Here is a 121,871-nt window from a genome sequence, read left to right as displayed (position 1 = left end):
CAGTTTTAAAATATAAAAAAGATACCAGAGCAAGTTACAGCGCCGAAGCCTTCAATTGTAGAGATATGGCGAGGTAACGACCGGTCCAGTGTTATTTGTAATTTACTTTTGAAGCTGTTAGGGCTTTGCTGTTGAGCTCTTCACTTCAACTTCCGATCCTGATTCTTCCGCATAGTTGGATGCGGTTCGAGGCTCTGTTGGGCTGAGTTTGATTGTAGAATAAAGGCGCCCAATAGATCTTTTCAAATTTTATGGGCCTAACCAACCCAATTATATTTTTTTGAAAAAAAAAGTTAAAATTTTAGTATGACGAGCCATTATCTAATAAGAAATTTTTTACTTTATTAAAGTACGAGATAAATAAAAAAAATTAAAAAATATACACTTTAATATAGTGTATTTTATCTTATAATAAATTATACATGTTTTTCTTATCTTTTAATTATATTTCCTATTCTAATAAAACAGTAATATTTTGTTGGAACATTATTCTTAGCATGATTTTCATATATTTTATAAATGCAACAAACAAGAGCTGCATAGTCATAACTCAATTATTAATTATTGTCATGTAATCTCATGCTCTTCAAGGACTTCACTTTGCTTATGATCACCTCCATGATTGAAGTTTACAAGTAATTTTGTTCCATCCGTCTAAGAGTACTCATGAACTCTCATCCCTTGGAACTTCCTTTATTTGTTCAAAATCATTTTTGATTGAAATTATTTAATCATAATGTAATCATACAAAGTAAAGAGATGGCTTGAGTTGTTGTATTGTTTATTTTACTGAAATTATAATTAAGTATGTTTCACCTTTAAAAAAAAGGAAAAAAAAGAAAGAAAGAAATTATGAATCGGTTTCTAGAACTTATTACATAATCAATCAAGATATATGATTGACAAAATTAAAATGACAGTATGTGATCGATCAATCTCTCAAGAGATTGATATGAAGAACCACCTGGCTTTAGACAAAGATGCGCTTTCTCCTTCGAATACAGAATCCTCTCCCTCATTTCCTGGCCCTCAGTTTCGATCATTACTCTTCTGACTGCTATTTCAATCTCCCTTCTTTCCACCTTCCCGTCTAAGTGCAAACCAAGTCTCCAAACATGGCTAATATATCTTGCATTAACCATTTGGTCACCGAAATAAGGCTGGCAAATCATAGGAACTCCTTCACATATGCTTTCCAATGTTGAGTTCCAACCACCGTGTGTCAAAAACCCTCCAACTGCAGGATGAGCTAACACTTCTTGTTGAGGAGCCCATTTCACTATGTGCCCCCTTCCATCTAACATTTCCACAAACCCTTTTGGTAACAGTTCAAGCCATTCTGCTTCACGGACTAATCCTGGCCGGACCACCCAAAGAAAGGGCACCCTACTATTGGCTAGTCCCCAAGCTATCTCCAAAAATTCGGTCTCGTCAATATTAACAACACTACCAAAGCTTACATAAATTACTGATTTAGGTGCGTGTTTGTCCAACCAGGAAATGCAACTTTCATCCTGTGATAGCAAGCTACTTGAAGAAGCTGGAAAGTACTTGTGAAATGGACCTATTGGGAACACTTTGAAAAGTACTGGTGGTGTATTGTGGTCAGCTCAACTTGTTCAAGTTCTCGATAGGAGTTCCATATTATTCCCGAAGAGGCCTTTATCAGACTAACCATGGCTGATATCACTTTATCAACATTTTTAGGATCTCCTGTTTCAAAAATTGGAATGTCTTTGACTCTCAGTGGTGGACACTCTATTACTGGTGCTTCTAACTGGGAATCTAAGAGAAACACAAATTAAACTTAAATGAGTGCTTACGAATCAAAAGAATATTAATTCATTGATGCATATAGCAGCTTTATCGTGGTAGATGGACTAGAAACTAAATTCAAATGCCAAAATTTTTATTTCATATCCGAAATCATAAACTAAGCTAATTGGCAAAAACAAACAAACAAACAAACGAATTATATCTCACCTTGTATAGGAAGGTAACATTTTTCCCGTAGAATTGGATAGGCAGCAAAAGCAAGATAGGCAGACACGCTATTAGTCTGTAAGCTTGAAGTCATTAGCAACAGCATGTACGAAGTACCATAGAGGATCTGTGATTATGCAGGCAAAAGAATCCTCTTGAACGTTTGAGATTGATGTCAACTTAACCAAGCAGTCCCAGAATGGCACGACGCATTTCGCATTAAGGGCTATAAGAATAGCTACGATATCCTCAGTGGAGGCTTCAGTTTCTGACAAGCTAGCAGAGATGGAATGGAATTCAAAATGAGGGTAGTTACATGCGTTTAGAGGGTTGAGGTTGGTGTGAATTATGGTGATTGAAAATCCTTTGCTATACAGAACACTTGCGATCTGAAGCATTGGATTTATGTGGCCTTGGTATGGCAGAGGGAAAAGTATAACTCGCTTTCCATTTCTTGGTAGTCTACAGGATTCTTGCTTGGTCTCCATATAGTCGGTCTCCTGGTGCTTGCCTTCTCAATTCTTACTCTAAATATGCCTGCATCATGTAGAAAATCAATTTAGTGCACAAATATTTAAGAAGAGAGTGATGCTCAATCAAATTCTGTGCACATATAAAACAATTAAGCCAACTGGCCATATTTTGTTTGTTTGTTTGCTTGCATAATTGCATGCATCATGTAGAAATTGATTTTATGGCACAAGTATTTAAGAAGATTCCAGTAATCGATAATCAAATCCCGTGCACATGTAACACTATAAAGCTGGCGGACGGAGCAAAGCAATTCCGCTTGTCGACTTCCTATCCTGTCTCTACACAGTACACTGATGGGGCGGCGTGGGAATTATATTAATGTTTTTTTCTGCATGATACTGAAGTTGATTGTAGGTCCAAAATGATCGATGCATGAAAATATGTAAGCTGGGTCAAGTGGGATAGAACTCTACACCGTGGGTGGAACCTGGAAATTTTGGCTGCAGGGGTCGTGGTTCAAAGGATGAAAAATATGTTAATTTGTTCATCTTTCAATAAGCTTACTCGTATTACACGAATGTATTTAATCATATAATATTTAAATATATATTGAAAGGAGCAAACGAGCAAGAAAAAAAAAATTCTTAAACTTCAGTTCAATATCCTTTCAAGAAATAAAAATTACACCTTATTGACTTTGGAAATGATAAAATAAAATATTAGTTGCAAGTGTAACTTAGCCGGTCATAAAAGCACACTTTTCACACTATCACTTGAGTTTAAGTTCATCTGATGAGATTTCTCATTCCTACTCAAATAAAAAATTTGGGACTCAAATTTTTTGAACATGCCTCTTTCCTGGATCCACACTACTTCCTTCCACTGTTAAGCCTCTGCAGGTGGTAATTAATGCTTCCCTAAGGCTTTCTCTTTTTGTTGGTCTGCAACAAACTAAGGTTGTAAAACAACCTTTAGTTCTTTATCCAATAGATAGCAAGAGAACTAAATTCTTTAAATAGATGAGTTAAATCACCAGTCCATCCATGCAGGCGCTCAAAAGATCCTTTTGCCTAACACAATTCTCACTATTCATCTGGTTAAGGGACAAGCAGTTGAGAAATGTTATCATCTCCTCCATGCAAGGTTTAGCAATATTGCCAAATTTCTTGGGGTTTATGTACAGAGTAACAGCTTTCCGACCCATGATTTTATACCTGAGACTGCACAAGTGAAGGCCAAGTACCGTCATCCCAAAATGCTCTTTGGTTAAGAAAATATAAAGATAAGGTGACAGCATCACAGGCAGTGGGAAAATTTAAGGAGCATTCTTAAATTTTCCCACATTCAACATTATAAACATATTCCTGTTTAAAGAACATAAGAGGATGCTGAATTTTGTTGATCGTTTCTGTATTTATAACTACTTTCACCAAATGTCAAGAACTACTATTTACGATCTAAAGCTCAGACGAAGTTGATGCCCAATAATTCCTCATATAAGGAAACCTGAAAGACACGGATAAGTTCATTGAGACCGAATTCAATCACTCCAGCAAATACGCGTCACCTCTATGACATACACATCATATAGCCAATGAACAAAATTCAGCAATTAATGTCTAGGAACTGCTTTGAAAGTTGTAAATATGCTTGTATGAATCCCACAGCCACAGAGACACAACTTCAAATGATTTTCTCTTTTAACTTCCCAAAAATTATTTCTGTCAGTGGTTTTCTTCATTTCTTCTTTAGGTTTCACCTTGCACATTTCAAAGCTATTTATTTTTCATTATGATTTTTCTAGTTTCATGGGCCTAGTTGGCCCAATTAGACTACCCTTGCATGGTAGGCATGCAAAATATAAAAATAACTGCGTTATGGTTGTCGTGCATTCATCATAGCCAATACTCATTAGTCATTAAGTACTTCGCCTTATTTGAAAACTAAGAAATAGAACTGCGCTTCGCGCGGCTTTAAAAATATCAAATTAAAAATTAAAAATTTGATGAAATTCAAATTTCTTAAGAAATCATTCTGATCTCTTCTCAAAAGGAAGATTAAACAAATTAATTTTGTATGTTTATTGCAATAATAATAACGATCGCACATAATAATAATAATAATAATAATAATTGGCACCTGACGACACTGAGGCTCATGAGCATTCCACAAAATATAAGTTTCAATTGCATCGAGCCCTCCATCCTTTGCCTTCTGTATAAGATTTGGCCACATCTGCACAAATATAACGCATATAGAAATAAATCATATCAAATTTTACATATTTTAAGAATAACAATGCTGTTGGATCCAAAAATATTGCCCATAATTTTTCCTAAACATGACAGCGCACCGTTTTGAATGTGGGATCATGTTTGGCTTGTTAGGAAAAAAAATTAAGATAATATTTTCGCAGCAAAGTAGCTTTTTTTTTGGGTTAAAAGAAGAAGAAAATGTGAAAGTGCAAGTGATTTGAGAAATTGTAAATTAATTATTTGCATACAGTACTTGTGGACTGCCACGAAAATATAATGAATTGCACCAGAGAAGATAACTCGTCGTTCTCCATTAATTATAATGGTAGTTGCATCATAATCGACTTGTGTGTTGCTGATGATGACAAGCAAATGAAACTTAAATTTAGAATAAGAAGAATTAGGCCATAGTGACATTGTTGAGGGAAGATGAAAGAACCTCTCTTCCTATGTTAATTAATTAATGTATTTTAATCCACTAAAGTTTAATTGCTAGCATAATAAAATTTGAAGAAGCCAAAAGACACTAAATAAAAGATTGCATAATTAAATATGAGATTATGACATTAAAATTAGACCCTTATGGCATTGTTGAAGGAAGATGAAAGAGCCTCTCTTCCTATGTTAATTAATTGATGTATTTTAAGCTACTAAAGTTTAATTGCTAGCATAATAAAATAAATGAATGTTTCAAAAGATTTATAATTAATTATTATTCATGGTTACATATTGTTGGATTTCAATAGAAAGAGGAAGAGACATTAAAATTATTAAAATTAAACTTAGGCACTAGTGGCATTATTGAGGGAAGATGAAAGAACCCCTCTTCCTATGTCAATTAATTGATGTATTTTAAGCAACTAAAGTTTAATTGCTAGCATAATAAAATAAATGAATGTTTCAAAAGACTTATAATTAATTGTTATTAATGGTTATATATTGTTGGATTTAAATAGAAAGAGGAAGAAATAATGATGCCACAAATCTTAAATATTTAATGTTTATAGAGTTTAAAGAAGCCAAAAGGCACTAAACAAAAGATTGAATAATTAAATATGGGATTATGACATTAAAATTGGGCTCTAATGGCATTGTTGAGGGAAGATGAAGGAACCTTCATTCCTATATTAATTAATGGATGTATTTTAAGCCACTAAAATTTAATTGTTGTCATAATAAAACAAATAAATGTTTCAAGACTTATAATTAATTATTATTAATGGTTACATATTGTTGAATTTAAATAGAAAGAGGAAAACACATGTAATCATTTATAATCTAATAATTATTTTCTATTTTTAATATTTTGTAATGTAATTATTTTTTAATTTCAACCAATTTATTAGATAATAGAGAATATGGGAATATTAGAAATGGTGGTGCCACATCAACTTTTGTAGTCCCAACTTTTTATATATATATATATAGATAGATTAGTTTATGTATTTTAAGGCACTAAAGTTTAATTGCTAGCATAATAAAATTTGAAAAGGCACTCAACAATAAGTTGCATAATTAAATATGAGATTATGGTATTAAAATTAGGCCCTAGCGGCATTATTGAGGGAAGATGAAAGAACCTCTCTTCCTATGTTAATTAATTCATGTATTTTAAGCCACTAAAGTTTAATTGCTAGCATAATAAAATAAATGAATGTTTCAAAAGACTTATAATTAATTATTATTAATGGTTACATATTGTTGGATTTAAATAGAAAGAGGAAGAAATATGTACAAAGAATATCCAACAATATTTTAGATATTTTAGATAATAGAGAATATAAAAAGATGAGGTTGAGGGAAGGTGAAATAACCTCTCTTCCTATGTTAATTAGGTGATGTATTTTAAGGCACTAAAGTTTAATTGATAGCATAATAAATTTTGAAGAAGGCAAAAGACACTCAACAAAAGGTTGCATAATTAAATGTGGGATTATGTCATTAAAATTAGGCTTTAGTGGCATTGTTGAGGGAAAATGAAAGAACCTATCTTCCTATGTTAATTAATTCATGTATTTTAAGCCACTAAAGTTTAATTGCTAGCATAATAAAATAAATGAATGTTTCAAAAGACTTATAATTAATTATTATTAATGATTATATATTGTTGAATTTAAATAGAAAGAGAAAAAAAGGATGAAGAATATTCACCAATATTTTAGATATTTTAGATAATAGAAAATATAAAAAGATGAGGAATGATATATATTAATAAAGTTACTATTTATTAAATGAGTTAAATACAATCAAATTAATTATGAAAAGATGAAAAGCCAAATCTAAAAAAAAATTCTCTATTTATTAAATAATAAAGAATATACAAAGAAGCAAAATGGTGATACCACATCACCTCCTCAAGTCATAGCTTTATATATATATAGATATATTACACATGTTTCTTTTTTCCGTCAATTTTATACCGAGAGAGTATGTTTGGGATTGTTTTAGAAGGTTAAATAATCACTTATTTGATCATGTAATATTTAAAAAGTATTTGGTAAATAATTTTAAAATAAATTATTTGAAAATCTTATTATCAGATAATCTTTTTTTTTATACTAACTTCTAAAAGCCTATGAAAGTAGCTTCTAAAAATTTAATTTTTTAAGAATCCAATTTTATGATGCTTCATACCTAAATATCCTTACTTTAATTATGTATTTTCAAAATTATTCTAAAACTCAAAATAATATAACTAATTATTATTTTTATTACTAATAATTTTCAAATTTAATAGAACAAAATTAAAAAAAAAAAAGAACTGCCAGTGACGTTTCCGGCGCCGTCGCGGCGTTTGCAAACAAACTTCTTAGGCAACATCGCTAATACTATTAGATTGAAAATCGTTTGAACCATGCACATTGGCATCTTCGTTGGAGAAGGAAATATTATGGCAGTGCATGTGCTAAACAAATTGTGTTGAGTCATCAGATTTAACTATTTAATTGCCTTAAATAAATCCTATTTATTAGGAAAGTAACTGTTAGCTTAAATATTTCTTCTCCATGATTCACGATCTGTTAGAGTGGAAAATGGGTAGTTTGTTTTTCAGTTTTCTTCCCCTGCTTTTGTACGACTATAAGTCAATTATTTTGCATTTGAATCAAATAAGAATTATTCTGCAATTCTACAGAGTTGTGTGCAAAGCCTCTTATACCCAACAAAACTGGTATCAGAGCCTAAGGAACTGCAGTTTTCTTAGAGAGATTGATATTGCAGAAGAGTAAAACACGAGTTTGAGTGTCAAGAAGATATTCTGAAAGAAGTTCTTTTGCTATGGCAACAGAGAATAGCTTTGTTCAACCTTCCATACCTCGGTTTGATGGTTTTTATGACCATTAGTCAATGTTGATGGAGAATTTTCTGAGATCGAAGGAATACTGGAGCTTGATAGAAACTGGGATTCCCACAGTTGCAGATGGAGCTCAACCTACAGCAGCAGAACGCAAAGCCATTGATGAGGCAAAACTCAAGGATCTGAAAGTGAAGAATTACCTGTTTCAAGCCATTGACAGAACCATCATTGAAACCATCCTCAATAAGGAGACATCCAAGAGCATTTGGGAGTCAATGAAGCAGAAATATCAAGGAACTACACGGGTGAAACGAGCGCAGTTACAAGCACTTCGCAGAGAATTTGAGATACTGCAGATGAAGGGAGGAGAAACTGTAGATCAATACTTTGGTCAGACATTAACCATTGTTAATAAAATGAACGCTCAGGGTGAAGATATGAAGCCCATTGTTATTATCGAGAAGATTTTGAGATCAATGACTTCAAAATTCAACTATGTAGTCTGCTCTATTGAAGAATCTCACGATCTCACCACAATGAGCATTGATGAGCTTCAGAGTAGTTTACTTGTTCATGAGCAAAGGATGCAAACTCCTTCAGTAGAAGAGCAGGCTCTTAAGGTGACACATGAAGACATAAGTGGAGCAAGGGGCAGGGGAAGAGGAGGCTTTCGAGGAAGAGGAAGAGGTAGACAGCCATTCAACAAAGCTTTGGTGGAATGCTACAATTGTCACAAATTAGGACATTTTCAACATGAGTGTCCACAATGGGAAGGAGGTGCCAATTATGCAGAATTAGATGAAAGTGAAGAAATGCTTTTGATGGCATATGCTGACTTCAATGATGACAAGAATAAAGAGGCTTGGTTTCTTGACTCGGGATGCAGTAATCACATGAGCGGAAGCAAGGAATGGTTCACTGATATTGATGAACAATTTCGTCAATCAGTGAAGCTGGGCAATGACACAAAGATGGCAGTAAAAGGAAGAGATAATGTCAAATTTCAAGTCAATGGAATTACGCAAGTCATCACAAATGTGTATTATATGCCAGAATTAAAAAATAACCTCCTAAGCATCGGACAACTACAAGAAAAAGGGGTTACAATATTAATTAAAGATGGGGTGTGTGGAGTTTATCATCCAAGGAAAGGGTTGATCATGCAAACTACAATGTCCACCAACAGAATGTTTGTCATCCTAGTGACAAAGTTGCCTACAAACTCAACCTGCTTTCAAGCTATTTCTGAGGATAACACACATTTGTGGCATTGTCGTTATGGGCATCTCAGTTTCAAAGGATTGAAAACTTTGCAGCATAAAGAGATGGTGAAGGGGTTACCTGTAATGAAGATGCCGAGTAAGCTATGCACAGATTGCATGATAGGGAAGCAACATAGGAAATCAATACCAAAGAAAAGCTTGTGGCGAGCTACACACAAGTTACAATTGGTGCATTCTGACCTCTGTGGACCTATCACACCTGCTTCAAGTAGTGGAAAAAGGTATCTAATCACTTTCATTGATGATTATAGTCGAAAGGTGTGGGTTTCTTTTCTGTCTGAGAAATCTCACGCACTTGAAGCTTTTAAAATCTTTAAAAGTTCTGTTGAAAAAGAAACAGGTTGCTCCATTAAAGGGCTTCGAACAGATAGGGGAGGAGAATTCACCTCGCATGAGTTTACTGCATTTTGTAGTGAACATGGCATAAACAGACAATTAACAGCAGCCTATACCCCTCAACAAAATGGAGTGGCGGAGAGGAAAAATCGAACCATTATGAATATGGTTCGAAGCATGCTATCCGGGAAGAAAGTTCCAAAATGTTTTTGGCCTGAAGCAGTTAATTGGATTGTTCATGTTCTTAATCGAAGTCCAACATTAGTAGTCAAAGACAAGACGCCGGAAGAAGCATGGAGCAATCACAAACCAACAGTTCACTATTTCAGAGTATTCGGCTGTGTTGCTCATGTCTTAGTACCTGAAGCAAAGAGAAAGAAACTTGATGATAAAAGCATCAAATGTGTCATGCTAGGAATGAGTGCAGAATCCAAAGCATATCGTCTCTATGATCCTTCAACAAACCGAGTTGTGATTAGTAGAGATGTTGAATTTGAAGAAGACAAATGCTGGGATTGGGGAAGAAGTACTGAAGCAGCAAAGCTGGATGTGTTAGATTGGGGAGAAAGTGAAGAAGAAAGCAATGATGATACCTTTGAAAGTGAAGAAGAAGAAGGTGATGAAGCTGCCTCAAATGATTCATCAAGTTCAAGCCAATCTTTGGGGGAAGATCAGGAAGTAGGGAGGACACGGAGCCAACCCACTTGGATGGAAGATTTTGTAAGTGGAGAAGGTTTGTCTGAAGAGGAAGAACTAACCAATTTTGTGTTTTTTACATCTGTAGCCGATCCAACCACATTTGAAGAAGCAAACAAAAGTGCTCGATGGAGAAAAGCAATGGATCAAGAAATGGCAGCAATTGAGAAAAATAACACTTGGGAATTGACCACCTTACCTGTTGGGGCAAAAACTATTGGAGTCAAATGGATTTTCAAGACAAAGTTGAATGAAAATGGAGATGTTGAGAAGTACAAAGCCAGACTTGTGGCTAAAGGCTATGCTCAACAATATGGGATTGATTACAAGGAAGTTTTTGCTCCAGTGGCTCGTTGGGACACCATTCGAATGGTGATTGCTCTTGCTGCTCAAAAAGGCTGGAATGTGTATCAATTAGATGTGAAGAGTGCATTTCTGCACGGGGATCTCAATGAGGTAGTCTATGTTGATCAACCACAAGGGTATGTGAAAAAAGGAGATGAACTGAAGGTTTATAAGTTGAAGAAAGCACTGTACGGGCTCAAACAAGCTCCCCGAGCATGGTATAGTCGAATTGAATCTTATTTCTTCAAACAAGGCTTTGAAAGGTGTCCACATGAGCATACTTTGTTTGTGAAACAAAGTGAAGGAGGTAATATTCTCATTATTAGTTTATATGTTGATGACCTCATATTTACTGGTAATAATGAGAATATGTTTGAAGAATTTAAAAAATCTATGGAAAAGGAGTTTGATATGTCTGACTTGGGCAAGATGCGTTATTTTCTTGGAGTTGAGGTAGTTCAAAATGAAAATGGGATTTATCTTAGTCAGAAAAAATATGCAAAGGAGGTATTGGACAGGTTTGGAATGAGAGAGAGCAATCCTTCTAAAAATCCTATTGTTCCTGGATGCAAGTTGACTAAGGATGAGAATGGAGTGAAAGTTGATGAAACTGAGTATAAACAGGTAGTTGGGTGCTTGATGTATTTGGCAGCTACACGACCTAATCTTATGTATGTTATAGGTTTAGTGAGCCGCTACATGGGGTGCCCGACAGAGTTACATATGCAAGTAGTAAAAAGGGTGCTCAGATATCTCAGGGGAACAGTGGATTTGGGACTGCAATACAAGAGGAATGGAACAAACAAGTTGGAAGCATTCACTGACAGTGATTATGCAGGGGACTTAGATGATCGAAGGAGTACATCAGGGTATGTTTTTATGCTCAGTTCCTGTGCAGTTTCATGGTCCTCTAAAAAGCAACCAGTGGTCACATTGTCTACAACTGAAGCTGAGTTTATAGATGCTGCCTCTTGTGCTTGTCAAGGAGTTTGGATGAGAAGAGTTCTTGAAAAACTTGGTCATACTCAAAATGAAAGCACTGTTATTCACTGTGATAACAATTCAACCATTAAGCTATCCAAAAATCCAGTACTTCATGGCCGAAGCAAGCATATAGATATCCGTTTTCATTTTCTCCGTGACCTGACCAAAGACGGAACAGTGGAGCTTGTGTATTGCAGCACTCAAAACCAGATAGCAGACATCATGACAAAACCGTTAAAGCTTGAAGTATTTGAAGCACTTCGTGAAGGACTTGGGATGTGTAGTGTACGAGAATAAACTAATTGCAATTGTGCAGTCAGTTTAAGGGAGGATATGTTGAGTCATCAGATTTAGCTATTTAATTGCCTTAAATAAATCCTATTTATTAGGAAAGTAACTGTTAGCTTAAATATTTCTTCTCCATGATTCACGATCTGTTAGAGTGGAAAATGGGTAGTTTGTTTTTCAGTTTTCTTCCCCTGCTTTTGTACGACTATAAGTCAATTATTTTGCATTTGAATCAAATAAGAATTATTCTGCAATTCTACAGAGTTGTGTGCAGAGCCTCTTATACCCAACAAATTGTTCCAACCACCACTCAGCGTCCAACAAACGACGACGAATTGATGTGCACCACCATGAATATTAAACAGATCGGCAACATCTGACCATGAATATGGCGGTCTTGAAACCAAAAGCAGCGGCTAACGGTGGCCATGAACTTAGAGTGGCGTGTTCTCCTCCATCACCCCTCTGATGCAGGAGAAATTTCCACCGTTGAGTTGAGTAGAGTATGAAATTTGTGATCGATGGTGCCTACTTAATCAATTTGTAGTATATATTTTGAAAGTCGGCGACGGCACTGACGCCGGCAACAGAACCTCTAACATTTTTTGATATTTTATATAAATATTTATTGGTAGAATTATTTTATTTTATAGAAAGACAAGTTTATATATATTTTAAATAAGCAATTGATAAATACATTTAAAATTTTAATTAAAACTAAAGATTCTATATCCTGTTACAATATAACAAAATTTGTACATTTTGGTAATTGTACATAAACACTCTAATTTTAATATTTTGATTTACCAAATACATTTAACAAGTCATTTTAAAAGTAATTGTACATTTGTATTATAATCTAAATTTATCAAACACGTTTAAAATTATTTACAAACCTGATTATTTAAAAATCTAATGTAAAAGTGATTGCTTGAGAATCTAAAGCAATCTCAAAACTACCCCAAGTACTCATGAACTCTCATTGATTTAATTTTTTTTTTATTTGTTCAATTATTTTTTATTTAAATTATTCAATCATAGATATCTAAAAAGGGGTCTAATTATGTTAGAACCGCTCAAAGGTAGAACACATTTTCATAACCACACGATCAAAGTTATAATAAGTATTTGCGTGTGTGACTGAGATTCGTACTCCACCATAGATTAAATTCAACATAGTCATAACCTATCTAAAATAATAAGTTTGCTTGGTACGGTGCCTCGTACTCTCCATTAAAATTCTCTAGTTTATGTTACACCCAAAATTTTCGTTACTAACACATTATTGTTATTATTTTTTATAACTTCAGTTTTTCAATCAATCACATAATATATTATAGGTTAGAAGACAAAACACACACTCGATGAAGTTAACAATAAAAAAACTTCAAAAATTTGAAATCTTTTACCGATGAATGTGGGTGAGGTGTTGTATTTTAGTCACTCTTCCCATCCACAAATTTGCATACGCCAACTAGTGATTTTATCTCATACGAACCATACACGGATTAGAAACTCATGGCAACTTTATCCCAAAATATACCTCATGAAGTGGGTAGTTTAGAAATATGGAACACACCACATCAAGAAGCAATCATGCGTATACCCAATGATATGATCCAAATAGATTTCTTGTACTCTTCAAATTAAGGCTTTAACTTTTCCGTTGTGTCGATGGCAATCATGTTACCAAGTGTTTTCAAATTTCCATGACATTCTCAAACAAATTTGTCAACATCTCCTCCAACACTATGTTGCGTTAACCAGAAGGCTACCACTTTTATTTACCTAATTCCAGCTGGCTGACTAAACGGCGCCGTATTAGAATATCAACCGATCCCACCCACTTAAAAGAGTTTGTGTATGAGATTATCCCAAGTCCAAGAGATGTTGGAAAGACATCTGAGCATCATATATATCATATCCAAAATTGCAATTCGCAAGCTGACAAACTGTTTACGAAGCATCAAAGGAAAATAACAAAACCCATTAAATTTTATTTTGAAAAAAAAAATTGCAGTTATCATTTTTTATTTTTAATTTAATGGGACCAACAAATTGGCTTGCATAGTGGACCCCTGCTTCTGTCTGGGTTTGGTGATTTGGTCTCACATGGGGCCTCGTTTGTCTCAGACTCAAAACAAATTACAAATGTTTGATCTCAAATTCTATCCGTTAGAAAAGCACCGTGCATCTATCTATCATTCAAAGCGCTGCGTTTTAAGTCTATCTAAGAGGTTCAAATTTGAAAAGAGTTATGTTGGGCGTAAAAGGGAATTGATAGGTTGATGCAGGAAGAAAGCGGGGCAAAAACTTTTTGGGGAAATCGCGTGATAACAATGACATTTCTTGTTTTTTTCAGGTAAGAGTTCGTAGCCTCTTCCCATCTCCCACTCATCTTATCTGTGTCAGCTTTGTTGATCATGACTTTCGTGTAAGCAAATATTTAATGCCTCCTTTCTTTACAAGTTTTTTTTAAATTTTTTTTAAGGTATGCTCTCTCTCTCTCTCTTTTTCCTAGATAATTTACAAATTACTGTGTAGAGCTCCTACTGTTCAATAAAAATTATAGTTTTTGTACCCTCAAATTTTTTGACTGAACATCTGCAAATCAAATATCCGTGTAAATAATTATTTAGTTTAAGAAATCTTTTTTAATGCGGGCATCTTTATTTTTTTTATGAATATATTTTTAAATCGTGAGTTTTAATAGAATTAATTAAACTACATAATTTTATAATTATTAAAAAATAATTTTCTTAAATCATACGATTTAAGAACGTATACGTATTAAAATAAATTGTATACGTTCGCATCTGAAAATAAGCAACTAAATCTTTAAGACGTATAGTTAACTTTTATCCACCAGCTTAAGTTTTTGGATAATTTAATTTCCTTAACATACTAAGTATCAGTTTCAGTTCTCCACGCGTAAATTTTATTTCAATTGCAACTTTTTGATTCATTTATCATAAGTTGAAAAGCAAAAACAAAAACCAAGTTCGAGTCCTTTTGTTTCCTTCTTTTTTCTTTTTCTTTTTTTGGCTTTCACATGGCTTTTATGACTTTTTTACTTCAAAAAGATTATTTCACTTGAAACAATTGGTTTGTTATTGGTTTAAGAGCCAATTTTTTTTTTCTGACTGGCATTGAGGGGGCACTTTCAAATCACGCGTTTGGACGAAAGAAAGTTATGTGAAGAGCATCAAATTTTCTATCAAATCGAATCAGCCAAATGAAAAATAGGAAAAGGTTTTCAAAGGTTGCTGCTTAAGGTTTCGACTTTCAAGTTGAACCGCATAAGCTTCCAGCCCAAATTTGCCCACATTAAGCTTTAACAACCGGATTCCATCCATCATTAGCTGTAAACCAATTTGATCAAATCCAGCGCGTAAGGTCACACTCACACATTCACACTTCTATGATTGGTTTAAGATTTTAATAATAAGCTCTAGCATTATCTTCGTCAATGGCCCGTGTTCTACGGTAATTACAAAAGTCTGAACATACAATCAGAGAACTAATAATAATTAAAACTCCCCTTTGGAATGGAAGTTAATGGCAGCAGAAAGTATGATGAATAATTATTAGTTAAGCAAGCTAAGGAGACAAGTAGAATGGACCATTAAACCAAAAAAATGCCCCCACAAACTCCCCCACTTGTAACTAATAAGGCATTAAACATCAATATTTGCAGAATTTTAACAATGTTGTAGATTAGTCACAGCTATGTTAATCAAATACTTGAAAAGAAACATAAAAATTGCCTCAGAAATTAGAAAGCACTTTTAGATAGATACACAAGTAAAGTAACCATCTTGATAATTAATTGGCAAAAATAGAAAGAATAAACAAAAAAAAAAATCAACCTAATGTACTGTGGGCTTCGGGTCTATTACTGGTCTGAAAGCTGAATGTTGTAGGTGAGGAAGCCAGCGGCAGCACCTGAGAAGTGCTGGAAGGATATTGCTGTAGATGGTGACCAACAATGAATTTAAGAAAAGAACCTTCTAGCACTTCAGTGGCCAGATTTGATGATGTGTTAAGAGTTTTAACACCTGAATCTAGAGCGGAACCCTCTGTTTTAGTTACCCTTTGCTCAGCTTCTTCAATCAATAATCTCTTAAACAACTTCTCCTCAGCATCTCTCAAGAACTTGAGCTTTGGAGGAGGTGAAGATCTCAACCAATTCAAGTCAGCGTCTGACGATGATTCGAAGAGAGGATTGAATCCGAGGTGGTGATATGAATCCAAAGCATTCAAAGTCGTTGACTTTACTCTTGGAGAAGCCAAAGGGGTTAAAAAAGGCGAGTCGATAGCTACCATAAGGTCGCTTAAACTTCTGGTTCTTGACCTTCTTCCACTTCTATCACCTCCTCTAGATTTGCCATCATCAGACTCCAAATCTTCCTTTGTTTCCTCTTTGATTGTGAAGAGGAATCTTGGTGGGCCCGCTAGATTGTGCAGTCTCATGAGCTCTGACACCTCGCTTTCATCTCCAAAAGCTTTAAGCAGCAAATCTTTGCTTGTGCCCAACTCTGGGTCTGCTAGTTCGTGGCCGCCATTGGCATTAATTTGGCCTCTCTCACGATCTTGAGTGTGGTCGCTATGCAAAGATGAGGGCTTTTTCCAACAGAAGAGTTGAATGAAGTACTCCTTTGCATAGTTGCCGTACTCATCTTCAATTTCTTGTCTGTGATTGATTCTCTTTTTCCACCATAACACATAGTACAATTCTGCAACAAGAGCTAAGAACAGGCAACCAAATACTAGACTCAGACCAATACCCAATCCACTGAATGACGCCATCTTTTGTCTTAAAAATTCACATCAAAACAACACATACTAACTCTTGGGTTAAAACCTTCAATATATGAAATCCAAGTACCGAATTCAAAAAATTACCAAACTTCTCTCTCTATAAGGGAAAACGATAGAACACAAAAAACAAGATCAAATGAACTTTGCTGCTTTTTTTTTTTTTGGGGAGCAAATTCACATTCTAAGATTCCTCAAGTTAAAGGAAAAGCACCATAAATATAAATATTGCCTAAAACACACGCTCAAAGGGAATCCGACCGCTCGTGGAAACTTCGATACAATATAACAACTTACCTTACAAGTACAAAAAAGAAAAAAATAACAGCAACCCAGAACCACATATTGTACAGCTCATTAAAAGATAAAGCCTTTGATAGAAAAAAGATTTTGAAAAAAGGCAGAAATAAATTTTCAAATTTGGGCATAAAAAGTAAAAACCAAAGAGAGCTGAAAGAGAGACGCTTATATGATTGGGGATATGGGCAAAATATTGGAGTGGTGTGTGTGTGTGTGTTATGGTTGGAAGCAGAGCAAGCTCACATGGGCTTTGTTTGTTAGGGCGTGTGTGTCATTTAATCATAAGATATATTCATAACTTAATTTGCCACAAATTAAAAAACAAAAAAAGAAAAATTAAAGACTGGCATGATAAAATTAAAATAGTGGCAGGTCATTGCATCATCCAAGCGGTGCTGCCACGTCATCTGATTGGGTTAGAGTACCCTGCCAAAAAATACACCCGTCGCCCATAAAGATCTAGCTGGGGGTATTTTTTTTTTTTCATTTGCTCGGTGGAATGCGACGACTACCTGGAGTGGCGAAGCTTTTGTAAAGCTTGCAAGTGCTTTTAATGTTGATGCTCAGCCAAACAAGCTACAAAAACAAATGCTTGCGAATGAGAATGTATGTTGAGAACTTGAGATTTAAAGTATTTTTCAATTAAAGTACCCAAACGTATATCAAATGACTATATTAATATAAATAAATTTATTAAAAAGTGCCACTCAATTAGAAGGGTTGTATTTTTTTAAAAAAAAAATTAAATTGACATAATTTCTTTTAAAGTTTAAATGGATTTGAATATAAATATCTTAACAGCATACTTATTTTTCTTTTTCTTTTTTAATATCATAATATAAGTGACATATTATTTCTTTGTTATAATAACAAATAAATAAATTTCTTTAAAAAAGTCTAAAATTAATAGTATTTCACACTTAAACATTTAATAAACAACTTTTAATCTTACTTACGTACATTTTTGAGTTATACTCAATTTATTCTAAACTATGCTTTTAATTTTATAGATTGTTTTTAATATCCTTAAATTATGTTATAATTGTATAGATTTAGATATTTCAAATTTGAGTAGACTGTTATTTTTAATATAATATAGTTTAAAATTATATTTGGAAGGAAAAAAAAATTATCGTAAGTCACTTGCTCTCATTACTAAAAAGACTGCCAAGTACCAAACAAGTCTCGTGATAAATATAAATATGAGGTATTAGATATTGTGAAAATCGCCAAGCACATGTGTGTTTGCTAGGGTCCAAGGTTGACGGTGCACTTAGCATTTGCAGAGGTGTTTAGATGCTTTTACTCATATTCGTTCTTCTTTTATTAAGTCAGTGCTTGTACTTTTCTTACAAGAATAAAGTTCTACTTGTAAGATGCATTGTTCTTTGTTTCTTGAAAGGATCATGATGCATATGGGATCTCTACTTTCCATAAACATAAAAACGAATAACCTTTTATATTTATTATATTTATATTAATTATAATTAATGTAAAAGCTCAACCTAATATACAAGATTTAAGAAAGTCATTCTTTATTAATGGAGTTAAGCCTTAACTTCTGCATTAATAATAATATTAAAGAAAAAATAGGATTATAAAAAGACTAATTACTAATATGATTATGAAAAATTATATACATCTCACTAATCAATCTCATTAGAACAATTTTTTTTTAATAACTTTATCGTTAATTTAAAATTTTAAAGGTGTTTACCAAAATATTTTAACATTTCTTGACGCTGATGTGAAACTGGAAACTCAGAATTGGCTCTCAATAGTTACTTTTTTACAAAACTAACTTTCATTTTCTAATAAGAAAATACAAATATATTTTCATTAATCGGGCTTAGAGAGCCATATTTCTTCTTAAGTAAAATAATAAATATGAATCTTATGGCTCATACGTAACATCTAGTGGGCCCATAAAAGTGATGAATCAACGATTACTGAAATATTTAATCATGACTCTTCATGACTCAGAACTGATCATTGGCTGGCGTTAGATTGGATTTGGAACGCCAGTCCAACCCATTAATCTAATTTTTCAAAAGATCCATCCCGCGTCAAGTCTTTGTACAAGCTTTCGTTCCATTAAAATAAAAAAGAAGGTAATTTTGAATGGTCATAATTCATAATTTCATATCATAACTTTTTTCAATGATTCTGACTCTCTCTCTTTCTCATTCTTTTTAATATTGCATTAAATTTACTTATAGTTGGAACATACATTTATCGGAACTTACCTTAATCTATAGAGTTAAAATTCAAAGCCAAGCACATGATATGACGAGTAAGTATCTATCATTGGGCTAATTAGTGGTTGGCTTGAATGATGTTCTCTACCATTTGAGAAAGACAATCTAATTTATTGAAAGTAATTTGAATAAGCTTGTTATTCATAATTGTTGCACAAATTTTATATTTTGCATATTTGCTCCCAACGTCTCTTAAAATTACTAGCAACGGGCGCTGGATTTTCCTGATAGCAGTAACAACTAACAAAGATATCAAAGGGTACACTTGTAAACTTACATTCTGGAGGCTTAATGCTCGGATAATTATCGATTGGAAGTGCCTTCGAATTGCACATTCTTGGGAGTTGTGAGAAAATATATTTCTGGGTTTCCAATAGCCAAACCGACCTTAGCTCAGTTGGCAGAGCGGAGGACTGTAGTGGGTGATCCTGATGGCTATCCTTAGGTCGCTGGTTCGAATCCGGCAGGTCGGAGGTTCTATTTTTTATCCATACTTCTGCAGAAAGTTAGAAACAATCAGAAGCAGCATGCGAAGAGCTAAAAATGTCTTTTTCCTCAAAGCATAAAAGACAAAATGCAAAGCCATACTCCTACCTTTGTCTATTTACTTTTTGCAACAAAATATAACTCAATTTGTTCAGGTGCTTCCCGTACCATGTCTCCATAATTCTAGAGGCTACACGCACATTCTTGACATAAACAATGGCATATGAAGCTAACATGAGAAATTCAAAAGGAAATTTCACGCCAATTGGTTTCAATATTATTTTATTATATTATTTTGGTAATTACCTTCCTTGACCGGTAACAAGCAAGAAGCTTCAGATACCCACCAATATAATAGTATGCATAAAAACTCCTTTAAAATTGCCCGAATTTCATATCTTAATGTTGGTCCAAAATTTCCCAAACGGAAGCGGCCAAATGCATTAGGTTAGAGGCATTGTCGTATTGCGACTAAAAAGATAAGATGATAGAAAAAAGAGAAGCCTACGAGCTATAGAGGGAGAGAGCGAGATACACCAGCTAGCTAGCAATCTCTATCGAATTTGATGCCAAGTGAAAGCAGAGAATAGGCCGGGGGTGGTGGCGGTGGTGGTGTTGTGCTTCACGAGGCGTCGCTTTAAGGTGGCGGCAGTACTTCCCTCATAATTAATATAGTTCCTCAAATAATAACCTATAATTAATGGAAAGCATAACATATGCACAAGAGTCAGCATTTAAGTTGCATGCACAATGATCTCATCGGCTAACCTGCTCCCTATTTGATTAACCGTGTGACTGCGGCCTTTAATAGCTCGTTGACATATACCTTCATATATTTTAAAAAGGGAATAATTAAGGGTTTTAATTAATTAATTAATTAATTAAGCTTGATTACACAGTAACCTAAGTTACAATGGACTGTAAACGATTCAACTTCAACGTACACATACACATCCATTTTTCTTCTGCAACAATCTGAAATCACTTCAATTCCCAAAGCCTAGCTCTTACCTACACCTTACAAACCCAACCGGCTGTCTTTTTCCCTAAGCAAATGACATTTATACCCTTCTTTCCTTCTATGGCGTATCCTACGTATTTTGCCAGTCAGTTTCTGTCATTCCCGAGACATACGAAAAACAAAATTAAAGCCAAAAATGAGAAAAGAAACACGCGGACGCGGGCACTTTGGTCTTTGCATGGTCTCTTCGTTTTTGAACCAAAAGGCCTCTCACTCTTTCTCTCCCTTAGCCGCTACCCTCCGTGTTTTCAGAGATGCTCAGCACCAAAAACAATACGCATGTCAATACACACAAACACACACACTTTCACTCTCTTTCTTCCTTTTGTTTGACTCTTAATCCTTTTGCCTATAAAAAAAAAAGAAAAAGTACAAAGCCAAAGCCCATGCAAAATGAAAACAAAACTCACAAGCTAACATTTTTAAAAATCAGTCTCGTTTTTAATTTCTCTCTGAAGTCCCTATTTCAGTAACCCTAATATATATGGAGGGTGATGGTGATAATAATAATAACATGGACATGGTTAGTGGTGGTGGTGGTGGTGGTGGAACGACTCTGTCGAGTAGTTCACGATGGAACCCGACAAAAGAGCAAATAAACATGCTGGAATCCTTGTATGCGCAAGGCATTAGGACACCAAGCGCTGAACAGATACAGCAAATAACAACTAGGCTTAGGGCTTATGGTCACATTGAAGGAAAGAATGTGTTCTACTGGTTTCAAAATCACAAGGCTAGGCAAAGACAGAAGCAGAAGCAAGAGAGAACCGCTTTTATCAATCGTTACCTTCACAAGTCCGCTCATCAGCCTGCTCCTCTGTTTCCTCCTTCCACAAACGGTTAGTTATATATACATATACAAACACACACACACACATTGAATTTGGGTCACGGAATTTATGAATATGCTTTTATTTTTTTAAGTTTTTTGTTTCTCAATTCCTCCTGGGTTTCGTAGTTCGTATCTTTCTTTTAATTAATAATTATTTTAGTCAGGTTATAATTTTTGTTCCAAGCTGTCTTCTTTACATGCAAATGGGCTCGATTCTTGCGTTGAAGACTGAACGTAAAGTGGCTCTTATCTAGTGGTCGTTTTCTAGTAACGTGTTTAAGATATTGTTTTAGCCGTTTGATTGCGTGAAGCATTTTGTTTTTGCTTTTCTCACTGCCAGGCCTCGTCTCCATCCAACTGATTTGCTTCCTAATTCTTTCAATCTCCTTCTCTTTGCCCTTCAACATTTTATTTGAACACTTCGAGAAATTAAAGAGTCTAACGTGGGATTTTTCCTTTTTCATGTTCAGTAGTTTGTGGGCCATATTACTTACCAAGGAATGATTTAGGGTTCTATCCACAATGCACCAAGGTGTTAATCCCTGGTGGGTCAAAGATGAGAGCAAAAACTGATCAGGAAATGGACAAGACAACCAGTTATGTGGGTGCAGGCTATGATCCTGAGCAACCGGAGTGCAATGTTATGATGCACACCAGTAACATCAACAACTCTGACATCAGTAATCAAGAAACTTTGCCTCTCTTTCCTCTGCACCCAACTGGAATTTTACAAGCAAAAACTAATGCAATGCTGCCTTCAAATTCTCTTGAGAATTCAATAACTCCTTGCATTGAAAAAGATCCTGCTGATCAACCCTTCTTTGATTTTTTCTCTGGCCAAGGATGTGAGAGAACTGACTGAAATCAAAATCATAAGTGATATTAAAACTGTACTAACATGGATCTTCGAATGCTCTTAATGGTGGTTTCATTTTTCTTTTCTTTTTTACCCTTTTTTCTTTTAATTAAGCAATTGCAATGTAGAGATATGGATGGCTCTGGAATTAAGACGAATCTGTTTGTTTCTACTTTCTCTATTTGGATTTAGCAATAAATAAATTATATCAATTTTAGAAAAAGCACAACTCAAGGAGCTCAATGTATACATATTTTAGTGTTTTTTTATATTTTAATTTTATTAATCAAAGGTCCTATGTATAATTAGTAACCTTCATGTCGTTATTTATGCACCAATAACTTTGTTGAAATGAGTTTTTAACTGCCCCACCGAGTAATTGCATGGGGAATGTATACGTTGAATCTGGAAAGTAAAAGAGAATTCGCATCCTTTGCAAGGGCGCCACCTATCTAATTTTGATGGGAGACCAAATCTCATTGTTAATTTATTGGAGAATTCTATAATGCCGTAATAAAGATTACGACATTAATATCATAATAATATAAATATTATAAATTATATATAAAATTAATAAATATAAAATAAAATCAGTAAATTAATATAAAATTATTAATTATTTAAAAAATTAACATTTTTTCTACATAATTTTAGTGAAAAATATTTTATTTATTTACAAATTTTTTTAATTAAACAAAAAAATTACTCATTAATTAAATAAAAAATTATACTGAAAAAAGTAGAATAAGTGTTATTTAATTGGTTTAACCATAAATTCTAAATTTATTCTAGGACATTTTTATATCTTTTATTTTTTATAATAATATTTATTTATTACACAAGTTAATTAAGCACAATTATTTATCTTGATATGGATCAAGCAAAAAAATAATAATAAAAAAATCTTATATTACTAGACACATATGATATATCAATAAAATTATATCTAATTTTGAGTCTTATGTATACTTCATGTAGTTTCAAACTTTTTACTTATACTTAGAGACCATTTACAGTTGTTATTGAGAAAATGCAGAAAGATGCAAAATAATCTCATCTTACAACAATCATGAAAGACATTAAAATAATATTTTTTTAAAAATATGATTATGGGAATAAATTTCATTCTTAACAAAACATCACACTTATTACATAAATACAAAACTAGCATTCTTCAATTTAAATAAAAAAATATAAGGTAATAAACATTAGAATGAGTTTTTGTTTTACAATTATGAACTTTATTTTATTTTTGGTAGTAACTCTTATATTAATTTACTTATTTTACCTTTTATTCATAAGTTTTAGGCATAATCTACAAAATTTATGTTTTATCTTGTATTTAATGTTGATTTACTTATTTTATGTTATATTTGTAAGTTTTCATTTTAGTTACTAGTAATACATCAATTTACCAGTTTTATAGTAATTTACTTGTTTTATCTTCCTTTTACAAGTCTTATGTTCTATTTCTGAAATTTATGTTTTATTTTACAGTTGGTGTTGATTTCTAGTTTTATATTATATTTACAAATTTTTGTTTTGTTTACTATAAAAATATTAATTTACTTATTTTACTTTCCATTTACAAGTCTTATGTTCCATTCCCAAAATTTATGTTTATTTTACACTTAATGTTGATTTGCTAGTTTTATATTATATTTGTAAATTTTTGTTTTATTTATCAATAATACATCAATTTATCAATTTTAAAGTGATTTACTTGTTTTACCTTTTCTTTATAGTCTTTTGTTTCATTTTCAAAATTTATGTTTTATTTTACAGTTAATGTTCATTTATTAGTTTTAAGTTATATTTGTAATTTTTTGTTTCGTTCACTAATAGGACATCAATTTACTAGTTTTCTATTAATTTATTTGTTTCATCTTCAATTTACGAATCTTATATTTAATTTTTAAATTCATATTTTATTTTGCACTTAATGTTAATTTACGAGTTTTATGTTATATTTGTAAGTTTTTATTTTATTTACTAATAATACATCAATTTACCAGTTTTATATTAATTCACTCGTTTTACTTTCCACTTACAAGTCTTATGTTTAATTTATAAAATTTATGTTTTATTTTGTAATTGATGTTGATTTACAAGTTTTATTTTTTATTTATACAATTTATGTTTAATTACGGTATTGATGCTGTAATTGCAATCATGGCATCATAGAATGACCCTTATTTATTGATCTGAAAAGAAAATCAATAACAAACTAAACACGCTTTATATTTATTTATGGGTTTCCTCTCATTATAGATCGAACTTACACTAAGCTACTATTATCAACTTCAAAATATTTGTAGTCTCTCAAAGTTTGGCAGCGTGTTTTTTTTTTTTAAGTAGTTTCATTTAATGAATTTATACTTTACTAATTTTTTAGAAAAAATAAATAAAATAAAAAACTTTAAATATATATCTGAAATAAAATTTTAATTGTTTTCTAATACAACACGAGACTTGAATCTCTATTCATGTAAACAATAATTTATTAGTTCGCTATTAAATGATTTTAAACCGTCTAAAATTTTAAGATATATAATATAAAGTCTATACCTTTATAATTCATGTTTCAGTAGTAAAATGTTGTTAAACTCGCATAAAAACAAAACTAGTTCAAAAACCAGAATAGAACAAGAGTCGAGCTAAATATAAGATCACCTTTTCTGTTAATTCTACTAAATACATTTATTTACTGAACTGTGACTTCATGGAATGGTAGACAAAAAAGAACAATGAAAATCTCGTTAATATATTAATTCATGCGTGCTACTAATTGGGTGACAAATTCGGATGAACATTAAAGCAGCTTCGATTGATGAACAAAATAAGTTAAATAACTTTTGTTTGGTGTGTGAAGATACGACCGGCCAATCTCGTAAATTGTCATCTTCCCATTGAATGTTTGCCAATCTTCCCCCAAAATTTAAAGTCATGTTTAAAGTTCGAAATTCATTAAATAATCAATCTAATTAGATTTTAAAACCCTTTTGTTCATGCATGATATCATGGCATAGAATAAATATAAACATTTCCTCTTCTCGCCAGGCCATTGTTTATTCTATTATCGGTTTTCAGCAGTGTCAGTTTCCATTTTATTTATCTTGGGTGCCCAGTTTATATAGGGCGTCTTAAGATTACCTATTTTGATGCTATGATTCAAAAGGTTAGAGATATGGGATTTTGGATTAGACTAATCGGTTGCTTTCTTTCAGTGAGAAGTTGGTGCTTCTTCAGCATGAGTTGTCCTATATTCCTTACACTTATTTCATGTTCTTTGGCCACCTGTAACTGTTATTCAGCATCTAGAGAGGCTTTTCACTCATTTCATATGGGTTGATACTGATATTAGGAGGAGGATTCATTGGTGTAGATGGCCTTTGGTTCGTTTTCCAGTTGAGGAGGGTGGTTTAGGTGTTTGGTCATTTACTGATTTGGCTGAGGATCTTGAGTTAGCTAAAGCTTTGGTGTCATTTTCGGGATCAACGTTCTTTGTGGGCTTCATTTATGAATGTTAAATATTATAGAGCAGAGCATCATTCATGGTTCAATTTTGACTCTTCTTCTCCTTTTCTGAGACGCCTTTTTTTTATTAGTTATGCAATTGAGCCCTATAAACGTTGGATGATTAATTGTGTGGCTTGTACTTTTGTATGATTGCTAGTTGGATTCTTGCCCCTTATTCTTGTATAATTTTGGTGCAGCATCACCGGTGTCGGTTTCCTTTTATTGGAGGGTACTGTCTAGGATAAGGAAAAGCTTTACGATATTTTACCCTCCTCAGTTGTTGACCAGATATGTTGTTTCCTATCTTTAGAGTGGGTCCGGACCTAATTTGGTGGGATTTGGCTCGTGATGGCAATTTTCAATTGCAAAGTACATGGGAGCCTGGGGACGTAGTTTTCCTGCTTATCTTGTAGCGACGTACTCCTTTTTGGGTTTCCTTTTTCTTTTAGCAGCTGTCACGTTATTTTTTGGCAACTGATGATGCTTTATGCTTAAGGGATTTTTACATAATTTCTCAATATTTTTGTGCTTAGGCCACTAAAACTTCTAGGGATCAGTTTCTCAATTGTCCATAGGTTAGATTCATTTGGCTTCATTTTCATTATATATGGTTCGAGGTTAGTTTCTTTTCTACCTTATGCCTTACTTGTTCATTGGCGACGATGTGCCCTTACTCAAAGATATATTTGGGTTCTTCTTCCATACTTCATTTTGTGGCATGATTGATCATTTTGTGGCATGATTGAACGGGTTGTAATTCTTTCAGTTTTGATTCGATGCCATTTTTTGTAGATATTAGTAGTCTCAGGTTGGTTTCTGACTTTACGCTTGCTAGTTCTACCTCTGATTTTAAACATTTCTGGTTGCGAGGGGTATTGGGCTCTCAATTTGCGGAGGGATTGAGAGTTAATGGCATCGATTCAGAGGCCTTTTAGGTTGGTCTCCTGGTTGCGATCACCATCTGGGTAGTGGATGGATGCACTCGAGGCAATCTTGGGCTGTCTACAGTTGGTGCTGTTTTGTGTGATTATCGAGGTGTCATTTTAGCAGCTTCAGACTATTTTCTTGGGTAGCAACCGATCCTTTATATTGAGTTGATGGCTGTTTACGATGGTTTGGGACTTGCTACTTAGCTTACTAATATGTTATTGAGGAGCCTAATTCGGCAACTATGGTTTCTTGTATTACTTCTCATGGATGTGTGTAGTGGGACTATGTTTATCTTCTTGGTCGAGTCTGACCTATGTCTACTTCTCCCTCTATAGCAGGCACGTTTTTGGCGAGGCTACTTAATTTTGCTGCTAATTTCATGGCTAATTGGGCTCGCACTCATTGGGTGGGTCGGCATTTCATGGATACTCAGGGTTTGCCGATTGGTTTGTCTGGCATCATTCATCTAGATGCGCAGAATGTCCTTCATGTTATGAGATAGTTTTTCTTTTCTTTTATTTTTTTCTAGTGTGATGTTGATTCTTGTTCTTTGGTGTATTGTTATGTCTTTGTTATTTCTCTTAGACTTAGATGTTTTGGTTTATGTCTCTTCCTATATTTCTTTGCTATCTGATCATCTATATTATAGTTAGACATCTTGCCTAAACCCCCACCATCATGGTTGTTTTTACTGGGGGAAGAAAAATTAATATAACCATGTGAATCAATCAAATTGGTAATCTCCAACTTCTCCTGGAGCCATTGGTTACAGATCATACAGTTATACTTATATTAATATCACTTTGATCATTTATTGTATGCATTTAAGTAATTTAACTTATTAATTATTGTAGCAATCGGTTTTAAAGGTCTCATTAACCATTATTTGTTATGATCATTTACGAATGTTTTCATTTTCAAAGTTAATTTCCAGCTAATTTCTAAAAGGTATAATTTGGGATGCATGAAAATAACATTGTTTAATAATTGACAAAACGACGTTAAAGAATGTTTGGGTGTTTTCACGTGAAGTGTTTTATTTATTTAATATACTTCTATTGTACATCTAATAGTGCTTTACGTAGATCAAGTCCCAAATTTTGAAATGTAAATTGATGTTGCGTGAAATTAGTGAATATATAAAACAAAAAATGAATTTAATTTAATTTTTCTTTTATTGAGTGGTACAATGATGACTCGTCAATAACCTTAAAAATCACTTAATTTTTTGCTTTATTTTAAATAGTTTCATATATTTTAGCTCTCAGTGTTACAAAATAAACTTTAGAAAGCATCTTCAAGAAGGCTGAAATTTGGACCTTAATAAAGCAAATTTCATTATGAATCTTCAATAACAATAGAAAACTAAAAAAAAAATTATTATTAAGATATGCTTTTTTCTCTTAATATTACAATATAAATGTACTAATAGTTATGATAGAAATCAAATTCTCTATAAACAATATTTTGGTCTATGATGCCTCCTTACCTCATCATCGATTTGATCAAGGGGTTCAAGACTTCAAGTCTCTCCTTGTGGTTGTGGCCATGTGACTACATGAGCAAATTTCTCTTAATTTAGCATTTAGGAATAGATGTCTTCATTTTTTCTCTTAGTATGAATTAAGATTTAATATTATATAAGTTATGTTTAACTTTTCATAATCCTATATCATTTGTGTATTTATAGTAATTTTAATTAATATTTAATTGACTTTCTATTCTTATTCAATAATTACTTATCGTATCTTTTTAAAAGATCAGCACAAAGTTCATTTGAGCACTGAATTCAGATCCAAATAACATACCTTGGAAATAAAGAAAGTAATAACACACCTAGAGGTAACATATTGAAATTTTTTTGGAACAAGACGATATAGGAAGCATGAAAATGCCATCGACTTTCCCACTTTCTTTTGGGGAAAATCTTCATTTCCCAAATCCAAACAAACAGGTTGGGCCCAAAACCATTCAGCCTTTCTTGATATCTGGGTGGTAAGGCTCACCACATTGAAACAAAATCTGGCTATACCCAAAAATTGTTACCGTCACCAAACGTCTGGTTCCGCCGTCCAAGTTAGACCATCTCTTTAACAGAAACCGTTACCTTCCCTTTCATCGTCAATCAAATCTCTCTCTAGCTCTGCGTATTGGAGGGATGAGGATTTGCCAAGAGAAAAAAAATAGAAATCTCAGTTTTTGTGGATTCTAAGCCAAATCCATAAAAAGGTAATCTCTCAGATCCTTCTTGTTTTTGTCAAACTCTAATTTGTAATTAGACTTTTTTTCTTTCCTTCCTTTTTCTATGGTGTAGGGTAACGTTTTTTATTATTTATATCACTATTAGACATAGGAAAAAGAAAGAAAGATTTATATTTTATCACTGTATTAATCAATAGAGTGCATGATTTATCAATTGTGAAGTTAAAGATTTAAACTTGTGTTGTTTGAGGAATTTGGTCTTTGGTGATTGTAGCAAGGTTGAGTTATCCGAGTGTTTTGGTTGACTTTGGAGGGATTGGATATTTGATTTTTACACCCAAATACAAATACCCAATTTGTGTATAAGGTTTAAATGGGTGAAGATTTGCTTACAAGTTTGTCTATGGAGAATCACCACCCATCTACGCTTTTATCCATGGATTCAAGCGGGGTATCAAATGAGGAACTAGACCGGGAGATGAATCGATCGATGATTCTCTCTAGACCGCCTGATATTAACCTTCCTTTATCTGCGGAGCGTAGTCCTCCACCACCATCATGGAGTACAGACCCGTTTGATATTCTAGATGTTAGCCTTGGACCCCAAGTTAATGAGTCCGATAATTTGCTCAATGCATCTAAATCCGGACGAAAATGCGCAAAGAGATTAGATAGTGTATGGGGTGCTTGGTTTTTCTTTACTTATTATTTTAAGCCTGTGTTGAACGAGAAATCCAAGTGCAAGGTGATTAGGGACAGTAATGGGTTTTTAGAGTTTGATAAGACAGATCTTGAGCTTGAGGTGTTCTTGGTTCAGCATGATATGGAGAATATGTACATGTGGGTCTTTAAGGAAAGGCCTGAGAATGCTCTAGGTAAGATGCAGCTCAGGAGCTACATGAATGGGCACTCACGCCAGGGAGAGCGTCCATTTCCATTTAGTGTTGAGAAGGGATTTGTTCGGTCTCACAGAATGCAGCGGAAACATTATAGAGGTCTTTCAAATCCACAGTGTGTGCATGGGATTGAGGTTGTTTCATCTCCAAATCTCAAGGGTATTGATGAGGAAGAGCAAAAAAGGTGGATGGAACTCACAGGTAGGGATCTAAATTTCTCAGTCCCACCTGAGGCAAGTGAATTTTCTTCATGGAGAAACCTCCCCAACACTGAGTTCGAGCTTGATAGACCTCTTCCTCCACTAAAGACTCACTCAAATTCTCATCCAAAAAAATTGCTTAATGGGTCTGCTTTGAATTTGTCAACACGTCCTGTGAGCCATTCAAATGGTGATGGATTAGATCTTTCACATGTTTGCAACAAGAGAAAGAAGGATTTGTTTCTACATGGGAATGATGAAGAGTGTTGTTTACTCAACAATCAGCATAATGATAGAATTCAGGATACAGAAATGCACCCCATAGAACCTCCCTGGCTGCACGAGTTTACTGGGGTAATGAGGAATGTTTACGGGCCGGTTACAGCTGCAAAAACCATCTATGAGGATGAACAAGGATACCTAATAATTATCAGTTTGCCTTTTGCTGATCTTAAAAGGGTGAAAGTTACTTGGTGGAATAATCTCACCCATGGTGTTGTAAAGATATCATCTGTGAGCACAGCATGTATGCCGTATATCCAGAGAAATGATAGAACATTCAAGCTGACAGATCCATCTCCAGAGCACTGTCCTCCTGGAGAGTTCATAAGAGAAATCCCACTACCAACTCGGATTCCAGATGATGCCAAGCTAGAAGCATATGGCGATGAAACAGGAACTGGTCTAGAAATCATGGTACCTAAGCATCGTGTGGGTCCAGAAGAGCACGAGGTACGTGTTTGCCTTCGCCCGCACCTCAGTGCAAATGAGCTGCTCTTATCTTGACACGGTATTGAGAAATGTAAGAGCAGATGTTGCCATCAACTTGCCATTATTCTGTATCAAAGGAAGGAAAATTTTAAGATTATGCTATGAAAGTTGCTTCTTTTTTCCCCTACAATTTTGTTTTCTATTTCAAGTTCCAACTTTTGATTTTAATCGGTAATTTGATGCCCCGATGTCATGCATTTGAAAAGTTTTTGGTTTGCTTCTAAGCTTTCTTGGTGTAAAGTTCATGGCTAAGTAGCGTTCAGGACAATGGCCACCTCATTACTGATATAGTCAATTTATTATAGAACTTAGAATTAATTTGGTAAAGAATATATGTTTTCTTGTTCTTTCAGGTTTTCAAGTTTCTGACTTCGGAGACATAGTTTATTGCAGTCTTCGCAGATCCTATGAGGAGAGACATGAGCTGCATTGATGCAATTTTTTATGAAGCGGTACCATGCAATTACATTGAATATTTCTTGAATCTATATCACTGTATCGTACGACCTTCAGACCCACCTCAAACTTGGATCCAAAAAATCAGTGATCGAAACGTCACTTCCCCGACCATGTGCGTTCCTCAAAATAATATCAACAGATTAAACACAACTTGTTATTATGAACAGCTAGCTGTATGGTTTTTGCATTCTCTTTTTTAAGCTCATCGCATTTTCTAGCAATGCAGAAGCAGAAGTATCACAAAATCGATAGAACTGATGGAAGGAAAAATAAGACATTGCTTAAAAACATAATATCTTTATGCATACACCAGGAAACAGTATTTACATGTAACAGAAGCAGGAAAAGGAAGAAAAGATCACACTCCCAACTCAACCCCTAATCATTAAACAACATTAAGCATAAATCCTCAAATTTAATCCACCTCCTCAATCTTGGGGCCAGCACCGCTACCAGCACCAGCAGAAGGACCATCCTCATCCATACTTGCACCAGCATCAGCTCCACCTCCTTGGTACATCTTGGCAATAATTGGGTTGCAGATGCCCTCCAGCTCTTTCATCTTATCTTCAAACTCATCTGCCTCTGCGAGCTGGTTCCCGTCAAGCCATTGGATGGCCTCCTCAATGGCATCTTCAATTTTCTTCTTGTCAGCAGTGGGAAGCTTTGCGCTGATCTTTTCATCCTTGATTGTGTTTCTCATGTTGTAAGCATAATTCTCAAGAGCATTCTTGGCCTCCACCTTTTTCTTGTGCTCGTCATCCTCGGCCTTGTATTTTTCTGCCTCTTGTACCATCTTCTCTATCTCCTCCTTAGAGAGTCTGCCCTTGTCATTTGTGATGGTAATCTTATTCTTCTGTCCGGTGGTTTTGTCCTCAGCAGAAACGTTCAAGATACCATTAGCATCAATGTCAAAGCACACATTGATTTGTGGAACCCCTCTTGGAGCAGGAGGAATGCCAGAGAGCTCAAACTTTCCAAGCAAGTTGTTGTCACGGGTTCTTGTGCGCTCACCCTCGTAGACCTGGATCAACACCCCGGGCTGGTTGTCAGAGTATGTGGAGAACACCTGCTCCTTCTTGGTTGGAATAGTGGTGTTCCTTGGAATCAACACAGTCATGACTCCACCAGCAGTCTCCAAACCCAGCGATAGAGGGGTGACGTCAAGCAATAAGAGGTCCTGAACCTTCTCATTACCCTCACCACTCAAGATTGCAGCCTGCACAGCAGCACCGTAGGCAACCGCTTCATCAGGGTTGATGCTCTTGCATAGCTCTTTTCCATTGAAGAAGTCCTGCAACAGTTGCTGGACTTTTGGGATCCTAGTAGACCCACCAACAAGAACCACATCATGGACACTGCTCTTGTCCATCTTAGCATCTCTCAGGCATTTCTCCACTGGCTCCATACACTTCCTGAACAAATCCATGTTCAACTCTTCGAATCTAGCCCTTGTAATGGTTGTGTAGAAATCAATACCCTCATATAAAGAATCAATCTCAATTGTAGTCTGTGCAGTTGATGACAGGGTCCTCTTAGCCCTTTCACAGGCAGTTCTCAACCTCCTCAACGCTCTGGGGTTTCCACTAATATCCTTCTTGTTTTTCCTCTTGAACTCTTGAACAAAGTGGTTCACCATTCTGTTGTCAAAATCTTCACCTCCCAAGTGGGTATCACCAGCAGTAGCCTTCACTTCGAAAATACCCTCCTCAATGGTCAAAAGCGAGACATCAAAAGTACCACCACCAAGATCAAAAATGAGCACATTCTTTTCACCAGTACTACCTGCCTTCTTATCCAGCCCATAAGCAATAGCAGCAGCTGTCGGCTCGTTAATAATACGCATCACATTAAGGCCAGAAATAACACCAGCATCCTTCGTGGCCTGACGCTGTGAGTCATTAAAGTAAGCAGGTACTGTGACAACAGCATTCTTAATAGTAGTGCCCAGATAAGCCTCAGCAATCTCCTTCATCTTATTTAGAACCATTGAGGAGATTTCTTCTGCAGAAAATTGCTTCTCTTCGCCTTTGTAATTGACAACGATCATAGGCTTGTCACCTGCTCCAGCAATGACCTTGAACGGCCATAGTTTCATGTCACTCTGTACTGAAGGATCACTGAATCGCCTCCCAATCAAACGCTTAGCATCTGCATATCACCATACAAACAAAACACGAGTCAGCATACAATTCTAAAACCACTAACTTTCTTTCAGCGTCACAAACTAAGAATGCTCTGCTATGTTCATCACATGTCGTAAACAGAATCAATTAAGAACCATTAAATCAAGTAAATTATGCATATTTGAAAACCAAAAATAAATAAATAAATAAAATCGGGATGCAATTCAGAGTTCACAGATTTTTTCCCCCCAAAATTCTCCTTTTAGTAGAACAGAGTATAACTCCTAGAACCTCACATTATTTTCTCGCCGGCTAAAGAAAGCAGTTTCAACAAGAACGGTTAAAGAACTAAAACAGAAACAATGATACCTTAAGTGCATGGATATAAAATACACATAAAATTGAATACAAACTCAATAGACTGCGGAGTAACTTTCTTTTTATTTTCTCCTATTTTATCTACATTATTCTTTTCTCATGAATTTTCGGTTGAATTCTATTTTCTCCCCCGCCAAATAGATCAGTTTGAAAAAGAATGATCAAAGAACTAATCGCAAACAGAATCAGTGGTATCAGGTTCAACGGGAGTTAAGGAACATACCAAAAACAGTGTTGGTGGGGTTCATGGCGACCTGGTTCTTGGCAGCATCACCGATCAAACGCTCCGTATCAGTAAACGCCACATAAGACGGCGTCGTTCGGTTACCTTGATCATTAGCGATGATCTCAACTCGATCATGTTGCCAGACACCGACACAAGAGTAAGTCGTGCCCAAGTCAATTCCAATAGCAGGACCTTCGCCTTTTCCAGCCATCGATTAACAAAATCAAGAATCTATCAACAATAAAAAAAAAAAGAAAAAAAGCACGGATGATTTGCGAGCTTTAGTGTTTACTTATTGATTGTTAGTTCGTTTCCGTGGGGGAGAATGAAGGGAATTGGTGTGGCTATAAATATAGAGTTTGATTTCTGGAAAGTTCTGATTGTGGAGTGTGAGCCGTTGGATGAAGGTGTCTCTCCCGCTTCCCTTTTGGTTTCTAGCGGGTTCCAGAGCTTTCTAACGTGTCTTGTTAAAAGATCTTAGCCGTAGGCTTTCTTTTGAATCTTTGCGGTGATTGGTTTGTTAGTCGTTTACTATTTGTTAATGCTGGCTCTGGGTCGTTGCCTGATTGGATGATTCTAGTTTCTTTTAAAAAATACGGAATGCGTGGTCTGTGCGTTCCTTCGTCAAGTCGTTTCCATACTTTCTTTTCAATTTTCACTGTAATTAAACTAATCTTATTTTCTTTGAGCAGCGGCTTATGAAAAATACAATTTTCTTTATTAATTGTTGTGGCATAAATGTTTTAATCAAATAGAATATGTATGCCGACACAGTTCGTAAATTATTGTCATGCATTAATTTTTACAGGAAAATTGAATTATTCTTTTTTTTTTTGTAAATATAAATTCGAATTATTAATAAGAATATTAATTATTAAATCGTGTTCCATATTAATTTTTAAAAGAGAATTACTTTAGTTTATAAGTAGGGTAGGTCTCTCCATTTAATAAATTAACTTTTTAAGTTTGGAATCTAAAAATTCTAAATTCAATCTCCCAACAAGTAGTATTAGAGTTAAAATCCTGGTAACTGAAATATGATAATCGAATAACTCAAGCGTATCAAATGGAAGGACTGATCGTTGGTGGTAGTTTCATCCAAAATATGTTTTTAATTATATACCACATTAATTGATGGAAAAAAAAATTACTTAAATTTATAAATGATAAGCTCCATCTAACATACTAAGCTTTTGTATTACACACCTAAAAATTCACCTTTGGGTCAATCGCTCCATCTAACATACAAGAGAGAATCGATTTTATCAATCGTTACCTTCACAAGTCCACTCATCAGCCTGCTCCTCTTGTTTCCTTCTTCCACAAACGGTGCAAATGGGTTCGATTCTTGTGTTGAAGACTAAACATAAAGTGGCTCTTATCTAGTGGTCGTTTTCTAGTAACGTATTTAAGATATTGTTTTAGCCGTTTGATTGCGTGAAGCATTTTGTTTTTGCATTTTTCACTGCTAGGCCTCGTCTCCATCCAATTGATTTGCTGCCTAATTCTTTCAATCTCCTTCTCTTTGCCCTTCAACATTTTATTTGATCACTTCGTAAAACTAAAGAGTCCAACGTACGTGGGATTTGTCCTTTTTCATTTTCAGTAGTCTGTGGGCCATATTACTTACCAAGGAATGATTTAGGGTTCTATCCTTAATGCACCAAGGTGTCAATCCCGGATCCCTGGTGGGCCAAAGAGGAGAGCAAAAACTGATCAGGAAATGGACAACACAACTAGTTATGTGGGTGCAGGCTATGATCCTGAGCAACCGCATTGCAATGTTTTGATGCAAACTAGTAACATCAATAACTCGGACATCAGTAATCAAGAAACTTTGCCTGTCTTTCCTTTGCTGCCTTCAAATTCTCTTGAGAATTCAGTAACTCCTCGCATTGAAAAGGGTTCTACTCATCAACCCTTCTTTGATTTTTTTCTCTGGCCGAGGATGTGAGAGAACTGACTGAAAATCTAAATCAAAAGTGATGTTAAAATTGTAATAACAAGGATATTCGAATTCTCTTAATTAGTGGTTTCATTTTTCTTTTCTTTTTTTACCTCTTCTCTTTCTAATTAAGCAATCGCAATGTAGAGATATGGATGGCTCTGGAATTAAGACGACTGTTCCTACTTTCTCTATTTTGATTTAGTAATAAATAAATTATAGCAATTTTAACTAAAGCACAACTCAAGGAGCTCAATTCATACATATTTCAGTGTTATTTTATTTATTTGTTTTTTGTTTATCTGAAAAGAAAATCAATAACAAATTAAACACGCTTTGTATTTATTTCAGGGTTTCCTTTCGTAACAGATCGATCTTACGGCAAGCTATTATTATCAACTTTTAAATATTTGAAATAGTCTCTAAAAGTTTGACAGGTTGTTTTTTTTTTCAAGAAGTTTCATTTGACGAATTTATATTTTACTAATTTTTAGAAAAAATAAATAAAATAAAATTTTTTGAATATATATCTAAAATAAAAGTTTAATTCTTTTCTAATATATAACATGAGACTTGAATCTCTATTCATGCAAACAACAATTTACCAGTTCGCTATTAAATGATTTTAAACTGTCTAAAATTGTAAGATATATAATACAAAGTCTAAACCATTATAATTCATGTTTTAGTAGTAAAATGTCGTTAAACTCGCATAAAAACAAAACTAGTTCAAAAGCCAGAATAAAACAAGAGTCGAGCTAAATATAAGATCTCTTTTTCTGTTGATTCTGCTAAATACATTTCTTTATTGAACTGTGACTTCATGGAATAGTAGACAAAAAAAAAAAAAATCTCATTAATATATTAATTCATGCGTGCTACTAATTAGATGACAAGCTCGGATGAACATTGAAGCAACTTCTATTGACGAACAAAATAAGTTACATAACTTTTGTTTGGTGCGGGTGGATATGACCTGCCAATCCCTTAAATTGTCTTCTTCCCATTGAGTGTTTGCCAATCCTCCCCTAAAATTTAAAATCATGTTTAAAGTTGGTAATTCATTAAATAATCAATCTAATTAGATTTTAAATCATGCATGATACTATGGCATGAAATTGATATAAACCTTTCTTCTTCTTGCCACGCCATTGTTCATTTAATTACCAGTTTTCAACAGCGTCAGTTTTCATTTATTTATCTTGCATGCTCAGTTTATATGGGACATCTTAAGATTTCCTATTTGATGATATGATTCGAAAGGTTAGGAATATAGGATTTTGGGTTGGAATAATCGGCTGCTTTCCCTTGGTGGGAATCTAGTGCTTCTTCAACATATGTTATCCTATATCCTTTGCACTTATTTCATGTTCTTCGGCCACCTGTGACTATTATTCAGCATCTAGGAAGGCTTTTCACTCGTTTTTCTATGAGTTGATACTGATATTAGAAGGAGGATTCATTGGTGTAGATGGCCTTGGTTCGTTGTCCAGTTAAGGAAGGTGATCTAGGTTTTTGATTGTTTGCTGATATGGCTGAGGCTCTTCAGCTAAAGCTTTGGTGGCGTTTTCGGGATCAATGTTCTTTATAGGCTTCATTTATGAACGCTAAATATAATAGAGTTGAACATCCGGGCATGGTTTAATTTCATTACTTTTCTTTTCCTTTTCTGAGACGTCTTTTATTCTATTCGTTGTGCAACTAAGCCCCCATGCGTGTTGGATGATTAATTGTGCGGCCTATAGTTTTTTTGTATGATTGCTAATTGCATTCTTACCCCTTGTTTTTGTATAATTCTAGTGCAACATCCCCGATGTTGATTTCCTTTATTGGAGGGGTACTGTCTAGGATAGGGGAAAGCTTTAGAATATTTTGCCTTCTTGGTTGTTGAACAGATTATATTGGTTCTTATCTTTAGAGTGGGTTCAGATCTGATTTGGTAGGATTTGGCTCGTGATGGTGATTTCTAGTTGCAAATTGCTTGGGAGCTTGTGCGTGGCTCTAGGCCTAGGATGTGGTTTTTCCGCTTATTTTGCAGTCGCATATTCCTTTTCGGGTTTTCTTTTTTCTTTAGCAGCTATCATATTATTTTTTGGCAACTAATGACGCTTTATGCTCGAAGGGTTTTTATATGATTTCTTGGTATTTTTGTGCTCAGGCTATTGAGACTTCTAGGGATCTGTTTCTTAATTGCCCACGACTTAGATATGTTTGGCTCTATTTTCATTATATATGGTTTAAGGTCAGTTTTTTTCTGACTCCTTATGCCTTACTTGTTCATTGGCGACAGTGTACCCTAACTCGAAGATATATTTGAGTTCTTTTTCCATACTTCATTTTGTGGCATGTTTGGAAGGGTAGTAATTCTTTCTTTCAGGTTCGATTCTATGTCATTTTCTGTAGATGTTGTTGTTCATAGGGCGATTTCTGACTTTAGGCTTGCTAGTTCTGCCTTAGGTTTTACACCTTCCTAGTTGCAAGGGGTATTAGGCTCTCAGTTTCTGGAAGAATTGAAAGTTATTGCACTGATTCTAAGGTTGTTTAGGTTGGATCCTGGTTGCGGCCGTCATTTTGGGTGGCAAAGCTTTTGGTGGATGGACGCACTCGAGGCAATCCTCGGCTGTCTGTAGTTCATGGTGTTTCGTGTGACTATCAGGGTCTTGTTTTAGTAGCTTTAATCTCTTTTCTTGGGCACTAACCTGTATTTTATACTAAGTTGATGGTTGTTTGCGAGGGTTCATGGCTTGTTACTTAGCTTACTAATCTGCTATTTAGATATCTGATTCGGCAACTATGGTTTCGTGTATTACTTCTCACGGCTCTGTGCAGTGGGAATATATTTATCTTCTTAGTCGAGTCTGGCTTATGTCTACTTCTCCCTCTATGTTTGTCAGGCATGTTTTTAGCGAGGCTCCCTTTACAGCTAATTTCATGGCTAATTAGGCTTGTACTTAATGGGTGCGTCAACATTTTATGAATATTCAGGTTTGCCTATTGGTTTGTCTGGTATCATTCATCTAGATGTATAGGAGGCCCCTCGTGTTAGGAGATAATTTTTTTTTCTTTTATTTTTTGCTAGTTTGACGTTGATTCTCATTCTTTGGTGCATTGTTATGACTTTGTTATTTCTCTTAAATTTAGACGTTTTTGGTTTATGTCCCCTTTTATATTTATTTACTATTTGATGGTCTATTACAATTAAAGGTCTCATCTATTCCCCCCGCCACGCCATCATCGTTGTCTTTGCTGGGGAAAAAAATTGATATAACCCCGTAAATCAATCAAATTGGTCATCTCCAACTTCTCCTAGAACCACTAGTTACAGATGATTCAGTTATATTAATATCGCTTTGATCATTTATTGTATGCATTTAAGTAATTTACCTTATTAAATTATTGTAGCAATCGGTTGTAAAGTTCTCATTAATCATTATTTATTACAATCATTTACGAATGTTGTCACAATTTCTAAAAGGTATACTTTTAGGGATGCATGAAAATAACCCCGTCTAATTCAATGACAAGTTTCTGACTTCCAAGGCATAGTTTATTGCAGCCTTCGCATATCCTCTCGAGGAGAAACGTGAGCTACATAGATGCAATTTTTTTATGAAGCGGTACCATGCGGTTACCGTATAGGTAGTTACCGTACTCTTGAATGTCAATTACATTAAATATTTCTTGCATGTATATCACTATATCATACGACCTTAGGACCCTCGTTAAACTTGGATCCAGAAAAACCAATGATTGAAATGGTCATCACTTCCCCGACCAATTTGCGTTCATCAAAATAATATCAACAAATTAGAACAGCTTGTTATGAACAGCTAGCTTTATAGTTTGGGCATTCCTTTTTTTTTTTAAATCTAGTTCATCGCATTCTATACTTTTCTAGCGATGCACAAGCAGAAAGATCACAAAACTAGATAAAACTGATCGAAGGAAAAACAGGACATTACTTAAAAGCATAACAATATCTTATGCTAACACAACCGAACAATATCACATGTAATAGAAGCAAGAAAAGGAAAAAATGATCAGATCATCAATCTTAGGGGCAACACCGCTACCAGCACCAGCAGAAAGACATTCCTCATCCACGGATGCACTAGCATCACCTCCACCGCCTCAAACTTTGGGCCATACCATTACCAGCACCAGCAGAAGGACCATCCTCATCCATAGATCAACTCCCTGGTACATCTTGGCATTATAGATGCCCTCAAGCTCTTTCATCTTATCTTCAAACTCATCTGCCTTTGCAAGCGGGTTCCCATCAAGCCATTGGATGGCCTGCTCAATAGCATCTTCAATTTTCTGCTTGTCAGCAGCAGGAAGTTTTGCACTGATCTTCTCATCCTCAATTGTGTTTCTCATGTTGTAAGCATAATTCTCAAGAGCATTCTTCGCCTCCACCTTTTTCTTGTGTTCCTCATCCTCAGCCTTGTATTTTTTCGCCTCCTGTACCATCTTCTCTCTCTCCTCCTTAGAGAGTCTGCCCTTGTCATTTCTCATGTTTATCTTATTCTTCTGTCCGGTGGTTTCGTCCTCAGCAGAAATTTTCAAGATACCATTAGCATCAATGTCAAAGCGCACATTGATTTGTGGAACCCCTCTTGGAGCAGGAGGAATGCCAGAGAGCTCAAACTTTCCAAGCAAGTTGTTGTCACGGGTTCTTGTGCGCTCACCCTCGTAGACCTGGATCGACATCCTGGGCTGGTTCTCAGAGTATGTGGAGAACACCTGTTCCTTCTTGGTTGGAATAGTGGTGTTCCTTGGAATCAACACAGTCATGACTCCACCAGCAGTCTCCAAACCCAGTGACAGAGGGGTGACATCAAGCAATAAGAGGTCCTGAACCTTCTCATTACCCTCCCCACTCAAGATTGCAGCATGCACAGCAGCACCGCAGGCAACCGCTTCATCAGGGTTGATGCTCTTGCATAGCTCCTTTCCATTGAAGAAGCCCTGCAACAATTGCTGGACTTTTGGGATCCTAGTAGACCCACCAACAAGAACCACATCATGGACACTGCTCTTGTCCATCTTAGCATCTCTCAGGCATTTCTCCACTGGCTCCATACACTTCCTGAACAAATCCATGTTCAACTCCTCGAATCTAGCCCTTGCAATGGTTGTGTAGAAATTAATACCCTCGTATAAAGAATCAATCTCAATTGTAGTCCGTGCAGTTGATGACAGGGTCCTCTTAGCCCTTTCACAGGCAGTTCTCAACCTCCTCAACGCTCCGGGGTTTCCACTAATATCCTTCTTGTTTTTCCTCTTGAACTCTTGAACAAAGTGGTTCACCATTCTGTTGTCAAAATCTTCACCTCCCAAGTGGGTATCACCAGCAGTAGCCTTTACTTCGAAAATACCCTGATGAATGGCCAAAAGCGAGACATCGAAAGTACCACCACCAAGATCAAAAATAAGCACATTCTTTTCACCAGTACTACCTGCCTTCTTATCTAGCCCATAAGCAATAGCAGCAGCTGTCGGCTCATTAATAATACGCATTACTTTAAGGCCAGAAATAACACCAGCGTCCTTTGTGGCTTGACGCTGTGAGTCATTAAAGTAAGCAGGTACTGTGACAACAGCATTCTTAATAGTAGTGCCCAGATAAGCCTCAGCAATCTCCTTCATCTTTGTTAGAACCATTGAGGTGATTTCCTCTGCAGAAAATTGCTTCTCTTCGCATTTGTAATTAACAACAATCATAGGCTTGTCACCTGCCCCAGCAATGACCTGGAACGGCCATAGTTTCATGTCTTTTTGTACTAAAGGATCACTGAATCGCCTCCCAATCAAACGCTTAGCATCTGCATATCACCATACAAACAAAACACACAATCAACATACAATTCTAAAATCACAGTAACTTTCTTTTATCGTCGCAAACTAAGAATGCTCTGTTTTGTTCATTAAATGAAGTAGGGGTAATTTTCATGGACCTCCCCTGAGGTTTGAGGTATTAACGCTTAGATAGAATATATTAATGTAATTATAAATACTTCCCCTGTCATTTGTATAAAAATACATATAACGTTAATTTGAAAGGATAAACGTGTAAAACCATATTTAAATTTTTAAATAATTCAAAGTGAAGCTCAGAAGTTATAACTGCTACACCTTATTAATCAGAGCTTTGATAATAATTAGTGGACAAAAGAAAACTAAAGTTTCCACTAAATAAAACATGCACTTACCTTTCTCTCTCAGACAAGCAAAAACCTAACACCATTTTCATCTTTTTTGTCTAAAGTTGTGAAGAAATCAAGATTACAAAAGATTTTATCTTTAGATTTTGGTGTTGGCTCCAATCTTCCATGAAGACGCAGCGGAGAAAAAGCCGAAACTAGGAGGAAACTTTGAAAGGAAGCCACCTCTAGCGACAAGAAGAAGAAGTGCGCGAAGAAGAGCATCAAGACGTACAAGATCTACATCTTCAAAATCCTGAAGCAAGTCCATCTCAATACTGGAACTCGAGCAAAGCCATGGGAATTATTAACAGTTTCATCAACGATATTTCCGAGAAGCTTGCTTAGGAAGCTTAAGGCTGACGAGGTACAAGAAAAAACCGATGATTTCATCTCGGGAAATTCAAAACTTTGTGAGATTTGTGCTTCCTATTGAGATAGCTAAGCACACTATTTGTGAGGGTACCAAGGTTGTCACTAAGTCTACTTCTCGAATGAGGTTTGTTGCATTAGTCAGTGGATTTGCGTGTTATGCGATTTGTTTAGTAATTAGTTTAGGCTTTTAAGTTTACTAGATGAAGATGTTTTTATTTTTATTTTTACTTTTTTCGTTTTGGATGAGTTTTTAAGGTTTGTTTAGATGTACTTGAAATTAGGATATGATCTAGTTTATGTGCATGTTCATTATATTAGAAAATGAAAATGAAATATGATTTCAAAATTGCCTTGTTGGTTTTTTACTAAATTGTGATTGATTATTGTGAAATTCTCTTACGTGAAATAAATGTGTTTTAGGGATTTTTTTTTTATAATATGCAATGTCAATTACTTTACATGGAGGAGTATTTTGGTCTTTTAATGGTGTGTTTATTAATTGACAGTGGGAATGAATAATGGATGAAATAGAAATTAAAGTGATGGATCCCACCTGAAATTGAGAATGATTACTAAATTTTTTATTCCCATGGAGAAAGAAGGGAATGGAAATCTATTTATAAGATTAACTATTTTATCCTCTCAAAATTTAAAATATCCATATTGTCCTTATTTATAATTAATTAATTAACTCATATATTATTATAATTAATTAATATATTAATATCTTATTAACAAAATTATTAATAATTATGGTTTTTGAATAAATAATCACAATAATTAATATATTATTATTATAATTAATTAATTAATATACTGATATAATAATCATTCATATAATTATTATTAATAATTCATATGTTATTATTAGTTAAACAACAACAACACTCACATTATTTTCTCACTGGTCAAACAAAACAGTTTCAAATAAATAATTTATTTTAATCTCCATTCTCCATTCCTCATTTTCATTTCAATTCATTCACATTCCAGCCCATTTCAATTTCAGTCAATTTCGACTGAGCATAAATGTTTTGTGATGTTGCCCATTGGTTCTCAAAGCTTTCTTTAATAATTTATTATTTTGGCAGGAGTGGTATTTTATCCTCTCAAAATTTAATATCTTATTAACAAAATTATTAATAATTATGGTTTTTGAATAAATAATCACAATAATTAATATATTATTATTAATTATTGTGATGGATCCCACCTGAAATTAAAGTGACGGATCCCACCTGAAATTGAGAATGATTACTAAATTTTTTATTCCCATGGAGAAAGAAGGGAATGGAAATCTATTTATAAGATTAACTATTTTATCCTCTCAAAATTTAAAATATCCATATTGTCCTTATTTATAATTAATTAATTAACTCATATATTATTATAATTAATTAATATATTAATATCTTATTAACAAAATTATTAATAATTATGGTTTTTGAATAAATAATCACAATAATTAATATATTATTATTATAATTAATTAATTAATATACTGATATAATAATCATTCATATAATTATTATTAATAATTCATATGTTATTATTAGTTAAACAACAACAACACTCACATTATTTTCTCACTGGTCAAACAAAAAATTTTCAAATAAATAATTTATTCTAATCTCCATTCTCCATTCCTCATTTTCATTTCAATTCATTCACATTCCAGCCCATTTCAATTTCAGTAAATTTCGACTGAGCATAAATGTTTTGTGATGTTGCCCATTGGTTCTCAAAGCTTTCTTTAATAATTTATTATTTTGGCAGGAGTTGTATTTTAGTAATTTAAACAGTCCACTAAAGATCAACTAAACTAGTAACTAACCGTAGGGAATGTATTTATAGTTACATTAATACATTCTATCCAAATATTAATACTACCCGATGTGGTAAATGAAATCAATTAAAAACCATTAAATCAAGTAAATTATTCATATTTGAAAACAAAAAAAAAAAATCTGAAATCGGGATGCAATTCTGAGTTCACAGTTTTTTTTTTTTTTTCAAAATTCTCCAACAGAGTATAACTCCTAGAACCTCCCATTATTTTCTCCACGGCCAAACAAAGCAGTTTCAACAAGAACGGTTAAAGAACTAAAACAGAAACAATGATTCCTTAAATGCATGGATATAAAATACACATAAAATTGAATACAAATTCAATAGACTGCGAAGTAACTTTCCTTTTCCTTTCTCCCATTTTATCTACATTATTCTTTTCTCATGAATTTTCGCTTGAATTCTATTTCCTTCCCCCCCAAACAGATCAGTTTAAACAATAATGATCAAAGAACTAATCGCAAACAGAATCAGTAGTATCAGGTTCAACGGAGTTAAGGAACATACCAAAAACAGTGTTGGTGGGGTTCATGGCGACCTGGTTCTTGGCAGCATCACCGATCAAACGCTCCGTATTCGTAAACGCCACATAAGATGGCGTCGTTCGGTTACCTTGATCATTGGCGATGATCTCAACTCGATCATGTTGCCACACACCGACACAAGAGTAAGTCGTGCCCAAGTCAATTCCAATAGCAGGACCTTCGCCTTTTCCAGCCATCGATTAACAAAATCAAGAATCTATCAACAATAAAAAAAGAAAAAAGCATAGATGATTTGCGAGCTTTAGGGTTCACCGATTGATTTTTAGTTTGCTTCCGTAAGGAGAATGAAGGGAATTGGCGTGGCTATAAATATAGAGTTTGATTTCTGAAAAGTTCTGAGTGTAAAGTGTGAGCCGTTGGACGAAGGAGTCTCTCCCGCTTACTTTTTGGTTTACTTTAACTTTTTGATTTTCTTTTAACTTTAAGAATTAACTTTTTTGATTTTCTTCAACGCTAAGAATCAGAATGTATTAATATTAATATTTTTATTTTATTTTATAATCAGAATAAATTATATTAAAATTATAAAATATCCTTAATTTATTATAAACATTTTTTATTTTTTATTTTTTATTACTTGATTATTATTATTACTACTAAGAAAATTATTGTTAATAATAGTAATACTTTTAATAATAACAAATTTTTCTTCTTTTAGTTTTTATTATTATTTTATCTCTTCCTTTTTCCCCCTCTTCTTTTCTTCTTCTTTCTTTTTTCTCTCTCTTCTGCAGTTTCCTCGTTACTCATCCATCGTAAATTTCATCTTCTTCATCAACATCATCATCGTCACAAATATCTTCTTCTTCCTCCTGTCAATTTCATTTCTTCTTCTTCATCGTCAACATTAAAATTCAGTTTCATCTTCATCTGTTAAGAATAAACGTAGCTCAGTATGTAAGCTAGAATAGTTAGTTAACTAACTCTGCTGATGTGGCAGCAGAGTAAGCAAGGTTGTTACAAATTGTTTTCAGGCTGTTAATTAGTTGCGTTTTAGCTCATGCATCTAGCGTGTGTACAGAAAGTTTTGGACATTAGTATAAATACAGATTGTATATTCAGATTCAATATGGATTGAATAAAAATCTAGCATTCATCAACTTTCTCTTCAAGTTGCAAACAGAATAAGAAATACAAAATAAACTCTGATTTGGTATCAGAGCCAACTGATCACAACTCTTATGGCTTCCTTAAGCTTGAATACTAATGTTTCATCCTCGATCTCAACATTTACATTCATAACACCAATCAAACTTGGCAAATCCAACTATACAATTTGGAAATCATAAGTTTTCTCTTCAGTCAAAGTTAATGAGCTTGAAAGCCTTCTTGATGGATCGCGAGCTTGTCCAGATCAATTTCTCACTGGTGATTCTTCATATGCTGATGATATTGTACAATAAAATCCAGCATATGCTATCTGGAAGAAACATGATCAAATGTTGCTGAGCTGGCTTCTATCCTCCATTAATGTCGAGATACTCAGTATTGTGGTAATATCTAAAATTTCTCAAGAACTTTGGACTAGTTTAGAACAGCAATTTGGATTTGAAACTGCTGCTAAAAAGGTTCATCTTAAAATGATGTTGAATAATCTTAAGAAAGGATCCATAACTGTTACATATTACTTCAGCAAACTAAGATCTATAACTGATGAATTTGCTATTGCTGGTAGTCCAGTTAGTTCTTTAAATTTTATTACTGACTTAATCTCAGGTTTAGGTGAGTCTTATTATCCTGTTGTGGTGTATATTGAGGCAAACATTCTTAAGATGAGCATCAATGAAGCTTATTCTATGTTGTTAGCTCATGAAGCTAGACTAGAAAATACTCAATCTGCATCGTCATCACAATTACATCATCTTCATGATCGTCATCACAATTGCATCATTTTCATCGTAATCACCACAGTTGCATCATCAATAATCATCATCATCAATCATCATTATTATTGTCATAAAAGGAAGTGAATTTTTGGAAACGCTTATTGAGCTTTTGTTTCTGCATCTTCATGGTTAATCACTGCAATCGACGACGACTTTGACCGGTGAGTGACGCGAGAAAAGCCAAGTGGTCGGAGGTGGTGGCTGGTCGGTGACGAGTGGCTTAGCCAGCGAGTGATGCGAGAGAAGAAGAGAAGAGAGAGAAACCAACCGCTGAAGTCGGGTACTGGCCGATCGGTGACAAGAGACTGCAATCAGCGATCAACCGGCCGTTGACTGATGCCCATGACTATGATTGCCGATCGTTTCTACGTGAAGGAGATGAGATGGGTCGGCTGCTTGCTTAAGGATTTCGGTCTTGTCTCCTTTTTCAATTTATATTTTTAAATGGGAAGAGGAGTATTGTCGGAATATTAAAAAATAATGGAGATATTTTCATCACGAGGGGAAAGAGAAATTTACAGTAATAACTAAAAAATTTTTGCTTTTTTTCATCTTAACCCCCCAAAAATATTTCTATCAACATTAGCCATAAAACAACATTTGAGATCAAAATACCCCTCCCTCATCTCTTCCCCAACACTTCCTTTTTCACTCATCTCTCCCAAACCGATCCAACTCCCATCATCGGCGGCGACATCAACCCTCGTCGGCGGCGGCTCCATCTCTCACCGGCATCCGATCTACGATCTAAAACCTTCAACAAAACCTAGGTTAGTCATTTTTCTTATTTTCATTAATTTAAAATGAGATTTTAGAATAATAATAGTTATAGCTTGAGATTAATAGTGATGGTGATGATGTTTGTGGTGGTTGGTGGTGTTTGGGAGTATTGTTTTCGATTTTGGAGTGATTACGCTTAATTTTGGGGTGGGGAGGGAGGGGGGCAGGGCACGCGCCGGCGCCCATTGCTGGGCAGCAGCGCGCACCCATGCGCGGCCCGCTGTCGTACCAAAAAATTAGAGTTTTTTTTTTAACGAGTGAATTTTTTATTTCTGTAAATGTAATGTAATAATTTTATAAATATTACAGATACATGGCGAAATCAGAATCACCGGATATTGAAGTAGGCAAGATGTATTTTCGTTATGCTGATCACTTTCCTGGTCGAATTTCGAGCATGTGTATGTTATCTTCGGTCGTAAAAGCCATCGAGGAAAAATTAACAAAGCGGCAGTTGAGTATGTTCAAAAAGGATATATTTGGGCATTTCTTGGAGTGTCGAAGTTTTCCATTTAGTGGGGTAATTTTGCACAATCTTTTACTGCGGTAAGTGGTCCATGAAGAGATAACCGTGAGGATCAGTTATGGTTTCAAATTGGTAAGCATTTGACTCGCTTGTCAATTGTCGAATGATGCTTGGTTACTGGACTTTCATTTGGTGTTGATACCAATGAAAAAAATGATGAAATGGAGCAGAGGCTACGGAATACGTATTTTGGTGGTGTGCATCATAAGATTAATGTGAAGCAATTTGATGCAGTATTTAAGGAGTTGAATTTCAAGGAAATGGATGATATGGACACATTAAAGATTGCACTGTTTTATTTTGCAGACAGAGTACTAAATGCAAGAAAAAATCACTGTCAAATTAATTTCGATTGGCTTGACCAAGTTGATGATATACAGTACTTCTGAAAGCGTCCATGGGGTCTATTGTCGTGGGAAATGATTTACGAGAGTCTTGACAATGTACTGTTCGAGAAAGACAAGAAATTTAAGAAGACTCGGTTGAAAAATCCAGATCATAATATTGAAAAATACAATCTTTACGGCTTTACGTCTGGGGTGCAGGTGCTTTTTTTTGTTTATTAATAAGTTTTATAGTATTAAATATTTGATAGTATTAAATATTTGATAGTTGTTTTATTTGATTTTTCACTTTGGTTGTTGTAGGCTTGGATTTACGAAGCAATCGGAGGGTTGCCATCAACATGGGTCGTCAAAACGAAGAGTAAGATTCCCCGCATTCTGCAATGGAAGCCCATGGCGTCTTCGAGAATCAACTTTGCGGAGGTTTATTCGTTCTTCAACGACGAATCTCGTCTTGTAAGTAATATGTATTACTTATTTTTTTAACTTTACTAAATTTAAGTTGGGTATACTTACTTAAATTTTTCAATTGAATTTATGGCAGACGGACGTTTTACAAACTCTTGAGCCAAATTCAAAGGAGAGTAGCAGAAAATATTGGCTCTCTGCGAAGGATTACTTGCCAAGCATTCCAGACTGGGTTCATAAGGTCGGTATACTGTAAGTACTAAAAAATTTTTTATCGAAATTTTTGACTTTTCATTTAATAATTTTAAATGATACTTTATACAGCACCAACACTCAATCAACGCGATGCCGTCGGTTACAAGACAATCGGACGAGCATGACGATCATGACGACATACCAAACCCAATACCAGAGCAGCGTCATGACACTTTTGAGCAGTGTCATGACACTTTTGAGCAGCGTCATGACACTTTTGAGCAGCGTCATGACACTTTTGAGGATGAGGTGGGTCATGACACTTTTGAGGATGAGGTGGCTGTTGATGACCACCAGCAGCAAACAGACAACTCTGATGACGCATGAGATTCTGAGGTTATAAATAATATACGATATTTTTCCTTTATAAATTATTTTTTTTTATTGTTATTCTAAAGTTTTATTTTTTTCTTTTGTAATAGTCGAGGACAAAGCAGTTTAATGATTACGTACGACGACGACTGGATAAGATTGATCGTAACGTGTATGAAATAAAGTCAGAATTAAAAGATTTTAAAGAAACCGTTGTTGGCTTCATCGACACATTTTCTAAACGTTCAAATAAGGATTCTCCCACTGAATGCTCGTATGCGGTAAGCTAATTTAAATTAAATAATTATGTTCGTTTAACTTTTAATTTGATAATTATTTAATATGTTCTTTTTGGCGAATGTACAGGCCCCGGATGACTATGGAGTGTATACTGACGTGGGCAATGAAAATTTGTCTACGCCCACGTCATTGTATAGTTTCTACGGGGATGTTAGTGGGGAGAGCGTGCAGGTGTTCACAGAGGTGCCTCCGGGCGTTAGTAAGTTCGGCCGCGCGTACATACCGTCGTATGTTTATAACAGTCCTTACATGATTCCTCCGATCAGGCGAGGACAGAACGTCCGAAGGTTACCTCGACCCCAAATCATGGAGCATGCGATTGACATGAGTACGAGTGTGGATGTAAATCCACTGAGAGGATTGAAGGACTCTAGTTTGTTTGCTGAGTTTGATCGATGGTTCACTAGTGATAGCAGAGTCCGCCGGAGAGTCCAGCACTCGCGGTCATTCTTTCAAATAATTTTGGGGACAACTTCGATGGGATGGCTAGGCGATGAGGTATTTATATTTTCCTCGTGATGTATACTGTTGTGGATTTGTGTATAAATTTTTTTTTAAATCGTAATATTTCTGTTTCTCTACAGCATATTTACGAGTATCTCCGCTTGATTAGCGAGAAACAACGACAGTATCCAAATGCCTTACTCCAACGTGTCACACATACTGACACATTTTTTTGGGTAATGTGCCGACAAAACTTATAAATATTATTTAATTTGTTTAATTATTGCCTTTAAGTTTTATTAATTTATGCATTTCTTGGTTATCTATGTACTAGGTGTTCTTGAATCAGTTATGGAATAACGGGAATTGTGCAGTCGATTCAATGGTATTCGACGACCGCTTGAATAGTTATCTTTGTGGGCGACAGCACACAATATCAAAATCAATGACGGATGTCGATATGGTATGTATTTCATTACATTTCACATGCTCTATAATGAAAATATTTGAGTTGTTGTTTTTTCTTTGTTGTATTTCAATTTCATATATAACGAACATGTTTTTTAATTTTTATATGCAGTTACTCATCCATGTTAACTTGGACGGCGCGCATTGGGTACTAGCACGAGTTGACTTTCGGAAAAATAAAGTCTGGATTTATGACTCATTACTCACATTTCGCGACGACAAAAGGTACAAGTTGAAATTCAAGCCACTTGAAGTTATATTCCCTCGATGGTTGGAATATGTTGGCTTCTACAATATCCGACCTGAGTTGCGGAGTGAAGACCTGTGGAAAGTTATCGCAGTTAAGAGCGCGCCACAACAAGAGCCCGGAACTGGCGATTGCGGTGTTTTTGTATTGATGGTTACGATGTATTTAATGTTCGGGCTTAGATTAGAGTTTAACGCTAGTTATGTCGAGTACTTTAGAAAGAAGATTGCGGTTGATATATTTAATGACGATATTATATTGTAGACCTATGTAGTAATTTTAATGTTGAAATTTGCATTTTTTTTATTTCCGCACTTAAGTTTATATAATTTTAATGCCTCACATTTTGAACTTTAAAATAAAATAAAGTTTTATGAATACAAGTGTACAATACACAAAAAACAATAACAGTTTTAACTAACGAAATACAAAAAACAATAACAGTTTTAACCAACGTAACACAAAAATAATAATAGTTTTAACCAACGAATAACACACAAAATACAACTAACTTCGAGTCAACGCAATAAGATTCTTACATCGCTTACGATTATGGCCTAGTTCATGACACCGGCCGCATCTTACAGTCCGCCGGTCAACGTCCTCGCCAGCCGAGGGTATTCTAAGCTCTTTACGACGGCCAGGTGGTGGTGCCTCAACTGGTGGGTATACCTGCATCTCCTGAATTTCATCTGGAACTTCTCAATTAGCCACATCACCAACTGGCTCCACTGGTTGTGCATAAGCCATCGCCAACGATTCTGTAGTGTAAAAGTCCGAGCAAAGGTTAATAAAATCCACCCGGTGTGTTAGACACGCCGCAATTGCATGAGCACACACAAGCTGATCAAGCTGAAACACTCTGCAGGAGCAAGTTCTCTTTTGCAAGTCAACCAACCCTTCCTTAAGCCCACCGCCTATAACTTGAAAGAGATACGGAGACACCGGCCGAACTATCATTCTTTCAGCTATAGTTCTGCTCTCAGTGACTATTTCATCCGCTCATGTTGTTAGCCGAGTAGTCATTGGTTCAGCCACAATTTTTCTATCATAAAACCATTGCTGCAATGTTTTCCTGAAGTGATCAACAAGATGAGTAACAGGAAATTTTCGAGGTTCCCTCATGAAAGCATTAACACTCTCCGTGATGTTGGTGGTAAGAATGCTGTACCTCATACCTTGAAACTGAGACCTTGCCCAATTACACGTACCGACATTATTTTCTAGGTAATCAGCCGCACCCGAGTGGATCATCCACAACCCTTCAAGTTGTCTCTTAAATTCCTCGTGGCCATATATTTTTGCTGCATTAATAAAGGCAGGCTCAAATTCATCCCAAAGAGCTTTGGACATTCTAAATTGTGACTTAATGTTACCTTTGACGTGGTAAAAACAAACGCCATGAGTTGCATTGTGAAATACTTTAAGAACGGCTCTCCTTATGGCAGTGCATCGATCAGAGATAATTACCAACTCAGGTCTATCACCAATCACTCCGTGTAACTTCATCATAAACCATTCCCAAGCATCATTATTTTCTGAATCCATGATCCCAATGGCTAACGGATACAATTAATTATTACCATCAAGACATGTTGCCACGAACATGCTTCCACGATATAATCCCTTCAGATGAGTACCATCTACAGTAATGACCGGCCGAATGTACTGCATAAACCCCTTGATGGAAGATCGGAGTGCTACAAAATAGTACAAGAAATTACCATCTCCATCCTGCTCGAGGTGAGTGATTGTACCCTCATTCGCTGTAGTTAGTACGTGAGAGTATTTAGGGAGCAAGTTGTATGACCCTGCAGGGTTGCCGCGAACTATTTCAAGACCAACTTCTCTCGCCCTATATGCCTGTTGGTATGTTAACTGAACACCGTATTCCTGTTGCATATCTGCTCTTATGTCATTGGGAGTATAAATCCTCTTATCTTGAATATATTTTTCTGTGATAATATGACCGACAACCCGGCTCCTTACTTGATGACGTCCATCAACCAATACCTCATTATGACAAGTGTGTACATTATCAATTCTCTTCACTACCCAAGGAACATTTTGCTCGTTCGAACTTCTAGTTGCTCGAATACGCCATTTACATGATTCTGAACAACAGTGAGCCTCGAACCGTGTCGTAGTAGACCGTGCAATCTTGAAATCAAACTTATCTCTAAAGGCCACCTTGCGTAGTTGTAATATAAGCTCATTCTTCTCAGCAAATAGCTTACCCACGCTAATATCATCTGAATCACAACTGCTAACAAAGCTTGGAGCAACCATGTTCGAAGGTAAAGTTGGAGCAAGACTTGTAAGGGGGTCAATTCTCCTTCTCGATCGAACCATAGAAGGAATAAGTATATTGCCTCTGTTATTCACAGGAGTATTGTCTTCACACTCATCCTCATGTTGAAACGAGTGCCCCGCCTCGTATTATTAGAAGGTTCTGCACAAACATTATCCCCCTCTGTCTCATTATGAAAATCATCATTGTCCCGAAAATCATTGTTGTGATACAGAGAATATCGTTGCTCCAACGACGTTGTTATTGGAAATACCGTTGCTCCAACATCCTGTAACGTAACGCCATTATCATCAATGTTGTCATAATTGTTGTAGATTGGAGAGTAATATTGCTGCAGCGATATTGTCCTTTGCAACACCTCTTCATCATTATCGGGGCCAGACATATTTGCTCTAAAGGAAGTTTCTGTATCGACATGTGGCTCAATACCTTCGCTCGGAACTTGAGGTGATGTGGTCACGAATATACGAATGCATCCAAAATTAGCTACGTCAGATGCCATATGCAACACAACCCTCACCATTTCATCATCACATATATCCATGGGCATTGCACATATATGATATAATGTGTTACTAGACCTCAAAGTTGTCTTCATTGTGATACTATAGTCATTAGGGATTATTTTTAACACCTCGTATATTCTTGCTAATAACTGATCAAAAATGTAATTTTTTCCAACAAAAAAAGCTCGATTTTTACCATTCACGTACTCCATACAGCCATTCTCTAATGTCTCCCACCAACCATCGTAACACAATTCAAGTACAACTGAATCCATTAAGCCTGAAATTATAAAAAAAAAATTATTTGAGTTCTATTAAAATAATACAGTTTTAATAAATCTCCAAGGTGCCTGTCGCACCAAGTTTTGTTGCGACAGCCAGCCTGTCGCCAGATTCAGATTCATCAACTGAGTTCAGTAAGTTCAGAAAATAATTCATACCACTGAGTGATGTCGATTTGTGTTGGATCCGGATAGATTATGATCGGATATCACTTTTACCGTTGTCTTTTGCGGTCGTCGTTGGCTGATGATTCAAGAATGAAAAGCTGCTTTTGGTTTGGCGATATGGGAGAAACAATGTTGGTTTTGTTCTGTAAAAAAGGGTAATTTGGGAAGAAAGGCTTGTATTTGGCTAATGTTGATAGAAAAAAGTTGAGACGGTTAATTGTGAAAATAATAAACTATTAATGGTTATTTTCGTAAATTTCCCGAGGGGAAATGGGGATCTGATTCCCAACTCCCCCATCGGAATTAGAATTTCCATAATCACTTCTTATTTTGTGTGGGTCCCATGTATATTGTTTCTATTCTTAATTTTAATTTAACGAGTAAACAAATTTTTTATTCCAATTCCTCTATTTTCATTTTGATTTCGGAAATATAAACACACTATCAGTCCTAACCCAACCCTTAACCCTTAAATTTGAGTTAAAACCCAAAAATTTCAAGTTGGATCATTCAAGTCAAAAGTCGAGTTGGGTGGTTTACCCATCTTTATGAATCATTAAGATAACTATCAAAATAAAAATAGACATTTAGTAAAACTTTTTTTTTGTTCAATTATGTCCTGATAATTATACCAAGAGATAAGCATGTAGGTTATAAATATTACAAAATATCAACACTAAACTATTTACAAGATCGTAAGATATAATATTGGTATTATAATTTTTATGTACATACATTTTCTATATAAATTGTTGTGGCATAGAATATTAGAATTATTAATCAAATAGAATATGTATACTAACGCAATTCATAAATTACTATCACACATTAATTTATATATGAAAATTGAATTATTCTTTTTTTCTAAATACAAATTTGAATCATTAATAAGAATATTAATTATTGAAGTCTGTTTCATATTAGTTTTTTAAAAAGAATTATTTTAGTTTATAAGTAGGATACGTCTCTCAATCTAACAAACTAATCTTTTAAATTAGAAATCTAAAAATTCTAGACTCAATCTCCCAATAAGTGATATTAGAGTCAAAACCCTAATTATTGAAATATAACGATGGAATAACTAATATCTAACAAAATGACTGAGATTCGGTGGTAATTGACTAATTTCATCCAAAATGATCGTTGAGTTATATACCATATTAATTAATGGAAAAAAGTACTTAAGTTTATAAATTATAAGCTCCAACAATCGTACTAATATTTTGCATTACAGACCTAAAAGTTCACCTACTCATACCCATCGATTTGCAAAATGAATCTAACATCTTATCAAAAGAGAAACGACCCGTTGTCGAATTAAATACGCACCAATGAGTAGTGACCAATTAATGTAAGCCACGTCGGCCTGGAGTTGAAATTGTTCTATGCCCAGCCGACTGACGAGGAGCATTTAAATAATTACAATGTCCGTAGGACCAAAACTGCCACAAAGCCTAATTTTCGTGGCGTTCAACTATTGGCTCAAATGAGGATGTAACAGAGAAGCGCGCCCGGAGATCCTGACAGGCTGACACTCCACTCGCGCAAAATTAAAATTACGGATAATTCAAAAAATCTTTTCTTGCATCCTCCCCTACCAGTGCTTCCTCATCTCCACCATTCATGAGAAGCTGAGCTCAATTCTCATAAAAAAAAAAAAAAAGAAAAGAAAAATTCACCCTCCATGACGAAAACTCTGATTTCATCTCCACCGTTCGTCGGCACACCACTCCCTTCACCATTATCGTCACTCTCTCGCCACGGGCTCCACCCGCTTCCTAACCGTAGACTCGCCTCCACCAGAGTTAGACTCAGCTTCCAAGAAATTCCTCCAATTCTCTCCCTCGACTCTTCTATCGATCTCAACTCAGTTTTTAGTCGAACTGAGAGCTTGCTTTACACGCTGGCAGACGCTGCCGTTTCACTTGATTCTGCTTCTGGCGGAGCTGCCTCCACGTCAGCTGATGGGGCTACGCAGAAAAACGGCGGCTGGTTCGGTTTTATCTCTGAAGCTATGGAATTCGTTCTCAAGGTAATTTTTGTTCCTTTTTTGTTATTATTACTATTATTATTTAAGTTTATATTTTTAGTTGATAATTATTATGAATTTTGTGAAGAAGTTAGTTATTTGATAATAGTTAGAAAGGAGAATCTGTCCCGCCAAAAAAAAAAAAAAGTTCGAAAGGAGGAAAAAAAGGAAATGCATTTGAAATTTTTTAAAAAAATATTATGAAAGGAATGGAGCAAAACTGTAGAAACTCCTGTTGTGGCCGAAATGCAACTATAATATGCTTATCAAGTGTTCCAAGGGCTTTTCTAATCCCCGAAAGTGCTTTCACGAAAAACTCTTGTCAATTTTTATAACAGTTTAAGTTGCTAACTAGTTGAGCAAAGATTGCATGTATGTTGATAATTGATTATATTTTTGTTACATTTGGATTCTGTTCCAGATATTGAAGGATGGGATTGATGCTGTTCATGTGCCGTATTCATATGGCTTTGCAATAATTTTGTTGACAGTTATTGTTAAAGTTGCCACATTTCCTTTAACAAAGAAACAGGTGAGTGTTTTTGCTTCCACTTCTTCGAGGAAAATGATATGGGTAATTAGGCTGTTTCTTTTATTACAAGTCATACAGTGTTTTAATTTAAGAAAATTCAACTATGCTACTTGATGAAAATAAGGTTTTGCCATGGAAGTGACGTTTTGCAAATATTTGCCACCAATTGTCATTTTTTTTTTTTGGTCTAAGTTGAAATTGATTGATGTATTGTATTTGTGGATTATAACGCCAATGTGAATGTAATATAATTGGCTTCCTTGGTAGTGTTGGTGTTGTTAGGTGATGACTTTGATTAATATGTAGGTGGAATCAACATTAGCAATGCAAAACCTTCAACCTAAGATCAAAGCTATTCAACAAAGATATGCTGGCAATCAGGTGAGGAAGAGAGTTGATTAGATTCTGAGATTGAAAGCAAACGTCTTCTTCTTCCTTTTTTTTTTTTTTAAATGTTAATATGGTTCTTTTTCTTCTAACCTCTTTCCAGGAAAGAATTCAGCTTGAGACATCACGTTTATACCGGCAGGCTGGGGTTAATCCATTAGCAGGTTCTCTTTCAGAGGATCATTTGCCATTGCATTTGTTTTGCTTCCTCCCCCATAAGTTGGAAATTACATTTTTACCTTATGGGGTTATTTTCTTTTTCTTTCTTTGCTTCTTTATTAATGGCGATAGAGGTTTGGCAGTTGTGAGTTGACTATTGAGAAATATCTAGAGTGAAAATTTGCAAATCAATATCAACTTTTTCCGGGATGAGAAAGTTCACATGCCAATCATGTTTCATAGACTAAATTGCAATCATCATATGTCATGGCAGTATGTACTTTAGTTGATGTTGATTTATAGTTTGTTTTTTGTTCATCTTCATTTCTCTTGAGGTCTTACAGTTGCTGTCTTTCTACTCCCTTTTTAAAACTTATTATGGCGCTATTAAATTGCACATCTCCTTCAGTTTCTGATGTGCGTTATCATCTCCCTATCGGTCTGTAGGTTGTTTGCCAACATTGGCTACTATACCAGTCTGGATAGGTCTCTATCAAGCTCTTTCAAATGTGGCAAATGAGGTAATTAAGAGGGTTTAGATACTAATAACTTTTACTGATGGATATACACTCCTAATTGCTAAGTAATGTCAGTATGCTGACAATTGCAAACTTTTCATTTTAAGGGTCTGTTAACAGAAGGTTTCTTTTGGATACCCTCATTGTCTGGGCCAACTACGATTGCTGCTCGACAAAGTGGATCTGGCATTTCCTGGCTCTTACCGTTTGTGGTAATATTTTTTATGTTCTCCAAATGCATGAAGCAATTGTTTCTTTCACATGTTTCTTCATTCTCTACAATTTAGTCTCTTGCTTTCCAAGCCTTTAAGAAGCTACTAATTTAAACATGTAACTGTGCGTTTGAACAATTAGCACCTACATTCAACTTTTGTGACCCATACGAGTTTTTCAAAATCAATTTTTTGTGGATTGAAAATCAGTTTCTTTGAATCTTTTGCATGGTCTGATACATGATGTTTACAAGCATTTTGCTATAAATTAATATAAGAAACCATTAACCAAGACATAATCCTTGGTAAATTTAAGGAAAGAAAGGTGAGTTATAAAACCTCGCAAGCTAGGCATTAGCGCTAAGTTTCATGTATCAGCTTATAATGTTTGTTTTTCAGTGTCCTTTAATATGGTTTCTGTGTATGGAAAAAAGATATCATAGTTCATAAGCATGTATAGAAATATGTAGGCTGAATTTTCCTTAAAAAAATTGAGGATATGTCTACCTCCTTCAACTTTGATTTTTTGTTTCCTTTTCTTAGTTGATGAGGCACTGATCAGTCGTTATTCTTTTCAATTAAACATAAATTATCTAACTTATAATCATCATGCAGGATGGCCATCCGCCATTGGGCTGGCATGACACTGCTGCATACCTTGTTTTACCTGTCCTTCTTGTCGTTTCACAGTATGCTTCAATGGAGCTCATGAAACCTCCCCAGGCAAGAAAATGAACTCTCTTTACTTTCCATTTTCTTTTGGTTTGTTTCTTGTCTAAACAAGTTGAAGTCCTGAATTGGTTTGCTTCGACAGACAGATGATCCAGCTCAAAAGAACACACTTCTTGTTTTCAAGTTTCTTCCACTCATGATTGGCTACTTTTCCTTGTCGGTCCCATCGGGATTATCAATTTACTGGTTGGTTTCTCATATCAATTTTACTAAAAGCAGTTAACTGAATTCATGTGATTTATGTGTGTGATTCTGCCCATAGCTTGCATTCTTTTGATATGTACAATGCTTCAGGAAGCAACTACATTTTTTATATTAACAACATATTCTGCCTTCGGTTATGTTCCTTCTCATTATGCTGTTGATGAAGGATATTTATCTGTGGTAAGAGGTGGTCAATACTATGTTGCAGTGGTCAGTAGTACGCATACTTTATTTAGACATACATGCTCCCCTCACCCCCCATTAGAGTGCATTGCAAGAAACATTCTTCTTTGGCTTTGTATTAGTACAATCATTAATTTGTTCATTTAAGGAGCCTTTTCTTTTTCTGTAAATTAGTTTGTTAAATGCACTATGCAATTTGTAGGTTCACAAATAATGTTCTCAGCACAGCACAACAAGTGTGGTTACGAAAACTTGGTGGTGCAAAGCCTGTTGTTACTGAGAATGCGAGTGAAATCATCACTGCAGGACGTGCAAAGCGATCAGTCTCTCAGCCATCCCGGGCTGGTGATAGGTCAGTTTTCTGATTCTCGACACTTGTACTTCTTCCAGCTACTTCAATAGTGTCCTGCTGATAAAAATGGCAATTAACAGATTTAGACAATTAAAAGAAGAAGAGAAGGGGAAGAAGTTGAACAAGGCATTGCCAGCAGAAGACGTTCAAACCATGAATTCTGCATCAGATTCTGAAGGGGAATCTGATGGAGAGAAGGTAAAGTTCTCAGTTTAAGCATTTAAGGACTGTTAGACTAACATAAGATAGCTCTTCTGAATCGTATGTTCTGGAATTTACAATTTCTTGGACATTTTGTTTCTCTGTCATTGAGAGTTGTACGTTTTCATCATTATAGTGTACCCACAAGCATGACAGAGGAACCCACTAAGCCAATGGCATAAATGGTACCATATGACTTATGAGTACAAGTTAGTTAAATGCACTTGGTTTTTTAATAATGCAGACACCAATCTAAGTTCAACACTCTTAATGGTGGCTCAACAGTAGTTCTTGTGGGACCACGTTGGAAGCATTGAACTTTCCTTGCATGTTAAAGTTTCCCTGTGCCTGAAAGGACCATTGTAATGCCTTTTATCTCCACATTCATGCTTCCTTGTATTTCAGTGAAGTAGGAACATCAAAAGAAAAATTAGTGAATAATCAAGCCTAAGATAAAAGCCAGTCATCTTAGACAGATTTGAAATGTATTACCCCACAGCATTTTAAATGGCTACAAAGTCATAATCTTGCTGTGTTCTTGTGGCAGTGGTAGAGGGTTTATGCTGTCCAACACTGATACTGTTTTGTGGTTTAAATTCTAAAGTTTTGAACTAGTCTTAATGTTTTCTACCAGGGCCAGGGGGTTCTAGAAGAGGCTTATGCCTCCAACAGGAGCAAACAGGTTCCTGATCCTTCACGGCCGAGGAAAAGCAAGCGTTCAAAGCGGAAGCGTGCTGTATAACAAAAACGAAAGAATATACGTTGCTGATTTGTTTGTTGTCTAATATGAGTCCAGCTGTATCTCTCAACCAAATTAATTTTGATCAATATGTAGCAAGCCATTTTTTGTCGGCTTATTTTTATTAGAATATGGAGAAAATTAAAAGTATCGTATCACACAGACGTTACACGTGGTGTCGGTACATTCTGAAATCGAGCAACAATGTAGCAAGTCTATCAGTGCCCTAGGGCGTTATGCTAAGCCAGGAAGTTGTTCGTGCATCATCTCAATTTTCATCCGTTGGAAATCTCATGTGTGGATGTTTCTAGTTATAAATCTATTTCCAGCCACCTAGTCCTATATATCAATTTTGTGATGTGGCAACGTGGACATGTCAGTCGGTCTAGAATGGGTCGAAGAAACTAGAGTGGGCAGAAGAAACCCCTCGGGGTGTGTGCATGTGTTTATATATAGGAAGCTCCTATGTTACAATTAATGTAACATACACACTCAACAACAACCACACAAATAATGGGCTCACACAATTTATGTGGTTGTTGTTGAGTGTGTATGTTACATTAATTGTAACATAGCATTTGCCTTATATATATATATATATATATATATATATATATATATATATATATATATATATATATAATTTAATGTTGACATATTTTTAAACCGTGCGATTTAAGGTAGTTAAAAAAATTTTTAAACTCTATGATTTAAAAATATATTTTAATAAAAAAATAAGAACGTCCACATTAAAGAACTACACACACTCTCAACAAACATACAAGACTATTTGTGGAAAAATTTCTTCTATTAAGAGAAGAAAAGTGTTAAAAAGTGATTTGTTATTATCTACTAATATAAAGGTTTAAAATTTTTTTGATGGCAATGATTATATATTTATTTTGATCTATATAAAATTTACTTTCTTGTAAAATATCATTAATATTGTATATTGTCTGTGGATTGTTTATAGCAACTAGCAAGCGAGTTCTTGATATATTTTCAATTTAAATAGGTTTATTTGATGTTCTACTATACATGAGGGAGCTATTAGAAAATACCCTTGAAATTTCACATTTATCATCCAACCCACCGTACTGGGCAGCCTGCTTTAAGCGCGCGAAAGGCGAAAAACAAAGTGCAGTGCCGTGAGTGTGAACTGACTGAGAATCAAATGATTAAAACTGACGACTTTTGCCTCCGCACGTACTTTTTTTCTCGCCTTTATGAATTGATCACAATTCGAAACTGTTATCTCTTATGAGGTTTTAAAGAGATAATAATTTCGGGTATTAAATTTTTTTTTTCACCCGAAATTGGTATTAAAATTTTTATACATGAAAATTTGGCTAGTAATATATGAAGTTTGGTGGTAAGATATTTTAAATTCTTTGAATTTTGAATGCGTCAAATTTGGTAGGAAATAGTAACGCAATGAAGCAGGAGGATAAGGTTTGAATGAAAAGTCAAATTTTTATTAATAATAAGAATGAATGAGTAGGGACCATAAGGCTTGCGTTGAATTTGAAATTTTCATTCAAAGGAAAGGAGGTTTCCGCCATTGACCGTCGATGATATCGACTTGGACTTCAATAAGATGTTCCAGAGGATTCATTGCTCCCCAATATCATCATCATCTTCGTGGAATGGGGAATTGCTGCGGAAGATCTGCTAAGTGTGCTCATGCTTCTTCGTCTAATTTTTCCGGTTCGTTTTTTATTTTATTTTATGTATTTATTTATTCAACCTCAGTCTGAACTAGCTAGTGGCTTCTTGTGCTATTAATCTAGTTTTAATTAAATTTGCTTTGAACAATGAGTTAGATTGTGTTGTAATTGATTATCTTCACATGGTAAAATCACACTTACTTAGCTCTGAGGTTTTCCTCTTGCGTTTTGCGTTATCTCTGTATGTTTAATTCCATGCATGTTCATAGGAGAAACAACTTTGTACAAGGTTGATTGGGATGAATGAATATATACTTCGCTACATGTTCTCACTTTTTGAACATAATTCTTTTCTTTTTCTCTACTTTCGGCTGTGACACGAATTTCTGTGTCGACTGTCTAAGTATTAAATATGAGTTTTCTTCTGTTATTGCCTCTCGCAGGAAATGCAAAACCCCGAGATAAGGGAAAGCAGGAGGATTCTACACATTCCGGCCAGCAAACGTCTTTGGAAAGTTTGAACAAATCTCTAATAGCATCTAAAGCTAATGCATCTGCTAATAGCAATGTCAGATCCTTCAGCTTCAATGATCTCAAAATTGCCACCAAGAACTTTTGCTCGGATTATCTTCTCGGAGAGGGAGGATTTGGGTGTGTATTCAAAGGGTGGATTGATCAAAACACTTTTGCTCCCACTAAACCTGGAAGCGGAATTGTGGTAGCCATCAAGAGACTTAAAGCTGAAAGTTTTCAAGGTCACAAGGAATGGCTTGTATGTGCCATGGGATCCCTATAAGTTGATTTCTTGTTAGTGTGGCCTTTCTACTTCTAGTGAATATTCAAACTTAATCGTCTTTCAATATTCTGTTAATGTGGCAGACTGAAGTAATCTATTTAGGCCAGCTTCGCCATGAAAATCTGGTGAAACTCATTGGATACTGTTCGGAATCAGATAACAGACTTTTAGTATATGAGTTTATGCCAAAAGGAAGCCTGGAGAATCATTTATTTCGAAGTAAGAATTTCTTTTTATGTGGACTTACATTTTTTTTTTTTTTAATTTTCATACTGATATAGTTAAAAGTTATTTCCCATGTCCTTGCACCAAAAATAGAGTACAGCCAATTTTATACAGTATGTCAATTGGCATAGATACGTTCTTGCTAAGCACTGAATAATCTGCTAAAGTGAGTGGGAAAAAAACTGTACATCAGTGAGATTATTGTTATAGAATATTTTAATTTTGCGTGAGGATATTGTGCTAAGTTAGAAACTCCCATGCTCAGAAATTAAGAATTTTGTTCTTTATTTTTATTTTTATTTTACTTTGCAGTGTTACTAAACAATGACTGAGGGTCTGAGGCTGCTATTATCTCAGGTCATAAACACAAACAATTTGGATTTATGGTACATTTGTTCTTTTATAAGCTAAGGAGAAACTAGCATTTGTTTGCTAACTATGCATTGTTGGTCAATTTTTCATGAGGGCTGAATTATTTTGCTTAATGGAATAGTAGAACTTAAGGATTCTTGGAGCCATTTCTGAAAACTTTCCAAAAGATGATTTTTTAGCAAAGAACTGTTTATGAAGTATACTACCAGGCATGTCTATTTGGCTATAGGTTGGCTATAGGCTTGTTGCTTTATTGTGTATACTTTTTATTCTCCTTATTGCTCTCAATATCTTTGTTTCTCGTTTTAATAGTGTGCCTTCAAGGAATGTCCATGAGGTTGTGTATATCCATTCATAATTTTGGCTCATCTGCATATATTGATACTTGAGCCATTGTATTGCCTATCTGCAGAAGGTGTTCAACCAATTAGTTGGCCTACACGGGTGAAAATTGCAATTGATGTTGCTCGGGGATTGTCTTTCTTACATGGTTTAGATGCCAATGTCATCTACCGTGATTTAAAGGCTTCAAACGTTCTACTTGATTCGGTATGCTGAACCATTGGAAGTTCTTGCGGATTTTTATTTATCAACTAACATAACTGTATAAAATAATATTATTGCCTGATGGGTGAAACCTTTTTCAGAACTTCAATGCAAAGCTTTCAGACTTTGGGTTAGCAAGGGATGGTCCTACTGGAGATAACACTCATGTTTCAACTAGAATCGTGGGAACACGAGGTTATGCTGCACCAGAATATGTAGCAACAGGCAAGCACTGCATATCTCTCCAATGCTGGACTGTTTTCTTTTAACAAGTTTTATCCAGAGAAAGGGAGAGATTGTAACAATCAATTCCTTTCTTCAAACATTGGTCATTACGTAGTGTTTGCCTCCCAGAATAGGATCTTGGGAGCCATTCTAAACAAGTGCACAGTCAGGCTTAAGAAGAGGGGTTAACACATCCTGTGGTGTTGATAGTGTTGGTAGCAAAATTACTTAATGGAACAGAGCATGGGTTGCTTAATTTAGTTTTCTCAAAAATTTAAGATGAATTAATGTGTTGTTGTAACAATCAATTCCTTTCTTCAAAAATCGGTCATTACTCAGTATTGTGCCTCCCAAAATAGGATCTTGGGAGCCATTCTAAACTAGTGCTTACACAGGTTCTTGAAGTCGGGCTAACTGATCCTGTGAGGTTGATACTGTCAGTAACAAAATTACTAAACTTAATAGAATATGGGCTTCTTTGATTTAATTTTCTCAAAATTAAGATGAATTTATGTGTCGTTGTAACAATTGATTCCTTTCTTCAAAATTGGTCGTTATCTAGTATTGTGCCTTCCAAAAATGGGATTTTGGGAGCCATTCTAAACAAGAGCATACACAAGCTTAGGAAGACGGGTTAACTGATCCAGGTTGATTTTAGTCCCAAAATTAGTTTATGTAAGAGAGCATGGGTTTCTTTAATTTAGTTTTCTCAAAATTTCCTTTGACTTGATGTGTTATTGTTTCCTCCTGATGAATTGGTTGAAATGATGCAGGTCACTTGACACCGAAGAGTGATGTATACAGCTTCGGTGTTGTCTTGTTAGAGCTGCTATCAGGGAGACGGGCACTGGACGAAGACAGAGGTGGGCTTGCTGAACAAACCCTTGTGGAATGGGCAGACCCATTCTTGAGAGACAGCAGGCGTGTATTGAGAATCATGGACACAAGGTTGGGTGGTCAGTACTCCAAGAAAGAAGCCCAAGCCGTTGCTGCTGTTGTGTTGCAGTGCCTACACATGGATCCAAAGAATAGGCCATCAATGGTTGATGTTCTAACCTCATTGGAGCAACTCCACACCCCACAGGACATGCCAAGAACACCCCCACCAGCTAAGCTACATCATCACCACCATCATCACCATCATCATCAAGGGATCAAACACACTAATCCCCCTCGCAAGACATCAGTCACAAATTCAAAGTGAACTGTACATTTTCTTCCTCATGTGAAATAAACATTGCAGATGCAGTTAATATTACATAGTTCCTACTTTAGAGAATGAAACGGTCCTCGAAATGACAGTTAGCGAATTTTGTGAAAATATAATGTTTTATCTTAAACTTTTGTTCAGATCAAAAGGTGTTTACATAATCTCAGTGCCCTTTCTCAGCTCAACTTCGCATCTGAAGAGAGCATCTGGTTTATCTTGTCATTTTTCTCCCGCTAGGTCCTCAGCATTTAAGAGATAAGGAGAAAAAAAAATGCTCAAGTTGTTTGTTGAAGCTGCTCATGAACCAACCCATCTCAGGTACCCTCTATGAGGATGAATTTTGTTTTACAGAACATTGTTTTGAAGTACCCCAATCTAGTTGTTTTATTTGGCAACCGATTTCAGACAAATGAATCTTAAAAGTAAAATCCATTTTTGTACAACCACAATAAACTAAGGATCTGGGCTTTTCCAATCTGCATGAATACATCTAACCTTTCAACTACTACAAAAGAAGTAATATCATCGAATGTCTGCTGCTCAGCTGAAGAGATTTCGTCCAATCCTTCAATGCCTCGATGGCGGGTGCTGATTCCCCACGGGGTTCGGCCCGGACGGACTTCTACGAATTTTCTTCCTCTCAACCTGCATTGTTTTCATCGCATGGCAAAGAGTTTAAGGTCAAAGACTCAAAGCCATTAGCATCAAGTAACATAAATAAGGACTTGAGATTTGAATGTAAATAACTGTGCTCCATGTAGTTAAGTCTTACCCAAGTGGGCAATACTTTTCTTGTTTGTGACCTCGAGCCAACTTGTCCAGGTTGAAATTCAACTGTTTGACATCAATAGAAAATGAAAATCGCATTAGAATTTTAGTTTTATGCATTGACCACAGGCTTATAAAATTTTACCTGATTCAACAGCCTGAACCGCGACTTTGTTGGAGTAATGCTGTTGATAAGCTGAAAGCAGAAGCCATGCTAAGAGAATAGTGACTAGAGAGTGACCTCTCATCTTGGTCTTAAAGTGGTGCATGCTAGTGCTAGAAGTGCTTTGGGTATTGTTGAGTGCTTTCGGAGCCATGAAGCAGCATTATATGTGGTTACATTTATATTGTAATCATAACCAAACTTGGAAAAAAAAAAAAAAAAGCGGGAATGTTTGTTAAAAGTGCTTTTGAGAATCCTATGCCGTTAAATCCGAATTGACGAGAAGATCAATCAAGAATCTGGGGTTTCTTTCTCCTCATTGTGGCTGTTGACTTCTTCACTGTTATCATTAACTCTGCAATCATTGCCTCCATGATAAAATTATAAGTAGCTGATATTGCTTTCTCTTTTGAGTGCTTGATCCTTGCTGTCGGCACCGGTGTGGGGACCCGCCCGTGCATATTGAATATCTCAATTGCTTAGTTGACAAAATTGCTGTGTTGTACTTATTTATAAGTAAATTTTGTCCCATTCGGGCCACCAAAATCTTTGCAAAGAGGTCTTGGTAGTAATTGGTGAAACATCGTTTCGTTTTAGCTTTAACTGATAAGGGACCGGTCTTTTGCATCTTACCCCATTTAACTCATTGTTTGAAAAATTTAGAGTTTTTTTGACATCCATTTGGATTTGATATATTATTATTGCAAACACAAATTTTGAGTAATGATTTACTAAGTGGCATTGCTTATGTTATGGAGACAACACTACGCGATACCTCTGTTAAATTAATCAGTATCTTTAACATCATTCATGAAATTTACTTTAAGGTGTTGTTATTTAATTAATCCACAATTTTAACATTATTTCATTCTCTAGTATCCAATAACATATATATGGGTCTGTAATTATATTTCATTTGATGTAATTTTTGGCTTTTTGTTTTGGTTAAGTTTAATCTTATAACTCTTAGAAGACTTTTCATAAAAAAAGAAATTATGAATGAAAGTTGTGTAGATGGAGATTTGTTTTTCCTTTTCCAGGATTCTTAGAATTTTAATACCATTGATTACAAGGTCACTGCGTTCGCTTTGACAGAGTGTCAGAGTCCATGAGAGTCGCATGCAAAGCCTCCACTTACATTACATTTTTAATCTGAGCTTTTGTTTCAGCAAAATACAAGTTGGGTTCCATTGCTTGAATAAAAAGTTCAAAAAACAAAGCCGAGGTTCATGAACGACTAATTAATGATTTCAAAACGTGAACTGTTGAAGCTTTTGTAGTTAAAATAAAAAAAGGGGTTTACTCTCATTTTTGGCGCTTTTGGATTATCATTGCATGAAAATCTCAGTGAAGTTAAAAGGTCAAATCATGCATGATGGGGAGTTGATTTGGTTTCAATAAAGTGTTTTTAATGGCATTAGACTGATCGCCGAACCATGACCAACGAATTCTGTCAACTTGGTTGCAACTTTTTAGCCCAGATGTCGGCTTTTGATTACGAGACAAGAAGAATGTGGCCCAGATGGATTAGATCAAGTTCACGATTCATGCCCGTGGAGAACGTACCTTATTATTCCACAACACAACACAATCTTGCGATAATTGATTTCTTGTGATGTAGATAGATCATTTACACAAGTCTACGAGTAGGGGTAGGCATGTTTACCCAAGCCACCGAACAAAGTTCAGTTCAATTAATTTGTGAATCAGTTCTCACTCTGATTGGATTTCTTATTCAAGTCTTCAAAAAATAAACCATAATTAAAAAAATTACAAAGAAAATCTGCCGAGTCTAACAGGTCCAGATGTGACTAGCTTTGCAACTTGGGCTCCATTGCCTGGCCCCAAATCTATGTTGGATTCAAACAGCCTAATTTCTCCTGGATGAGCCCAACTTGAATAGATCAGTGCCGCCGTCTGAACACGCTATAGTTTTGTAATTTATTTGAATTTTGTTTTGTTCTTATGTAATATTGGGTTTACCATTTCCTTATACATGCCATTTTTATACAAAATACTGTACCATTGCAGAATGAATAACGTTAAATATCTCAATATTTTGACTCCATATCCAATGTTTCACTCATTTATTAGATGGTGAATTTCATAATTCATTAAGTTTTTATTTTATCATCTAACATATTAATATGATATCAATTGAGACTTAAATGTTGGGATCTATATCATTACTCTTACAGAATTACATCGTGGTTTATAGTATTTAGTCTCATTAACTATAATAATGTTTGTGTTTCTATTTTATTTTTATGAGGAATTAAAAAATGTATGAAAGATAAAGAATCATTATACTAGAGTGAACATTGTCCATCGACGTAAGCAAAAACCGATTTTTATGTTCTATACAAAAATATACTCAATTACCTATGGCCCCTTTTACAAGACCAGATTAGTTTTCCTATCTCAGCAACCCCTCTCAATTGAGATTAATTGAAAAAAAAAATGATGAACTTTAAAATTCCTTAAAAGTTGAAGCCCAAAGAGAAACAAGCAGATGAACTCATATCCCATTAATTATTCACATGTTTCTAAAAATCTTTGTGTTTCTATGTAACAAAAAATATTGATTTCTGGGCCCGTGCATGCAAATATTACTGGGCTGAAATTTATTTTGGTGTATTTCAATTTGTATTTAGAGAGCACAACATTATCTATACAGCAAAGCCTATAAGGGTCTGTGGGTCGGTACGGCACAACCTACTACATGAATGAGCCATACTACCCTGTATTCAATTTTATTAGGTTGGGCACGCCGCACAGCACGATGCCCGCATGCCGTGCAGGGCTGTACCCAAAAAACACTAAGGCGACCTTTTTAAAAAAAGAGTGTGTTTGGCGGGTTTTTTTAAGCCCACACATCTAGTAAGTTTTTTTCAAGCCCACATGCTCTAGTGTTCTTTTTCAAACGCACGTGACTTTTTTCAAGCCCATTAGCCCATGCATTTATAACAATAACAATAATAATAACAATAATTATTATTATTATAACATTTAATTTTTTATTATTATTATTATTATTATTATCATTTAATTTGTTAAATTGGACTTACATAGAGTTATAAATCATAAACTATAATAACATTAATGCTTACAAATTTTAAATTAAAATATAATAGTTAACATTTCATTAACACAATTACACAACTATATTATCTAATTTTCACAATAACCGATTATAGTACAACAATGCATAAATCTAATTCCACAGACCGTGGTAATGATCAATAAAAATAAAAATTACAAGCACAGAATAACAATTATAAGAAGTTACAACTACGAGATGTCTATTGTAACAATACAAAATACTGATTACGATAAATCAAAACAACGAAAATATGAAATATCGATTATTCATCACAAAATAAGGTTTACTAATCACAACCACGGATAAGGTAAATGAATAAGGTTAATTATGTCTTGATGGTGAGTTAAACAATTTGACATGTACTGACATAAACTCACTATGCCAAGGATATTTGGTATAATTTTATTTAATAAAACCATGGGAAGTTGAGACTATTTGAACCTACTAAAATACTCACTAAACCTATTTTCTAAATAAATCCATTAATATAATTTAAATTTTTTAAATTTTATTTTATAAACCTACCTATATACCCAAAATAGCCTAAAATAAATTATTACTGCATCAGCATGCTTACTAAGTAAACATGTTAAACTCATGTATGTACCCATTTAGGCGTTTGATTTATCAATATAAATATTGAGGTACTTTTCAGTTATCTTTTAATGAAAAAATAAAATAAGCAAGGTTATAGCCATTGAACAAAATTAAAATGTTCAAATTTAACTAACCAAATACGTATTTGGACTGAAAAAACAGAGAAAGAATTAAGATGTTTTTCCTTAACAAAGACGAAGAGGATGACTGGATTAGAATTAAACTCTGACTTACCAAACATTTTAGAATTAAACATTTCAGTCCAAATACGTATTTGGTTAGAATTAAATATAAAATTAAAATTTATTTATTTATTTATTTATATTTTGAGTTTGTTATTTGTTATGTACATAGTAGAAAGAAGATTGAATATAGTTGAGTGGTGCGGCCCTAAAATTCAAGAACAAAGATATCAGGTCCTAAAATGAAGGCAAATAGCAGATCAGTTAACTATAGCAAAAATATCTCAATATTACTTGAAGAGGGAAATAGTATTAAACTGGGAAAAAAAAATCTCTTTTGAAACAATAGAAATGGGTTTAAAGACTGTGCAAAGAGTAAAACTCTTATTTAACTATCGTTACTTTTACACACACACACACACAAGGTTTTCTAGTAATAAAAAATATTTTAAAATTTGGGTTTAATGAGTATTTTAGTGGATTTTATAAATAATAAAATTCTCCATAATTTTGAAGTCTCGTGAGATCCTACTCCAAATGAGGTACATTTTGAATAATGTTTGGGGAATAAGAAAAAACAATCCTTAAATTCTTAATGGACTGGCGATTGATTTTGTACTCTCCACCCCACCCTCACCTATCTTCATTATATATACATATATTTTTTTAATTTTTATTTAATGATTTTATTTTATCAATTACAGTGTTGGTTAATAATTTTTTTTTTATTTTTACCTAATATAAATAGAATATAACTAAAAAAACACTACATTATAATTCTCATTCAACCTTAAAACATAATTATATTTTCTTTAATATCTCAATGTGCTACTCTCTTCAGACATTTTTTAGTTTTAATATTATTTTAAGATATTGTTTCAATCTTTTGAAATTTTTTTAAATAATTTAAATATTTTTATAATATGATAATGATTTTATTTAAATCTCTAATTTATAACTTACTAAAATAATTTATTCATACTTATTATAAAATAAGTAAATGTATAATGAGGTGGGGATAAAAAAATCATCCATACATAGAGATTCTCCATTTCCACTCCATTAAGGTAGTGTTTACTTGCTGGAGTGGGAGTGAGGAGTCTAGATTCCTCCCACTCCAGTGTTTACTTACTAATTTTAAGGAGTGAGTGGGAATCCCACTCCGTGGGACCCATTTTTTTTTTTTTGAGTGGGGAGTGGATTCCCACTCCCCCTCTTCCATTTTTATCTTTATATTTAATCAAATAAAATAAATAATGTTTAATAAAATAAAATAATATCATATTTATTTAAATAATATTATTATATTATTTTATAAATTATACTTATTAAAAATAATAATTTATATTGATTCTAAGTTAAAATTACTTAAAAATAATATTATTATACTCATAGAGAATTAATAATATTACTATATACTCTTTTTATTTGAAAATATAATATTATTATATTTATTTAAAAATAATAGTATTATATTTATTTAATATTAGTAATTAATAATAATAAATATTTTATTCTAAGAAAATATTAATTTTGTATTATATTATTAATAATAATGTTTCATTTGTGTTGCTCTTAATAATAATTTTTTTTACATAATTAAAATTAAAATTAATAAAAAAATTATTTACATAATTAAGAAGATTAAGAATAATTATTAATTTACAAATATAATAAAATAAATATTTTATTTTTCAAATCTATTTTTTATTAATTTTGTAATTAAAAACTATAATTCTTTAAATAAGGATAAAATTGTAATTTAAAATAATTTATTCCCAATTCTATGCTCTCATTCCAGTATAAGTAAACAACTTACTACCACGCCCACTCCACACTCCTAATTCCAAGATTCTCACTCCTCAGTATTTCCACTCCAATCCAAAATGTAAACGCGGCATAAATTTATTGGGGGAGAGGATGGGAAATGGAGGCGATGGGGAATGAAGGCGAAATTTTTAATGAAGTGGGGAATGTGATAGACCTTCTCACCTCCACCCCACCCTATTGTCATCCCTAAACTGAGTTCAAATACGTAACCCCACCCATCATGATATCATTTATTCATTTAATTAATCATAAATATAAAACAATTAGAATTTTTTTTGGAATTAGAACTTAAATTAATTTTTTAAAACTTACATTAATAAAATATATTAAAAGATTCAATTTCAAGTTATTTGTAAAAATCATAACATTTTATATTTATTTTTTATTAAAAAATTTATTTTAATATATTTTGACCGCTTGCCAACCTACTAATAAAATGTACTTATTATGAGAATTTTTTATGTGTTGTGCTATAACTCATTTATAATTATACGTTACTTTTAAAGCTCTCATACTTAAAAGTTAAAATTTTCAGCGTAACTTGTGTGCTTGTTGTGCCATGCCTGCTTGTCCTACGAAAATGTGCTTGTGCCCGTACTGTGCGGATGTCGTGCCTCGGGCCATCAAACCGCATGGTCATCTCTAGGTGGAATTGAGTAGCAAACCATGAGAAATAAAGTGTCCAAACTAAGCCAACAAAGTGTTGGCTCCACTGACAACGAAGTCCCCTTAAGTGGCTCGACTGAGTTTGCTCTCTAGTTTGAGTCTCAGAAAAGTCACCTTTATTGGGAGAATCTGTGCTTTTCGATTCGAGCGGAGACTTCTAATCTAAGTTATAGTATGAGTTTAAAGGTAACTCCCACAATTAAAGTTCTCTTTAAAATATCTCGTGGTTAAGAAAAAAAAAAAAAAAGTGTCCACACCGACAAAAATCAAAATACGTTCCCGTTTCCCGTTTCCCGTTTCCCGTTTGGTCTTCGCTCTTAATTTAGAATTAGATGTAGAAACCGACAAGGACCTCGTACGCGGTGCGGCTTCCTTTCTTTACACAATTCTTATCCATCGTGTTTCTCGTGGCCGCCCACCACCACCTCGAACTTCACACAAACGTCGCCGTTTCGATGATTACAACTTCACGCATGACAGAAACCCTACCAAGGCAAACCCCTATTGGCCAAGTTCTAATGACCTAGAGACGAGAGAGCCTGTGTCACACACACACACACATATGGTCCCCATGGAAATTCAACTTGTAATATTTACTACAATGTTTACATTTAACTGGGAAAGCATTATTAGATTCTGTGGAGTGAACCATGTTGTTTATGAACCAATTCCGACACTTAACATTAAGCTACTTTTTTTTTTTTGGCTAAAATTCAATAAATCGTGAATAATAATTCTAATTCTTTTCATTAACAATACTACTACCATAAACTGGTAAGGTGATCCTATATAAGGGAGATTATCAATTTTTCTTAATTAATATATATATATATATATATATATATATATATATATATATATATTATAAAAAATTTGTTTGAAAAATATATTATTATTATTATTATTATTAATTTTTTACTCACATTGAAACATATTTTTCTTAGATTTAGTACTTAATTTTTTTAATTTCTATTTATATGATTTATTTAATTATAATAAATATAAATAAAAGTGTTTTAAAAAATAAGGGTAATACTCTAAAATTATGCTTTATGAAAACAATAAAGAAACAAGTGATATATATTGATTTTAGGAGCGGGGAATCTAGCAATCTCCCTTTATATAATTTATGAAATTTTATTTATATGATTTATTTAATTTATAATAATATAAATAAAAGTTTTTTTAAATAAAGGTAGTATTATAAAATTACACTATATAAAAATAATAAGAAAATAAGTGGTATATATTAATTTCAAGAATTTAGCAATCCTCGTATATATAATTTATGAAATTCCCATTTACTAATCCTAATAAATACGAAAGGGTTACTTACTTGGGGTACATAAATTTTCTTTTTCAGCCCACATCAAATCTCAATCGGTGATTTCGTTTTTTCACAAAATGATCCAAAAGGTCTGTACTATATTCTTTTGTCGAGGTTCAACGTTAATATTGTTATCACAGTAAAATAAAATAAAAACTAATATTAAAACTCATAAGTAAAGACTAATGAGCCTTTGGTTCAGTGAAAGAGTTCTTGTATTTATAATGCTGGGAGCAAGAATTCAAATCTCCATAAAAATATTATACGGGTTAGTTTTAGTTCTCTCTCAATTATTAAATAATATAAAAAAATAATAATAATTAACAAGATAGGACATTTTGACTTATTTTAAAAAAATACGAAAGATCAAATCAAAACCTAATTACATAGGACTAAAGAGAAATCTAGCCAGGTTTAACTACTTAAGGACTCAAATCCAGCAACCATCATCCATAGAGAAACTTCTCCGCATCGTGCAATAAGAAAGCTCCGTGCATCTTAAGCACAAGTACACAACGAACAAATCGACAACCAATGAGGAGATCGTTGAAATTTTTTATACATTAAAGATTAAGAAGAGCATCTATATGTTGTACTTGACCATTCCTAGTTAATGAATCAAGCGTCTTTAAAACAGTGGTTGATAATTTAATTAATTGAGCTTCAATTCTGCTCCAGCCAAAGACTATAATCTTAGATTAAGGACTTTATAGCCCACCTCTTAAAGTTTTATTTAAAAGGTGCACGTGTCGCTACAGTCTAAAGAATAATTTTGAAATCGCTTTTGCAATATCTTTGCCCTTAGCTGCTGTCTTTTTACCAGTCTAGGCGAGATTGTTGATTCGGCCACATCTGGGGATTCTGCTCCCACATAATTATTACAAGTTACATGTATCCCTAGAAGCAAACTTAAACTTGCCAGATTGCCTCAGCTCTTTTCTTACATTTCCTTGGCACCTTTTTTTTTTTTTTTTAAATAAACAATGATAGCCAGTGTCGGGTGAAATTTGAAGCCTTTTTTTTCTTTTTGAGAAAAAAATAGTTAGCCTTATTATTTAAAAAAAATAAAAAAACCTTCCTTTAAAAAAAAAAAAAAAAAAAAAAGTCTCTCCGAGCGGACCATTTTTCAAGTTTTTGTTTCTTCTCATTTTTAAGCCGACATCCAACCAGGAAGGATGACGAAATAGGAAAACTTCATTTAACACAGCAATCTTTGCGTAAATTTTTTATTCATTTGTTTCAAAGACGTTTCTGACCTCGGAACCCGCAGTAGCTGACTAGCTGGGATTGGGAACTTTGAAAATTCAAATACAAACAAAGCCCCTTTAACTAAGCCAGTTTGCACCTCGGGCTGGCTCTGACACCTGCACCCCTGCAGTTTCCAGTAATATTTCTCTGAATGGTGAGAGAGAAAGATAATGTATAAAATAGCATTCAAAAAAACACCAATGGAAAGCTGTAAAATAACATATTTATCCCAATACTTGTGCACTTTATCAAATAAGGATATACTTCATCCATTTATAGAGAAAATTTAAAATACTTCAGATGTATTATAATTAATTGATACATATATAATATGTATAGTTAAATTTAACATAACTATCACTTATATAATGATTTTTTCAAATAAATATATACATGTTAATGTCATTATTTATTTATTATATGATTGACATGGTACTTCAAATGTATTTTAAAAATTCTCCTATTTATATTAAAACAAACCCCTAACCTAACACCTAATAGTCATAGTTAAGTAAAATACCCTCACAAAATTATAGTTATTGTTTTGTGCACGCTTATAATATTGGACAATGACTCAAGTACCACAACATAAAATTATTAAAAGATATGTGAAAAAAAAATTAACTCTATATCTCAATTCAAATAAAATTATGTTTCGAGTAGCACATGTAGCTTCATAATCGGAGGATGTTTTCAGTGATTGCAAAAGAGATTTGGGACTTATTGGGTGCAAAGGAACAACTTATTTATGTTTATAAAAACAATTAAAAAAAAAAGAGAGTAAGGGTTCCAACCATTATTGCAGCAAAAAGAAACAGCATTTTTCAAATGTTTAAAAAAAAAAAGGGTGGTAATTGAGTAATTTCAGCCCCTAGAAAATCAAATGCGCTGCAGAAAAACGAAAACAACGTACCCATACTTCCTCACTTCCCTATAAGTAGAAGGGAAACGCTACTCCTCTTCTCACAACACCTGTTTTTGTTGTTTTTAGTTTTTCTTAAAACGAAAATGGCCTCAACTTCGCCCATTTTCATTTCAGCAACTATCCTTCTTCTCCTCAGCTCCTACGCCAAAGCAAGCTTCATACTGACCCTAGTCAACAACTGCCCCTTCCCCGTCTGGCCGGCCATCCAGCCCAACGCCGGCCACCCAGTCCTCGAACGTGGCGGCTTCTATCTCCATAGCCTCACCCACCGCTCCTTCCCCGCTCCGGCCCAGCACTGGTCGGGCCGGATCTGGGCCAGAACCGGCTGCACCTACGCCCACGGCAAATTCTCCTGCGTCACGGGCGACTGCGGCCACCGCTTGGAATGCAACGGACTCGGCGGGGCGACTCCAGCCACCCTGGCCCAGTTCAGCCTCCACCACGGCCACAACGACCTCTCCTCCTACGGCGTCTCTCTAGTCGACGGCTTCAACGTCCCCATGACTGTCACCCCGCACGAGGGCAAGGGCGTCTGTCCGGTAGTGGGTTGTCGCGCTGACCTGCTAGCCACGTGTCCTCAGAACCTGCAGGTGAGGTCACCGCCGGGTCACGGCCGCGTGGTGGCATGTAAGAGTGGGTGTGAGGCGTTTGGTACGGACGAGCTGTGTTGTAGGAACCATTACAACAGTCCGCAGACATGCCGGGCTTCGAGCTTTTCGGAGTTCTTCAAGCACGCTTGTCCAGCCACGATGACTTATGCCCATGACAGCCCTTCGCTCATGCATGACTGCTCCTCGCCACGTGAGCTAAAAGTTATTTTCTGTCACTAGAGAAGCATGAGAATAATAATAAGCTGGAGCATCAAGCTTCACAGTGCTTAGGATTGTTGTGTTTGTTTTCGTCAATTAGCAGTATCTTGCTTTTTAATTAATCTCGTAACTAAAAAGAGAAATTAAAAATGATCAATGTGAGCTTGTGTCATGTTGGGTGTCATCAGTCTGTACGTTGTGGTGTGTTTTGTAAGTTCCAATTCAATTTGGAATGGGAATGTAATGAGTTTGATGTGTGGTATATTTTCTTTTTTCATGAAAAAGTAAAATAGAAATTATTTTTCTTCATTATTATTAGTGTGAGTATATTTTAAAACTAGTCTCCATAAATTTATGTATTTAAAGTCCTAACATGAATTTATGCATCTAAAGTTCTAATAGATTCTAGACTTTATAAGATGGAAATGGAATTTGAAAAAGTGGAGAGGCCAAAAGTCGAATTTTAAATTAACGGGAGCAAACCATTTCCATTTTAGTGGCTTTGAAAAAAAATATGTCAGTATTGGGGCCGAAAACGGAACAGTAATTTGAATGATATTGTAGTGTAATTATTTAAATTTACATCGGTAGGGAAAAGAGAGGGGTGACAGGAGAAATGCAGAGTTACAGATAAGAGAGGGCCAAAAACAGCGAGCGATGCAAATGCCGTGCAAATCTGTAAAGATCAAATAATAATCCAATCTCTCTTTAGCTTGTTTTCTCGAAAAATTCCCCGACCTTTTCTTTTTTTGTTTCATTATTTTGCAGTGCCTTTCACGTGAAAGGTTTGCTTTGTATACAGTACACTTTTTCCGTTTCGGCGCTCTCCTTGGGATTAGAGTACTCTTATGAAAAAAAAAATTATAATTATAAAATATAAATTAATAATGTATAATAAATATAAAATTTCAATAATAATTTTAATAAAATTATTAAATATATAATAATTTATTTATAATATAAATAAAAAATTATATCAACATATTTTTCAAGTAATAGTAATTAATATTTTACTGAATAATACTCCAAACGCACCATAATTGCTGCTATAGGAAAGCCCCATCTCTGTGTCAATGCATGTGGAAAAGACTTCGAAGTTGGAACAGAGCTGCTGTTTGGCAGCTGAGACATCGAGAGAAAATGTTTGTAATGTTCTGAACTTTCAGTATTTTATGAAATGAACAGTTGTCACCCTATTTATACACATTTCTTAATCAATGCAGTACATAACTAATCTACAATTAATCTAATTTAACTTCGGCTAATCTTTAATTGAGGGTAGCGAAACGAATAAACAAATTGGATCAAAATTCGATGGATTGAAATTCGATTCATCTATTAAACAAATATATCATTTAATTTGTACAAGATTAAACAAATTGAATCCAATTTGGATTCGTTTATAATTTGTTTAATCGTTTATGTTTAATTAATAACACATCAATTGAATATACAAAAATAATAATTAATAAACAAGAATCAAGCAAAACGGGAAAAAAAGGAAAATAAAAAAATTAACATCATATAAAATACAAACGAATTATAAACGAATAAACAAATTAACGACCTCAAGCCCATATTCAATTTGTTTACTTAACGAATTGAATCAAATTTACTTAACAAAACAATCTTTTCAAATCCAAACTTATTTAATTTGAATCGAATTGAATTAAATAAACAAATATATTAGATATTTTAAGGAGGTGTTAATCATTCATTAGATGAAAATTTTACAATATGTTATATTTTCTCATTTAATAAATGAATCTTACAAGACATGAGATATGAATGTTGTTCATTAGAAGAATACTTATCAGTTTAATTACATCGAAGCACATTTGAAAGAATCAATTGGTGTTACTAAACATAAAATTTTATTTCTTCAAAAGATGCAAGCAAGGGTTTCATTAAAACTGGGAGAGAGTAGAGTTATTAGCATGGCACCCCTTTAAACTAATAGGAGATTGATCCATTCGGGAGCAATGATAAATTTTAATGTCATAAAAGAGAGATTTTATGGTAAAATGGAAAGTTTATTAATGACGAAATAGAGAGAGGATTTACATTTTACAATTAAAGAACAATGAGTGGTAATTCCAGTCATGTTTTGAGAATTCTAATTAAATATGTGAGAATCATTAATAGTTGCTCCTGAATTTATTGAAAGAGTATCTCGTTCATATGTACAATGAGAAATACAAATAAGGAGTTAGTTGTGAAATTGGGAAAAAAAAAAATAGATTTGAAGGAATAATCCTCCAATAAAATTAGTTTTATTGGGTATCAGTTCACTGAGATGGATAATCTCAGGTTGGGCTTTGGGCAAGCCTTATCCCGAGACTTTGACGGAGTAATGGGTCAAATCTGTTATGGGCCAATGGCTCAGTTCTAAACTTCTAATGGAACCTACCTTTGGGCTACTCGTGATTTCTCGATTTAAACATTTAAGTACGTGAAAATTGTAATCGTGAGTGATATTTTCAAAAATATTTTTAAATTCCAAGATGAGCGATTTTTTTTTAAAAAGTTTCCCCGAGGTTATCAGAAAAAGCTTGCGTGTGTGTGTCAAGTCCAATCAAATTGAAGGTCCTTTGAAAAAAAGTTTCATGAAAGCAGCGTTTACGTTTTGTTTCGTTCTTCATTTTCTGTTAAAAGATCCTTAATCAATCACAATCATTACTCTTCGAATAATTTCTCGATTGATTGTCAGCTGGCTCACATAGGCAATCATGTTATGTATGAACCCTAATTAACACAGGCCCCATGAAGCACCGGTCGGCTAATGCCTTGTATGAGATATCATGAGTGAGGCTAAATTACATTATGCGAAACTTACATTTAATTTACGAGTAGTGCTAGAGAGAGAGAAGCACGAGAGAAAGATGAGAGAATTTTGCTCTCTCTTTTTCTACCCACTTACTCTCTCTCTACTTCTTCCTTCATTATTTCTCTCGTCTTTCTTTCATGCTTCTCTATACCAAACATTTTTTTTAATTTATGAGTTGCATCCAATAATTCAAGACATGCATCTAATTAAATAATATTAGAGTTATTATGTGCAGTTCATATGTTAATGAAAGTCACATTATACGTAACTTTGTATTTCTGTTCACCTAAAATTGATGTGAACTGATCTTATCGCCATTTATTGGGGCTGCCTCTACGATAAAACCAGATGTTTGATTTGCCAACAACTTTAAATATTTGAAAATTTTGATGTCACTACTTATGCTATGATACAGCTGATACATGCATGATTTTTGTAAATGGACTGAGATAAATAGTCAGGTTATAAAAAAAAGTCACAGGTGGCATTCATAATGCAAGCTGTGTGCCCATGGCTGGTTCATGATTGATGTAGATGTGAGCTCCTTCAAAGCAAATTGGATTAGAATATTGATTATCATCTGGGAAGAAACGAAAGAAAGTTTACTAGGGAACATTTGTCATTTGCTCAAATAATTTATGCCATTTGTCATTTATCTTTTTGTGACTTTCCTATTTGATGATGTGTGTTTTACCCTTTTTTGTTTTTAATCAAATAACTTACGTCAGGTATGTTAAAAGTGGAGATGTTACAATTTATTTTTTTAATTTAATCTTTTATCAATAAAATTATTATTTCCCACAAAAATAATCAAAACTTATCTTTATAACCATGTTTTGTATTCATTTTAGGCGAAAAGTGGCTGAATTAACTACTCAATGGAGTTTCATAAATCATCCTAACAAATCCATTAACAATGACATGTCAAACTCATTATAATAATGCAGTTGTTGTCCTGTTGATATTTAACTTGACGTACATAACATTGTTCAGCTTAATGTAATTACATTTATTCAAATTAACATGTTTTTTTTTTTTAATTTTAATAGGGAAGTTATGTCTTTCATTCAAAGGACCAATAATAACCTATAATACAACATCATTAGGGCATAAATATAAGATCACATCAGGTTTAAGTACATTACATAGGATAAAACCTAAGATTCAAGCCTAAATTAAGCGATGCCTAACAACAGAATCTATACAAATATAAACACTATAAAATCTCTAATAACTGAAAGGAGACCGAATGAATTTATACATTAAGTCTTAATGAAGTGCTAAAGGGATTTTAGGGATAGTCTTGGTTTACCCACCTCAGCTACTGCATGTAAAACTCATTTCCAATCAAAAAAGAAAGTGGCATAGTGTTCAATTGTACAACACAATTTTAACAACAAAACACAAATAAACAACAATTTTTTTTTTTTAAAAGGCCAAACTGCAAGAAAACGACCACTCATATTAAAGAAAAAGGGGGAAAAAATGGGAAAAGACTTGGGGGAAAGCTCTCTTCCCCCGTCAAAACTATTTTTATACTGCTTTTGCGGCGTGATGTGTGGTTGGCGGAGCGATGGTTCTCAGCGACAGCAGTGATAAGGTGTGGTTGGTTTGCCACTAAGCATTTAAATGTTTCCGGTGATATCCGGCGGAGGTCCGATGACAATTAATTTATATTTTTATATTTTTATATTAAATAAATGAATAAATAAGTTTATTTATTTTGTTAAGTTTCTTAAATTATTTATTAAATTTAATTAATATATAATTATTTATAATATTAAATTAATAAAATAACAATTATTAATGACATTAAATAAGTTAAAAAAATTGAAGGGTGATTTTGAAAATTTTAGTTTCAACATAAAAGAAATTTAAATTCTACATTATAATAAATATTAAATTTTAATAAAAATTAAATTTCTATATATTTTGTCCAACTAAATAATAAAAATAAAATTTAAATTCATTTCCTCTCCTCCAAACTAAACACTACCTAAAAATATTTGTCTGACAAGCTCAACAAAATAGTTGTTTAATTACTTTCCCTCTTATTTATTTATGAAAAAATATCTACCGTCCACCTATTTTTTACACCTTTTTCAAAAATATACAATTCCTTCATTTTTTGGCTGGAATCCACCTAAAGTTACATTTTTTTTTTACTTTTCCACTTCCGTTTGGAATCCGTTAAGAAAACTAACGGAAACTTAAAAAAAGACCATTTTACCCCCAAAACGAAAATTACAATTTCACCTTAAAAATTACAAAAAATAATTAGATTAAACATAATTATTTTTCCCATCGGTCAATAAATAAATTAATTCCACAACCATCAAATGCAGGTTTTTTTTTTTAAATATGTCTGTAATTAGAATGCTAAATTATAACAGTAGTATTAAAAATAACCAATCTCACAAATCATCAATTGAATTTAAGATAAGTACAGTTTTATTATTAATTGAGTTATAATCTCTAGTAATTAAGATTTTTTTTGTACTTCCCATCGGTCAATAAATAAATTAATTCCACAACCATCAAATGCAGGTTTTTTTTTTAAATATGTCTGTAATTAGAATGCTAAATTATAACAGTAGTATTAAAAATAGCCAATCTCACAAATCTTCAATTGAATTTAAGATAAGTAGAGTTTTATTATTAATTGAGTTATAATCTCTAGTAATTAAGATTTTTTTTGTACTTCATTAAAGTACCAATAATGATATTCATCATTAAATCTTATTATTTTTGATGTTTTTAAGATGAAATTGTAATTTTCGTTTTGGGGGTAAAATGGTTATTTTTTTAAGTTTTCGTTAGTTTTCTTAACGGATTCTAAACGGAAGTGTAAAAGTAAAAAAAAATGTAACTTTAGGTAGATTTCAGCTAAAAAATAAAAAAATTATGTATTTTTAAAAAAAATGTAAAAAATTAGTGGACGGCGGATATTTTCTCATTATTTATTAATTCTTTTTCCTACAAAAACAAAATTGGGTCTTACGTTTCCTTGCAACTTTTCATTCACCTTTAGCAATTATAATCTACAAAACCAATCACAACTTTACTTTCCCTTGCCGTGGACCCCGCAAACCGAACAAGATGAACCCAAACCAGCAAAACTCACAGTACGGTATCAACCACTGAATGATAAAGTACAATGAATCTGTCCACTTGGCCGTTCGCCAGATCAGTTTCGCTTACGTGGCACCCTAATACGCGCCAACGCACAACTTGAAACAAAACTGCTCGCATAGAATCGAAACTCTCACGTGAGGGCCGCATTCAACAATCCGAAAGAACCTTCTCTAAATCAATCTATAAAAATGCCACAAAACTGTCGGTTTTAATTCTCAGTTTCTCTCTCAAATATCTGTAGAGGTAGAGCCAATTCCAGCTCTCTCTCTCTACTAAAATCATGGCGGCATCTCAGGCAAGTCTCCTCTTGCAAAAACAACTAAAAGGTATCCATCGGAAAAAGCGTTTTTTTCCCCATCAAAATTCATGTATTACATGTTAGTTTGATGAGTGTCTATTTTTATTTGTTTGTTGATTTTGATGATCGGTTTGTTTGATATGCAGATCTTTGTAAGAACCCTGTTGCTGGGTTTTCTGCCGGGTTGGTGGATGAGACAAATATCTTTGAATGGAGTGTTACAATTATTGGACCACCTGATACTCTTTAGTATGTGTTTTTTTTTTTAATAGTTAATTTGGTTTAATTCTTGTGATTCTATTTTTATTGTCTTTGTTTTAAAGCTTTTGGGATTTGGGTTTTGTTTAAATTTTAATGATTCTATTTGCTGAGATTAGATCAACCCATCGGATTATGTTTTTGGTTTATTTTATTAATTTACCTGGGTTTTGGGTACTTGGGATATTTGTTGATGTGCTGCCGGGATTGTATTGGGTTTTATCTATTGTTATCACCTGAATTCTGAATTTAGCCGGATTTTGGTATACCTTTAAAAAGTTGTTGGTATCGGTGCTTTCTAGAATAGTGTGGTTTCTAATAGTTTGTTTAGTATTTTGAAATTGGGTTATTTAATTGCTTTTAGGAAACTGTTGCTTGCTGATGATCTGCTGTAGTAGTTGCTGGGTTTTAGATATGGTTGATACTAGAGATCACTGCTTGGCTTGGCTGTGATATTAGATTGGGTATTTTGGTTTAATTTTGATAACTTGAAAGCAGTAACAAATTTTTGTTAAATGTATTATTCTCTACTGTTAAAGTGAATTCTTTTTCAAATTGGTTCACCTCTGCCTCCTTGTTTTACTGGTTGTAAAAGTCACCATATTTATCGGTTTTGTGCAGAGGCTATGGAGGCATGCATGTGTTTCTCTCTTGTGATTTCAGGATGCTGTCCAACATCATATTCTTGAATGCATTTAATGTTTGGTTTGAATGGTCTTGTTGGGTTGCAGCTATAGAACGTATTTGAGATGTTGGTTTGTACCATATTTTTGTGTTCTTTGAATTGAGCAGTGTGTATGATTTTGTTTCTCTGCATGTGGTGATGTATGTGGTTTACGTATTTGTAATCACATTATCTAGGTGAATAAGCTGTTTTTCTTGGCTTTCCTTAATTGCTTAAAGGGATGAATTGTCATGTGTTTTAAATCTTTTTTATTACAGTGAGGGGGGATTTTTCAATGCCATTATGAGCTTTCCATCAAACTACCCTAATAGCCCACCTACAGTGAAGTTTACAACAGAGATTTGGCATCCTAATGGTCAGTTGCTGTTTACTATTATATACTCCAACTTTCTTTCAACATATAGATCATTCTGTCAAAATGACTTTGCTTGCTTCCTGTGCTACAGTCTATCCGGATGGGCGTGTCTGCATATCAATCCTTCATCCTCCAGGTGACGACCCTAATGGATATGAGCTTGCAAGTGAGCGCTGGATGCCTGTTCATACTGTATGTCTTCTAGATGTTAACTTGTTCTCCATCAATGCCTATAGTTAGGATTCTGTCTTTGTGGCTTTTATCAGTTCTATATGCATATTTAAATGTTACAAATGTGTGGCAGATAGCATTTTTAACTCTTTTCCGAAGATTGTAGCTGGTAGGTTAAATTCTCAAATTTGCTGGAAAGGATTCAACATATGGTTTTACTGATTAAGATAGAAGATGATTAAACTTAACAAAAATACCTCAATTATCTGAAGTAGAATGAGGTAAAAGTTTGTTGTTTTACATGTTAGAGAGATTTGCCCTAGTGGGAAAGTGTTTGAATGTCTGGGGATAGTTAATTGAGCTTTTTCAATTTTCTTTATTAATGAACAGGTCTGTTGATTGTAAATCTTTTAAGTTAAACTAAATTCCATTTTATAATTTTATTGCAGATCTCTTTTTTATGTGTCTTTTTTTCAAGTGTGCCAACTTGAACTTTGTCTGTTGATGGCACCTTGATTTGATCAACGTTCTTTTGCAGTAATTTCCTTTAATCTGTCCAATAGTAGGTTTATGTTTGTATCCACCTGCTAATATGCAGTGGGAAGTATTAAGCATCATTGTTCGACCATTTTGTTTTACTTCTATTATACATTAGTTTTGGACATGATAACGTATTTACATCATGTGACTGTTTAAATGTGATAGGTTGAAAGTATCGTTTTGAGTATCATATCAATGCTTTCCAGTCCTAATGATGAATCTCCTGCAAATGTCGAAGCTGCAGTAAGTTATCTTTGGGTGCCTTAAATTTGTATTTCAATTTTGGCAATGTTACGTTTCCTTTTTAATTACTATTTTCCTAATTTTCTTGCATCAGCAGCTTTGTTTCTATTATTTACTTATTTATTGCCTGAAATTTTATTCAAAACTTTCCTCATATAAACTTTGAATTGACATCATAACAGTGAACCAAACTAGTTTGGTGGTCCATATGTAAGAGCATTAACTTTGAGTTGGATAACTGGGCAGATTTTAATTATGAGGTTGACAAATCAAGTCAACTTTGAAATTTGTCAATGTGCAAATTTGTATTCATTCTAGTCTGACTTACTTGTAGGGTCTCTGAATTGTTTGAAAATTGAGACCTAGGCTGAATTTCATTTTTTGTTGTTGCAACTTTCAATTCTTGATGTAATCTTATCTAAGTCGTATATGTTTGCTTCCAACTAAGATGTAAGTGCTACAAGGTGGAAGGCTGACGAACTCGGTCCTGCTAGCTGAGTACTTTCATATGAAGGAATTGGTTGGTCATTAATTTTGAGTCTTGTAGTATATGGTCCTCAATGATCAAAACAAACCAATTTTGGAAATTTCTTCTCTCATGTGCATGGTTTGATGCTGATTAATTGTCAGTTCTCATCCATTTAACATCATTGCAATGAGTTTTTGGTTCATATGAACTGTTTTCAGTTATGCCTCCTCCCAACATTCCAAACATCCTTGCCTAGTCATGTGACCCGAAACCACATAATGTAGGTTGTCCAAACATAACCTGTTCTCAATGCTGTCCTAAATCTATGAATTCTTTTCTTGAAGCATGCAGTACAACTCATCTTAATGATTATTTGACATTAGGGGGTTGGTGGTTCCAGCATATCAACAACTTTCATTTATTGTGTCCCTCCTGCATGGTTCACATTTCATTCATTATCAGGTCATGGATGGCTCTCGTAAAAGATAATCTGTTACATACTTTTCTGAAGTGCGTGTTTCATCTTTATTGCAGAAAGAATGGAGAGACAGGAGAGATGACTTCAAGAAGAAAGTAGGCCGCTGTGTGAGAAGATCACAAGAAATGTTGTAAACCAACTGCAGGCACTCTTTTTTTTCTCTACCTATGTGTTTGTACGGGAAATGTCTTGATTTAATTGTGTGGGGGGAACTGGGTTCTGTGGGTACTTGGTCTTGTGTAGACTGGCATTTTGAAGTTCTCTCAACCATCTCTCTCGTTTTCTCTGCATGGTCAAGTCACTGTAACGACTGGGAACATCCATGTATTCAAAAGCGTTCTTTGGTTAGTTTTAATCACAAATGTTCTGTCGTTCTCTAAGTTCGTCTGAAGATTGCTCTACTCAGAATGGCTTGTGGTTTGATTTCAAAAGGATTCCACCGTGATCTTTGCTGCTTTTGAATCTTACCGAGCCCACAAGCATTAGATGTTTTCTTTTAGATATTTTTGTCTGATTTTTTACTCATTAATTCTTACACTCCTCTTTAATGTGCTATTGTTGTTACGCTTGGTCTTGAAGTAGTAGCCGTCGTGCTCCTTTCTGCTTTTGCCTCATGATATTTTTTCATATATATGCTTCTTTCAACTCTTCCTTCGTTCTAGTTCGAGGGGGCGTTCTCATCGAATTCAAACGTCTCTGCTGATCCAATTACTTCCATGCAATAAAAGCTTCTTCGCCAGATGAATATGATCAAGACCAAAAGATACAACCAAAACAATAAGTACATTAAGGAGTGTTAAGAGTTGTACTATGGAGGAGCGTTGAAGTTAATGCACTGATCGGCTAATAAAAAATCAAGCGGATTTTCAAATAAATAATCCAAGCTTAATCTAAGGGTTAAGTTGTTAGCCACTACTTACTGTGATATTCGAACACCATCAAAAGTGGAAAAGTATATACATATAGGGTAATTTTTGGATACCTCCCCTGAGGTTTGTCCTTATTACACTTAGAGAGAATGTATGCATATATTGACATATAGCACCCCTGGACGTATATAATCGTTAGGATGCCGTTTGCTCTGTTGATGAAAGTACAATAATACCCTTCATTCCACAGCACAACAACTGACAGTACTTGTAGCAATGCAGAGTTGCAGACTTGACAATACTTGTAGCAATGCTGCAGAGTTGCAGACCGTCTGTTGTTTTTTGGCGTCAAATGCATAATAACAGTGAATATGTATTTTTTTCATTCGCGAAGCAACAGCACCACCAGATTCTGGTACCCCGGAAGTGTTGGTGATACCAGATGAAACACTATCAGTGTCATCAGAAGTTACAAGATCACAATCTCATTCATCAACAAATTGCCATCTTTATTTTGCTTAGCATTATTTAAATCCAAGCTCAATCTACTCTCATTTTCAATAAAATATTGGTACCACGACTCAGCCATCGCCCCGCCCCATATCCATACCCAACGAACTTCTTACCCTCAACACTAGAATCCAACATCCTTGACAAATAGGATTTCCTTGCTGGGTCCTCCCCGGCCAAGGCTGATCTCTCACTGGAGTCCCTCTTCTTGTCTCAGGAGTTGCCTTAGCTTTAGTCTTACTAATAGGAAGTGAAAAGGTCTCACCTTGAAACGAAACGGATAGGCTCCTAGTTGAAGTAATAAGCATCCTTGTTATTGTTGAAAGCTCTTGACTTGAATTGCTTGCTTAGAGCTTGAAACTAGGGTAATAGCCCTTGGACTAGAACCAATCACCTGCCTCCTTCTATCAACAGATTGTGATCTTTTAGTCCCCAAAGCTGGTAAATTCGATGAATTTATTGAACGAGACACAAGTAGAGAAGAAAATCTCTGGCTCTGACTCTGACTTTTTGCTGTTGTTGTTGCTGTTGTTAAAGATGAAGATGAAGAAGGAGAAGGTGACAAATATCTTGAAGAGACAAATCTTCCTTTAGGTTTCCTTGTACCATTAACAATAGGAACATTATGAGCATTGTTTTTTCAGAAGGCAAAAGGGGATGCCTTGACCTTGTCCTTGGGTTCTCTTCAGAAATGGCAACCACCATTATCAGAGAAACTGTAGAAATAAAATTAAAAAAAATTCTTTTTTTTCCCTTCACATTGCCTCATCGTGAAGTCCAATGTTACTTTATCAATCATTTTTATTTTTGACACTTTAACCCAGAAAGCATTTGATTTTGTTCGGGGCAAGAAACTGCTGAAAAAAAATAAAACAAGGCTGAAAAAGATTAAGAGATATGGGAGAAACAGAAAAGGGCGGGTGAGTTTTATTTTATTTTCAGTTAATGAAATCTTGATTATAGTTTATCAAAGTGTATTTATGTCTTTATTGTTATTTCAACCCAATAATTTGTCTTAAAAAATTCAACAATTATTAAATCATTGTCTTATTAAAGAAAAAGATACTTCTTTTCAACATTATACTTCAAATATATTGATAATATAATACGACATTCCGCAGTGCAAAAGCTCATAAATTTTAAGATGTAAATTTGCTATATATATATAATATAGTATATTAGTATTTTTATTATTATTTGTTCAATTAACTAATACACTTGTATATAGTGAAATACATATTTTAAAAAATACAAACATTTGTACTTAAAAATAATTATATTATTATTATTATTATTATTATTATTATGATTATAAATAATTTGTTGAAACCTCCTAAACCACTTGTGGAATAACATAACCCAAATATATAAATTCATAATAAATTGGAGGTGTTTATGATCGTGCTAGTGAGTGATTCCTAAGAAAATGAAATAATTTACTTCAATGATAAAACAATACCCAAAATTATTAGTTCCAAATTTTTCTTAAGGTTTACAAGAAATATGCAGTGTAGAGTTGTCTTTTATTGGCAGCATGTAATTTGGGTCATGAAGCAAAAAAAATTATCCCATTTAATAAAAACAATAAATTGTGAGAAAATAAGGGAGAAGTTCAACATAAGTGAAGATTCTTTAAATTTTTTTAAATTTAATATTGATTATGTGTGCCTTACACGGACATCAAAGAGTGAGATAAATGAGTGAAAATATGCAAGGTTCAGTCGGTCACTGTGATGCACAATGATTTTTTTTAATCAGTTCACGGCCTTTTTTACTATTTTAAAATTTAAAATTTATAATTACGTTACTATCCTTAACTACCAAACGGTATCCCAACCCTTATAAACGTTCAGGGGTGCTATATGTCAATATATGCATACATTCTCTTCAAGTGTAGCAAGGACAAACTTCAGGGGAGGTATCCAAAAAATTACCCTATATATATATATATATATTTTTTTTTTTTATTGATGTCAACATTATCATGGCAGTGACGTTTCAGTGATGTGAACTATCATTTTTCTTACTGACCGCTGCAAATAAGTACATTTACTGTGTAAAATACCGAACTACTACATAATTTAATTAGTTAAAAGTTAAGCAAGTACAACTGCTTCTCTTCAGTTTAGTTAATATTCTGGCGTCACTCTTAACAACTTTCAACTTTAATCAAATACTCTCATTTAAATAAATGGGGAAAAAAAACCTTTAATCAAACACAACCTTTCCTCAAAGACAATTACAAATTCTATGTTAACCCATCATACAAACACGAGCGCACACACTAAAAAGCAAAAATGGACTCGACTATTAATTTCCGCATGAACATGATGAAACCATCAAAATTAATGGAACAGACTACTTAAACACAAGCTTAATGAAGAAAATTTATGGGTACTGCTTTTCTTTAACCATTAGTTATTATAAAAATGTCGTCAAGAAAGAACAACATTAATTACATCCTTCATTATGATTTATTTTCACGATATGGCATTCATCCATTCCCCTTATTTCGATGCTTGTACGTAGCTCCCCATTCTTTATCCTCCGGCTCGCTCACCGGCACCGCACCGTTCTCCACTGCCCTCTGAATTTAACAAGTGTAGCATTAATTATTGTAATAACACACACAGCATGTACAAGAGATGTATATGAGATTCAGATAATCCCCAGACGCACCTTGTAGGCAGCATCAACGTCTGCATAAGCAAAACAAACCTCGATCGGCTGTCTTTGAGGGCTGGATGGAGTCTGAACCGAACCGGTCAATTCATCGGTCTCGTGCTGGTGCAATCGCGTGAACGCTTTCGTCGTCTGTCCACTCTCCAGCTCTCCCCATCTGTCAGTCGGAACCGAAGCACACACAATCTCATTAATCAATCAATTAATTAACCGATATAATAATAATGTTTTGAATGATTAAATATATGCACCTGTGAGAATGATCTAAGGTGCGTACAGTGTAATCAAAGGCTTTGGCGTAGAAAGCTACAGATTTGGCCACGTCCGTGACATAGATAACTGTGTAGGCAAACACTGGACATAGATTTGATGCTGCCATTTTACTCTTGTTATTTTCTTCGATCCTGTTCTGCTTCTCCACTTGGTAATAATCGGTCAACTTCGATCTCAGGCTTATATCGAGGATGAGTTTGTTTTGTTTGAACAGATATGACATCAGTTTACACGTGGTGTCTGATTATCTACGTGGGCTTCATGCAAGCTCTAAACAACTCTGATGCTGTCACCTGGCAGGCAGCGTCAGTGATGAAATTCGCTTGGTCTAACCTTGCGTCGTCGCTGCATGCAGCTATAATAAAACCCAGTTAAATTCAAGTCATCAACAAATTAATAATCAATTAGTTAGACGCATATCAAGCGAGGAAAAGATGTTCATAAATTTGTATCAAATCGGCTGTGACAAAATCAAGAACCGAGTTCAGAATAGCTGAGTTTGGTCCACAAGCTAATTAACATTCAATTAGATACATTAATCATACATGGGCAACATTCTCCACGATACGCATTCATTCATTAATTACCAAGAAGAAATTAATAAATGTTGCAGTTAAGAAGTACATATATTATAAATAAATAATATTAGAAACATAATTATTTTCATATACACTGTAGGCAGGCAGCATGAACGAACGTCAGAATAAGTAAAAGCAAATATCAACTGGCTATCGCTCAATGTTAACCAGTTAGCTCAGTTTCGTACGTGTTGATGCAAATGCAATGGAGTGAAGGCGATCGTTGTCTGTCCACTCTCCAACCGATCTTCTCGTCTTTCTCGCTCATTAGTAATTAATTAAAGTACATATATTAAGGATTATCCCTTGCCTAGAATGTTGGCATTAGACACCTCTTGGTGGAAGTAGACAGCCTCTGTGTAACTCAGATGATCTCTCAGCAGGTGGTTGTGCCTAATGTTTTTTATGCTTTAGTGGTGGCAGTTCGTGATTTTTTAAGCAGGAATTGACAGATTTTTATCTCTCATATTTACCGTGAAGCAAGCTCAGCTGCAGATTTCATGACTAATATGGCTCACTTAGTACCGCATAGTTTACTTTTATTCTCTAGCCCACCTGTGAGTATTTATTCTATTATTTCGCAATATATGTTTGGGGTTTGTCAACCCCGTCTTGTTCCTGCCTAGCTCGTCTTGATGAGCCCCTTTTAATAAAAAATAAAAAAGTACATATATTAAGTGATTTTTATTATATGATTTATGTTACTTTGGATCTCTCACAACATAATGACAAAAAAAAAGTATTTAACGATGTTTTTTTTTTCAATTGCAAAGAGTGAAAATACAATGGGTTGATTCTTTATGTCATTATCATTTGGCCATGTATTCAGCCATGTAACATATGACTTCATAGTGGAAAAACAAAGTTTTCAACTCTACGTTTTCATTAGTTTTAATTGCAATAGATGGCGTATGATCAAATATCTTAAGCTTAAAATTTTATTATAAATTTACATTTTGAAGAGTCAACATTAATATTTCGAGATACGTTCTCCACAAATTCAGCGTCCATTATTGGTTGTGGTATTATTATTCCTCTAGTCTTAGAAACTTTGAACCAATATTCATTATTTTGTTTAAACCATTGATCATTGAAGAAAAATAGGCATGCAAATCACAACCATATCTATCGGCAAAATAAAAATAAAAATATTATTATTTTTTGTATAAATAAATATATGACTTACTACACGACTAACCTAACCTATGTAATTTTCATAATCTATACGATTACATGACTTACACAACCTTCGTGACTGTTTATGTAAGTCATGTAATCAAGTAGGTTTGTGTAGTGTTATCATTCCATCACATTCTATATATTACATGACTTTGAAAAGTAATTAAACAATATAAATTGAATTCATTTTGAAGATATACATTGCATTTTGTAATTCATGATATTTTCAACTTCTAACACCTGTTCAGCATGTATATCTTGCTCAAAAAAGAGTAATTAAGTCATCTAGATTGCACGCATTTTGAAAATATCTATGGACGATAGTGAAAAATAGAACATTATAGGAAAAAAAATCTATACACACACGTTTTTCTAAGAAAAATATAAAATTTAAAGACGCAATAATATTAATACACCTTAGAATATTTATGTAATTTTTAAACTATTAAAGGATATCTAACTGAAAAGTGAAACCCCCCCGTTTGAAGTGTAAAGCTACACGTACATTCATATTTTAATGAGGCTGCTGGCGGACATCTGCCGTTGATGAATTCTCTTCTTTGCTATCCGTCTAATTGTAAATTTTGTTTTTAATTATTACCAGAAAGAATTTAAAAAATAGAAAGAAAGGAAAAAAAAAAAAAAACACCTCGTTGGAGTGGTTAAATATATTATATAAGCTAATGCTAAGTTACATGTATGTAACTTAGGGGATCTTATTATATAATATATTAGAAAAATGTCAATCGTTGATTTTGTGACTGTTTTAATTTTTGTTAGTAGTAAGTTAAAAAATAAGATCAGACTACTGTGCAACTGAGGTACCGTACTATAATTACATCTAGCCATTGAATACACTTAAATTAATAGAGTCTACTGACACTCAACGGCTGAATACTACTATAACATGGTACTACAATTGCACCTCAAGTTTCCCCAAAAAATTGTATACAATAAACAATCCATAGACTGTTTTGACTTTTGAGTTATAAGAACCGAACACGTATTAAGTCAATCAGGCGAGCTGTCGATGCTTTTGAGATTTGACTTGTGATCGAAGTTCACGTGCTGGGTCTCGCAATGCCTCCTCTTTCTTTCTTATTCTCGAATGCGATGGCTCAAACAGAACGCGATGAAACCAAACTGACAGATCACTTGATTCCACAGTTTCTTTCCCCAAAACGATCCAACAGTTACCCCGCCAGTTTCGCCACTTTTGAATGATTTTGATTCTCTTAACGTCTCTCCTCGACGTTCGGATCCAGCGCACGTTTTGCGTTTTGTTCTGTTTTTTCAGGAAAAAATTTCAGCTGAGCTTTCGTATTTTCTCTCAAAATGATGGTTAGTCCACTGCTTTTGTTCAGTATAAACGATGCCGTATTAAACTTAATTGTTGAAAGATTTCATTTTTATGTGGAAAGCTAAAAGTTTCGATTTTTGAAGGATCCCATTTATTAGAATCTTATGGTCAGTATAATTTTACCTTGTAAGTAGAGGCTTTTTAATATTTGTTCTGTGGTTTTTTCTGCAGTTCATGCTTGTAAGATATTTATTAATGGGATTTTGAACTGCTATAAAGCTTGTGTTTTATGAGCGTAGTAGTAAGCGGTGAATGTGAATTCAGAGCATTATTAGTTATCTTTAATGGGAGACCCATCCCTTGTTCCGGGTTCGAGTAGGAACGCTGAATCAGCCATTGTAGTTGCTGAGAAGAAGGGTTCGAAAAAAGCATTTCCACAGGGTAATCATCGGCAGGCAGCTTTACTAAGCCGTGGTAAGATTGTTGGTGGCGGTGCAGCTGGTGATGTGGCACTATTTTTACTCAAAGTTGCTGCATTAGAAACTGTGCGAAGGGTTTCAAAGGTTAAGTGTCCGTGTATATGGCGTGGCATTCAGGCTTTGCAAGTTGTTTGCTATCCGCCTTTTAAGTTCATCAACAGATGGGCTCCTTTCAAGGGTTTGATTAGAGGAATGCAGGTTGGTACTCACAAATTTCTGAATGTTCAATTCCAATTCTTCATTGCAAATATATATGACATCACCTGCTGCTCTGTAGACTGCTGAAATTTAGTTCCAATATCTTTATTGTTTTGTGTCCTTTGTAATTTCTCAACATGCTTATAATTCACCTGATGAGAACATGGTTATAAGATGCAGTTGCATGCTAAATTTTTGCCTTGACACCTGATTATAAACTGATTCTCAGCCCTACTAGTTCTTGCTTTTGTCAGTTGCATTTACATAACACCTTTGTATATGTATGCGCTTGGCCTTGTATCTCTGGCACTATGGTTAAATATCAAGCAGCAAGCCCTGTTATCTTACCCTTTTGTCCCATATAACATGTAATGCTTGCCATATTTCATGGTTACAGATGTTGTCAAGGCCTTTATTGCTCCTTTCAGTTGCTGAAGCGTTTTCGGAACAATCGGTGTGCAGTGATGATTCGGATGGTAATAGTGATTCTCATGAACATTCTGAGATAAATTCGGAGCCATCACTTGTGAATTCTCAGCTGGATGCAAGGTTGCTACAACTAGGAGTATATTATTGATATTTTTTTATATTGGCATTTGACTTATTATGTAGTTGTGTAGAAAATGACACCTTAATTTTTGATTGAGTACAATTATTTGACATCAATTTTTAACTCAAGTCTTGTGTACATTGACAATGCTGACTTGATTAACTGGAACTGCATAATTAGAATTAAGCTTGATGGAGTTTTAGAATAGATACACTCTCTTAACCAATTGGTCTTGATTTGGAAGGCAAAGGGATGTTGTAAAGTTATTAACAAGAATTAGATTGCTGGAAGAGGGTATAATTAGATTTCTGGAAGATGGTATGTGGCACATATTTGTGAGTAGCAGCACTGTAAGAATGTGCGGGGCTGCGATTCTCCTCGGTGATAGTCTTGTTACTACTTTGATGAGGAATTTTAAGTTATTTCCTACTCGATTGAATTTTAAGTTATATCCTACTCTGATTGCTTTTAGTAGCTATTTATTGCTTTCATGTGACATGCAGGGTTTCTGATGAGGTTTCTCCGAGTCTCACATCTGAAAATTGGTTGATACAACTCCGTAATGAACTGGAAAGTCAGGGGATTAGTTTAACAGAAAGGTCAGTTGTTGATTTGCATGTATCATGAAATACACATTCTTTAAGATCTTATTAAAATCATCTAACACCCCCCTGTTGCAACATCTTATTTTTTCCACTTAGTCATGCGTGGAATTTTTGTTGCTAGAATTACTGAGTCATCACCAACTTGACTCTCTTCTGCTTTCCAATTTGAACCTTTGCTACGTGTGTGTGTACAGAATTCTATTAAACGATAATGTATTGTTATTCCATTGACTCTTTAGTTTTCCCTGAAAATTATAAACATAAGAAGATTCAGTTTTCAGCTGTCATTTTGTCATAGTTCATGTTCAAGACATAATCCAGCACTACCGTTTTACTGTTTTAATAGACAATAAATGTATCTTCAAATTTCTTAGCTTCTCTATTTGCAGAGAGCATGACGTAGTAGTGTTTATGCAGAATAAATGAAGATATGCTCCATAGATTTTATAGTGCCTCAAATGGCGACATTTCAAGCTTGGTAGCATCAATAAAAAAGACAATACGCTGGAGAGAGACCTACCGTATTCTTTCAGAAGAAGAACTTGAGGAGTGGTCAGATGTAGTCTTCTGGCATGGAGTTGACATGCAGCACCGACCATGCCTAATAGTTCGGCTTGGGCTAGGTTGCTGTGTTTTGCCATCTCGTGACAGACCTCGTTTTGCTCAGGCTATCAGTATGTTTCTTCTTTGATAATTTTGGATCTTTTGCAAATTTTCCCCTTATGCATGCATTATGCGGATTTGGATTTTCTCAGAGATAGATAGTACTACATAATTCAGCTAACTATGTTTAATGAAAGAAAAAAATATTAAAGGCATCATCAATATGATAGTGTGATTGATGAACAAGTTATTATTATTATTTTATTTAAACCTAGTGTGATGAACAACTTAAATTAACTATTATGCTGTTCTCTGCTGCTAGATGAGGAACTCAAATTAAGGCAATCATTGCCGATGTGTGTAGACAAGTTTTCAATCTGCATGTGAACTATTTAGTCTCAAACATCTCTCTTTTCTGTTATTATATTCAGCCTTAATTTTCACTTTTCCATTTGATGTTGTAACATCAAACAATGTTTTATACAAATTACAACTGCAGTTTCTCAGGTAGAGCATGGAGCTCTGCATCTGGTTGATGCTGCAAATACTCGAATTACGGTCTTGGTTGATTGTGAAGGGTTAACTCCCTTTAGGATTCCAATGCAAGTATTGAGGTCTTGTTCATCTATACTTCAAGATCATTTTCCTAACCACCTTGGCTGCTTGTTGGTTATACGTCTTCCTCCGGTGCTTCGAGTTATTACTCAGACTTTTATTCAAGTAAGCTTATTATCTGATTAGGATTTGATATTTTCATTACATTTCGGACTTAAGGCTCTAGTTAAATGTTCTCCCTCCCTCTCTCATATTTACCAGTATCTATGGTTCTTCAGATTTTAAAACCTACCACTCGGAAGAAGGTCAAAATTGAAGGAGAAATGTTCCGCAAGGTTCTCTCCGAGTGCCTTCAAACTCTCCCTTCATATCTTGGTGGAAATTGCACTTGCATGAGATGTTTGAAGATTAGCAATCATGATGCTCTACCACCACTTGCAAAAGAGACCAATGTTATGCAGCCTTATTCAGATGTTAGCGATGATGAGGATTTGCCTTCATCGTATCCGTCACATCAGACTGACATCAACATGAACGGTAACTGCGATCAGGTTTTGAGAGTTGCAGTTATAGGCATCCTAATGCTGTGGGTGTTTATAGCCCTTATTGCAGGATTGAGTGATCCTGACAGCCGACCCTTTTAGCTTGAATGAGGACTTATCATCTCCATCTACCTTGAATGCTCTATTCTTCTCCAAGGTTGTGAGCTTGGATGTTTTTACCCGTAGTTAGAATCTGCGAATCTGTGTGGGAATAAATTACCCCTTGCTTTTGAGGTGTGGGTGTGCAAGTACAGTCAGCAAAATTCATGTAATAGTTTACTAGTAGTTAAAATAATGTGTCAACTTTTGTATGTCTAAGACACAAGACAGTATATTTAGTTGTGTACACAAGCACGTCATAAAGCTCGTTGGCTGTGATGAAAATTTGATGTGCACTGGGGGTAATTTAAACCGGCCAGTGATTTATATAATAACTGTAGATGAGTCAATGTGGCGGCCAATTTGTTTGGGAGATTTCCATGATAAATGTACACATGGACATGGCAGGACGGTAATGGTGTGTACAACTTGTTTGGTGATTCGTCTTAAAATATTCATTGCATATCCCTCCCAACGTTTGTATTTTCCTTCTATAAAAATTATAGGGTAAATGTTTATTTATTCTTTATATTTTGATTTAAATATTCATTTGATTCTTAAATTGAAAAAAAAAACCCTTAAAATATCTCTTACTACTAACTATAATGCACTTTTATTTTTTCTTTTTCTTTTGTAACAATATTCTTGGGATATAAATGAAAAGAAAAAAAAAATATTAAATTAACTTAAAAGTAACATAAAAATTTATATAAAGTTTATATATTATTATTTTATTTCAATATTAACTTGGTAAAATAATTTTTTTTATAAAATAATTATTAGTAAGATTATTGTAAGGAGTTTAAATATTACTTTAAGTTGGCCAATATTAATTAATTTATAAATAATTATAAGTAAGATTATTGCACAAGTAGAAAAAATACTAGTTCTTTCATAGTGATATTTATTAGTTAATTTGTTAATAAATAATTATTTGTTCATTTTCCGATTAATTTTTTTATAGATAAATTAATTAATGTCAAGAATATTATTAGAAGGGTTTTATTGTAAAAGTAGAAAAAATGATAAAAATGTAACATATTTAATTGCAGGGACATTTTGAAATATTTTTTAAAATATTATAACTAAACAAGCAATAAAATAAAAATATGGCTCTAATTATCTTACATGATGATGTAAGAAACATGACAGTTTCGTAACCATTTAATAAAAATCTAACAGTTAAAGAAATAATATAATTTTATTACTTTATATTCACACAACCATTGAATTTTTATTAAACGGATGTGGAAGAGTCATATTTCATACATCATCGTGTAAAATAATAAGCTCCAAAAATATATGGATTAAAACAGTATTTATGCAAATTATATGACAAAAAATATAGAGTCCGTACCGTCGGAGATAGTGTCAAATATTAAAAGTATAATATTTCAAACAGATCGTACATTCATAGGTGTAATATAAGTACGTAAGCAAATGAAAATCATGTGGTCGAGTGATTAGAATGAGAATATTTAGGGGTGGGCAAAAAAACCGTAGTGTTAAAAAAACCGAACCGAACCAACGATTTTTTCTAATTCGGTTCGGTTTTTATTTTTTTAAAAAACCGAATATACCGTTTGTAAAAAAAACCGAAATGTCGGTTCGGTATTCGGTTCACTTAGCTGAACCGAAAAACTGAACCGAAAAACCGAATTATTTTTTGATTTTATTCAAATCAAACATGTGTTAATAATTTTATTCAAATCAAACATGATTTTATTCAAATCAAACATGTGTTATTTCTCTTTATAACATTATGATTATGTTTATATAGATGGAGTATTGGAGTTTGGTTATGTATTTTGAAATTTTAATATTTCATATTTTGGGAGTATCTTATTAATAGTTAGTAAGATATTAGTGATAAAATGTGTTTTGAATACTTTGTATTTATTGTTAATATTTGTAATAAAATTAGGATAAATTAATTGTTGAAAAAAATTATTACATTCATGAGGCCCAATGGGCTAAAAAATTAAAAATTAAAAATAGGCCCAATAGGCCCAAAACCGAAAAAACCGAACCGAACCGAACTGATCCGAAAAGAACCGTTTGAGTTCGGTTCTTTTTGAATTCGGTTCTTATTCGGTTCTTTTTATAAAATAACCGATTTAAATCGGTTCTACTTAATTTTGAACCGAACCGAACCGTGCCCACCCCTAAGAATATTCAAGTGGCGACCCCATTAGTAAAGTCCGTGCGCTTAAAGTTGAAGATGACTTTATGGCTTGTGCACTTAATTCGCAGTTGCCATTCATTTTCTTTTTAATTTGTCGCACTCGATGCCGTCGATGAGAGTGAAACGATGACTGTAATAAAAATGCAAGTGCCCTTTTTTTTCCTTCCTTTTTTTTTTTTTTAATTATGCGGCAATGCTTAACGACGGCCTTTGGGATTCGGAACAGATCCGACTGACTCTGACGTGGGCGACCAAAGGGTTTCGATAGGTTATCACATTCTCATTCTTGTCCCATATATTTTGGTTTTGATTTGCTCCAGGCTCCAGCGCAGCATGCATAAAAAAAATTTCCCAAATTTTCTACGAGTCATCTTCCACTTCCCTACATTTCTTTTACCATCCGAAATTTTCCTGTTACTTCACACAACAGAGCTGTTTGGTACAACCAAATCTCAAATTTTCTCTTATACTCTTAAAATTTAGTTCTTTTTTTGTCCCAAATTCTCATATTTTCACTCCTAACTTCCAATTTATGATTTTCGTATACAGTATACAAAAATATACTGTATCAGCAACGAAAAATTTAGGGGTGCTAAAATATTTTTTAGGTAATCAACAAAGAGTTCAAGTGTTGAAGTGAGGGTATTGTATCAAACAATGTTCTATTTTTTTTAAGTGTACCCTTACTTTAAAAGTACACTTCCTAATGAAAGATAATGTTGTTTAATTGACTGAGAGCCTTGGATAATGTATCTCTAAATTTTCTAATTAGATATGTTACAAATCTTTGAAAACTTAGAATATGTTTGAATAGTAATTCTCAGTTGCATTATCGTAAATTACAAACTTAAACTACTTGCCGGTGATTGATTAATAACAATAAAAATTTATAAACTTCAATGCAAGTGTCACTGCAATACAGTAGAGATCATAATTTTTTTTTTTTTTTTGGTCATTGCTAGATTGCGTTTTATAAAAGTGCCGTTGTCTACATCGGAGAAAGACTAAACTTTGAATAATAAAACGAAAGGTTAGGGGATCTTCAATCGCTGCTGTACAAAGTGAAAGTCAGAAATTAAATTTTACATTTTAAGATTTGATAATGTGTGTGTTTGTAAAATAGTTATTGGAGAATCGCGCGCCTGTAATCTGAAATGCTTGTTGGAGAATAAGTTTGTGTTATTCGAATCTATGTTCTTCAGGAATATATATATATACAATGTTATCTTGCATCCATTTTTTAAATTCAAAAAATGAAAAGCAGATTCAAGGATGATCTCTTTTGATACCATTAGATTACTTTCGGCAGTAGGAATGTCTGTCTTCAAAAGTTGATCTTAAACGGATGATGATAGTCTTAACGTCGACATATCAGTTGAGACTCAATATATATATATATATATATATATATTGAGATCCTTAACATTACTCAAAAGCCATCTTTAATTAAATATCTTAAGTAATAAATATAAAAATAAATTAAACACAAAGTACGTGGAGAAAGATTTTTCAATGTGGTGAACAGACATGCCCATACCACTTTCTTCATAGGATTCCACCATATACGGCTACAGAAAGAGGCTGCTACAATTTTCCAGGAAAATTTTCTTCTTCTTTTTTCCTTTTTTCTTTTGATGTCAGCAAACATAAAGTAAGTGTTGAGGAATGTTGAGTTAGTGTGAAAGTATGTATGCTCTTTTCCATTTCAAATATATAGAAATTGAATAATTTGGAATAATACTTATGAGCTTGTGCTTGGAGTCGTCTTTAGTTCAATATTTTTGTTGTTTCATAGCTATTCATAACCAGATAAAATCCGAATTTTATAAAATATGGATATTCTCACCTAAAAAGTTATTAGGTATGCTTGTACACAAATTGAACAACTACGTAAGCAAATGAAAAAAAAAAACCACAAAGAAATTATGAGAAATCTGAAAAGAGACTTTAACTAGCTTTTGTTAGCAATATAGCATTTTGTAATGGGTAAGAAATAGTGGTTTGAGGACCAGCAATTTTTGCTTTAACTAACTTGCTGCATTATTAAAATTTTGAAGAGGATCAAGCGTGCCCCACTTGACCCTTGATCCTTCTCAAGCATCACAAGTTTGTACACTTAGGACATGAAATAAGCTAGTGGAAATCAAAGGAACCCCACTTAAACTTCATTAGAATTCAATATTATCATTATTTTAATTGCTTTGTTGCTTTCAACATTTGTTATTTTCTTGAAATTGTAAGCAAAATTTGAGTCACTTTCCATTTTCAGAGACAGAATTGGAAAGAGAGAAAATATAATGAATTATTTATAAGTTTATACATACACTGTATATACAAGACTTGGCTTCGCAGCCCTGGCTAAAGAGTTAAACTAAACAGTATCCTAAATATTGAAGATAATGATATAGTCTAAGCGCAAGTATTGAAATTAATTTCAGTGACATGGCAGGATCATCTTCTGAATTTAATCTAATGACTTTCGTCAAACAGTCAAATCAAGGTTTAATTTAGGATCAGATTTTACATATTTAAAATTAATGAGGATCATTCTAAGGCAACGGATCCCATTTCTTTGAAGTTAAGATTTACTCATTTTGCTAGCTCTGCGGTAGAGAGTCCACTTGCTAAATAAATAATTTAAAGTTGATTAATATATACCTCAATGTTTCCATGTGCTTGAATGTCTTCCCGCGCAAGAACTCGATAAAATAATGTCATGTATATATGCATCTATTTTGGTGGTCTATTTTAAAAACCACCAAAAGAAACTGGTAGTCAAGATAAATAAATTAAAATACAAAATCATAATATAATCTTAATGTATTAAAATTCGTAAATGCATAAGTTTATACTGTATAAAATATAAATTTGAATTTGAGTTAATTGAACTATTTATGGTAAACTTTGCAATTTTCTTTATCTTAATGCCAAAATAATGACTATATATTCGACTACCACGGTTCTAAATTATACCTAGTTATCGGGGTTTTTGATAGCTTAAAGACATGGTGCAAAATAAACCCCTGTTCATCACACTTGCATTTCTTTATAGTTTGACAAGAGCTTTGAAAATGGTTAAGATGTGATCTTCGAAGAGTTCAAAGACAAAAGGGAAAAAGCTAGCCCTTTGCTACAAATCTTTATATTTTAATTAACTATCACTTATAGGCGGCGACAACAATCCAGTAAGAAATCATAAAGCAGTTAAACAGGCTTATCTTAATGAATAAAGTCATTAATTGGCTAGCAATGAAGCATGAATCCGATCCCCATGCATCTAAATCTAAATCTTAAAATCTGTCTGCCCATGGTGGGTTGGTGCGACTTTCTTTTGGAAACAAATTGAACATTTTAAATCAAGATAATTGCTGCATAAAGTCATACATTTGGCTCAAAACAAGCTCATAAGCCGTCACCAACTCGACAAGTACTTGCACTCCCATAATTATAATTATAAGTATAATTTCACCCACAAAACAATAATTTCATCATCGCCCACTTCTAACTAGAAACTACGTCACGCTCATTAACCACACATGGGCCCGAATCGTGCTTCCATGTGGCTCCAAATTCTTCTACCGAAATTTCCTCCCTTTGTATATTAGAAAAACCCCCCATATGAGCTCTCACACATATCACCCCATAAATTCTCAAAATATTTTGAGACTCTTGCCATAACACAACCCCAACTACATTTATCATCTCATATCTTCATTTGCCTGCAATGCCATCCAATAATAAATATTCCAATCGAGCAAGAGCCATATGGCTCTCGTGCCTCGCCTCCGGGTACCGGACTGCCCTCGCATGCACGATAGTCGGCTTGATCACCCTTTACGGACCTGCTTCTCTGCTGCAACAAGTAGCGTTCCCAGCATTCTCCTACGTGACAGTAATCCTCATCGTCACAGACGCAACGTTAGGAGACACGTTGCATGGCTGCTGGATGGCGCTCTACGCCACTGTCCAAACCGTGGGGCCGGCCATTTTGAGCCTGAAGCTGATCGGTCCGGCCCGGTTCACTAGTACCACCACCGCTCTTGCAGTGGCCCTTGCTGCTTACGTGGTGGCGCTGCCTGAGGGAACTCACATGAAAGCAAAGCGTATAGCATTGGGACAGATTGTCATAACATATGTTATAGGTTTTGTTAATGGCGAACGCACTGAAGCTGTTATGCATCCTCTGCATGTGGCTGCAAGCACTGCGGTTGGAGTCTTTGCTTGTGTTCTTGCCTTGTTGTTGCCCTATCCAAGGCTTGCTTGTCGCCAGGTACTTAATTACATTCAAACATGCTATGATATCTAGTCATTATCAAGAAGAATTATCTGGCTAATTCCATTTGGTGCATTTATATGGGTATGATAAATGAAACAATTACGTGTCCTAAAATGTGTGGCAGAAATATGATACACACACACATGTACATATACATTGTTTTTGCACCATCTCTTCAATAACAGTTGGAATCATCTTGATTTAGTTTGTGCTCTCTTAAGCTTTTAATTATCTCGGATGTGCATTTAAAAATTGAATAGAGGGCCAATAGAGTTCATGAAAACAAAAATATACATTTTTCTTTAGTTGGTTGCATATGCCTATTTTATTTTATTTTTTTCTCATTTATATCAATTAACCATCAATCATATAATTATATTTTTCTTCTTATTTTTAAGAGAAAAAACCTCAAAATCGTGATTCTTTAAAGTATAGAGATTAGTACTGAGCCCATTATCTTTTGTGATGGGTACAATAGTAATCCAAGAAATTGGAAATCCGTACAGCCAATCCAATTAAATATGGGGCCATTACTCTTTATGTTAGTGATGTAATTAAACCCAATATAGCAATGCTAGTAACCGATTAAATAATAATTTTTACATATATTGCAGGTGAAAAAGAACTGTAAGCTACTTTCTGAAAATTCTTCCGAGAGGCTGAAGCTCTATGTGAAGGCGTTCTGTGCAGAAGACAACACATCAGCGCTTGCATCCATTTCTCAAGCCAAGTTATTGACCATTGGAGGAACCAAATTTATCCAGAACATCAAGCGCTACCAAGTAAGCATGCAATTTTTGCGCTGTATAAGATTTTCCCATGATGTTGATTAGGCTAAAAATAAATTTATTAATTGTCTTTGGCTGCATGTGAACAGGAAAGCATGAAGTGGGAGAGGCTTCCATTGAAATTCTTGAGATCCTATTACATGAAGCCAGGAGAGAAATTGCAAGATCTAGAGATACCTTTAAAAGGGATGCAAATGGCTGTAACAAGTGTCACTTCATTTCCTGTACAGATTCTTGATGGAGAGCTAAAAGAATGTGTAAAGAAACTAGATGAGCATATTTCTCTGACCATAAAACAAGCTCAAAGCTGTGATTCATTGACTGTTCCGGAATCAAATGCTGAAGATATAATGAAGTTCCTTCAAACACTTCAAAATATCCCAACAACCACCCAAGAGTTATCCTCTTATTTCTTCTTGTTTTGCATGAAGCTCCTTCAATGGAAATCATCACCGAACCAAAGTACAAATTGTCTAAAAGATGATACTGTTAAGGAATATGAAGGATCAAGCAATGGATTCTCTTTCAAAGAGGTTTGGAGCAATTGGTCCATGAAGGTTAAAAGCAAGAGGCTCGTGCCGGCATTTAAATGCTCACTTTCACTGGGCCTAGCTGTGCTATTTGGGTTGCTTTATAGTAAGCCCAATGGGATTTGGTCAGGACTCCCCGTAGCCATAAGTTTTGCAGCGGCAAGGGAGGCAACATTCAAAGTTGCTAATATTAAAGCACAAGGGACAGTTTTAGGTACCGTGTATGGAGTACTTGGTTGCTTTCTCTTTGAAAGATTCTTGCCCATAAGGTTCCTGTCTCTTATTCCTTGGTTCATTTTCACCGCTTTCTTAAGGCGTAGCCGCATGTATGGCCAAGCTGGAGGAATTTCTGCTGTCATTGGAGCAGTATTGATACTGGGGAGAAAAAATTTTGGCCCCCCAAGTGAATTTGCCATTGCAAGAATTGTTGAAACCTTCATTGGATTATCTTGTTCGATCATGATAGACCTTCTGTTTCAACCCACCAGAGCCTCAACTCTGGCTAAAGTTCAACTCTCGAAAAGCCTCGCCACGTTGCACGATTGCATTGGCTCAATGAGTCTCCAATCAAGCCAAGCCAGCTTGCTTGAGAACCAAAAGAGACTGAAAATGCAAGTCACTGAGCTAGCGAAATTCATTGGTGAAGCAGAGGTGGAACCCAACTTTTGGTTCTTTCCTTTTCATATTGCTTGCTATAGTAAGCTCTTGGGGACTTTGACAAAGATGGTGGATTTGTTGCTTTTTGCTGCTCACTCAGTGGGCTTCCTTGAGCAAGATTCACAAAGAATTGCTACTTCTTGGAAAAATGAAGTTCATGAGCTGGACAGTGACCTTGAACTTCTCAAGGAAAAAGTAGGCCCCTCTATCAAATGCTTTGAAGATGTGACAACGATAAAATCACTAGCGACAATTGAAAAGGAGCTTGAAAAGAACAACATATCTTATGATCTTGAATTGGGAAAATCAAAAAATCCTAATGGGATTTCTGATTTAGATGAAGCTGCGATGGGAAAACTTATATGTTCATATCTACAACATGCAAAAGAACTTGTTGACAAAATCAAGGCTACTGAAGGTGAGAAGGAGCTCAGGAGCCAAGTTGTTTTAAGTTTAAGTGCCCTAGGGTATTGCATACAAGGCCTGATAAGAGAAACTAAACTGATTGAAGAGGGAATCAAGGAACTGGTTCAGTGGGAGAATCCTTCAAGCAACGTAAATTTGCTCGAAATCTCATGTAAAATAAACGCTTTGTACAACTAGATTAAAGTTGTATGAAGATATACAGTAATTAAGTTGATATAAAATTTTATAAATGAATTAAGTATCGTAATTCTAATTATATCATGGCGATCGATGTAACTAGAGAAATGATACTCAGTGATGTTTGTTTTTTAGTACGAAATTTGAATTTAACTTTTTTTTTCCTGATATTTATTTATTTTGAATTGTTTATTTTCTTAATTTATCACTTATTAGACAATTTTACCTAAATATAAAAAGTAAACAAAATTTATTTTTGTTTGAAGGTTGAAATTTAAGTGAACATTTTTAATTTCAAATCTCAAAAATATGCTTAACAATACATATATTTCCTATATTATATAAACTTAATATTTTTGCATTAAACTTGAAGTTAATTTTTTCAATTGCTTTAAATTTTTATTCACATAGTAACATTAATTAAAACAAATCAGATCATATTCACTGTGACGCATTAAAATTAAAACAATAGTGTTGACTTTACGATGTAAGTTGATGTCATAATTACAATTATGACATATTTTATTACAAAATTAAATTAAGACACAATAATAGTGTTATTTTTTTAATGCTATCAAACTATTAACTTGTTAAATTTCTAAATTGTCAAGGACAACAAATATTTGCCTACTTAAAATGATATTTATCTCAAACTATTAGTTTTTAATATTTTTTCTATTCAAATGTTGAAAAAAAAAACATTGTTATTAGACATTTTTTTTCCGAAACCTACCCAAACTATAACTATATCTTAAATCTACTCAAATTGCAGACCTAAAAAACAAACACAACCATAATTAAAATATCTAGTGTTAAAGTTCCTCATTATTAATCCTAAAATGCTATTAGCATATTACTTGTAGCGTGTGAGTGTATATATGCATACACACACATTGAGCAATTCATTATTACTAGCTAGCTAGACATGGGGTTTCGATAATAATGTCTTCTTTATTTATTTTTGAAAACAGATTATTATTCATACAATTCAAAAAAAAATGGAAGAATCGTGAGCGGCAGGATTCGAACCTGCGCGGGCAAAGCCCACATGATTTCTAGTCATGCCCGATAACCACTCCGGCACGCCCACTTGATGAATCTTATATTCAAAATTTTATCAAGTTGGATTACACATTGATTTGGCAGATCACTTGGAGAAGAAATTAAAATTGAGTAATCGATTAGGGGTGGGCAAATACAGGTTTGGGTCAGATTCAGATCAACCAGATCGGATTTCAGATTGATCGGGTTGAACACAAATTCATCCAAATACAACCCGAACTTATAACCCGATCTGATCCGATGTATATTTAGATCGGATCGGATCGGATCGTGTCAATAAATCAAGTTAAATTCGGTTCGGATTTATAAAAAAAAAAATTATTAACATTTAACAATATATAGTTACAAATTAACAATTTCACATGTAATATATAATTTATTACTGTTAAATGGCGAATAATCTGGTATAGTACTATTATACCAACAGAGCTTCAAAAGAGGAAAGGGAAACTCGGGTTGCAGCCTTGCAATTACCGGGTTGAATAGATCTTGGATTGGATCAGGTGATGGTGGAGGATTGGCAGCGTGGAGCAGCAGATTTGGTAGCAGCAGATCTGATAGCAACAGATCTGGTAGCAGCAGATCCATTTGCGGTCCTCGCGGAGCAATTAGCGTCGGCAGTGACTGCGGGTAAAATCGATCCAGCTACCCCTTGCTTTTTCGATATGTGTGCGTGGTTGTGTGCATGAAATCGTGAAGAGTGTTCTTAAGATGAGATTGAGAAGTTGAGGAAGGGAGGAAAGATGTGGTTATGGCTGTTAGAGTGAACCGAAGATGATTTTTTTTTTCCCGTTTTGATGCAAATGATGAATGCTCTTGGCTTTGGCTAAAATGTGATTTTGTCTTTAGCTTTGAGTGTTCTTCGTGTGCATGTACTCTTTAGTCTTTGGGTTTAGGTTTTGTTTTTTTACCTTTAATTTCTTTTTTTTTCTTTGGCAACCCGATCAGTTTTTTGGATCGGATCGGGTTTCATCTGATCCGATCATGATCCGATCAAGTTAGCAAGAATACATCTGATCGAGTTATATCAACAACTCGATCTGATCCGAACCTGATATTTTTCGAATCGGTTCGGATTGGATCAGATATTTTGCCTACCCCTATAATTGAGTCAGAATCGGCTCGAACATCAATTATTGCATTTGGTGTACAAAATTTGATCAGCTCCATGCGTTGGCGGACCCGGGCACTTAAATTAGAAGGGATTTAGTTAAAAAAAATTTAATTTAATTTAAGTTTTTTTTTAAATGTTCACACGAATACATTTTAACTCTTATAAACTCAAATTTCACTACTTTATTTTAAATTTTAAATAATAATAGTAATAATCTATTTATTTTAAATACATGAAAGTATCATTTTTCTAAGTAGTTTTCACAAAATATTTTTTAAAACATAGCGTGGCTATTGAGATTTGAATCAGGACTTTAAAATCATCCAATAACACTCTTACCATTAAAACATAAGTCTTTTGTTACATGAAAAATGTGTTCAAACTTTTTTTATTTAATTCTTTTAGAAATTTGGAGTACATTTAAAAAAAAAAATTAATAGCCTATGAGGGTCTCCTTAATTGTGTCTGCCCATGGCTCCATAGTTTGTTAAACTTGTTTGACGGTAGCAAACAATTTATATCACGTGTTAGTCAAGTTAATTGAATAATATATCTTGTATTAAAATTGAAAAGGATCTTCTTGTTAGCAAGCAAATCATCTTGATAAGTACTAGAGTTAATGAAGAGGATTTTTATATCATCGCCTTGTAACAATTTTTCATTTTTAACAATTAGAATTCGATATAAAAGAATATATATATATATATATATATATATATATATATATATATATATATATATATATGAAAACGAGAGAAGGAACAAAGACAATTAACATCAATGAAGTAATAATTTTTTTTAATCAAGAATGACATGAGATTAATAAAAATAAAAATAACCACCAAACAAATAAGTCAAAACGATTAATAAAATATTTATTTAATTTCTTTGAAGGTGGCGGTTTCGAGTTTACCTAGTGGTTATGAGAATATTTTCTTTGATTTTTCTTCATTAGCATTGGCAAATTGTCTATATCACATTAGAGATAAGTAAACCGACGGTATATGATCATAATTAAGCCTTCTTCACTTAATTTTAATTTTTCAAACAAAAAAATTTCAAAATTTTCCCCAAATATCATGCAGATTTGAAGCTAGACATGCACCAACTTTAATTAGCCCACGTTTAGTTAGATCAAATACGGAAGAGGAAAATTGTTAATAATGGTAGAAAACAAGAAAACAATCCGTTTCAGTAAGGTCAACAAACACATGTTTTGTTTCCTTAATAGTAGAATTATTATAACACAAATTTTAGATTCAAGATCACGTGTAAATATTAAGATCGTCTTTTCTGAAGACTGTAAAACGGTATAAGATAGATCCTCTTGTGCCTAAAAACATATCTAGCAGACATATTAATCAACATAGAAGTAAATATTATTTAATGACTAATTAGAAATGTAATAATATATGGATTCTCGTGAATTTTAATTCAAGAGAATACATATATATATTGGATTCTTTGCTCATTGAAAAGCTAGGGTATTTACTATTTTGAGCCCAAAGATATCGTGAATGAAGAGCTGCAAATCCATGGACGCAAAAGTTTTTCAAAACTAGCTTAGACCAAATCAAAAAATTGAAAATACAAATTGGAGTAATTTAATTTTGATAAGTTGGCTCCTTTTTGAACTAAGATATAATATAATAACGTAGTAAGCTCCACAATATATATAACCTAAATCAAGCTAAAAATTGTTAAAAAATAAAAATAGCACATGAAAAGTACACTTGAAATTTGAAAGCGACCCCAAAATCTGCTTGTTCCATGTGCGTTTTACAGATTCCTCTTCGAATTTCTCAATCCATCCCTTTATAAAAACCCTCAAGTCACAGCAAAGAATCACAGTACATATGACATGTCACAATTATTTAGATCTTTATTTCTTAGTCTCTAATTCTACCAGCTCACTGGCAATATACAGCTAGTCCTTTATTCAACATTTTATAATTAATGGCAGCCATAAACGAAGACAAAACCAATCAAGCCCGAGCCATGTGGCTCACGTGCCTTGCCTCCGCATACCGGACGGCATGCACCATAGTTGGCTCGATCACCTTTTACGGACCGTCCTCTCTCCGGGGCCAAGTAACGTTCCCAGCATTTTCCTACGTGACTGTAATTCTCATTGTAACAGATGCAACGCTCGGTGACACGTTGCATGGCTGCTGGCTGGCGCTATACGCGACTGTTCAGAGCATTGGACCGGCTCTTTTGACCATGTGGTTGATAGGACCGGCCCGGCTCACGACTGGCACCACGGCTCTTGCTGTGGCTATTGCTGCATTCTTTGTGGCATTGCCCGAGGGAACTCACTTGGTGGCAAAGCGTATAGCGTTGGGGCAGATTGTTTTAACGTACGTTATGGGTTTTGTTAATGGCGAGCATAGCGGCGCTGTTATGCTTCCTGTGCGTGTTGCTGCTAGCACGGCCATTGGAGTCTTGGCTTGTGTTCTTGCCTTGTTTCTGCCCTATCCGAGGCTTGCTTGTTATGAGGTAATTAATCACGTGGCATGATCCTCTCCTCATTAGAGCTGTCCAAAGCATTTAAGAAGTATAATTCTTATTGGATTATTAAAAATTTTTATATTGCAGGTGAAATGGAACTACAAGCAACTTGCTGATAATGCTTCGGAGAGGCCGAGGCTATATGTGAAGGCATTATGTGCTGAAGACAAATCAACAGCACTTGCATCCATTTCTCTAGCTAAGTCGTTGACTAAATCAGGGACTAAACATATCCAAAACATCAAACGCTACCAAGTAAGCAGTTTTCAATTACATAAGATTAAAATTTAATAGTGCTTCTCATCGGGCGTGGATTTTGGAATTTTATAAAAAAAAAAAAAAGCAAATTTTCTAATGTATACTAATAGGCAGCTGTAAAATCGATAATTTATTGGATTTGGTTTTTTTGTTTTGTCTTAATATCCGTACGTATTTCATAAAATTTTGGATATGTGCACTTGAGAGTGATTTTGAAATAAATATCATTATGTGAGCTTTTAGAGGAGGGAGGCAGGGAGCTAACTCAATAATTGATCTTGACAGGAAAGCATGAAATGGGAAATTCCATTCAAATTCTTGAGATCAAATTACGTGAAGCCGGTGAAGAAATTTCAATATCTAGAGATACCATTAAGAGGGATGGAAATGGCAGAGTAACCAGTGCGACTTCATTTCCTATGCAAACATTTGATGGTTTGCCCAGAGTACTAGAAGAGCTCACTTGCCTCACCATTAAAAAAGTTAAATCCTATCAAATTCTTTGTAATTCAATGAGTGTTCCTGAGTCCAACGAAGAATGTTCCTTGAAGAATTTTCGAACCATCCCCACAATCAGCCAAAATTTACCTTTCTTTTTCTTCTTATTTTGCATGAAACTCCTCAATTGTCCCATGCCCAAAACAGATGGATCGAACAAGTCATGCGAAGAACACGTGCTCTCTTTCAAAGAAGCTTGGACCAGCTGGGTCTGTAAAGTTAAAAGCAAGAGGTTAATGCCAGCATTCAAATGCTCATTCTCATTGGGCCTAGCTGTGCTATTTGGGTTGCTTTTTAGCAAGCCCAACGGAATTTGGTCAGGACTCTCCGTCGCCATCAGTTTTGCCACGGCAAGAGAGGCAACTTTCAAAAGTTGCTAATGTTAAAGCACAAGGCACAGTGTTAGGAACCGTCTATGGAGTGCTTGGTTGCTTTCTCTTTGAAAAATTATTGCCCATAAGGTTCCTTTTTCTTTTTCCTTGGTTCATTTTTACCAGTTTCCTTCGGCACGGCCGCATGTATGGCCAAGGTGGAGGAATTTCTGCTGTCATTGGGGCTGTGTTGATACTAGGAAGAAAAAGCTTGGGCCCTCCTGAAGAATTTGCTATAGCAAGAATTGTTGAAACCTTCATTGGTTTAACTTGTACAATCATTGGAGAACTTCTGTTTCAATCCACAAGGGCTTCAACTCTAGCTAAATCTCAACTCTCAAAGAGTCTTGGGACATTGCATGATTGCATTAGCTCGATGACTCTTCGAGCGAGCCAAGCCAGCTTGCTACATAAGCAAAAGAGACTAAAAATGCATGTCAATGAGCTAGGGACACTCATTGGTGAAGCTGATGTGGAACCCAACTTCGGTTTTTTGCCTTTTCATAGTGCCTGCTATAGTAAGCTCTTGGTCTCCTTAGTAAAGATGGTACATCTCTTGCATTTTTGTTCTTATTCGATTGGCTTCCTCGAACAAGAGTCACAGAAAATTGATAAGGCTTCTTGGAAGGAGGATGTACAAAAGCTAGATGGTGACGTTAAGCTTGTGAAGGAAATGGCTTGCTCCTCAATAAAATGTTTTAATGATGACATCACTACGATCAAGTCGCTAGCAATTTTGGAAAAGGAGCTTGAAAGGAAAAAAATTAACGTATTTCGTGATATTGAATGTGGAAATTCAGCAATGGGACTTTGGTCAAATGGGAGAAGTTTTATACTTACAATGTTGAGTGCAATGGTTCGAACCTCCATAAGAGCATTATGAATGTTAGTTTCAGTTCTCCCTCAATTATCAACTAATTGGGTGGAGATAGTCACTCTCTTACGAAATGTGATTGGAGTAGGCACCACTCGAATATTATAAAGGGTTTAAAGTATTTGGGCAAGTACTTCAGTGAGTTAATGTATGGCGGTGGTCCCAGTTGTTTAGTACGATTGTAAATATTGTAATTGTAATATCTGATGTAATATCAGTAACAATATGTGTATAACATAATTAAAAAAAATATGAAAATTCAACAAGCGTCCCAAATGAAATTCTTGATTCAGATGAAAATAGGGCGAAAATTATAATAAACACATACCTTCAACATTTACAAGAACTTGTGGATAAAATCAAAAAAGTTGATGAGGAGGAATTCAAGAATCAGATTGTTTTAAGTTTAAGTGCATTGGGTTATTGCATGCAAAGTTTGATTATAGAAACCATACAAATTTAAGAGGGGATCAAGGAACTTTTTAAGTGAGAAAATCCTTCAAACGATATAAATTTGAGTGAAATCATAATTAAAATGTAAATATATGCTTTTAATAGTATGCTTTATTCAATTAATATGTGTATAACATAATTAAAAAAAATATGGAAATTCAACAAGCTTTGTAAAACTAATTTTTAGCATCTAAAAACTAATAAAATGCTAAAAATTAATAATTTATATGTGGCTGCTGGGATTCGAGCCCAGGTCTCCACGGCCACAACGTGGAATTCTTACCACTAAACTACAGCCACTTTTTGAGATAGTTTTAGATTTTTATCTATATATTTCTAATAAATATTCTGAAGAACTACGAAAAGTATCCGAATCGTGATCGGTGATCCTATGATGCTTCTACCAAACAGTCACCAACCTCTTGCAAAAATGCGTGGCAGCTGTTGGCGGTGGCCTCAATTTTAAGCAACCGATTATTAACCAGCACTACAATATATACGCAACTTTGGTTTCTTAGATGGAAAATTATTATCTTCGGTTTTGACTTATGACTATATCACGTGTTATGCATGAAAATTATGTCACATAAGGGTCGGCCTGCAATACATCGCTGTATCTGGTACAGCCAATTTTTATTATTTTTTTAATTAATTTTATAATCGGCCACCGGTTATCTCTTATTGTAATCGATTAGGGTGAAAAAATTAAAGGTAAATATCATACAGCTACCGTTATTTTAAGTATATAACAAGGTTATCAATTAAATTATAAAACTACCAAATACTCCCTCAACTTTACATGAAAATATATTTAAAAAATGAAACTTATATTTTTTTTCCTCAAAATATGTGACATTACTACTGCAAATATTATTGAAATATAAATAAATAAATAAATATAATTGTAAATTATTAAATATTTTAATACATTTATAAATTTAGTAATTTTTTGCATAAAAATTTATCATAATATTTTATTAATTTTGTATAGGTCAATGCAATCTAAATATTTAGATCACTAATTAATCAAATTTATTTTCAAATAATTGAAAGAAATCAATCCGATAATACATATAAAGTGATTCAAACCTCTACCCACTAATATGAGAATAATTTTTGTCTAACTTTTGGATAATTATCAAAAAAGTATCTTGTTTTTTTTTAATTAATTATCTTGTTAATTATACCAAACATTATAATTATCAATCAAATATTATTGTTTTTTTATTATTAATTTATTGCTATTGGCCAATATTATTATATGATATATATAGGCAGATTTAATGTATCTCAATCTCTTATGCAAATTAATTCATACAAACCTATGTGAAATTAATTTATTCTTTTATACTGCATTATTTTGATGGTTATATTGATTCACTATTTTCAAATGATAATATTTTCTTAAATACTTATAATAGACATGTCTATACATTAATGGTGTGTTTACTTGAGTATTTAGGAAATGAGAATGAAGGAATGTGAATGAAACTCATATTTACTTAGTAAAATGTAATTTGAGAATAAAAATAAAATATGTGGGTCCCACATAATTTTGTATCCCTATAATTTTTTTATATTTTCCAAATTATCCTCGTTCAAAGCACAATTAATTTTATTATTTTAAATGTCATTATTATTATTATTATTATTAAATTTTGTCATTATTATTATTAAATTTTATTAACTTTATTATTAATTATTGTTATTATTATTTTTATTAATATTATCATTATTAACATTTATTATTATTAATTTTATTTTTTTAATTAATATCATTTTTATAATAATATTTATACAAATACAGTATAACCTCTATAAATTAATACTCTATAAATTAATACTCGATAAATTATTAATATAATAATTTTTTGCAGTCCCGACTTAGGCCCTGAAGCTAAATTAATAATTTCGATAAATTAATAAGATAATTTTTTTGAGAACTCCTATATAACTCTATGGTCACATTTATATCATAAATTAATAATTGTAGAAATTATAAATACTGTGAAATTACAAATGTAACTGACTATGTCAATTTATTAAAATATGAGTCTATTGTAACTTGTTTTTTCTTGAAGTTTAAATCTAGTTGAATCTCATCTTTAATTTTTAACAAGTTAACAAGTTACTATGAAATAAAAGAATACTTTGTGTTTGTTTATATAGACAATAATTTTAACTTAATTCATTAAATACATTTAATTTCTAATTTAGTTCATTGGATTTATGACTTAGCTAAATTATGTAAATACATGAATACTCTTTAATTACGTAGATAAGTAGTCAAATTCAATTGATACAATTTAATGAAATTACATTTATTTTAGTTCATTGAATACACTTAGATAAATTTATGTAAATACATGAATTTAGTTAATCAAGTAGATAGGTACATTAGATGAATTAGTTCAAATTCAATTAATGCAATTTAATAACTAACATTTAGTTTAGTTCATTGAATACATTTAGATAAATTTATGTAAATACATGAATTTAGTTAATCAAGTAGATAGGTACATTAGATTAGTTTTAATTCAAACAATTTAATAACTAACATTTAGTTTAGTTCATTGAATACATTTAGTAAAATTCATAAATTTATTTAATCAAGTATACATTATTTATTTGATGAATTTATTTAAATTCTATTGATTATATTTGTAAAATACAATGAATTTTCAATTAATTAAATGTTAGTTCTTTGTACTGTGAACACACTCTATAAATTAATAATTTATTAATTTATAGATTAATTAATATCTCTCTAAATTAATAAATTTCTATGGTCCTGACATTATTAATTTATAGAGGTTATATTGTATTTAGTTAATGAAAATTACATTATTTAATATTATGGGTATTTTGGTAAATTGATTCTCATTCTCATTTCTTATTCCCATTTATTTTGCCAAATAAACAGATCAGTGACATTCCAGCACATTTACATTCTCATTTATTTTAGCTAAGTAAATATTAGAATCTCATTCTCATTTCTCATTCATATTCCAGTCTATTCTTATTCTCGACCCATTTTCATTCCCAACTCATTCCCATTCCATCCAATTTCCATTCCATGAAGTAAACGCATCATAAATGTAATGCTAATTTTTTATCGATTGAATTTAGTAGTATAAAATTAATGATTTATAATAAAGTGTATTTTTTTATGTTGTTAGTAACCATTATTACTTTGTTGGCCAATATTTAAATAGATTAAAATGAACTCAACTGAGATACTTGTTATCAATAGTAGACATTTATTATTAAAATGTGTATATAATCTGTAGTCTATAGATATGCTTTAAGAAATTTGTTTTGCATATTAAAGTTTTTGGCAAAATCTATTTATGCATATTAAATTTTTTCAATTTAAGTAAATCATATTTATAAGTTAAAGTTTATATTAAAAAATATAAAACAAAACCAGTTTTTCATTAAAAAATAAAAAATATAAATAGCCCCACCCTCGAACCCTAATTTTTAGTTTCTACCTAACAATCAATTTTTTCGCTGCCGCTGCACAAAACCTTTGCTGCTGCCGCTCCCTTCTTTCTTGGCAGCCGCTGCCACTGCTACTTCCTTCTGATCTAGTTGGCTGACAACTTTAGCACTCGGATCTTTTGGCATAAATGTGAGCTGCTGCTTCCTTCTTTCTTTGCTGTCGCTGTTGTTGCCACTTCATTCTAATCTGGTTGGCTAACAACTTTAGCACTCTGAAAATTTCACTGTATATTTATGCACACTACCGTATTGTGCTAAAGTTTCGCTTTAATTTTGATTTTTAATTTATTACCTTATGTTTTGGCATTTTTTATATTTTATAGCTATTGTTGGATATTTTAGGTTGCTTGCATGTTTAGAAATTTAATTTTTTTTGGTTAATTTTATGATTTTGAGTTAGGTTTTTAAGTACTGTTTCGGTAGTGAGTGATGATATTTTTCTTCTTACTGTCAATATATATAATTACGTGACTAGATATTAGATTATTGCTGCTTCGTTTTTATTGGCACCAATTAGCTGCTGATTTTTAAGATCAATTTTAATGGATTCTTTAGTTTTGTTATTAAAAAATAAATAAGCCTTTCAATGGAGTTGCATGTCTTTTTGCTTTGATCTTTTACATATTGTATTGAGACAAAAGCTTCATGTGATTCTTTGTGATTTTTTTTACTTAGAAGTCTCCAATTCTGCAATATATAAAGGACTTATAATCTTCACTGGCATTGAAAGTTTTTGGGGGTCTTTTTCCTTTAGTTTATTGCAAAATGTCCACGTATTTTGGAGGGGTGCCGACGAAGCAAGTGGTTTGGTTGGTTCTTTTGGATGCTCTTCATTTCTTGCACTTTTTTTTTTGAACAAGAATTTGGGTATTATGCAGTTCCAAATTCGAGAAATCTTTGAATTTCAGCATTTTTCCCCCCTTTATCATAGTCAGATTCACCACATCATTTTAAACTACTTGATCTTGCTCAACTGATTATTAGAGATTGTTGGTGCATATTCTTGAGGTAGCACTTTCGAATTAATTCCCTTTTCCTACTTCTCAGCGATTTTCAAATTTAGAATTATAGTTTATCTTGGACATTTACTAGGAGAATGGTGATTATTACATGAAAAGTGACAAGAATGGACAAGCAGTAAAAAATATTGGGGACGTCTGATTGGTACATTTTCTTTTTCTTGGGAATTTTGATGTTATGACAAGATCTCTGCATGTTATGTTTTAAGAACTACTTGCTTTTTATTTTTAACTATTAAAGCTGTTATGGCCTACAAATGCTGTAAAACTTGACACTTCTATTATTATAAACACGTTTCATTACAATTCTATTGTAATTAAACTTTCTTTTCTTCTCTTTTTGGCACTTTTGTAACGGGGCTAGTTTGCAGAGCAGACAAATGAAAAGCACAATGACTGTCTTTGTTTCCTTCTGGCTTTATGTCAGCATAGCAGGCTTGCAGCTCTCTACGGTAAGCATGTTCTGTTTATTTTTTTTTTCACTAAATCAATAAAATATTTTTATTATAAGATTAATTTTAAGAAAAAATATGTTTTTGCGATTGTAATTGTGTGATTGATTAGAGATTGTGTGTTTTGGATTTGATCTCATAGATTTAGAGTTGGATTATGTTTGGAATTGGAATAATGTGTTCATGCACATATGATGTTTGCTGAAGTTCGCATAAGATTGATTCAATTATATAAGTTTTTGATGCTGAATTAAGTGGAGCAAAAAATTTTATCAATGGGTTGATTTCTGTTATGCAGGTGCTGTTTTTACTGCTTTTTTTGTAGAAACACAGCACCTTAAAGTTTTCAGGCGCTGCTTAGCAGCTGTTATATAGTAAAAATAGCATTTGGAACTTCTAGGTGTTGTTTTTGCTGCTTTTTATGTAGAAACAAAGCTCCTGAAAGTATTAGTGTTGCTTAATTGTTGTTTGACTTCCGAGTGTTGTTTAACTACTGTTATGCAGTAAAAACTTGACCTAGAAGTTTTTGGGTACTGTTTTACTGTGGTTTATGCAGGAAAACAGCACCTGGAAACTTTCAGGTGCAGTTTAGCTGCTGTTTATGTAGAAAAACGACACCTGGAAGTTTGTAGGTGATATTTTACTACTGTTTATAAAGAAAAACAGTACCTGAAAGTTTCTAGTGTTGTTTAGCTGTTGTTATATGGCAAAAACAACACCTTGAACTTTTCAAGGGTTGTTCTACTACTGTTTTTGTAATTGAAACTACACTTGAAAATTTTAGATGCTGTTTTGCTGTAATTTTGCTGCTAAAAGTGCACCTGAAAAGTTCCAGGTGCTGTTCGGATGCTGTTTTGAATCTTCTTTAGTTCTTTTTTCTTATGTCTATACTTCATCTTTTTTTTTTCTTTAGTAATATGCAGGTACAATTTTGCAAGGTAGTATCCAAGCACGCTGTTATTTTTTTTTTTATTAAGAGGTAGTAATCTAAACTTTAGGCCTCAGTTTTTTTCATTTTTGAGTGTATGATGGATAGGTATTGGATGTCATATGAATGATGTAGCTAAATGCTTTTTGGTTGTCTCTATTTTGGAAAATGTAGTGTCATTTATTATGAAATAGTTATTTTATATTTTGAAACTGCCTAATTAATATATTCCTCACTTTATAATTTTATGGAACAAAGAGTTACACCAAGGAGAGATAGATTTGGTTAGACGCGAGTGGGCTATGTGCACATGGAAACTTGCAGTTACATTATTCCCTGATTGATAAATTTAAAATTAGTCTATAAAATTAATAGAGATATTCCTACTCTTTCAAATGCAATGGTAATTAGTAATCTAGTGATTTATTAGTGCTCTGGTTACCTGAACAATGTGTTTGGATGTAATAAATTATGTCCAAAATAAATTATAAAAGTTGTGGAAACTATTATAAACGAGTAAACAAATAGTAAAATACATCCAAAATAAACAAGGTTTAGATTTAGACTGTATTTTACTTATAAGAATAAATCTATTTGCTGATAAATTTTTGCCAGTTATTTTTAGGTGCTTAGTTTTACTCACGAATGAATCTATATGCTTACAATTTTTGTCAGTTCTTTTTAGGTGCTTAGTTTCTTTTGCGTTTTTTTATCTTTTCATTAGGATGCTATTTCATGATGTATATTATTCATGCAATCATGAATTTGTACTAAAATTTATTCTTATTTATTTCGATGTATTCTCTTCTATCTTTATCGCTGAGATCAATTTGTCGTTAAATGAAAGTAGACATAAAAGTTTTAAAGAATGAGTACGCCAGTTGAGAATATTTTTTATATTCTAAATATTGTTGTTAAAAAATTCATCAAAAAAATATGTTATAATTAGAATGTAGTTTTGTGTTTATTTTATATTTAAGTTTCAAATTTTCTGTTGAAAACAATATATATCTAATCCTGCCTAAGAATTTAGATCATGCATTTGAAATTTGAATATATATATTTTTTGGGGCCTTTTTTTCTAATATCATTTGTTTTTTTCCCTTGTATGCAGAGATCCATGAAATCAAAATCTCAAATTAGTCGCATCTGAAGTTTAGCTTTTGGAAGCTATAAATTGATTTAATTTTGTATTAGTTCTATTGATGTTAAAAATTAGTAAATAGCTATTTTCTCGCAAACTTGTAAAAAGAATTCTTAGCAGAAGTGGTTTTAGGCTCGTTTCCTTCTGCAATTCCAACTTTTTAGTGGCCCTCACGTCAGTTCACTATTGTCACAAATTGCTTTAGTGATAGATGTTGTCATTTGTATATTGGGAATTTTTATTTCGTTAATTTTTAAGTACATCGGATAAATTAATAGGACATTATAATTTTATTTGCAAATAAATGCCAATAAATTTAAGAATAAAAGACCATTTGATCTTGCTAATTGTTGATGTATTGTTATCTTTCTCTTTATTCCAAAGATCACTTGGTCGTTAAATGAAAGTAGACATAAAAGTTGCATTGAATAATGAAAGTAGACATAAAAGTTGCATCGAATAATTATGCAAGTAGAGAGTAATTTTTATATTTTGAATATTGCTGTTAATAAATCCCTTAAAAATATATGTTAATGAAAATATATTTTTGTGTTTATTTTAGATTAAAGTCTGAAATTTTCTATTGAAAATCAAATTTATTTGATCCTAGCTAAGAATTTGGATCATGCATTTGAAATTCTAAATATTGTTATTTATTTTATGGTTGCATTGTGTTTTCTAATGTCATATTTTTTTCTTTTTTATGTGTAGACACTTGAAATTTAAAATGAGCAGCAGCTGGAGTTTAGTTTGTGGAAGTTGTGCTGTAAATTGATTTAATTTTATGAAGTTATTTAGTCACAAGCTTGTGAAAAATTCTAATTGTCTTATTACATCTGTTTAAATGAATGAAAATTTTAGTATACTTAAATTTTTAGTGCATC

At 33.8% G+C, this 121,871-nt stretch overlaps 14 protein-coding genes, 1 long non-coding RNA gene, 3 other non-coding genes and 1 pseudogene across 25 annotated transcripts; 12 read left to right on the top strand and 7 right to left on the bottom strand.

Moving 5' to 3' along the window:
- Window positions 1-764: 764 nt before the first annotated feature.
- Window positions 765-2,564, bottom strand: LOC102611126 (UDP-glycosyltransferase 76B1-like; annotated as a pseudogene).
- A 13,126-nt stretch (window positions 2,565-15,690) lies between these two features.
- On the bottom strand, window positions 15,691-17,299 carry LOC102610518 (uncharacterized). The gene has a single exon (XM_006488238.4). It carries the CDS (start codon window positions 16,746-16,748, stop codon window positions 15,804-15,806), a length of 945 nt encoding a protein of 314 aa, XP_006488301.1. The 5' UTR covers window positions 16,749-17,299; the 3' UTR covers window positions 15,691-15,803.
- A 2,398-nt stretch (window positions 17,300-19,697) lies between these two features.
- On the top strand, window positions 19,698-19,788 carry TRNAY-GUA (transfer RNA tyrosine (anticodon GUA)). The gene is given in 2 exon segments: window positions 19,698-19,734; window positions 19,753-19,788. It is a non-coding gene; the product is annotated as a tRNA-Tyr (tRNA).
- A 974-nt stretch (window positions 19,789-20,762) lies between these two features.
- LOC102614105 (WUSCHEL-related homeobox 2) lies at window positions 20,763-22,733 on the top strand. Of its 3 annotated transcripts, none has more exons than XM_052432467.1 (2): window positions 20,763-21,661; window positions 22,164-22,733. In XM_052432467.1, the coding sequence occupies exons 1-2, from the start codon at window positions 21,307-21,309 to the stop codon at window positions 22,514-22,516; spliced, it is 708 nt and encodes a 235-aa protein (XP_052288427.1). In that variant the 5' UTR covers window positions 20,763-21,306; the 3' UTR covers window positions 22,517-22,733. The 3 variants fall into 3 exon arrangements, with proteins under 3 accessions (XP_052288427.1, XP_024958162.2, XP_052288426.1); XM_025102394.2 differs by having other exon boundaries at window positions 20,765-21,661; window positions 22,128-22,733; XM_052432466.1 differs by having other exon boundaries at window positions 20,784-21,661; window positions 22,125-22,733.
- Window positions 22,734-25,422: 2,689 nt separating this feature from the next.
- Window positions 25,423-27,563, top strand: LOC127899194 (uncharacterized). Its single transcript, XR_008051156.1, has 2 exons — window positions 25,423-27,098; window positions 27,295-27,563. It is a non-coding gene; the product is annotated as an uncharacterized LOC127899194 (long non-coding RNA).
- Window positions 27,564-29,179: 1,616 nt separating this feature from the next.
- LOC102609802 (uncharacterized) lies at window positions 29,180-31,158 on the top strand. The gene has a single exon (XM_006488235.4). It carries the CDS (start codon window positions 29,535-29,537, stop codon window positions 31,041-31,043), a length of 1,509 nt encoding a protein of 502 aa, XP_006488298.1. The 5' UTR covers window positions 29,180-29,534; the 3' UTR covers window positions 31,044-31,158.
- A 589-nt stretch (window positions 31,159-31,747) lies between these two features.
- Window positions 31,748-45,438, bottom strand: LOC102609521 (heat shock cognate 70 kDa protein 2-like). 5 transcript variants are annotated; one of them, XM_052432267.1, is made up of 3 exons: window positions 45,099-45,382; window positions 40,909-41,990; window positions 31,748-32,556 (listed from the first exon to the last, which is right to left on the bottom strand). In XM_052432267.1, exons 1-3 carry the CDS (start codon window positions 45,310-45,312, stop codon window positions 31,903-31,905), a joined length of 1,950 nt encoding a protein of 649 aa, XP_052288227.1. In that variant the 5' UTR covers window positions 45,313-45,382; the 3' UTR covers window positions 31,748-31,902. The 5 variants fall into 5 exon arrangements, with proteins under 5 accessions (XP_052288227.1, XP_052288225.1, XP_052288226.1 ...); XM_052432265.1 differs by lacking the exon at window positions 40,909-41,990 and adding an exon at window positions 34,215-34,319 and having other exon boundaries at window positions 31,748-33,638; window positions 45,204-45,371; XM_052432268.1 differs by lacking the exon at window positions 31,748-32,556 and adding an exon at window positions 39,910-40,635 and having other exon boundaries at window positions 41,026-41,990; window positions 45,099-45,438.
- Window positions 45,439-48,982: 3,544 nt separating this feature from the next.
- LOC127899449 (uncharacterized) lies at window positions 48,983-49,895 on the top strand. The gene is made up of 3 exons (XM_052433004.1): window positions 48,983-49,128; window positions 49,217-49,321; window positions 49,405-49,895. The coding sequence occupies exons 1-3, from the start codon at window positions 49,066-49,068 to the stop codon at window positions 49,660-49,662; spliced, it is 426 nt and encodes a 141-aa protein (XP_052288964.1). The 5' UTR covers window positions 48,983-49,065; the 3' UTR covers window positions 49,663-49,895.
- A 39-nt stretch (window positions 49,896-49,934) lies between these two features.
- On the top strand, window positions 49,935-51,370 carry LOC112499020 (uncharacterized). The gene is made up of 4 exons (XM_052432811.1): window positions 49,935-50,445; window positions 50,532-50,627; window positions 50,726-50,854; window positions 50,972-51,370. Exons 1-4 carry the CDS (start codon window positions 49,990-49,992, stop codon window positions 51,368-51,370), a joined length of 1,080 nt encoding a protein of 359 aa, XP_052288771.1. The 5' UTR covers window positions 49,935-49,989.
- Window positions 51,371-55,859: 4,489 nt separating this feature from the next.
- On the top strand, window positions 55,860-60,886 carry LOC102608668 (inner membrane protein PPF-1, chloroplastic). Its single transcript, XM_006488233.4, has 11 exons — window positions 55,860-56,404; window positions 56,823-56,933; window positions 57,240-57,314; window positions 57,424-57,484; window positions 57,927-58,000; window positions 58,105-58,209; window positions 58,825-58,932; window positions 59,024-59,127; window positions 59,531-59,680; window positions 59,761-59,878; window positions 60,516-60,886. Exons 1-11 carry the CDS (start codon window positions 56,057-56,059, stop codon window positions 60,621-60,623), a joined length of 1,362 nt encoding a protein of 453 aa, XP_006488296.1. The 5' UTR covers window positions 55,860-56,056; the 3' UTR covers window positions 60,624-60,886.
- An 891-nt stretch (window positions 60,887-61,777) lies between these two features.
- Window positions 61,778-65,846, top strand: LOC102608077 (probable serine/threonine-protein kinase PBL18). The gene is made up of 6 exons (XM_006488231.4): window positions 61,778-62,327; window positions 62,731-63,059; window positions 63,167-63,302; window positions 64,093-64,229; window positions 64,328-64,451; window positions 65,225-65,846. Exons 1-6 carry the CDS (start codon window positions 62,192-62,194, stop codon window positions 65,653-65,655), a joined length of 1,293 nt encoding a protein of 430 aa, XP_006488294.1. The 5' UTR covers window positions 61,778-62,191; the 3' UTR covers window positions 65,656-65,846.
- On the bottom strand, window positions 65,561-67,205 carry LOC102608372 (CLAVATA3/ESR (CLE)-related protein 46). The gene is made up of 3 exons (XM_006488232.4): window positions 66,575-67,205; window positions 66,434-66,495; window positions 65,561-66,306 (listed from the first exon to the last, which is right to left on the bottom strand). Exons 1-3 carry the CDS (start codon window positions 66,744-66,746, stop codon window positions 66,229-66,231), a joined length of 312 nt encoding a protein of 103 aa, XP_006488295.2. The 5' UTR covers window positions 66,747-67,205; the 3' UTR covers window positions 65,561-66,228.
- Window positions 67,206-76,481: 9,276 nt separating this feature from the next.
- On the top strand, window positions 76,482-77,588 carry LOC102607779 (osmotin-like protein). The gene has a single exon (XM_006488230.4). It carries the CDS (start codon window positions 76,554-76,556, stop codon window positions 77,298-77,300), a length of 747 nt encoding a protein of 248 aa, XP_006488293.1. The 5' UTR covers window positions 76,482-76,553; the 3' UTR covers window positions 77,301-77,588.
- A 5,811-nt stretch (window positions 77,589-83,399) lies between these two features.
- LOC102607489 (ubiquitin-conjugating enzyme E2 7) lies at window positions 83,400-87,116 on the top strand. The gene is made up of 6 exons (XM_006488229.4): window positions 83,400-83,567; window positions 83,686-83,788; window positions 84,740-84,837; window positions 84,929-85,029; window positions 85,714-85,791; window positions 86,795-87,116. The coding sequence occupies exons 1-6, from the start codon at window positions 83,522-83,524 to the stop codon at window positions 86,870-86,872; spliced, it is 504 nt and encodes a 167-aa protein (XP_006488292.1). The 5' UTR covers window positions 83,400-83,521; the 3' UTR covers window positions 86,873-87,116.
- Window positions 87,117-90,402: 3,286 nt separating this feature from the next.
- On the bottom strand, window positions 90,403-91,242 carry LOC102607194 (uncharacterized). Its single transcript, XM_006488228.4, has 3 exons — window positions 91,051-91,242; window positions 90,797-90,956; window positions 90,403-90,704 (listed from the first exon to the last, which is right to left on the bottom strand). The coding sequence occupies exons 1-3, from the start codon at window positions 91,176-91,178 to the stop codon at window positions 90,612-90,614; spliced, it is 381 nt and encodes a 126-aa protein (XP_006488291.1). The 5' UTR covers window positions 91,179-91,242; the 3' UTR covers window positions 90,403-90,611.
- Window positions 91,243-93,856: 2,614 nt separating this feature from the next.
- LOC102606696 (uncharacterized) lies at window positions 93,857-98,110 on the top strand. Of its 2 annotated transcripts, none has more exons than XM_052432420.1 (7): window positions 93,857-94,170; window positions 94,361-94,806; window positions 95,204-95,355; window positions 95,860-95,955; window positions 96,379-96,635; window positions 97,064-97,284; window positions 97,381-97,538. In XM_052432420.1, exons 2-7 carry the CDS (start codon window positions 94,474-94,476, stop codon window positions 97,402-97,404), a joined length of 1,083 nt encoding a protein of 360 aa, XP_052288380.1. In that variant the 5' UTR covers window positions 93,857-94,170; window positions 94,361-94,473; the 3' UTR covers window positions 97,405-97,538. The 2 variants fall into 2 exon arrangements, with proteins under 2 accessions (XP_052288380.1, XP_006488289.1); XM_006488226.4 differs by having other exon boundaries at window positions 93,858-94,170; window positions 97,398-98,110.
- Window positions 98,111-103,611: 5,501 nt separating this feature from the next.
- On the top strand, window positions 103,612-106,955 carry LOC102613508 (uncharacterized). Its single transcript, XM_006488597.4, has 3 exons — window positions 103,612-104,215; window positions 104,836-105,003; window positions 105,099-106,955. Exons 1-3 carry the CDS (start codon window positions 103,670-103,672, stop codon window positions 106,797-106,799), a joined length of 2,415 nt encoding a protein of 804 aa, XP_006488660.1. The 5' UTR covers window positions 103,612-103,669; the 3' UTR covers window positions 106,800-106,955.
- An 852-nt stretch (window positions 106,956-107,807) lies between these two features.
- On the bottom strand, window positions 107,808-107,889 carry TRNAS-AGA (transfer RNA serine (anticodon AGA)). Its single transcript has one exon. It is a non-coding gene; the product is annotated as a tRNA-Ser (tRNA).
- Window positions 107,890-114,168: 6,279 nt separating this feature from the next.
- Window positions 114,169-114,240, bottom strand: TRNAH-GUG (transfer RNA histidin (anticodon GUG)). The gene has a single exon. It is a non-coding gene; the product is annotated as a tRNA-His (tRNA).
- Window positions 114,241-121,871: the final 7,631 nt, after the last annotated feature.

Source organism: Citrus sinensis, chromosome 8 (genome assembly GCF_022201045.2).
Source record: "Citrus sinensis cultivar Valencia sweet orange chromosome 8, DVS_A1.0, whole genome shotgun sequence".
Classification (NCBI taxonomy): domain Eukaryota; kingdom Viridiplantae; phylum Streptophyta; class Magnoliopsida; order Sapindales; family Rutaceae; genus Citrus; species Citrus sinensis.
The sequence above is the reverse complement of the archived record's forward strand: the minus strand, read 5'-3'. Positions and strand labels throughout refer to the sequence as shown.

Bases quoted from the DNA above. Each gene is read 5' to 3' on its own strand.
- LOC102610518 (XM_006488238.4), bottom strand. From the start codon at position 16,748: ATGGCGTCATTCAGTGGATTGGGTATTGGTCTGAGTCTAGTATTTGGT.
- LOC102614105 (XM_052432466.1), top strand. From the start codon at position 21,307: ATGGAGGGTGATGGTGATAATAATAATAACATGGACATGGTTAGTGGT. The intron at 21,662-22,124 runs GTTAGTTATATA...TTTCATGTTCAG, and splicing joins GTTTCCTCCTTCCACAAACG to TAGTTTGTGGGCCATATTAC.
- LOC102609802 (XM_006488235.4), top strand. From the start codon at position 29,535: ATGGGTGAAGATTTGCTTACAAGTTTGTCTATGGAGAATCACCACCCA.
- LOC102609521 (XM_052432267.1), bottom strand. From the start codon at position 45,312: ATGGCTGGAAAAGGCGAAGGTCCTGCTATTGGAATTGACTTGGGCACG. The intron at 41,991-45,098 runs GTATGTTCCTTA...GGTGATATGCAG, and splicing joins CCCCACCAACACTGTTTTTG to ATGCTAAGCGTTTGATTGGG. The intron at 32,557-40,908 runs GTGTTCTCCACA...AAGAAGGAGCAG, and splicing joins TTCCAACCAAGAAGGAACAG to GTGTTCTCCACATACTCTGA.
- LOC127899449 (XM_052433004.1), top strand. From the start codon at position 49,066: ATGGCGTCTTCGAGAATCAACTTTGCGGAGGTTTATTCGTTCTTCAAC. The intron at 49,129-49,216 runs GTAAGTAATATG...AATTTATGGCAG, and splicing joins TCAACGACGAATCTCGTCTT to ACGGACGTTTTACAAACTCT. The intron at 49,322-49,404 runs GTCGGTATACTG...TACTTTATACAG, and splicing joins TTCCAGACTGGGTTCATAAG to CACCAACACTCAATCAACGC.
- LOC112499020 (XM_052432811.1), top strand. From the start codon at position 49,990: ATGTTCTTTTTGGCGAATGTACAGGCCCCGGATGACTATGGAGTGTAT. The intron at 50,446-50,531 runs GTATTTATATTT...GTTTCTCTACAG, and splicing joins TGGGATGGCTAGGCGATGAG to CATATTTACGAGTATCTCCG. The intron at 50,628-50,725 runs GTAATGTGCCGA...TCTATGTACTAG, and splicing joins ATACTGACACATTTTTTTGG to GTGTTCTTGAATCAGTTATG.
- LOC102608668 (XM_006488233.4), top strand. From the start codon at position 56,057: ATGACGAAAACTCTGATTTCATCTCCACCGTTCGTCGGCACACCACTC. The intron at 57,485-57,926 runs GTTCTCTTTCAG...ATCGGTCTGTAG, and splicing joins TGGGGTTAATCCATTAGCAG to GTTGTTTGCCAACATTGGCT. The intron at 59,879-60,515 runs GTAAAGTTCTCA...GTTTTCTACCAG, and splicing joins GGGAATCTGATGGAGAGAAG to GGCCAGGGGGTTCTAGAAGA.
- LOC102608077 (XM_006488231.4), top strand. From the start codon at position 62,192: ATGATATCGACTTGGACTTCAATAAGATGTTCCAGAGGATTCATTGCT. The intron at 64,230-64,327 runs GTATGCTGAACC...AACCTTTTTCAG, and splicing joins CAAACGTTCTACTTGATTCG to AACTTCAATGCAAAGCTTTC. The intron at 64,452-65,224 runs GCAAGCACTGCA...GAAATGATGCAG, and splicing joins ACCAGAATATGTAGCAACAG to GTCACTTGACACCGAAGAGT.
- LOC102608372 (XM_006488232.4), bottom strand. From the start codon at position 66,746: ATGGCTCCGAAAGCACTCAACAATACCCAAAGCACTTCTAGCACTAGC. The intron at 66,496-66,574 runs GTAAAATTTTAT...GATGTCAAACAG, and splicing joins GGTTCAGGCTGTTGAATCAG to TTGAATTTCAACCTGGACAA. The intron at 66,307-66,433 runs GTAAGACTTAAC...AAAACAATGCAG, and splicing joins GAAAAGTATTGCCCACTTGG to GTTGAGAGGAAGAAAATTCG.
- LOC102607779 (XM_006488230.4), top strand. From the start codon at position 76,554: ATGGCCTCAACTTCGCCCATTTTCATTTCAGCAACTATCCTTCTTCTC.
- LOC102607489 (XM_006488229.4), top strand. From the start codon at position 83,522: ATGGCGGCATCTCAGGCAAGTCTCCTCTTGCAAAAACAACTAAAAG. The intron at 84,838-84,928 runs GTCAGTTGCTGT...CCTGTGCTACAG, and splicing joins AGAGATTTGGCATCCTAATG to TCTATCCGGATGGGCGTGTC. The intron at 85,030-85,713 runs GTATGTCTTCTA...TAAATGTGATAG, and splicing joins GCTGGATGCCTGTTCATACT to GTTGAAAGTATCGTTTTGAG.
- LOC102607194 (XM_006488228.4), bottom strand. From the start codon at position 91,178: ATGGCAGCATCAAATCTATGTCCAGTGTTTGCCTACACAGTTATCTAT. The intron at 90,957-91,050 runs GTGCATATATTT...TCCGACTGACAG, and splicing joins ACCTTAGATCATTCTCACAG to ATGGGGAGAGCTGGAGAGTG. The intron at 90,705-90,796 runs GTGCGTCTGGGG...TGTTAAATTCAG, and splicing joins ACGTTGATGCTGCCTACAAG to AGGGCAGTGGAGAACGGTGC.
- LOC102606696 (XM_006488226.4), top strand. From the start codon at position 94,474: ATGGGAGACCCATCCCTTGTTCCGGGTTCGAGTAGGAACGCTGAATCA. The intron at 94,807-95,203 runs GTTGGTACTCAC...TCATGGTTACAG, and splicing joins GTTTGATTAGAGGAATGCAG to ATGTTGTCAAGGCCTTTATT. The intron at 95,956-96,378 runs GTCAGTTGTTGA...GTGTTTATGCAG, and splicing joins GGGATTAGTTTAACAGAAAG to AATAAATGAAGATATGCTCC.
- LOC102613508 (XM_006488597.4), top strand. From the start codon at position 103,670: ATGCCATCCAATAATAAATATTCCAATCGAGCAAGAGCCATATGGCTC. The intron at 104,216-104,835 runs GTACTTAATTAC...CATATATTGCAG, and splicing joins CAAGGCTTGCTTGTCGCCAG to GTGAAAAAGAACTGTAAGCT. The intron at 105,004-105,098 runs GTAAGCATGCAA...GCATGTGAACAG, and splicing joins AGAACATCAAGCGCTACCAA to GAAAGCATGAAGTGGGAGAG.